At 53.2% G+C, this 139,093-nt stretch overlaps 4 protein-coding genes and 1 long non-coding RNA gene across 18 annotated transcripts in view; 3 read left to right on the forward strand and 2 right to left on the reverse strand.

Annotated features, from left to right (window-relative positions):
- The first annotated feature begins 15,649 nt into the window (after window positions 1-15,649).
- On the forward strand, window positions 15,650-21,374 carry NR2C2AP (nuclear receptor 2C2 associated protein). 2 transcript variants are annotated; one of them, XM_050934108.1, is made up of 6 exons: window positions 15,650-15,700; window positions 17,489-17,701; window positions 18,387-18,477; window positions 18,910-19,015; window positions 19,834-19,901; window positions 20,744-21,374. In XM_050934108.1, exons 2-6 carry the CDS (start codon window positions 17,661-17,663, stop codon window positions 20,858-20,860), a joined length of 423 nt encoding a protein of 140 aa, XP_050790065.1. In that variant the 5' UTR covers window positions 15,650-15,700; window positions 17,489-17,660; the 3' UTR covers window positions 20,861-21,374. The 2 variants fall into 2 exon arrangements, with proteins under 2 accessions (XP_050790065.1, XP_050790064.1); XM_050934107.1 differs by lacking the exon at window positions 15,650-15,700 and adding an exon at window positions 15,772-15,892.
- Window positions 21,375-24,032: 2,658 nt separating this feature from the next.
- Window positions 24,033-34,189, reverse strand: RFXANK (regulatory factor X associated ankyrin containing protein). Of its 5 annotated transcripts, none has more exons than XM_050934088.1 (9): window positions 34,032-34,189; window positions 32,978-33,058; window positions 30,949-31,029; window positions 29,539-29,604; window positions 28,296-28,396; window positions 26,207-26,404; window positions 25,405-25,471; window positions 24,863-24,943; window positions 24,033-24,435 (listed from the first exon to the last, which is right to left on the reverse strand). In XM_050934088.1, the coding sequence occupies exons 1-9, from the start codon at window positions 34,171-34,173 to the stop codon at window positions 24,377-24,379; spliced, it is 876 nt and encodes a 291-aa protein (XP_050790045.1). In that variant the 5' UTR covers window positions 34,174-34,189; the 3' UTR covers window positions 24,033-24,376. The 5 variants fall into 5 exon arrangements, with proteins under 5 accessions (XP_050790045.1, XP_050790046.1, XP_050790044.1 ...); XM_050934089.1 differs by having other exon boundaries at window positions 26,279-26,404; window positions 32,978-33,061; XM_050934087.1 differs by having other exon boundaries at window positions 32,978-33,061.
- A 4,291-nt stretch (window positions 34,190-38,480) lies between these two features.
- On the forward strand, window positions 38,481-121,008 carry LOC127040205 (BLOC-1-related complex subunit 8-like). Of its 9 annotated transcripts, none has more exons than XM_050934071.1 (9): window positions 51,943-52,030; window positions 109,161-109,240; window positions 111,735-111,938; window positions 112,467-112,595; window positions 112,767-112,947; window positions 116,405-116,550; window positions 117,575-117,689; window positions 117,984-118,092; window positions 119,784-121,008. In XM_050934071.1, exons 2-9 carry the CDS (start codon window positions 109,187-109,189, stop codon window positions 120,085-120,087), a joined length of 1,242 nt encoding a protein of 413 aa, XP_050790028.1. In that variant the 5' UTR covers window positions 51,943-52,030; window positions 109,161-109,186; the 3' UTR covers window positions 120,088-121,008. The 9 variants fall into 9 exon arrangements, 8 of the variants coding, with proteins under 8 accessions (XP_050790033.1, XP_050790032.1, XP_050790031.1 ...); XM_050934070.1 differs by lacking the exon at window positions 51,943-52,030 and adding an exon at window positions 86,812-86,927; XM_050934072.1 differs by lacking the exon at window positions 51,943-52,030 and adding an exon at window positions 86,812-86,927 and having other exon boundaries at window positions 117,578-117,689.
- TMEM221 (transmembrane protein 221) lies at window positions 55,195-66,891 on the reverse strand. The gene is made up of 3 exons (XM_050934093.1): window positions 66,605-66,891; window positions 57,857-57,942; window positions 55,195-55,715 (listed from the first exon to the last, which is right to left on the reverse strand). The coding sequence occupies exons 1-3, from the start codon at window positions 66,889-66,891 to the stop codon at window positions 55,195-55,197; spliced, it is 894 nt and encodes a 297-aa protein (XP_050790050.1).
- Window positions 121,009-126,903: 5,895 nt separating the features above from the next.
- Window positions 126,904-139,093, forward strand: part of LOC127040221 (uncharacterized) — a 134,962-nt gene continuing 122,772 nt past the window's right edge. Inside the window, exon 1 of the long non-coding RNA XR_007771406.1 lies at window positions 126,904-127,418. This is a non-coding gene — a long non-coding RNA (uncharacterized LOC127040221). The remainder of the gene's footprint in view (window positions 127,419-139,093) is intronic.

Genomic DNA, 139,093 nt, shown 5'->3' on the forward strand with positions numbered 1-139,093 from the left:
GCTGGGGTTCAGATGTCATCACAACGATGAAGCCGCTGTGGCGGAGCCCAGCCCAGTGTGTGAGGGGCTTCTGGGCTGGGACTGGGCTGCCCAGGCGGCACCACGGAGCCCAGCTTGGGTCGCTCTCTACTCCATTTCCATGGTGATACCAGGGAAATCCCTGCTCCCTCACGCAGCAGTTGTAGGCTGCGGCTGCAAAGGAAGGAGGCAGGGCAGGGATTTAAATGGGGAGCAGCTCCTCGGGAGCTGGAATGGGGATTTTTAATGGTGTCTGGAAATCTGCAGCAGACGGCAAAATACGCCCCGGAATGGAGCCGAGTGGGCAGTTGCCAGCAGGCTGCGGGTCGTGCTAGACCCAGGCAGGGACACGAGCAGTGGTGCTGCATGGTACCAAATGGCTCCCTGGCATGGGGCAGGGGCCTGGATCCCAGGATAACACACACACACACTGCAGCTGAAGCATTGAAGTTTTCCAGCTCAATCTAAGGCAACGTGCATCTTAATGCTCCCAGCCCTGTGCTCTGGCCATTGAAATGAGCTACAGGATTCCCCTGATCCCCACAGGGTGGCTGAGCCGTGTCTGCTTTGGTGGGAGCCAGGAGCCCCCTTATGTTAGGGGGCGTGAACACCAGCAATGGCGGGGGGTTGCTGTCACTGGCCCAGGGCAGCACCCAGCATGTGGCCTCCCCCGCGGTCCCATCCGCTCCATGATGCCGACAGTGACGCTGTGGAATAGAGCTGAAGGGAGCAAGTTCTGGACCTCCAGAGAGGGAGCTCTGGCCCAGGTCTGAGTTTGCTGGGCTGGGGAGACTCCAGTTTAACCCTCCCTGAAATCCCAGCTGTGAAGCCGAAGGCTCGTTTTCTTGGGGCTGGCGACTGGCTTAACTGAGCAAGTCCAGTCCAGCATCTGGCCACCTCTCCCCTGACAGAGCATCACTTCCCGCCTCCCTCCCCCAGGGCACGTGCTGCCTATTCCGTCATGTATCACAGCCATTGGCACGGTTTGACCACGTCCCCTACAACGCACTGCAGCCGCGGTGATAGGTCAGCGATAAATCAAAGTGCAGGGCCCGGTTTGCAGAGGCCCTGTCCGTGTGCGGGAGGAGGTTCTGAATAGCCTCTGTGCTGCGTTCAGTTCTCACCTCCAGCGTTTACATGGAAGTGGAAACCAATTGCTGCAGCTAATTGACTCAAAAGGGCACAGCACCCATTTCTGGTTTGGAAACAACTCACTGCGCCAGCCGGGGGGGGCCAGCAAAACTCACACACTGAGACCCCTGGCACACAAAAGACTCTGGCGCTGGTTTCCTGTGCACTAGGCTTCCCGGTCAGTAGCTCCCTGCCTCTCCAGCTGCTGACCACGCAGATTCCTGGGGCTGTGTGTGGGCTTTTTGTGTCACCGGCACTATTGTTCCTCATATAGGGGCTGGATCCTGCCAGGTGCTGGGCACGCTCCCATTGACTTCATAGGGGGCTGAGAGCTCTTGCGGCCCTGAAGGATTAGGTCCTTCCAAAACGGTTCTGCTTTCCTCACCAGGATGGATTTGTTAAGCCCCGATCTCGCAGGTGCACACGGGCCCCATGGACCTGGCAGCAGGACTGGGGCCTGAGCCCCAGCCAGCTCCTTGTTAAACACCAGGTTTTCTATTAGCTATTTTATAGAATGCAAACTACCCCCCAATGGGCTGCTAAGTGCTGGGCTGGAAGGCAGCCTGGAATCCCAGCCACAGGGGCCTCTCTGTTCACTCGCAACTGCCTTTTGAGCAGCTCTCACTGGAGGAGAAAACTAAACAGCTGCATTTACTGTCTGCATCGTTCCTAGAGAGCGCCGAGCCGGAGCGAGACTTCCTGGAAATGGGGATTATTATCAGAGAGAAAGAACAGCTGTTTGCAAACATGACTGAGCCCTCCCCAGCCACTCTGAATGGGGGGGCTCAGTATCGTCTTTTAGGGTTGCCAATTCTGACTGAAGCTATTCCGGAAGATTTTTCCCCCAAAACTGATGGAGATGGATGTGAATTCTGGGAGACTCCAGGCCAACCCTGGAGGGTTGGCAAGCCTGTCTTCCCGATTTTATAGATGGGGACAGGAAGGTCTGGAGTGGGGAAGTGGCTTGGCCAAAGTCACAAGGGGACTCCAGGGCGGGGCTGGGGCGGGAGCTGCAGAGTTCTTGGCTCCACGCCTGCCCAGAGCACAAAGAGAGCAAAGATCTGATTCACGAGTGCCCTGCACCTTGTAAAATGATGCAGCCCACAGTAACGTGGGTGCCAGTTTTCGCCATTCCAATCTGGTGCAGGGTGATGGTGCCCTGGGCTGTCTGGTGGCAGGGAACTTGCTACATGGAATTCAGTCCTTGGTCTCTCTGGGTGCGTCTACATTTCCCACTAAGACCCAGGCTTGTGGGCTCAGTGTTTCCAAGCCCACAATCGAGCGTCCTGGGTTTACAGTGCTAGACTCGGGTCTCAGAGCCGTGCTAACACATCCGCACTGCATTAGGCAGACCTGGCTTGGGCCTGCGGCTTGACCTGCGTCCACATTGCAAGATGACAGGGCGTGGACTCGAGTCACACCAGGACTTGGGCTCTGACCCATCCCTCTAGCTGGGGTCTAGGACCTGGGTGCTGCCCGCTTGGTGACTCAAGTCAGACTGATTTGTGTGTGGATGGAAGTGGGACTCGGGCTCAAACCAGAGTTACAGTCTGGGCTTAGTGCGCAGGGTAGACGCACCAAATCTGTCAGTCAGTCCCAACTTCAACAGTGGCAACACTGAGACCCAGCAAATTCATCTCACCCGGGCCGCTGATACAGCCGCTAGCACGACTAAGAAGTCTCTCTCTCAGCTGTTTGACTGGCTGCTGCTTGCTTGCTCAGGGGCTAACTGATCATCAGATGCAGGGCCAGGAAGGAATTTGCCCCACGTCAGGTTGGCAGGAACCCTGGGGTGTTTTCACCTTTCTCTTTAGCATGGGGTGGGTATTGGCTGTTAATACATATCTCTCCTAAGCAGTTCCCTGCCATATGCTGTGGCAGGGCCTCGGGCATAGACAGCACCTTGGTCCCTCCAGTTCTTTGCCTGTGTCATGGGTCTCCTGAGGGCTGTAATACTTTGCTGGTTCTGGTTGTTGGCTTGGGGCAGGGATGCTAGGTGGGGCGGTGGCTGATGACACACAGGTGAGATGATCTGCTGGTCCCTTCTGCCCTTAAACTCAGACTCTGACAGTAACAACTTTCATCCACATGATCCACCTCTCCCCACGTGGGGGGAGTTTTCTCCCTGCAAAAGAAGGTGCACCCCCACCCCCAACTACAGGGCCTTGCAGCAGTCATGATGGGGCATCACTTTCCTTGCAATCAGCATCAGAGGGGTAATTTTATCCTGCAGGCAAAAAATAGCAAGAAGGGTTTGATCTGCATGGCAATCCTGGGGCTGACAGCTCTGCATCTGCGTACAGACAGCCCTTAAAACACAGGGGGAATAGCCAGCTGCCTGTAAATGTCCATCATAAAATACTGTGTTGGCCATAAAAAATAGTCCCTGGGAAGCAGGGCTGTTTTCTGGCTGCTCTCTCTGGCTTTTATTGGACGCAGGGCGTTGGGTTCCGTTATCCTTCTGAGTTTATAGTGGGGGAAACGTGACATGGGATGTAGGCTTGGAATTGACTAGGAACTTTGCCCTCCTTTTATAAACGGCCCAACCCAGCACCCACAGAAGGCGAGGAAAAGTCCTGTGTCAGTTTCAAGTGGCTTTGAGGAAGCCTCTAGGATCCAGACCCTGGTTATGGGTTTTCCACAACGTCTTTGCTTTTTGTGCCAGCAAAGCATTGTCAAAAAATAAAAGTAAATGGTGGGTGTCTGGAGCGATGTGGCAGCTGCTCGTCACTGGATTGTTTGTCTCTGGCTTGGCAGCTCCAGATAATAAGCATCGGATGTGATATTTTTTGTCCACAGCTCTGAATTTGCCATTGCAGGGACTGACCATCCCCAGTTCCCAGGTGCCAGGTCGGGAGATGTCTATTTATCATGAGCACTCTCTAAACCATGAAGAATACCAGACAATTTGCTGAGAAGGCTTTGGAGAGGAAATTACTATCAGGTGGGAGGCGCTGGGGAGATGGCAGAGTTTGGTTCTTTTTTTCTTCCTCTTGTGCCTCAGTGTTTAAATGAAGCTCCAGCTGGATTAGAAAAAAGACAGGGAGCCCCCAGAAAACCCAGAGCAGAAGTTAAAATGCCGAGGCTGCAGCAAAGACACAATGGATTGGACGGACCACCTGTGAGGGTCCATTCAGACCTTGGTGGGTCTGTCACGTGAACCCCGGCACACCAGGAACTGGTCTGAGAGTCACAAACCCAGTTCAAATTGGCCATCAAATGGCAGTGAGCGATTTCCAGCCATTACTGACCCTAGCTGAATTGGAACAGATAAAGGCTCAGGTCTAAACTTAAACCCATGAATCTGGAGCTGTTCAGCCACCACTTGACAGGCAGAAAAGATGGTCTGGGGCTTTGGAGCCCTGGGCTGGATTCCTGGTGCTGCCCAGACTCACTGTCCGCTAATTTCTCCGAGCCTCAATAGCTTTTTGTCTATTTTGATTGTGAGCTGTTGGAGGGCAGGCCTGCCACTTGCTGTGTATCCACAGTGCCTGGCACAGTGGGGCTCTGATCTCGGTCAGGGTCTGGGGTGCTACTTTACCACAGTGATAAGAGGGGTCCTTGGACAGTTTGGATTCTTCCTGGCTAACAGCAAGTGAGCTTGCCAGTCGGAAGAACTGACCACTGTTTGATGTCAGTACGTTTACAATAAAAGGCGCTGTTATTGTTAATGACTTTTTTTTGCTTCTGCAAGAATGTTTTTTTTTTAAAGGAACCTGAGCCAAACGAGCCCTTAATTACCAACATATTAAAAGCTGCCTCCTAAAGGAAGAGGAGAAAAAAAGGCAACCTTCCATTCTGCACAGTTATAGAAAAAACGAGGACAAGACGCACATCAGAAGTGGCGCAATTAGCAATCTCTAGGAGCTGGGTGGGTTTTTTTCCCCTCGGCGCTCCAAGCTGCTGACATGATGGATAAATAGTCCTGAAAAGTTGCTAATTGAACAGATTTCAAACATGATTGCCAGATATTTTGCAACTCCCAGGCCTTCATTACCATGCAAATTCTGCTCGCTTGGCTCTGGGGATTGGGGGAGGGGGGTGTGAATCACGAGGGAGAAGGGACAATGTCTCGCAGTGGGGGATGGGAGACAGGAAAGAAGGTGGTAAACTTAGGGGGAAGGTTTATAACAGGTCCTGGGAAGCTAAGGAAATCACTCCAGCACCTGGCTAAAGCCCCTTTACTACACTCTGGCAGCATAAAGCAGAGAATCCCCCCTGTGCAGTGCTCTGCTCCCAGTCTCTGGCCTAGCATGGCCCCAGGGCATGGCCAGAGGGCACTGCTCTGTGGCTATTCTCTGCCTCTCAGCACCCATGGGGAGCAGAGTGTAAGGCAGAGCAGCCCTGAGGTGGCTCTAACTAATACCAGAAGCCAGGCGGGGCCCTGCAGTGCCCCAGAACGTGGGCAGCACAAAGCCCCACTCCAAGCCCAGGGACTAGGGAACAGAGAATCAGCCCCCCCACCCCACCGCAGCAGGAATTTGATCCGTGGCCCCATGAAGCCTCCTCTCCTGCCACTGCATGTGCGTCTCCCCAGCAAGGCCCTGTGGAAGCTGTGACTTGGCCCTGGCCCACCAGGCTGTGTCAGGGACTGGCTGCCCATGGCTCAGGCAGTGGATTCCTCATCTTCCCCCTTGTGGCTCAGGGGGCAGGAATCCCACAGCCAGCGAGTGCCCTCTAATCTGAGCCGACAGACGCTGCCCCGAGCAACCGTCTCTCCCCATTAGCCTCCGCTGAGGAACATGGGCTGGGGCCCGGGAATGGCACTCTGTGGCGGTTTCCCGTAAGCTCCCAGGAAGGAGCCCTGGCTCTGTTGTTTGTGTGTGTGTGGTGGTGGTGGTGGTGGGGTTACTCCCCCAGCTTTAGGCGGGCACGGGGAGAGCTGGGCTGGAAGGGTGGATCCCCCCCTCTGGCAGCAGAGTGTCTGGGAGGCACGTGCGCTCTGGCAGAGGGGTGATGCCTGGGCTGGGGGCCCCATCGAAGGACTGGGAGTTCCGGAGCCTGGCTGTGCCACAGACTCCCGCTGTGGCTCGGAGTATGCATGGGCCGCCTTCCTGCTTGGCCAGGCCTCCTCGGGAAGAGCTCTTTCCCTTGGCCTGGACACCTCCCCAGGCACTGCAGGCTGCTTGCATTTGCCTCCCATGCACACCAGAGAGCCAGTGGGTTTCAAGTTCTCGTAATCGTGGAGAAAAGCTTGAAAATGGGACCCCTAAATGCTCTACACCCCAAAGGCAAACAAAAGACCCGGATTTAGTGTGGTTAAAGTCTTGTGATGTGATTTTGGAGGGACTTCTGATATTTGTAAGCTTGGAGCTGGCTGGCAGCCAGGGGTGGCTCTTTGTTTCACCCCAAGCACGGCAGTCAGGCAGCCTTCGGTGGCGGTTCTATGGGAGGTCTGCCGGTCACGTGGATTTGGCGGCGGTTCTGTGGGTGATCCGCTGATCCCGCGCCTTCTGCTGAAGCCGCGAGACCGGCAGACCTCCTGCAGAAACACCGCCAAAGGCTGCCTGACTGCTGCCTGCACGGCAACCGGCAGGCCACCCCCCGTGACTTGCCGCCCCAGGCACGCACTTGCTGCGCTGGTGCCTGGAGCCATCCTTGCTGGCAGCACAGCAACAGAGCGGTGGTAAAGCTGTGGACCATGGGAGAACAGGCTGCATAGGGTGTCGGATCCCCATCTGCAAAACAGGGAGCAGCTTTCCTCCTGCTTGGCAAGGCGGGGGCCGAGTCAGGGGTTGCTCAGCCAGGCTCAGTATTGCTGTTTGTTCATTAAATTCATCTGAATTTAAAATTGTGCTTCCCAGATTGGAACAAAGTGGCACATTCCAGGGTTAATAATTCACCTAGCACAGAAACCCATCCCGCCACCCCGACACCTGCTTGGTTAACCCCTTGGGCCATGCTCCTGTCCATCCCAATAAGACCCCTAGCCGGCCGGCCGGTGCAGAGCTCCCAGCCCTGCTTGTCTCAGATGTCGGCGGGGCTGCACATTGCTTGACAAGCCCTTGGCCTGGCTGCCGAACTTTGCTAGCTCAGAGATCGTTAAGCCTAATAAACTTGATTGCTGCTTCCCTCTCATCAAACACCTTTTTTTCTTTTTTCTCCTTGATCTGACATGAACCTCACTCCCAGCCCACAGCTCTCCCCTGCTGGGGCCACCTTCAAAATTCCTCCAGATGCTCTGTCCATTCTCCACTGCTGGCCACTCCTCTGCAGCCTGGCTCAGGGAGGGGAAAGGAACTGAGGCCCAAGGACTTGCAGTCTGGGTGTTTAACCTTGGCGTCCTTTCCCTCTCTCCACAGCTCCCTGCTGCAGTGTCAAGCGGAAACAATTCTCCTCTTTTTCAGTCCTAAGCTGCTGTTTTGGTAAGCCCAGGCAGGCAGCAACCTGAGGTGGCTGCACGTCAGTGGTGGGCTATGGGTACCTTGCATACAGGTATATGCAACCGATAACCACTTTGGGATCTTCGGGGATGAAAGCCATATAACCCTGTAACCCAGCAGTGCCTCTCTCCTCATGGACAGGGGCACGTTGGACTCCCCCAGGCATCCCAGCTGGCATCTTGCAGCTACCCTGCGCAGCAGCACACCCACAGCTGCTTGAATCGATGCCACAGGCCTGGTTTGACTGATGCACTTTGCCGTCACCCTGCACTGAGAGCTCTGCTTCCTCCTGAAGACACCCCCAGTCCAGCATCTGGGGCCTCCGCTCTCCAGACCAGCCGTCTACCAGCTGAGAGCTCTGCTCCCACAGGAGAGGGGCCATCAGAGCACCCTGAGTGGGCAGAGATATTCAGTACTGACTTTGGGGGGATGTGAAACTGTTCACCCCAACTCCAGCGCAGGTGACTGGGGACTGGCACCATTATCAGCTGGGGCTGTTGGGTGGCCTTCGTGAACAGGGTTGGGGGAGGGGGGCTGGGCCCACTTCAGTTTCCAACTCCCCTTGCAAATTGGCTGTGACCACCCTCCTCGTTAGCAGCCTCAGCCAGAGACCATGGACTAGAGGCTTGAAGCCCGTTGATTGAGCAGTGGTGTACGTACATGCTATTGGGAGTGTGCACGTGAGGCTCTGTGCATGCATGTGTGGGTACATGTGCATGTTCATACGTGTGTGTGCACCGGTGTACGTTTGTGTGTGAGTCTGTGCGTGCATGCGTGTGCGTGTGTACGAGCCTGCTCTATCCATGCCTGGCTGCACTTGTCTGATGGTCCCCCGGGTGGCTCGTCTGGCTCCTGTAAGCAGTGGGAAGATGCCTAATAAATCAAGCGCGGCTGCAGCCCCAGGGGCTGACAGGGGATCTGGGGTATCGGTTACTGCGGCGTTCAACGCAGTGCTGCACACGAGGCTAATCCGGGAGGTCAGTCACGGGTGAGCGGCTCTAGCAGGGATGTGCCTGGCCCAGCCATGGCAGGCAGGGGACAGTTCCTCAGGGGTTGGGCTGGGGTCTGATTTAGCTCACTGCATGCTGCAGTGACCTGGAAGAAAGGAGCAGGCAGGACAGGGCTGCCGGGGAAGGGTGAGCGGAGTGAGTGCTAAGTGCTGGGGGCAGCCAGGGAGCTCCCGGACACAGACGTGCCCTGTGCGTCTCTTGAACTGGGCAGTAGTATCTGTCACTGACACCGAAGGCTCAGCATTGCTGTGGGCTTGGCCCCCTGAGCGGTGCTGTGTAAGCATAAGACTGTCTGTGTGTCTGTCTGTGCTACTGTCATAAACAGATAGCTAAGGGTTAATGTCTCTTTCACCTGAAGCACCTGACCAGAGGACCAATCAGGAAAGCGGATTTTTTCAACTCTGGGTGGAGGGAAGTTTGTGTCTGAGTCTTTTGTCTGTCTGCCTGCTTTCTCTGAGCTTTGGAGAAGCAGTTTCTACTTTCTAGTCTTCTGTTTCTAAAAGTAAGGACAAAGAGATCAGATAGTAAGTTATATGGTTTCTTTTCTTTGGTATTTGCATGAATATAAGTGCTGGAGTGCTTTGATTTGTATTCTTTTTGAATAAGGCTGTTTATTCAATATTCTTTTAAGCAATTGACCCTGTATTGTATCATCTTAATACAGAGAGACCATTTGTATGTATTTTTCTTTCTTTTTATATAAAGCTTTCTTTTAAGACCTGTTGGAGTTTTTCTTTACTTCAAGGAAATTGAGTCTGTACTCATCAGGGAATTGATGGGAGGAAAAAATCAGGGGAGATCTGTGTGTTGGATTTGCTAGCCTAATTTTGCATTCCCTCTGGGGGAATAGGAAAGTACTTTTTGTTTCCAGGATTGGGAACAGAGAGGGGGAGTCACTCTGTGTAGTTTCACAGAGCTTGTGTCTGTGTATCTCTCCAGGAGCACCTGGAGGGGGGAAGGGAAAAAGGATTATTTCCCTTTGTTGTGAGACTCAAGGGATTTGGTCTCACAACCCAGGGAAGGTTTTTCAGGGGGACCAGAGTGCCCCAAAACACTCTAATTTTTTGGGTGGTGGCAGCCAGTACCAGGTCCAAGCTGGTAACTAAGCTTGGAGGTTTTCATGCTAACCCCCATATTTTGGACGCTAAGGTCCAAATCTGGGACTAAGGTTATAACAGCTACGCTCCGGGGAAGGATGTCTCCATGGTTGCATTCCCCTGGCTCTAGCTGAGAGGCAGCATAGCTCAATGGGCAGGGCGTGGGCTGGGGGCTTCTGAGTTCTAATCCCCTCGCTGCTGCAGGAGGACCTGGGGCAAGTCTGTTGCCCGACTGTGTATTTAAGATGTCAGTTCTGTGTCCGAGCAGTGCCGGGCACAGCAAGGCCTCTGGGTACTACTGTAATACATGTAGCAGTAGCTCTCGCTGGCTGGGGGGGTGGGGGCAGCACCCCAGGATCAAAGCTCAGCAGGCGCTGCCAAGGCAGTTGTGATGTCTTGGGTCAGGCCAGCTGCTTTTACCAGGTCATGGTCAGTGCTGAGCAGAGCAGAGAATCCCAGCGAGGCCTATAAGAGATCCCCTCCCCACCATAGGGCTGTGAGGTTGCTGGGGGGTTTTATCCTCTGCAATTAGCAGCAAGTCTATGGCCAAGGGTCTGTGATCCTCATGGACTGGTGCTGCTCTTGCAGGCTGCGGTTAATTATTCCACTGCTCATTAGCTGTGCGGCTTTCTTGCTTTGTTAATTTGCTTACTGCTAGTGACTAGGTGCATGGCACATTGGCCCCCGGATGGTGCCCCCATGCTGTGTTGTCGTGGTCCCCTCCCTACCCCCATGCAGAGCACTGCCTAGTGTCCGTGCTTCTGGGCTCAGTGAGCTAGAGCAACCTCCCTGCAGTGCCTCAGCGCTGGCTGGGGAGGGCACAGGCCAGCTCTCCGAACGCCAAGGGGGCATGACCACCGGTGTTCCCACCGAGCGCCGCCAACGCTGGAGATGCGCAGCCTCTGACAGTGCTGGAGCCCTGAGACGGGACACGAGGGAAGCGAGCTGCAGGAGTCAGTCACGGGGAGTCAGGGGTGGCTGGGAGCTGGGGGCAGGGAGAAGGCTGAGTCTGCTAGAAGCCCACTTGCCCCCTGGCTCCCCATTACAGCCCCGCAGGCCCTACGCCACGTGTGACATACCACGGACCACACCCGGCTCCCACTCACCCAGCCACTAGGTCCTGTTGCAGCCTGGACTGTGGAATGGGGAGGGTGGAGAGAATCAGGGGATCGAGCGGAGATCAAGCACTTGCGATTTTCAAGAGTGTCCTCTGAGCAGGGAGGCCTCCAATTTCTCAGAGCCCAGCATGAGACGCCTGATTTTTCTTGAGATGGGGTGTGTGTGTGTGTGTGTGCGTGCGTGTGTGTGTTTGTGTGCGTGTGTGCATACACACACGTGTATGTGGGGGGGGACTCCAACTGGGGTCACTGGGGACCCAAGGGTGATTGCAGCAGTCCCCAAGCCCTGGTCTCAACCTTGGCCTGGGTGAATTAGTGCTGATCACGCGAGGAGGAAGGCTTTGGGCTAGGGGCGATTTGCTTTTTGCTTTTCAGCATACCCAGGCAGGCTGTGTGCGCTCGAAGCGTGACTCAGCCAGACACAGTGATGGGGAAAAAATCTGGTGGCTTGGCAGTGCGGTGGATAACGTGTTTGGGTTTGGGTTTGACTTCCTCGCCCAGAGCGTTGGCTGGGGAGAGTGACTAAGGCAGGGGGGTTCTGGGGACTGGCGATCGAGTGCCTGGAGCTGACTCATTGTATTACAAGGGCGCCCTGCAAAGCTGCAGGTAAATTGGAGAAATGAGAATGCACCACATGCTGGGGAAGGTTAATTTTAGACGGCTGCTGCCGATGCCTGTGTGTGGGCGCGTGGGGCGTGTGTGTGATTATTTCTCTTTCGCAGTCGCTCCCTGCTGCCCCACCACCGCTGGCTGCTCTGCCCCGGCAGGTCCCAGTTTAATAATGTGCAGCGAGGAACTGGGGCGAATCCAGGTGTTGCCTCCAGAGGCTGCTGCGCTTTTCTTGGCTGAGATGCAGCCAGACAGAGGAAGAAAAGGCGCCGGGCAATTACCTGGCCTGCTGGCTTTTCTCCACCGTGGGCCACCAGCGCCACCTACTGCCCAGGCCCAGCCTGTGGCCAACCCCTCCCTAGCAGGCCCTGCTGTTCAAAGGCCAAATTCCTGCCCCCACAGGTTCAGATCTGTGCCTGATATGATCCCACTGAAGTCAGGGGGGATAGGAGAGGCATGGTCCCTCTGGCTGGTGAATACTTTGAGCCCCGTGATAGCCTGCAGCGCTTCTGCTTGAGAGTGAGGGGAGGCGGGTGTCGGTCCCGAGGGCTCTCGAGAAGTTACTTGAATAAAGGGGAGGGGTCCCATGCAATGCCCCACGAGTCCTTGGCAGGGATTGAAGCGGTTCTAAAAACAGAGGCCTCCAGCACAATGAGAGACCCTATTAGCTGCTCCCAGCAGTAGGCTGCAATTCTCATAGGAGGACCAGCCATTCAGGCGTGACCTGCAGTGAGCATAGAACCAGTGGGTTACACTGGCTTTGCCTTTCTCTGCATAAGGGCTGGCGTGAGGTGGGGTCTGATTGCTCTTTGGGTGCTGGGGGCTCTTTGCTGGGTTCCTGGGGGACCTGACATTGAGCCTGACCCCTCCCCATGGCAAGGTAGTGGGGACCCCTCCCTACATTCAGCCCTGACATTTGAATCCAATGATTTCCATTCTCGCTGTCCCTGACCTGGCAGTTTTGCAAGCTGGAGCTGGCTGGCTGAGCTCTGTAGGGCCGTACGCTGAGATCTATGCACTGGTGCTGAGGGCAGCTCACACACACGCACACACACACACTTGCACGCCCGTACACACACAGGCACAAGTGCTCTCTAAGGGCTCCACTCAGCGCCCTTTGGAGCCAGTGGGGATCCCGGCTGGTTTCGGTGGGCATTGGATCAGGCCCTAACACATAAGCTCTCCCTTTAGCAAGTGTACGCAGGGGGACCCAGGCATACACACTTATCCTTGGCCCACACTCCTCAGGCCACTGTCAAGTCACTGGCACTGCCACGTGGGTTCAAGGAAGAGAAATGCGGCCACCTCTTTCCAAGGCCTGCGGCACCTACCGCACCAGCCAGGCACAACTGCCGTGGGTCGGTTCTGAGCCAGTCTCACTCTCCGGTGGCTGGGTTGCAGAGAGAGCTTTGCGGGGTCTTGGCCCTGTAATGCCCAGTGTAATAAAAGTTCAATGGGTGCCATTGTCCCCTGGGCTTCCCCGCTCCGCTCACAGAAATCCAGTGCTCCCATTTGCATGGCGGGACGCAGCTCCACATCCTGGATTGTTGCTGCTCAGCTTCCCCGGTGCTAACCCAACCTGTGCCTCCAGCTTGGATTTCCCATTGGTTAAGGGGCAATTTGACCAGCTGGCCCAAGCCCTGGCAGTGCCTCCCCCAGTGGGGATCACTCTGGCCTCTTCTCATTGGCCAGCCCTCGCATGCAAGTGGCAGGTGTTGGTAGAACCCCACACTGTCCCTCACTGGCAGCACCACTTGGAAACTTTCTGCGGAGGAAGAGGAATTCCCCTGTGGCTGGGCTGGGAATCAGGAGAGCTGGGGTCAGTTCCTGGCTCTGCTGCAGACACCTTGGTCAAGTCACTGGGCCTTGCTCTGGGTGTGAAATGGGGTAATAATCCTTCCTTTGTCCCACACACCAGGGGCTGGGTTCCCCAGTCTGCCGAGCGAACCTGCACTGGCTGGCAGTTCCCGCTGGAGCACTCCCCTTGCATTGGGGCAATTCTGGTAGAAGTGTCTCTGCTGGAATCCCCACAGGGAGGAGGGGTGTGTGAGTGGGGAAGGGAACTCTGTATCCGTGGCATAAATTAAATCTGTCCTGAAGGATCAATCTCTGCCTCTCATTTCTGCTTCTATCTTTGGCTCATTCATTCAGTCCCGGGCAACCGAGTCCTTAGTGCCAGAGGGATCCGCTGGGGAATGCTGGCTGCACAGAGCCCTTTTGATCAGCTCTAGGAAGGATATTTCCTCTCCTCTCCTCCTGTTCTCCTCACTCTAACTGTCCTGGTGAGGGGGGTCCTGGTGTGGAGGGCGTGAGTGCGGAGAGACAGTGACGGCGCTTAGAGTGGCAGGATGAGGGATTCTGCAAAATAAGAGATTGTGTCTGCAACATTAAGCAACATCCGACAAACATCTAACCTGGGAACCGAAGGAACTGGGCCATTCCTTGATTGGCTGGGGTCGTTACGTTCAAACAATTTCCAGATCATCATTTCAATTTGTTTAATTCCTTCCCTGATTGTTCTGCTCTGAATAATTCCCCTGCCATCGCGCTGCATGTAATGGGCCCCATCTCTGCGCCATTACAGAGCCTTCCCCAGGAAGTTGGCATGCACTTCCAGAACCATTTGGCAGCTGCGTGGGACAGGATTACAGTCCTGGAACAGGCCCCAGCAGTCAGAGAGCAGCCAGTGGGAGGAGCCATGCGTGTATTCTCACCTGGTGCAGCACTGGGCACCCCTAAAGTGCTGCATACGAACATTCATTCAACAGTAATAATAAATATTACTGCTCTCTGCAGACAGAGGAAGGGGGCAATGCAATGAGCCACCTTTGGAGCCTTTTCTTTGCAGCTGGAAGCACTAGAGACTGTTAGGGGGTTGTAGAGAAAAAATTGACTTCTGTTTAAAGTGATCGGCCAAAGCCCTGGAAAGACAATCTAGCTGCTAATGTACCACCCACCCTCATTCTGTTTGACACCTGCCGTCATTATCACAGATGCGGTGTAGGAAAAACAGCCCCGGTGCCTGTTTAATTCAGAGCAAAAATGTTTCAATTTTTCCCCATTTTGTTCCTCCAAAATATCCCATGTGTCTGTTCAACCACTAGCCAGGGTGGGATTAGCTGCTCAGGGCGAGGATGGGGCACAGGAATAAATGCACTAGCTTCCCCGGGATTTCTCCTTTCCTGTTTGCCTTCTGTAGGGTCGCAATCATCCTCACATTCATGCACGTGTGGAGTCACCCATTCATGCACATGCAGCGGTATGTGCTCAGACACATACTAACATGTGATGTGCATATACATACATTTGTGTACACATGCATGCTCACAGTTAGCTGCACACACATGCACCAATGGCCGTACAGTCATGACACATCCCTCCACTCACACACACAGACGCTTTTGGTATCTGCATTTTAAAAGCTGCTTTCTGCTGGACAGGTGGTTGCGCACATTGAGGTTAATAGTTAAACACTTCCAGGGTGACATCTGCAGCCTTTACACAGAGACCACTGGGACACTTTGTCACTACACTCCCGTCCTCCTATTGTATCCAGTCCGCTCTGGCCCCACTCCAGTTCTGTAAGATTTACAGGCGTGGCCCTATTTGGCAGGGTCTTGTCACCTTCTTCTGCATGTCAGGGTAGCAGCATTATCCCCATTTTAGTCAGGGACACAAGCTGGGTCAAGCCAGGAGTGGGAAGTCAGCACTGCTGAAGCCCAGTCCACACTCCATCCCAAAGGCAGGCACAGAACCCAGGAGTCCTGGCACCAAGCCCCTCCCCTCCCCCACTAGACGACACGCCCTTTAATAGCTTTCTTACAGGGGAGTGCTAGAGGCAATAAAATGATGCTGGAGGAGTCATGTATTATCTTGAGGGTCCCATGCAGGGCGTAATTAGTGCCAGGGCCTGCCAGGGCTGAGCCCCAGCACCTCTGGGCCTGGCAGTTCAGAGCCACGGCCCTTTTGGCAGAGGTAGAAGGACTGAGAACCAGGACGGCTGGGTTCCTTTGCTAGCTTTGCCAGTGGAGTGCTGCCTAGTGGTTAGAGCAGGGGAGTGGGCACACTGGGACCCCCGGCAGGGGCTAGGAGTCGGGACCCCTGTGTTCTCAAGACTAGCTGTGGGACCCTGGGGGAGCCACCGGGAAGGCAGGGCTGGAGCCCCGCAGCCGGGCTCGGGGGCAGAGGGGCCCTGACACGGGGCGGTGTCTCTTTAAGAGGCCCCGGCAGCCGCAGGAAGCAGTTCAGGGCTTCCTGGGCAGCCCAGCTCCGCCCCGGCCGGCCGGCGTGCGCCTCTCTCCGGCAGCCGCCCGTCCCCGCGCTCGGGAGCCGGGGTAGGTCCGCGGGAGGCCGGGGGCGCTGCCGGGGCACCCAGCGCTGGGCCGTGGAGCTGGGAGCGGGCTTTGGTGACACCCTGGGCGGGGGGCGCGCAGAGTCTCCGGCCAGAGGAGCCCTCGGGGGTCAGCCCCTCCTGGGGCCCTAGAACTTCCCCCTGGCAGATCTTTTAGGAAAACATCCGGAGCCATGTAAGCATTGGCCGTGATGGAGCATCCAGCCCCCCACGCGTGGGAAATTCCACTGGTTAATTACCCCCCCGCCCCATCAGTCTGCCCCGATTCGATCTGAGGCTGTGTCTACACTAGCACTTCTGTCGGTCAGGGTGTGACTATCCCCTGCCCGCCCCTGACACAAGTTTCACCGGTGTGGACAGCGCTAGGTCGGCAGGAGACTCTCCTGTGGACGGAGCTCCGGCTGCTCTTTGGGGGTGGTTTAATTTAAAAAGAGCTGGGCTCCGCAGGGAGACCTCACAGCGACAGAGCTGCAGCAGTGCGGCTGTAAGGTCCCTAGTGGAGACGTATCTTGCTTCAACTTCCAGCCCTTGGTTCGCGTGTTAGATCTTTTCCTGCTAGACTGAGGGGTCTGTTACAGGGGCGGCTCCAGGCACCAGCGCTCCAAGCCCATGCCTGGGGCGGCAAGCCGCGGGGGGCGCTCTGCCGGTCGCTGCTAGGGCAGCAGGCAGGGTGCCTTCGGCGGCACGCCTGCAGAGGGTCGGCTGGTCCCGTGGCTTCGGCAGACCTCCCGCAGGTCCGCTGAAGCCGCGGGACCAGCGGACCCTCCGTGCTTGGGGCGGCAAAATGTCTAGAGCTGCTCCTGCGCTCTACACGCACAGTGTCAGAGCGGGAATAATCCAGGTTCAGCTGATTATTCACCATGACCCTCAGATCTTTTTCAGAGTCCTTCCCTGGATAGAATCCCCCTCCTTAGGTTTGCTATTGATTTTATATAGAAGGGCTCTGAGGCTGCGGTGATGGGCAGCAGGATAAAACCCACGTCCTTGATGCTAAACCCCTGGGGACTCTCTCAGAATAACTGTGCTAGGAGCTGGTATTTTCCAGTTTTGGTCTGAGCCTAAAGTGGATGCGGGGGGGGGGAGGGGGCATTATTAGTGTACATTAGATTGGTGCCTACAAGTGCCAACTGAGAGCAGGCATGGGGGTGGGGGGAGTTAAGTGTGGGCAAGATCTTTCCAGCCTTTTTTGAGTTAAATGAACACCGGGATGGAAACGCTCCAGTTCTCTGCTTGGAGGAAGTAGCGGGGCGGTGTTTGTGTGTGGATTGTTAACATTCTTGGGGTGCTTTCTTTGCTCTGGGGGGGACACACTGCAAGAGGGGCCAGGTTTTCAGCCTTTGTTTGTTTTCATTCTGCCTCCTCTTGTTTTCACGCAGTCTGTGATTAACTGGTTTGTTTGGGGGGATGTTTTAATCTTGTTTCTGTTTGGGGGTTGCAGATGGTGGGTTGGATCAAAATAGGATCTAGGTTAGTGCCTCACGTGGGCCCCAATCTCTGCAGGTGGGCCCCTGTGCTGCTTGCAGCCTCACTGTCTTCAGGTTCTGCCCTTTGCAGGACTGGGGCTGTGGTACTGACCCAGGTGTGGCAGCATCTGCAGCCACCCATACGGTACCGCACATCATTCCTGACCCCCCCCCCCAGCCAAGGCATGGCTGGCTGGCTAAGGCTGCTCTATGAATAGTGCTACTTGTCTCCTGGAGTCTGCAACTGATTCTGGGGAGTGTTTCCTTCATTTCGGGACCCGTGTTCTGTGACGTTAATTTTTCTGCAGCAAACAGAGAATAGATCCTCTTTTCCCTCTGAACCCTGCAACTCTGCTGCGGCCCCATTACCAGGCGCCCCTCCATCGCAGGCTGCACCTAGGTGCTTTGGCACTGAATCTCATCAGTGGAGTGTGCTGGAGATTGCCCTGGCTGGAGAGGAGCGATACTTTCAGCAGCGACATGCCCACGGCACCCTTGATCTGCAACAAGACTGTGAGCAGGTGAGTTTTCCTTTCCGTGTCCTGAAGAACATCACTGCCCTGAATTTTTCCATGCTGTAGTGAACTTGTCCTTGGTGAATGAGTCACAGCGGGAAAGAAAATCCCGCCACCCCCTGAGAAAACGAGCTCTCGGGTGGGTTGGTTTCCCTGGTGTACCTGCCCTGAGTCAGAACAGTCATGGATTATGGTTTATTTGCTAATGCCAGCAGCGTGCTAGGCTCTCCACACACAGGGCTGAAGCCCCGAGGAGCTAGGACTGGGTGAGGCTCATGTTGTTCCCACCTGGCGGCTCTCTGCTGCCCTGAGTGCCACAAGTTTGATGGCTCTGAGCCTTGTTCCTGCTCAGTGAACGCTCCTGAAGCCACTTGTTATCGGAGGCGGCAGAGACAGGTGGCTCCTGACCTCCCCTCCCCGCCCTCAGAGGGGCTCTGAAGGGTCAGTGTTGTGGGGGTTGGGGGCAGCTTGTCCTGCTGTCAGAGTTGCACCTGCTCTGTGGGACTTCAGGCTCCGGGGCTGCATAGTTGGCACCTTTCCCAAACACCCGGCTCCATCCCAGCCTGGTCTGGGTGCAGCACCACTGTTAGAGACGGTCTCCTGAGAAGCCTGGCCTTGTGGCTGTGGACACCGCGGGAGTACTAGGCATCAGAGCCCTGTCCCCTCACGACTCTGGTTTCTGTCTCTGCAGAGTGAGCTCTGTGCTCAACCGGGACGCCAAGCAGTTCGGGAAGAAGCACATGTTCGACGAGAGCGAGGAGACCTGCTGGAACTCGGACCAGGTGAGCTGCACAGACGCCCTCTGTGCTTGCTGTGTCGCGGCAACCATGGAAAATGGAACGATGCATGTCCACCCGCTGGAGCAAACATCCCATCTGAGAATCAGGGAATTGGGTTCTACTGGCTGGCCCAGCTTACGTGGGGGCTACTGCTGAGCACAGAATGGCTGCCATGCTTGCCTCCTCGTGCCCAGCCGCTGTGCCATCGCTCCGCAGTACTGCATGTGCCAGGCGCTGTGCCCTAGCTCCAGCCACACAGCGCTGGCCTTGGCTAACCATGGAGGAAGGGGGAGGGGCGCTTTAACCAGTGCTCTCTCCCACCTTTACGGGCCTTGCAGGCTCCCTGCAGACTCTGCTCTCGCTGGGTGTAACTGGCCAAGTGGCCCCTGTGGAAAGCTGACTGTAACCTGCGCTCCCGTTTCATTCCTGGCTTAGGGCTCCTCCCAGTGGGTGATGCTGGAATTTCCACAGCCTGTCAAGGTTTCCCAACTCCAGATTCAGTTCCAGGGTGGATTTGCGAGCCAGCTGTGTACACTGGAAGGTAAAGCGCCTCCCCAGCAGGGGAACAACCTGCGGCATTCTGTGCCGTTCATTCATGTCAATTGCAGGGTCTCTTTCAGGAATGGGAAGGGCTCTAATTACAGGATAGAGGCAGACTGGGGCTCAGACGATGTTCTACTGATGCTGTGGCCACGGCAGATGAACTGAGACAAGAACTAATCCAGAGAAAGATCTGTGGCCGATGCACTGTAATTATTTTCAGTTATGCATAAGAGCACTCTGCAGTTCTCCGGTGCCTTTCATGTGAAAGCACCTTGCCAAGGAGCCTGCGACACACTGGATGGCAAATCCACAGCCCGTTGTGTTCACTTCTGCAGCTCAATGGGTGGCCTTGTGCCATGCCTGGCAGTATGTCCAGATGCAGAGGATTGCACTGAACTAGACGTTACAGTATCAACTGTATTTAATTCAGCATAAATCTCTGTAGTGGAATGTCTTTCCCCGGTGCTGGTGTGTGGGAGAACTTTGGTCCAATTTGAGTTCACAGGGCCTAGACTGATCCCATTTTATAACCAAAAAAACTGAAGCCCAGAGAGATGAAGTGATTTGTCTAGGCTAGAGCAGTGAGGGCTAAACAGGTACCTGGACAGATAATCTCTACAGTGCTAAGTGTCAGAACTAGGACTGAAACCCAGTTCTTGGCCTGACCCCCAGTCCTGTACTAAAGCCATAGAAGTGAGAATTTTCAAAAGTGTCAAAGACAGTTGGATGTCCAGTTCCCAGCGTAGATCCAGTGATGATGCTAATCTAACTCAGCAGCCAGTGCAGACATTTCCATCCTCTCCTCTTGCTTCTTAGGTGGCAGGAAAGGTGAAGAACTTGTCAAGATGTCAGACTTCTACCCTGAGGACATCAATGCCCTGCAGATATCCTTCCCTTGTCACTGGGGGCTCGGTCTGCTGAGTGTATGTGCAACATGCTGCAGGTGACACGTGACCACCACGGCTAGGGCTGGGTGCGGACGGGAAGTGCGGTGTGAATGCTGATCCATGAGTTCCGCGGGCTAGGTTAGAATGGCTCTTCCATGGAGTATACGCCCAGAAGGCACTGCTGTGATCACCTGGTCTGACCTCCTGTGTGGGACAGGCCATAAGACTTCCTTGAATTAATGCCGGTTTGAAGTCAGGCAGATTGCGGGGGGAGGGATTGTTCAGTGGTTTGAGCATTGGCCTGCTAAACCCGGGGTTGTGAGTTCAATCCTTGAGGGGGCTATTTAGGGATCTGGGGCAAAATCAGTACTTGGTCCTGCTAGTGAAGGTAGGGGGCTGGACTCGATGACCTTTCAGGGTCCCTTCCAGTTCTAGGAGATAGGTATAGCTCCATATTATCTTCTAGAAAACCAAGCCATTTTGGTATTAAACCTGCCAGTGATGGAGAATCGACCGCAGCCCTGCATAAGTTGTTTCAATGCTGCACAACATCAACAGGGCAGGGTCTGTCTAACGCAGGCATATCAAAAGGCAGGTGGCCTTAAATCTGTTGGTGCGGGTGCTGGATGGAATCCTTGTACTCTGTGCAGTTTGCAGAGGGTACCAGGGAAGGTGGGGGCATGAGATGAACTTCTTTTGGTGAGAATATAGCACATTCCCTAGCTCACTACCTGCTGTGATTGGGTTGTGCTGGGTGAGTGACTCTCCTGCTGTATTGGAAGTTGTGCGTGTGTCATGGACCCCTCTGCCCTTGTTTCTTCCTTTACTGCTCCGTCCACAGCTTCAGGACAGAAGAAACCATGCTGGATAAACTGAAAATCACCTTTGAGAACAGCACGGATTTCTTTGGGAGAATCATCGTGTATCGCCTCAGTGTCCTCGGGGAAAAGCTCTAACCTGGGACAGAAATGGCAGAACAGCAGCCCATCACCCCCAGTGGGTTTGTTCCCCTGCTGTTTGATCAGCTGGCACTCTGCCTTCCTACCCTGTCCGGTAGGGCCCGGTGGCATGAACTGGCGTGAGGTGGCATATTTGCCTGGGCAGACAGCACCTCTTACGAGAGAGAAGAGATGCCAGACTTGTTCTGCAATTGAAATGTAGCCACTTGGAAGTAAACCAGGAAACGCTCAGACAGAAAACAGCCGTGGGCATTAACAGAACAAGGCTGGGATCCTGGCCCCCTCCCCACCCAGCTATGGCCTCACAGCAGGATCTAAAGCCCCTGGAAGTGCACCGTGGCGTTCATGGGCTGTCTGCACAGTGCATGACAATCCACACGCTGTATTCTAGTGGCTCGTCACGCGGTGAAGCTCATGTTTAATGGCTGAATAAATGCGTCCTGCCTCCCGGACCACACTGGATTTGGGCAAGCGAGTGGTTCTGTAGAGATTAAACAAATCACATACTGAATTTGGAAGCTGCCTCCTTTCCCCCCAGCTCGGGCCCACTCTGCCCATCCAGTGGGGTCACAGAGGTGGCAGCTCCAGGCTTCGCTCAGAAAGTGGTGTTGAAGAGCTGGGAAGTGTCTGTTCCCCCAGGAACACCTGCTTCCTTCGGGCTCCTGCTCTCAGGGCTGCAGCCCATGAAGCCTGGTGAGTTTCAAGCTCCTACAACTCAGCTGTGATGGAGAATGGGGCTAGCTGCCCTCGTCTCTGCAGGGGACGAGATAGGACCAGAGGGCCTGTGACCAGTTGTCCAAAGTATCATTAACGCCTACATAAAAACAATCAGCCGACCAGTCCACTCGCTCCAGACCTTTTACTTATGGGGGAGACAATCCCACTGCGCCCAATGATCAAGGCTGTGTGCCCCAAAGCACCCTGCCATACCCAGGCAGCAGTGGGGCAGTGCCTGGGGGAGATCGGCCCATCTGCATGCAGCGTCTGTGCTGTTCAGGGAAGTGCCCAAGCAACTGTAAGTAAGGAGCAGACGATTTCCCCCGTTGATTTGGGGGGGGTGGGTGTCTGATTCTGGTACCGAGCCCAGCCGCCATCACGTAGCCCAGATTCCATCTGAGCTCATTTCTAATACCAATCACCCTGTGCCAACCCCTTTTCCACTTTGCACATTCCGCGTTTCTCTCTCTCAAATGGGTCGTTTCTGTGATTTCTTTTTTAAATAAGACAATCCCATTTCTCTAGATACGCCCTCCCGAAAGCATCATTGTGTGACTTCAGCATTGAAAGGAAAAGCCATAAACTAGCCACCCCCATCATGTAGAACAGCCGGGTTTCTGGCTGTTTTGGTTTCGCCGTCATTAATTAAACACTGCAGTCCCTCGGTTAAGCAAGGCAGCGTGCTAGTTATGTGCCAGAAGCTCTCCAGTCTGATACAAGTGAGGTTTCTTTGGGTTCAAAGCTAATGGCTTTGCATGTAATTCAGCTGGTTTCTCTTTTAACTGAAGTCCCAGCTTTGACTGCAGCTGGCAGAGGGTAGTGGTGCACACAAGCATGGACCAGGCCATGGCTACCCAGTGACGCGCCTAGAGCACCTTAAACAGTCTCATGCTGCCCATGTGACACGGGCTGGCGCAGATGATGCCCAGGTTCTGGGCCTGGGAGAAGGCAGCTGGGCTAGCGGAGGTTATCATGCAGCAATGGACACTTAAGGAGAAAATGTGTGAGCTCAGCTTGGACCATGTGGACTTTAACGTTGGTGGCTGGATTCTATCGATGAGCGGACGGGGCCGTGCGCAGATGAGCTGACTGGACGGACGGAGATGGCGTGGAGCTGTCTCCAAAGGGCGCCCTAGGGGCCTGCGCAGAGAACTAACGAGGGGCGGTATCTCTGACCCCAGCACTGAAAGGGACAAATGGGAACAGGCGACAGCTGGCAGGGAGAGTCAAGGGCGGTGTTTGATGGGAGAGGCTAAAATAGGCATGTGGAAAGGAGTGGAAGTGGGGGGTGTTGCAGGTGATGAACAGGAAAGGCCCCTCAGTGCTGGGGGGGGGAGAAGCTGCGGGGGGAAGGAAGTCCACCCATGCAGCAGCTTGGAACAATGCTGCAAAGATGCACCATGGTCACTGGAGGGGACCAGGCAGAAACTGCTGCTAACGCTCCCTGCAACGTGCAATTGGTGGCCATGGGATTGACCCCAGTGGGTCCACCAGCATGTGTGTTAGTCCCATCCGTCCGACCCAGCAGCCCGTTATGGACAGAGAGATGGTGGCTCGCTCACTGGGGCTGCTCTGCAGGCCAGGGCAGCACAGCGGCTCAGGGCTTCCCTGGGATCACTGAGGGACACCTTGTTTTAATCACGGTTGAACTACAGTGGGTAAGTGGCCCTTTAAAGAGGTGAGATTTGAAGCACATGCAGTGCTGATGGGAGAGTGATTTAACCATCTACTAACATGTGAAGGACATAAACCTCAATGAGTGTCACAGGGGGACTGGCCCTTTAAGGGGATTTGCAGGCCCACCTGTAACTAATCTGCTGCTGCCCAGCTGATGCTGCAAGGTCTGAAGATACAAGCAGCAGATTTCTCCCCTCCAAAGACACAACAGCTGCCAGGGCGGAACCTGTGTGAATAACGGTGGCTGAGTGTGACTATTTCTCACCAAGCACCATGGTGGAGGGAAGCCCTATGACCACCGAGGCTGGTTGTGGGACAGGACTCCCAGCGCTGCTGCCTGTTCTGTCTGCCCTGGGAGCGAGGGTAAGTGCAGCAGGGTGGCGTTTTCAAGCCCTATGCGGCTAGTCTGAATAGCAAGGTGAGGGGGGCTCTGGTTAGGGTTAGGGAGTTTAGCCCGAGGAGGTAGGGAATTGTCAAGCAGACGGTCTCCCCACTTACCCTGCTTCCCCCAGAGCTCGATTCAGCATGCTGTGCACTGACCTGAACCCTCCCTAAGCCATTGCGACAAACATGGTCAATGGCCGTGGCGTGGGCCGGGGAAGAGGGTTGCCCCAACAGGGCAGACTTTCAATCCCCCGATGGCCTCCCTTTGGAAGCCAGCAGGGTTCATCCTCACCCCATCTGAAGAACAGGCAGCATCCCAAAGAGCATTTCTCTGAGCAAGACCCACTTCCCAACACAGCCCCCACCCCGCGGCTACTGCACTCAGGCAGGGTGCTTTAGGCAATATTTAATACACAGGGGGCAGAGGGAGGCGGCTTGCAGTCTTGTTCGCAGCAGAAATGCAGCTACCTGGACAATTCAGAGTCTCGCTGTGTGTGGGAGGCTTCTCCTTTGCCACCTGCTTGGAGAGTAAACAGCTCCTCCTCCATCAGGGATTTCCTGCCAGCCCAGCTTATAAAGCTCCCTCCACACCTGCTCGCTTGGCCGTGGCAGCGCAGATCTCCTGCAGGAGCATCAGCCCTTGGAAAGAGAGAGCGCGTCTGGCCGCCTTGTTCCCATGCAGCATCCGGAGACAGCAAAGCCCTGGTTCTCTCAGCCAGGGAGCACGAGCCAGCATCACTCCAGTTTCTTGGTCTGAAACAGCTTGAGGATGTGGGTCTCAATAACCTGCTGAACTAACGGGCACAAAGAGAAGAGAGACCAGTAAAGTTTCAAACAGGCACAGCTGGAGTGTGGCCAGTCTCTGTGCACTCCCCACATGGCAGCAACCACTGGGGTTTCTTAGTCGTTCTGCTTCCAGCATCCCCTTGGATGTTGGCAATTTAGACGTGTTTCTGTTTGGCTGACCACGTACCGCAGCCAACCCCTCCCTGGCTTGGCCCCTGTGAGCAGCTGGGTGTGAGCTCTGCTGTGTTAATGCCTCTCTAGAGAATCTGATTTTCTGAGCCAAATTCAGGAAGCAGGAAAGTGGGATGATCCCGTGTCTGTGCAGATTAGGGAATACCACTGGTCGCACTCGGCACTGAGGAACCATACTGGAGTGGGGCAGGGTTTGGGTCCAACCCCCCCCATTCTAGATAGTCTGAAGGGCAGGACACTTGCCTTTCTTGTGTCCCAATGCCACAGCCAGATCCATGGGGGTGTAGCCGGAGTCTGCTTCCGTCGTCAGATCAGCACCGCGAGCTAAAAGCAGACAGGAGCATGTGCTCAGGGGCGGATCCCTCTCTACACAGACAGCTCATCTCCCTCTACGGAGCAGCGGGCTCTAGGGCCAGCCTGGGGGCTTTGATCTTCCCCGGCTCAGGCTGGGCGCCCACTCTAGGAAATAGCAGAAGGACCATTGTAAATGCTTGGAGTTGAGATGCCGGAGCTGAATGACCTGGCGCGTGACACGCAGGCTTTGCCTATCTTGGCCATTCCATGCAGAGACCCAGGACAAAATGCAAGCACTGGAAACTTGCTGCAGCTTTGGGTCTCGGGAGCCCTGGCTCTGGCCCATCTGTTATGTGCTACTATTTGTCCAGGGATGCACGTCACCTTCTGATACCCAAATAACTCCATGCCTCTCCCCACGTCAGCACTTCCAGGCAGCGTTAGCAGTAAACAGTCAACTTACAAGCCAGCATGTGAAAATCTGTTGTTACCTAGTAAAGCCTCGACACACTTCACGTGGTTGCCACGCACAGCATACAGCAATGGGGTGCCTCCGTTCTGCAGGGAGACAGGAGACAGCAGCCCTGAGAGCGCGCCCTGAATTTCACCTGGACACCAAACGCTCAGGTACCATCAGAACTCAAAGAAATTTCACAGGGTGTCATGCGGCAGCTAAACAGAGTCAGCAGCTCTGGAGTGAGCTCAGCTGGCCACCCGGCTCCCACCACCCACCTGCCATAGCAGTGCCCCAAGCAAGTTGCAACGGAAGAACTGTGTAAATTAAGGACTCGATTTCTGCTGCTCTTCAGGCTGAGTTGGGAGCTCTGTCTGAGGGGGTGAGATCTCAGCGGCATACCAGGCCTGCCCTTGTGCCACATCTCGTGGTTGTGTCTCTCTGGGCTGGCTGGAGCTTTGGGTTTGATTTTTCAAGGCTCTGCATTCTCTGGAGCTTTAGGTGAGTTAGAAGTTCACTTTCAAAGTCATTTTATTTCTAACTGTGTTGGCCTGTAGTTTGTAAACCACCGCGGGGAATGAGCAATTGCCTCTCTGAAGGGGCCACTTTAAAGTCTCCTATGTTCCCCAGGATGGGCAGTTCATTAAAGAAACGATTTTGCCTGGTCCTTGAAGGGGGTATTCAAGACACTACTGGTCCAATGTGGAATCTTAACTGAAAACAGACCACTGGGCTTGATGGGGGGGCAATGAATTTCTCCCCAGCTTGGCACTGGTGTTTCTTTTTCAAATTAATTTCTTTAACCCCCACCATAAGCAGGATATTTTTTTAAAGCCAACCTTTAGCAACAGCAAAAGCCCAGGATGGCTGTTCCAGGGAGTGATACTGGCAATAAGCACCAGTGCATTTACCCAGTCATATATATTGATATCTACGTCTCTCTCCAGCAGCATGGTCACTATGTCAGTGTATCCTCCGGTGCTGGCCAGCGACAACGCGCTCTCCCGCTCCTTAGCCAGTACGTGGGGGTCCGCACCCTGGGCACAGGACAATGCAGAAGAAAACAAGTCACACACGAATGCACTGGGATGGTCAAAGCTCTGTTTGCTCATGGTTACCACTGCGTGACGTGCCACTTCGCCAGCACACGCATGCCCAGGCTTATCTGCTTACCTGAGCGGCTCCAATTCACAGAGGAACGGCCATGAAAGGTTCAGAGTACAGGAGAGGGTGCGGGGTGGGGCTGACGGATCCGGGGGGGTGCTCACCTTGGGCGGCTCCCCACAAGCTGTGACCTGTCCCGGCTGCTCGCGGCAGACAGCTCTGCCCACTGCCCCTGCTCCACCCTAAGTGCTGGTTTGGCAGCTCTCATTGCCAGGAACCGCGGCCCATGGGAGATGCGGGGACAGCCCCTGCGGGTGGAGGCAGCGCACAGACCTGCCTGCTGCACCTCCGCCTAGGAGCAGTTGGGACGGGTCACCGCTTGCAGGGAGCCGCTGAAGGTGAGCGCCCCTCGGATCCGGCACCCAAACTCTCTCTCAGAGCCTGTGCCCTGCACTCCCTCCCATGCCCTGAGCCCCCTCCCACACCCAACTCCCTCTCGGAGCCTGTGCCCCGCACTCCCTCCCATGCCCTGAGCCCCCTCCCACACCCAACTCCCTCTCGGAGCCTGTGCCCCGCACTCCCTCCCATGCCCTGCGCCCCCTCCCACACCCAACTCCCTCTCGGAGCCTGTGCCCTGCACTCCCTCCCATGCCCTGAGCCCCCTCCCACACCCAAACTCCCTCTCGGAGCCTGTGCCCCACACTCCCTCCCATGCCCTGAGCCCCCTCCCACACCCAACTCCCTCACTCTTAATTAACCAGCACTTTTCACTTACCAGCACCCCCCATTCCCCCAACGTGCCAGATAAAACAGCTTTTACTGTATTTGTTTCCCGGGTAGATACTTAGATTGTGATCAAGTCACTTCTTAACCTTCTTTTTGTTAAAATAAATACACTGAGCTCCTGGAGTCTATCAGTATCAGGCAGATTTTCTAACCCTTTAATCATTCTTGTGGCTCTTCTCTGAACCCTCTGGGGGTAGCAGCTTCTCCTGGATTAAACACCCCATACAACAAGGAATTTTGCTTTGCCCAAAGCTAACAATAAACCCTCCACTGCTTCAGGACTGTAACTGACACATTTCTAAAGGCCCCAATCAAACGATGCAGCCCGAGGACAATGCAGCACAGAGTTTATTAAACGTAAAAATTCTTGAGCAAAAATACCGGTGGATTATGCAGCCCAGCGATAAGGCGGATCTCAAATTACCGATACGCAGATCTTTAATTACAAACAGCTATTGCGAGTCGCAAGATAAGGCTCTTTAAGCTCCTGACTTAGCCTACAGATGGCTCAATCAGAACTGTCTGATAATAGATGTTGGCAAAACAGTTTTGCAAGGTTAATGCATCTGTTTTGTTCCCCTGGAAAAAAATTCGCTGATAAATCCACCAGTAAAAACCACCCTGCTGTGAAGACCTGAGATGGAGATAGCATGGCTGGGTGGAAATCCAACTTGCCATGGGGTCAGCAGAGACTTTTCAGCGACACTGATCTTGTCAGATTGATACCGTAACTAGCACAATGGGAAGGGGTGCAGGGGAAGAGAGATGGGTGCTCAAAGTGACTGGATTTCCAGGGTTAAGTACAACGGAGGTGGCCCCTTCATCCCAGAGGGGCTGGGGAAGAGCAAGGGAAAGCGCTTTGTTTTGTTCCATCAACACATGGCTGACTAAGCTGAGCGGTTGCCAGGCTGAGCTCCGCTCTGTGCTGTGTGGCCAGGAGAGGTCAGCACAGGGCACTCAATTTTGGGAGAAATCCAGAGGGGCATCTTCGCCCAACCGCCAGCCAATATAAAACCCGGGCTGGCGCTGGGCTCTTACCCAGTCTAGCAGATGACGGACTGTTTCAATCTCCCCGAAGGCAGAGGCCCAGATCAGAGGAGTGAAGCCTCTCTCGTCTGGCTTGTTCACCAAGTTCTCCCCTGAGCAGACAAGAAAAAAAGAGCCTTGTACATACGGACCACCCACTATTTGCTCCCGTGGTTACAAGAACTCAGCCTCCAGAGGGCTTTGCAGTCATAAGAATATTCCTCTCCACCCCCTGGTTCAGTAGCATTAGCTGCATTTTGCACATGGGGAAACTGAGGCACGGACTGGTGGTGTGACTTGCCCAAGGTCACAGAGCAGGAGAAGAGGTCAGAGAGGTTCCTGGCTACCACTCCTATGCTCAGGTCGCATGTCACCTGTCTCCCACTGCTCCCAGGGAAGCATTTGTGTCCTTAAAAAAATTCAGTGCTCCCAAAGAGAGAGGCATTTCCCAGTTCGCTCGTGTACCACTCTGTCTGTTGCTCTCTTGGGCCTGGAACACTGGCTCAGAGCCTGGCCCCAGGAAGGAAGGGAACAGCAAGGCTCCAGGAGGGATATGGGGGAAGGAAAACAAATCAAGAAGAAAATGGAGGGAAAATACAAAATGAATTTTGGAGAAGAATTGGTGCTACGACGTATGGGAGCACTACCTGATCCCTGGGGAAGAAGAGGTTAATCTCAGCCTCCCGTTAGCCTTGCACAGAGGCAGGCTATCTACTGGCTGCTTGTGAGACAGAGATTGGCCCGTTCTCAGCGGGGACGACTACCCTGCTGGTGCTCCAACCAGAGCAGTCTGGGGTTGTGTGAACTGGGCTTGGCTTCCAGGTAGAACTAGCCTCCCTTGAGGAAAAGCTTCTGTGATGGCACCTGGGGTTTGTTCCTGCTGACTCCTCACACCAGGACGCCAGCTATTCAGCGCAATAAATGCAAAGGGAAGGCTGGAGCTGAGGAGAGGCTCTGCCCTTGCAGCCCCCGCTGTGGCCTCCCTTGGCTGTCTGAGCGTTTGCCATGTCTCTAGCCTATCACGCAGAGCCAAACATCACCAGGCAGCTCCCCTGTGATCAAAGTGCTATTGCGAGTCACACGCTTCCTACTCCAGGAGAGGCCTCTTGAAGCAACGGGGGAGACCAGCCAGATACGTGCTTAGGACTCTGTGCAGCCATTAAAGTTCTACATCAAAAACTTAAATTGTCCCTAAAACCCAGGATAAAGTGGGCGAAGGAGAAGGGGAGAGAGACGTGAAGTTCGACGCACACACCTTTTCGGAGATACTCTTTCAGCTGACTGAGCTCACCCTGAGCAGCCAACTGGTGGATGGACAAAGCTGGTGTTGGAAAGGAAACAAAATGTTAGAATTACGTCCTTTAGTATTTGCTGTCTGGAGCTACAGGCAAGTACGTGTACAGCCTAGGCAAGATCAGGCAGCTGCATTATGGCTTCCCATTCTGTGCTCTGGTGGGAGTGTGGGGTACAGTCAACTGAGCAAAATGGGTGAATTTGGAGTTGGGTTTTTTCCTCCTCACTAATCCTGCTCAGAAAACTTGCTCTCACTGAAACGGGATAAAATAAGAAACATTATTGGGATAAAGATCAGATCTGTAAAAAAACAAAAAAACCCTTGCCTACCTATTAGCTCTACTCCCAGCCTCCCACCAAAAATAATTCTGAGATCCCATTGGAGGACCTCATCTGCAGATGCCAATGCATGGAGTCACTGCAACTCTTCATGCATATTAGTTACACACGTGTTTAGATGTCTGCCGGACTGAGGCCTTGCCTTTTACTACCAGCGCTGCTGCTTGGCATCTGTTTGCCAAGTTAGCCACAAACTGGCTGTCTTTGGCTAGTTCTGCATTCAAGTTCCTCTGCACTAGCACTGCCCTGCAAGGTTTGGGGTGCAGGAGCTGCAGGGATGTTCACATCTAAACAAAAACTATCACAGATTTTTGTTTTTTAGTTTCATACAAACATTTCTCCGTTGACATTTCGGTTTGATAAACATTTTGTTTTTTAAAAAATTATCTGTTCAACCTAATCTTTAACTAGCTGAGTGTCCCATTCATACGAGGCAAATACAAACAACACAAATACAATAAAATATCTGACTGATCTTGTTTGAAAGATTTACAACAAAGTTCACAGTGACTGGGGAGCTATAAAAACATGGGGAAATGACACTTTTTTCGTACCATCACTTACCAGGCTAGTTATTTTAAAACTACCCTGCTATTGGTTAACTAGGGCCGGGGAGGAGGGACGTATCATTAAAACAAATGGGATGCAGTAAAAATGCTCCAGGAACAATTTCACTGTAGGAGGGAGATGCAAGGACAATGTCCCGCTGGATGCCCTGATTAGCACCCCACTGTGGAAACAGCGGGAGTGCCCCGTGTGACTTGCAGAAGAAAAGGAGGAAGAGTGGATATCTACTGGTGTCTTAGCTGCAAAAGCTGCTCTCTCCTCTCCTTGGCCCACAGGGCCGAGGACACAGCCTAGTGCAGTGTGTCTCAATGACCAGTCCAGAGATCTCCCAAACACAGTTTAGGAAGGCAGCAAGCTAGTTCCTGGGATCAAAAAGGTTGAGGGACACTGGTCCTAGCACACAAGCATCTTTCCCATCGCAAGTGGCACCTCTGAGCATGTGATCTCACAGCCCTGTGATACTCACTGTCGAGGGTTGCTGGGAGGGCAGAGACCTCGTTGCCTCTCTGTCTGTTTGTCAGGGTGGTCGAATGCTTCAGGGATGTACCTGCCTCGTTTAAACAAAAAGAGTTGAAGTGGTGACCTGTTGCAGAGCAGAACCGGGGTAGTTCCACCTGGGGGAGGTTCCTCCAACAAGGGGCGGATAGCACAGAACTCTGTCCCGCAGGATTCTGGGACAGTCACTGGGAAGCCTAGAACGGCTGAGTCAGCAAGGGGAGCAGCTACAAGCGTCGCTGACGACTCTGTGTTTGGAATATCGCCAGGGTCAGTCATCCGTGGGGCTCATGGTTTATCATCACCCAGGAAGGTCTCAGCCATTCTGACTTTACAGAGGACACCAGGGGACAGCACGGACGTTCAGCCACAGTAAAGCGTGTATCTATGCCAAAGCAGGAGTCCTAGACCATTGTGATACCAGAGGTAGCCATGTTGTGAGGCAGCCCCCCTCAACCCCACAGAGGTGTGACATTGGCCAGGCCACTCCAGGCTGAGTTTCCACCTGGCCTGACCCAGAGAGATGGATGCAGGCGTGGAGGGGCAGGGAGGCATGAGTCCAAGGGGGAAGACTAGACTGGCTAGGCAAGGAGGCTGGAGTGCAGGATAGGGTGAAGAGGGGGCAGGGACAAGATGGACGGGACCGAGGCAGAAGGCTTTGTGTCCACTGCAGCACATTCCCCTCGAGACAGTGGAAGTTCCCTGACTCTCAATGTTCCTTTGCTGTTAGCAAACAGCTGTGAAACCTGGGGCATTTTTCCCACAGGCCCCATCCTTATTCACTGCACAGGCTGAATGTACTCGGGTTGTGCAGAGGAGGCTGTTGTCTGTAAGGCCCCTGTCTCATTTGTTGCAGAAGCTGACAGGTGTGCAGTGAAGGAGGCAGGGGACTGCAGGAAGAGCACGCAGGGTCTCATGGTTAACGTGGTTGAATGCAGCCCTGGAGAACTGGATTCTACCCTTGCCTCTGCCAGAGTTCCTGTGTGATGCTGGACAAGTCACTTACATCAGACTTTACGCGGGTGGCCACTAATTGTGCATGCCTCATTTTCTGGGGGCCCACCCTGACCCCCGGGGTCTGACATACAGAAGAGCTGAAGTCAATGGGAGCTGTTCTTTGAACATCTGAAATGTTCTTTAATGCTAAGGACTCTGAAAAATCAGCCCTCGCCCTTTCAGATTGGGCACCCACAATTACTGGACACTTTTATCCTCTTCTCTCTGTGCTTCAGTTCCCCACCTGTACTATGGTAACAATAATCCTCTCAGCTCACAGGGGTGTTATGAAGCCAAATTCATTCATGTTTGTAAAACACTCCGACGCCACAGTGACGAATAGTGCAGAAAAGCCCATGAGGAAATTCTAATTCTGTATTCAGAGCAGGGGTAGGATAGTGCGCAGAAAATAAGGCCTGGGGACACACCGAGCAGTGAGAAGAAAACGGAATATTGACAAGCTGCTCATTCGCGTAGCACCAGCCATCCTGGGCACTGCATGAGGCAGGGTTTGGTGTTCAAAATAGCATGTGATCACGTAATTAAATACTGTGTCATAATGCACACGCACACAGCGGGCCAAGTTAGGTTGCATAGACAACCTTAATTCTGGCATTTCCTACCTTCTGAAAGCTTGACTTTCTAACCTGAATGTTTATTTACCATATTTTAATGCAATTTCCTAAGGTCTTTAAAAAAGGAAAACTTGGGAAAAATTCAAAAAAAAAAAACCACCCCAAAAATCCATGATCTTTGGATTCACAGCATGGTCCTCTATGTGAACTAATGGAGTAACTGGCAGCAGTAGAAACTATTATCTTCTACGTGGCCCTGCCCCTAGAGGGGGACAAGACACACACTTTGGTAGTGGGATTCACAGTTATTTGCTGAACACCAAAGAAATGCTAAGACTCTGGAGTCTTGGATCACAGCCTTTCCCAGGAGTGTTTCACAGCAGAACTTGTGCCTCTGAGAATGTGATCTTGAAGACCTGTGATACTCACTGTCGAGGGTTGCTGGGAGGGCAGAGATCTCGTTGCCTCTCTGTCTATCTATCAGGGTGGTCGGGTGCTTCAGGGAAGCACCTGCTTTGTTTAAAAAAAAAAAAACAGTTAAACACTGGTTGAGAATGTGAGTTGTTTCTTGCTGAAGAGCAGAATCTGGGCTAGTGATGTTTCCCAAAAAGGGACTGATAATATATAACATAACGCAACGAACAAGTTACACAGCACCCATCTTCCAAGCACTATATGTTTACTAGCTAATCCTTAGGGAACCAATCAATCTTCCTCCCTCTTTTACAGAGAGGAACCAGACTGGAGTTTAAGGCCCAAATCTTCAAAAGTAGCTGTCGACTTTTGGATGCCCAAGTTGAGATACCGGGGCCGGTGACACTCCATTAGAAGTTGATGAAGGCTGCAGTGTGCAGCATCGGTAAATGCCAGGCTTGTGGGGTCTCAAACAGGACACCCACAAACTGACATTCACAAACCCGTGACCACTTTTGCTATCTTTGACCTGAGTGACTTGATCAAGGCTGCACAGAGCTAGGAGCTTCGAGTTCCCAGTCCTATGTTCAGTCCTCTAATAACACAACCCACATGTCCTGCCCCCCACGCTCCTGCTCCAACCACAGGAGACTTTGCTGCTACTTCTCACTCATACCTTTGTGGAACAGCTGTCCCAGAGGCTGAGGGTCCTTCGGGTGCTATCTGTGCACTGCTTGTACGAAGGCACCACTTACTAGCTATCCATGTGTTCCTTGGTTGTTTGAATGATAGAAGTGGGTTTAGTTCATAGCGGCTGGCCAGAGTCCCCCTGGGGTGGGCTTTACAAGCCCAGGAAGTATGTAAAGGGATGGGTTAATAAAGTGGCATGGAGATAATCAGCCATTCCAGACAACTCTTCCTACACTCCCTCTTCATCTCTCCTAAGAGCACAGCGAGGGATTTTCCTTTGCTGCTGGGTTTATCTCCCACTCATGGTGCCCAGAGACTACCAGCTTCTGGATCCATTCCTCCCAGCCACGCCCCACCCCACCAATGCCAAGCAACTAACCGGTTTGTGCAGCAAGGCCTTGGTCAAGATCTGGATTGGCATCGTCCTGCATGCCTGGATACAAATGCAGACACACTGTCGCTGAGCTGTTCTGATCCCCACCAGCAGCTGTGTCCAGATCTCCTGGTGGGATATCTTCCATCGTTCAGTGTTACGCTCAGCGGGTGCTTCTGCTGCTTACCGAGCCCTCCGCAGAGGGGTTGGTGACTGTTTTTTCACCTTCCCTGGATACAGCTGCTGTTACACAAGGAAATATTAAGGCTGGGAAAGTAACAGACAAAATATCTTTTACAGAGATGGACATAGACCTATGTATGCACACTCCTACCAGGGAATGGGCTTCCAAAGAGCTTGACCAGAGTGAAACTCCCAGTGGAACTAATAACTTATTCAATAAGGCAGGAACACAGCTGGGGATTGCAGGGTATATGCTGCAATTATGATTAAAAGTGGATCTGTTCTGCAGAGCCTCTCTGTGGGCATAATCCGGCACCAACTGAAATCCAGAGGAGTTCTGGCACTGGTTTAAATGGGATTAGGGTTGGGATATATCAGAGATTTGTGTCTGCACACCTGCTAGGGCACTTCTCCATGCCAAATCACTTGCTCTCGGCACCGAGTCTTGAGCAAGTCAGTGTCGAACAGAAACTCAAAGAGTTCATTTGTGAAGTCCCATTACGCTGATTACTAGCTATGTGTAGTGGTAGCTAGGTGGCTCCCAGGATATTAGAGAGACAAGGTGGAAGAGGCCATATCCTATATTATAGTTGGTCCAATTAAAGGTATGGCCTCACCCACCCTGGCTCTCTAGTTACTCTCTAAGATACTTATATGGCTCCCATTACTACAGTGAGCACCTCACTATCTTTAAATGCACTTCGCCCCCCCCCCCATGCTGAAAAGATATTCAATTCATCCCATTATACAGATGGGAAAACTGAGGCACGGAGAAGCTAAGTGACTTGCCCAATGCCACGCAGGAAGTCTTTGACAGAACTAGGACTTGAACCTGGGGCTCCCAAGTCCGAGAAGTCAGTACCCAAAAATCAGACTCTCAGGATTTCCTGCTCCAACCATCAGAGACACTTTGGCATCTTGTGCTGAAGAGTTTATGTTCGTTTCCCCAGGCCCCTGCAGAAATGCTTCTAGGTCAACACAAGAAATCACCAAGGGAAGGAAAAACCTTCCAATGGTAACAGTTGTGTTTAAGGGCTTTTTGCTAGCAAAGCACTGAAGTTGTGCAAAGCCTGGATCCCAATCCTACCCCCTCCCCTGGGCCAGCCCCAGCCTGCATCTTAGGCCCACATCAGGCATGCAGAGGACCCCAGTCAGTGGGTCCCAGCCCCTGGGGAGGCGACTCCCAGCCCAGATTGGCTCAGTGCCTCTCTTGCTGGCTGGATTCATGGGGAGCTGTTGGCTCCAGACCCTCCCCCCCATTGCAGTAACTTGCAAAGCCTGGTCACGCAGCCAATCCATCTGCCAGAGGGCAAAGACTCCGCTAATGGGTATGGTCCCCTTGGGCATGTGGGCACCTGGTGGCACATCCCACTGCAAGGGGGCCAGGCAGGGCCTAGCGGGGCTGAAGGCAGCATGGGCAACGTGGGCATTGCTCCCTCCTCCCTCCGAGCCACAGCCTGGCGAGCGGCACCAACTTCTCTCTTTGCATCCGCTACCCTTCCCCACCTGCTGCGCTGTCCACCCGCTCCTCGTGCCCAGACAGAGCCCCGCGGCTGGGGGGCCCCAGCGCAGCTCCCCTGGCCCCCTCCCCTCCCGCACTCCGAACTGAAAGTAACTTTGTTGTCCCACAATGCACCTGAGCCCCGCAGCAGCGGCTGCTAGTGCAGAGCCGGAGCCCGCCTGGCCCTTTAAGAGTTCCGATGGGGCTGCAGTGGGGGGAGCAGCTCTGTGCGGGGCGCGTGCATTGCAAAGCTGGGGATAGGGGGCCCGCAGAGAAGGCTGCTCTGCACCGGCTTGGAGCCCCTATCAGCTGACCCGCTGTGGGAAGGGCTTCGCACACAGTCTGGCTTTAAAGGGACAGTCTCTCTCTTTCGGACCGGGCTATGCAGCCGCGCAGTGAGGGGTGACAGGGGGGTTGCCAAACCATCCGGCTGGAGATGCACAGATGTCAAGGGGGGTGTGGGTGGAGTTTATACGGGCAGTGGCCAGACTCGCCTTCCCCCTTATTGCAGGGTAGGTCTGTGGACTTTCTGGGGGTGCAAATAGGACCAAATCTGGACTGATGATGGGCCCTTATTAATGCTTGAACTGGTGCGGTCTGTGCAAACCACCCGGAGAGCTCAAACCAGATACAAACCCAGAACCTAGAATCTATCACCTGGATTATTGCTGTTTGTAACACACCCTTGCCCAGAGGTGCCAGTTGTTGGCTTCCCTTGCGCCAGGTGCTGGAGGAAGCCAGGCCTTCAGCTAGCATGGGAGGGCGGCATGGGTAGGAGACAGAGCGGGTGTGGTACTAGTTTAGATACCAAGGTGCCTGGATTCCAGATCTCATTTATTGTTATTGCATCCTGCACAGGGTGGAGACTAGTCCAACTCCCAGCCATTCCTCTCTGTCATTTATTGCTGCTTCCAGCTGCTCTGTCGTGTTGGTCTCCAGAGTACATGCCTTACATATGTCCAGCGCTTCCTTCTGATTCTAGTGGAGATGAGCTACTGGTTGGTGATTTCTTGGATCTCTTTGTTGCTGATGAAATATTTCCATCCAGTTCCCAGGATATTTCATAGGCACTTCTTTTCAAAGGTGTCTAACGTTTTGGTAGATCTTCTACTCTTGCAGCTGTATGTTAGCACTGAAACTACATTTGAGTTAAAAATCTCTTTACTAATTGCTAATTAAAATCGCCAGTGAAAATCCCTCCTCTCCCCCACATCATAATCCATGTGTGTTCTTTCTGGGGAATTGGAGTAATGGTGTGTTGCCCTTCTTTCTGTCCTGGGATCCCAGAGCTTTATGTACCTATTGAATGAAGGTGGGTAACGGAAAATTACTTCTCTGTCATTCTGCTTCTTGGATCATCTCACTGGATTCTCACTGCCGGGTCTCATGTCTCCAGTGTGAGACATGCAGGCATCTCACTCCACAAGAATATAAACAACCCCCTTTCTCGCTCTAGCCACGAGCACTGCAGATCAGGAATGGGCCTTGAGTACCTAGTACGTGATTGCCTAGACTGTGAACCCCACACACATCACCCCCTCCTCAAATAAAATCCAAATGGTGCGGGGGGGAGGGGAATGCTGGGTGGGATGAAAATCCTGCCAGACAATATCTCCAGAGAAACAGAATTACTCGTGAGCAATTTCCCCCTCTCTAAAGACACCATCTGGGCCGGATTCTCACCCGTGGAGCATATGTACAGCCAACTGACCAAAAGACACAGACCAAAGAAATCCGTTATGAGGCTCAGAGAGTTTGGCGCACTCTGTACAAGGGGCAGGATCACAATGCAATGCTCCCTAGAGGCCGGGGCCATGCAGAATTGCTTAGTGCATATACAGAGGGTGACCTATGGTGCCCCTGGGCCTATGTCTGCCATTGAGCCACTTTGAGGCAAGACGTGTCAGTTGCTCTCCTTAGACTGAAAGAATCTTGACCTTGTCAGGCCAGCCAGGTCACAGCAGCGTAAAGTGCTGTCAAACAAGCAAGATCGTGTGCAGCGCTGGTGTCTGCTTGCCCCTCTGTACACTGCTGGTGACAGCCACCAGCACTGGCCAGTGATGCCAGCTGCCCTTCTCCTGCCTCAGTGCAAAGGAGAGACTCCCCACACAAGAGGGCAGCGGTAGGTAAGAGGCGGGTGAGGCTCACTGACCAGTGATGGAGCTACCTTGTGGAGAGGGGCAGGCGTGATGGGCAGAGCCTCCCCACCCCCATACTATAATCACCAGGGGTAGCTCCCTTGGGAAGTTCCACTTTGCCCTGATACATGGCAATGGGGGAGGGGTTCACACTCGGAGGGCACCGATGCACCAATCTCATGATTTTTTGGAACCTGACTCATGAGTTCTGACCACTTGCAATGAGCAGCACTGGGATGAACTCAGGGGACCTGAAAACACTGGGGGCTTGCCCCAGCAACTGCGTCCCTTCCAGGCGGAGGCCCCTAAGGGCTAAGCATGGGTAGAGTTTACAGCTGTCCTGATAACCCTTCCCATTTAATTCTAGTGCATTCAGGGGCAGAGACAACGTCCCATTATGTCTTCCGCAGAAAGTCCCTGCCTCTTAGGGCTGGGAGCTGGGTTTGCTGGGGTGGGGAAGCCACATCCTATGGGGCCACACAGCGGGGAGGTGAGGGTCCCCCGGGAAGGGGTCGCTCACTGACCCCAGATGGTAGCGGCCTAGGGCATGTTCAGTAACAGGGGCCGCCGACGGAGCAAGAGAAGAGGCGGAACCTCTGCGGCGTCACGCGGTTTCCAGAGGGGCCGTTTCGAGCGCTGCACCGCGGAGCCGGAAGTTGCCGGCGGGCTGGGATTCCGGTCCAGCTTCGGCATCCGCTACATCCCCCCCCCCCACCCCCGCCCGCGATGGAGGAGACCGAGATGCAGCTCAAGGTGAAAAAAGGTAAATGGCGGCGCCAGGGCTTCCGGTGGGGGCGGGGCGGAGCAGCCCCGGGGGCCGCGATGGGCGGGGCATGGTTGGGGGGGTCAGAGGGGCCCAGGAAATGCCCGGGGGGGCGGGGTGAGAGCGCCTCAGGACAGGGATGGGGGGGGGGCGTTATAAGGCCTTTGTGTGGCCTCCCCGGGGTGGGATGGGGCATTTACAGAGCCGCAGGGCAGCCCCCTGGCTGGGTGCAGGGCCCTAGCCTGCCCTCCTGCTGGTCACAGGGCCTTCTCCGTATTGGGGCTGGGCAGTTATGGAGCCCCAGGCCAGCTCCGTGGGTCGTGCAATTGTAGGTTTCTGTGGGGGCCGGGGGCCTGACAATTGTAGCCTAAGGAGTCCCTTGACCACTGCTAGTTTGTGTCTCTTCTTCAGATAAATCCTGATTTTTTTTTTTACTCTTCCTAAGCTGAGCTTCCTGCAGCAAGGAGTTCCGCAGACTGCTCCTGTGGTTCATTTAAAGAGCATTTTTAAAAAAGATAGATGCATTTTAGAATGTTTGACTTTTTATTTCAGTGGACTGCCTTGCCTTCTTGCGGTGTATTAAATCCATTGCTGTCTGGCTTGCTGCAGGTCTGGGGTTAGCAGGCAGAGCCTTCACATGTGAATTAAAATGAGAGGAAGGATTTGGTCAAAAGAATCTCACCTGGGTTTTATGCTACTGGTTTAGCTTCACCAGTGCAGATATGACTTTATGTTGTTGCAGCCCAGTTTGAAGCAGGTACCTGGAAACTGGGATAAGATGCACTAGTGCAAGTTTTGTTGCACTGGTGTAAACTATGTCTGTGCTAGGTGGTTTACACTGGTGACTACAACCCCAGTGTTGACAAGGCCTAAAAAAATAACACTTCTGGGCTTTGGTGCTTTGTGGGCATTTGGAACTATACAAAGGCAGCTGATATGAAGTGGCAGGATGTGCAAGAAAGGCTCAAGGCCAGAGATTGAAGGTGTCTGTAAAAGTATCTTGCCACAGAGATCCTCAAAGGTGTGAGTCAGGAAATAAAAGGGATTTCCTATGAAATCCCAGACTGGATCAGCCCCAGCATCCATCTCATTCAGTATCCTGTCTGTGACAGTGGCCAATATCTCATGCTTCAGAGAAAGATGTAAGAACTTCCCAGTAGCAGCTGCAGGCCTGCCTTACACCTCATCTTGATCTCTAATCATTAGAGATTGGCTTAAATTTGAGTCATGCGGTTTAATATCTCTGCCAATTTTTTTATTAGCATTAACTATTATAACCCTGGATATCCTTGCTGTCCAGATAACTGTCCAATCCCCTTTTGAATCTCACATTCCAGTGCCCTACCATCCAAGGGTCTGTTCATCTGTGCTTAATAACAGTCACATAGTTGCTACTTCCTCTTTCTCTCCCCTCCTTGCCACAGCACATTGTGTGAGCCCCAACACAAAATGGCCTCACATCTGCAAGTCAGATGAGTAGTGGGTGTCCGTATCTTTTTTGGAACATGTAGTTGGCACGTGGCTACAACTTGTTTTGCAAAGCTCAGCATTTATCTACATCTATATTCAAGCCGTTTGGAAAGTTGGCTAACAGCAAACACTACAATAACTGAACACTCATAAATGAAACAAAAGCTGAGAGCTGGGGAAGCAAAACTATTTGGCTTAAAAGGAACTTGTTTAAAAAAAAATGTATTTAGTTCCAAAAGATCAGCCAGCTCACGCTATGCATGGGCTCAGGACTAGCTGAGCCATAAACCAGTGTATTTAAATATAGCAAAAAATACCCACTACTTTTGCTGTGATTTAAAAAAAAAAAAAATCTACATCCACTATTGAAAGGTTACTTCTGAAAACCCTCTCCGATCTTTGTGTTTCAGATAGCTGTAGGTGTACATGGGGCATTGCAAACCCACAAAGAGGAGGCACCCTCTTCCCCCCAAAAGCTTGCAGTCTAATTCACAGTATATGGAGCTTATGAGCCAGAAGGCAGGGCTCACGTCTTCCCTCTGTGTATGGGGTTAGGCACGCTGTCTGTGCTCAATAAATAAAACATTTTAAATCACAAGAAAGATGTTGTCAATTATTTGTATTGTGGTCATGTTTAGCGGCAAGACCAAGGCCACTTTGTGCCAGATGCTGTACAAACACATAGTGAGAGAGTGCTCCAGAAAGAGAGAGATTCAGGATGAGAAGGGGAGGGGGCGGAGGGCCTGGAGTGGGGGAGTGATTTGCCCAGAGTCCCACAGTGGATCAGTGGCAGAGCTGGGAATAGATTTCAGGTCTCCTGAGCCCTGGTCCAGTGCCTATTCACTAGACCATACTGCCTCTCTAAAGAACATTGTGGGGATATCCATGGGAAAAGGTTTCCTAAAGGAATTGTGCTATTGAGAGGAAGAGAGAGGAGTTGATTTGCTCCAGACACAGTGAGTGGTGAGAATGACAGTGCAATGCTAGGAATGGAAGGAGAGGAAGATTGGGAGATGGATGGGGGAGATCACAGAGGTGGTGGGACAGTGTGATGCACAGCCTTCAGAACTGAGAGCTTGAAGGTGATACAGCATGTTCAAGAAACAGCATATAGTGGCTTTAAAAGCTGGTCATGGAGACATCAGCAGGGCTGGAAGGGAATTCATTTACCTCCTGCCTCAAAGCAGTTTATTGGGTTTTAAAACCATTGTGCTATAGTTCTCTAGGGTTTTTTTCTGGCAAGGCACTCTGTGGCCCAGAGCCATGTCCATGTGGTGGGTTTGTCACACCGACTGCATGCTACTGTGTGTTCCTGGCATACTCTGTTAGGATCCCCATGGGGGCTGTTGAGATGTAAGGAGCATGATGCATGGAACTGGGTGAGCAGCTGGAAAGGGAACCTCAAATCCGAGGTCAGTCTAGATTTCTGTGTTGTCAGTACTCCCTTTCTGCCATTAGCTCCCAGGCTGCTCAGGCACTCCGCACTGGAACAAGAGCTAACTTTCCCCTTCAAGATTAATTTTAGACTCTGCTAATCTGCTGGCTTGGCTAAGATGCCCAGAATCTGTTCAAAGATGTTACTGATCCCAGAAAAGCCAGTGGTCTTACAGGACTGCAGGTGACCTCCCTGAATGATCTGTGGCTAGCAAACCCAAAAGGGCCAGCAGATTCCAGCGCCTCAGAGGGTACAGTAAACCCTGCTGCTGTGCTGTGAGTCTGGGGGGAAAGATTCTAAACAGAAATCAGTGCTTAGCTTGATTTTGCTTTAACGTACCTGCTGATAGGCTAAACATGTCAAAGGGGTTTGGAGCTTTGCCTTCTCCCCGTTTAGTCCCATTTTATATAATGCTGCTGTTTTGCTTATGTTAGTTACAGACAAATTCACGGAGAGCATGTACATCCTGGCCAACGAGCCGTCCGTGGCACTGTACCGACTGCAGGAGCATGTCAGGCGCTCCCTTCCGGAGCTAGCCCAGCACAAGGTGAGAGCCAGTCTGGGTCAGGAGTCCAGCACTGGCAGGAATAGGATGCAAGCTGCCTTGCTCCCCATGACACCAGCACCCCTGGCCATTTTTTCCTGACTCTGTGAGACGGGAGAGAACAGGATAATCAAGTCCAGGTGGGAGAACAGTTTAATGGTTAGAGGAAAGGGGTTGGGACCCAGAGCTCCTGGGTTCTATCGGGTCCGCTACTGAATTGTTCTGTGGCTTGGGAGAGTTGCTTTGCTGCTCTGTGCCTCAGTTTCTCCATCTGTAAAATTGAGATGGTACAACTGGCCTTCCAGGGCTGCTATGAAACTTATCTAATTAATGTTTGTAAAACACTTTGAGAACTTCAGATGAAAGGATCCTCAGAAGGGCAAAGTAGTGTAACATAATGAGCTGCTTCAGATAGTTGCTGGCAGGAGTAGACCCAAAGTGACCAGAACCTTTGGAAGATCTCTCAATTTTGGTTGACCTTAAAGCTCCAAGTTGCTGCTGGGTTCACTTTGGACTAAAACAGAATGAAAAGGACTTTGCAGCTGGCCAGGGCCCTCTAGTGGCTGCACTTTGCACTGCCGGGGGGAGCCTAGAGGACTGTGTTGGGTTTCGATTCCCTGCTCCCTGGACCAGTGAAGGCTGGGGGTTGTCTATGAGTGACGTGTTTCCCCTCATGTCAGCTTGAATCTAGGAGAAGTGAAATGCCTTTCCAAGTTCATGCCCTGAGACAGTAGCAGAGCCAAGAGAAGAACCCAGGAATCTGACTGCCATCCCTTGGCTCTAACCACTGGGTGACAGCCCATACGTGGAGACAAAGGAAGATGAGCTACCTGCCTTGTCTGGGGAGAGGGGAGATGTTAAATCTCATTTCCCCTGGCTGTGCTGCAAGGTGTTTTTATTTCCTGCATAAAATATGGGGAGAGAAACAAGTAAAAAGAGCCCACCAGAGGCAAAGGACACTAATGAATCGCAGCCCACAGCTGTGCTTCCCCTTTCCTCGGAAACCTGGAGTGCTGACACTTTAATGCTAGCCCTGGTGTCCTTCTCCCTTTCCTGCCAGTCATGATTCATTAGGAGTGATGCCTCATGAATAGATTACTGCTCCGTGTCTATGCTAATACACTGTCAGTCCTCATTTCTCACCTTTGCTTTACAGCCTTAGTTTCCAAATTAACCCAGATTGTGGCACTTTATTATTCACTTATTTATTAACTATTTATGTACGTTTCTGTGTGTGAGCGGAGGTATATAGAGCTGTATATGTATGTGCAGTGCAACATTAATCTGGTCACATCACCAGGACATGGGGGACAGGTTTGTAATACAATTCCCAAGTGGTCACTCACCTTGATTTAATCAGAATAGGCCCAATTTCAGGGAGTGTGTCCTGAGCAAAAGAAAACTGAGCAGATTGTATGCCAAGCCATGCGAAGGGAAGAGCTGGGTGCCAGCATTGAACGGTTTGTGCCAAGGAAGGTAGGGGGACACTGAAACCCTACTGGAAAAGACAGCGGGGTGAATGTATGAGACACACAGCATGTTGTTAGGCAGTGTGTGTGTGTGGGGGGGTTGTTGAGGGGGAGCCTTCTAAATCTTTTATTTACTGACTTTCTCAGCTCGGCAGGGTCGTCTTCATGAGTATTCTCAAAACTCACTAACCTCTCTGGAGGCTGCTTGAGTTCACATTGGTAGCTACTTGCCATCCCTTCTATTTTTAGCCAAGATAGCTGTCATTTTTCACTTTCCTCCCACAAAAAGAAGACTGTCATCTAGTCAGATTTCAGTGACCCAGAGGGCCTTGTCCCTATTTCTGCCCATGCTCGTGTCACAGCTAAACGCATTCACATGCAGGCTTTGAGGGCTTGATGCCCTGCTTGATCCCTCTCCTGCGTTGGCCAACAGTCCTGACTCAGGAGTGACTTTTGCCTGAAAAGGGAGGAAAATAATTTACCTAGTACCTCTGCGAAGGAAGCAGATGAATGTCAGATTGCGCTGCTTTGTCCTCTGCTGGCCAGTGTAGAATCAGCATGGTCAAAGGGGGCCTTCATGGACTAGATGTGGAGTGTGATGATGGTTAGGGGTATGGAACACCTTCCACATGAGAAGAATTTAAAAAGGCTGGGCCTGTTCTGCTTAGAAAAGAGATGACTGAGGGGGGAGATGATAGAGGTCTATAAAATCATGAGTAGTGGGGAGAAAGTGAATAGGGAAATGTTATTTACCTCTTCTTGTAACATGAGAACTAAGAGTCACCTGATGAAATTAATTGGTTGTAGGTGTAAAACAGAAGGAAGCACTTCTTCACACAAACACACAGTCAGCCAGTGGAATTCATTGCTAGGGGATGTTGTGAAAGCCAAAAGTATGACTGGGTTCAGAAAAGAACTGGAGAAGTTCATGGAGGATAGGTCCCATCAATGGCTATTAGCCAAGATGGTCACTGACACAACCCCATGCTCCCAGTGTCCCTAAACCTCCAGTTGCCAGGAGCTGGGACTGGATGGTGGGATGGATCACTCGATAATTGCCCTGTTCTGTTCATTCCCTCTTAAGCATCTGAGACCGGCCACTGTCAGAGGACTGGATACTGGACTAGATGGACCATTGGTCTGACCCAGTCTGGCCATCCTTACATATCTCATAGGGTATGTCTACACTGCAGTCGGAGGTGTGCTTGCAGCGAGCTCCAGTCTAGCTAGCTTGGGTACCAATAACAGTGAAGCAACAGCATCACGGGTTAGCCAGGGAGGATGTCTCCAGGCCCCTGGTGGGCTTGTACTCAGGACGCTAGCCCATGCTGCTACAGCTTCATTGCTGTTGGTACCCAGACTGGCTAGATTAAAGCTCGGCTTGGTATGCCTTGGTGTGTTGCAGTCACACCTCCCTTTGCAGTGTAGACATACCCACAAAGGATAATAGTGAGGATCCTTAGAGTATCTGGGGTGACCTGTGGGGCTTGAGAGAATCCACTTCAGTTCCACCCTCCCCCAGATACCTCCTAAATCTTCTGTAGTCTTCATTCTGTATTGAAGATTAGTGTCAGTAGCTCCAGAATCCTGTACATGAGATTCCTTCCCAGATGAGGCATGAATCTCTAGTAATCATGTGATGTCTGCACACTCTGTTATTTCCACTTCTCTGCATTGTTTGCATCTTGATGTCACTTGAATAATATAGTTCCCCCACTAAATGGGCCTGATTCTGATTTTCCTCGCACCAGGATCATACCACTGACTTCAGGGGGCAGGATGGGGCCTATTGTCTTGGTTTTGTGCTTCTTCAGGTGTTTAAAATAGTTCCTGGGTTTCTGCCTGGTTGTTAATGGCGGCGTGAGGAGGAGAAAGATGGAAAGAGAATTATTCATTGCAGCTGGGACTATGCTGGCTACAGAGGACAATGAGTGTTCTCTCTCTGCATCTTCAGCATTGCTTGCCTCCTCCCTGTCCCTCGAGAACTAAGAAGGAATGGTTTATGATAAACAACACAACATTGTGTTCGCTAACGCACAGTCCTACTTGCTGGGCTCCATTCCCGTGTAGTTCTGTGTAACCCCGCCTCTTACCGAGCTCACTAAAGGACGCTGTGTCCTGAGCATTCTTAATGCTACTCAGAACTACAAATCCGTGGTCAGGTTGTTTCTTCTGTTCTTGAGCTTGTACTTGTTTTATTATTCAGCTTCCTGTGGCGCAGTTTCAAACGGGAAAGGGGCTTGGCTGTCATCGTTGGGAAAACTTTCAGTTGGGGTAGGGTGGATTCTTTCAGTGTCTTTGCTAGGGCCTGTTGACTTTGTGGCAGGACAGAATAATTTGCACTTGCTGAGGGCGTCAGGCAGGCCGTGCTCCAGGGAAGAGCTGTCCGGTTTTATCTCGCTCCAAACCACGATGGCTTATTGACTTGGTTTTAATTCTTCCAAATTGTTTTTTAAAATCCATTGTTGAAAGGGTCCATTTCAAGTTAATTTAGGCCCCCAAAATTAGGTTCTATGAAAGGATAAAGGGGTTGGGGAGAGTATGTACGAATATTATTGTTTGCACAGTAGCACCTGGAGGCCCTGACTGAGGTCGGAACCTGTTCTGTTAAATACTGTCCATACTGTATTATGAGTATGAGACAGCCCCCATCCTGCAGATCTTAAATAATGCCTAGCTATTATGTAGCACTTTTTATTGGTAGATCACAATGCCCTTTACAAAGGAGTTATCTTCTGTTATGGAGAGATGAGGCAAAAAATGAGGGGAAACTGAGGCACAGAGCAGGGAGTTGACTTGACCAAGGTCACACAGCAGGTCATTGGCAGAGCTGGGAATAGAACCCAGGTGTTCTGAGTCCCTGTCCAGTGGTCTAACTGCTGCACCATGCTCTCTCTCAAGAAATATATTGATTGATTGATTGCTTTAATTACTTCTGTGAAAAGTTTTTTCTTTTGGCATTGCCCTGTGATGTTAGAAATCTACACACAAAAACCAGACAGTGAAATGCGCTAGAGACAAAAGTGAAACTGACCAGGCTGATTTTACTTTCCAAATTGACATGAAAAAAGTAAATGCAACAGAAATGGTAGAAAGGAAATTAAACCTTTAAAAACTATTTGTCTTCATCTAGCGAAGCATGTTCTCAGCGACCAGCATATAGAAATTTGGTAAAGCATGGTTTGTGTCTTCTGGGTGACTTTGAGTGAGATCTCTGCTACTGCAGTGGTTTGTGTTTGTGAAGAATCCTCTCTGGTACAGAGAACTGACTGAATAGCAGACTGAAAAGTCCTGCTTCCTTCTCAGTTCCGTGCCATGTAGCAAAATATCCTGTTACAGAGCAGGCTTTGAGCAGCATAAGTGACGTTGACTGTAGTCCAGATCCTTACCCCCCACTTCTGAAGCTCTCAACTCTCTCTAGGTTGTCTTTGCGTCTCCCATGAAGTAGACTGAGGAATTAGCTCCCAAAGGAAGCAGTGGAAGCCCTATCACTTGAATCCTTTAGAACTGATGGACAAAATGCTAGAAAATCAACTGTAAGGGAAAATTTTGCACAGGTTCGGAGGTGGATTAGATGAGACTTAATAGGCCTCGTCTGTTCCAGGTCATATGGTTCTCTGGAGATACGGCCTTAGAGATTCCCAGTGGGTTTAAATAGGAATAAACTGTTGGAGGTGATTTGGGAGGAAAGGTTGGTGCAGGAAGAAGGTCACCGCTGTGACTTTCATTGATTTGATTAAAAATAATCTTAAACCTTCATCCATCTCAAGCTCTCCAGGCAGACTTAACACTTCAGTGATAAGATACAGCGAGATGCAGGGCCCAGGGTGCCTTGCTGTGTCTGAGCTGCATTGCTAAGCTCTGCTCTTGCTCTGCACAAAGCCGCCTTTTGGGATTTCCCCTGATCTTTCAGGGGTGTAGAACTCCTTGTTAATTTACTGCTGAGCGACCACAATTCATCATTAGTGTTATTGCATATCATTAGCTGGCTTTAGCTATTAAACCCCATGTGAGGGGTGCCCTGGGAATTCTGAGAGAGGATGTCATGAAAAGATTAAAAAGACAGGCGCACAGCGGAAAGGCTTTTTCCTAATTAAGAACATGAAAGCCCCAGGAAGTGGCGAGAATGCTGGGAATGGACATCGTGGCCTGGCCTCAGATATAAGGCAAGGTTGGAAATCTACTCGTGCTAGGGAACACTGGGGCCAAAGTCTCTGGAACTTTGTAATTTCCTCCATCGGTCTCCCAGCCTCTACCTCAGCCACTGTTTCAGCCCAGCCCAGCTCTGTCACCTTTTACTCTTACTCTGTTGGCTCTCACAAGTAACTAGAACAGAGCTGAGAGCAGTGTGGAGCCGGGTTAGTACTTGAACTGACCATCTTCAAGGAGCAACTACCTGCTGCAGAAACAGTGTTGGGGATTTTTTTACTGGGGTACTCTTCCCTTCGAGTCACTAGTGAGCCTGTATCCCAGAGTGGTCCTAAGCAGCACGGTGCTGCCAGTTTGGAGTGAGAGCCATTGTGATTACTAGTGATCATTCACGATCCCCTGGCACTTTTTGCAGAGACAAGAGTTTGTTGGGTAACATTTTCAATGGTGTCTAAATGACTTAGGCACGTCTGTAAATTTTACAAATTAAGCCTACAAATTCTGGCCAAATTTAAGTATGGATCATTTCCATCTTCCCCGTTTCACTAAATTCATCTGCCTTTTCATTGTGATCTGCTTTTTTCACTTTCGGTTCTTATCTGTTCCATAATGTTGCTGTGTGCTGTTATGTTCCACACCAGAGTTGCAGCTTATCAGATTTGCATGAAGTGATCCTATGCATGGTTTGTGTAGCACTTACTTAGCCCTTGAGATGAAAGGCACTATAGGAATGTGCATTATTATTATTAATAGTATTAGTCATTATTTATGCTCTGGCTCTGAGTGCACTGGGATTTCTTAGCAGACTGGAGGATGGAAAAGTCTGTTTGCAAGCAGGTTGTAAAAATGTTCACCAGAACAATTCCTATGAGATTCCTGAATTGTGAAAGAAGCTGATTGTCTGTTTTTCTCTTGGGGCTCTGGATTGGAGTTGATGGGAACCGAGTCAGCTCTAATGGTAGCTGCAGCAGCTGGAATGGACGTACCACCTGTGTGGAATGCTTTGGAACTTCTAGACGACCAGTAGCATTCGCTTTAGCAGCTCATTGGTATGACCCTGCCTCACCTTGGCTCTCAGTTGTGTCATGGATGCATTCACGGCCAAGAGAAATTTTGCCAGATTGTGCAAAGTATTTAGCTCCAGGCAGAAGCGGCTTTTTAAAACAAAACCAGTGCACTCTTAATCTGAGAATGGCTCTCAGAAAAAGCCCCCGAGGTGACGCTAGCCTTTAAAATGGGAGAGGGACTCATAATGCAATGCCCAGCAAAAAGCAGCAGAACCCAAAGGTTGAAGTGATGTGGGATTCATGTTCTTAATGTGTACAACATTTACTGTAACCTCAGCTTTGAATTCGGCCTACCTGCTGTCAGTTCCCAGCTAGAAACAATGAGAACTTGAGGCTGTGAGAGACGAGGACAGGGAAGCCTACAAGGAAGGCGACATCTGGTTGTTGGATGTTGCAGGGGATGGCAGCGAATTAAATGCTACACAGAATTAAAGACCTATGTGTGGTATGTATCATTGGCTGAGCAGTGCGTTTCCAGTCGAGCCTCACTAACGATATGCTCTTACCTGCTCTGTAGCACTTTACAAGGAAGGAAAAGAGCATTTTACGTATAGGGAAACTGACGCCTAGAGAGGAAACATGACTTGCCCAAGATCACTCAGCATGTCAGTAACACAGCTGGGAGCAGAACTGCCAAACTGCTACTCTAACCACTGAACTGCACTGTCTCCTTGCTAGACCACAGGTGGCCATTTCTTCAGGTGTTCCATATGCTTATGTAGCATGTCAGTGAATGGGCTGCATTTGGTGCTAGTTGTGTGTGTGATGTGGGTGGTATGTCTGTCTAGTACATAGGGGTGCCTTCACTTTTCATGCCAAGAAGTTTCATTCTGTGTTCCCCGTGGTCTGCTTTCAGGCTGATATGCAGAGCTGGGAGGAGCAGAGTCAAGGAGCCATCTATACCGTGGAGTACGCCTGCAGGTACGGCAGGGTGCTGGGAGAGCGCTGAAGTTTGCACTTCTCTGGGACAACCACCTTCCCTTTTTAAAACCGTGGTAAATCAAAGGAGCTAGCAAGGAGGCTCAGTTTGTTCTCTCTCCCCCTCCCCCGGTGATTTCACAGTAGAGGTGTGTTTTCACCCCCGTTTCAGCTCACTGTGGTGCCCAAGGTATTCCATGCTCCTGCTGGTCAGTGACGAGAAGCTGGGTTCGTTATTTTGGGGGTCAGTTGCTTGGCTCAATGATTGAGCCTTTGAGGGGAGGGGAAGTATTTTAAGAACTAAATGTAGCTCCTGTTTTCAAACCTGGCAGGTCAAAGCCAGGCACCTGCACACATGGTTCCTTCGATAAAGGGGGCCTGCCTTCCAGAGAGGGTGAGCACCCTCAACTCTTCCTGGCATTAATGGGAGCTGTGGGTGCTCAGCACCTCTCCAAATCCAGCCACTAGTATTTAGGAGCCTAATTATGGATTCACTTTAGGCACCTCGACTTGGACATTTTGGCCTCTGATTTAAAATCCAGTCAACGCCAAACGCTTCCATTTATGGGCGTTGCTTGGATGCTCTCACACACAAGATTCTGTAAGAGCTTCCTGCCCCCCACCCCACCAGCACAAGGCCCAGTTCATCCTTCCCATCCCAGGTGCCCAGGGGAGCCATTCGCACCACTGCAAAGTAAGTGTCCTGGAGCAGAAATCAGAGTGGAGGCAGTTTGCGCTCGCTTGGCACTGGTGTGGGTTCAGGGCAGTGATGAACTGAGCCACAACTGGCACTGACTGGCCCCATCTCAGCAGAGAGTCAGACCTGAGGCACGCTGACAGCTGGCACGGCTCTCTGAAATGTTACTGTCTAGTTCTTTTCATTGAGTCTGATGCAGCCGTTCTTCCTCGGCCGTTGAGGGCAATACAGACCTGCCAGTCTCTCCCAAGAAATCCACCCTTTAGCTAGTGTTTGAAGATGCAAAATGCCAAATGTAGCTGTAAATCCTCCTTAGCCATCCCCTCGCTGGCGTGCATATATATTCTAAACCAGTGAAGCCCTCAAAGGTATTAACTGCATTCCCTGTTCCACCTGGTCTGTTTCAGCGCCATAAAGAACATGCTGGACAGCAGTGTGTATTTTGAGAGCATCGACAGGCTGCTCAAGCATGCCATCGCTGTGAAGGACCGGCTGAATTCCGCTCAGGGCCGCAGGTAGCTCGGGAGTCTGACCCCCTGAATTCTGATAACTGCCCTACCGCTTTATAGGAATGATTGTTCTGTGACTGCTGAAGGCTTCACTGGCTGTTATTCTGCAAACCACAGACAAGCCAAGCAGTTACACTCGTAACGTGACTCTGGGCTATTATTTAAAAGAATAAGCTCCTTGCCTTGCGGTGAAACTCTGGTTCACTTTACTTTGGGAAGAAAAGCCTCTTGTTTACAATGTTTCCTGCGAAATAACTTATTTCCCTATGTTTAAAGAAGGGAGGGGGGTACTTTTTGGCTAATATGTAGCATTTTTGTGCAGTGTTAAATATATTTGTAGCATGGCGAGGGCCACAATAATAAAAGAATGTTTTAGTGCTGAGGACGGGAGTGTCTGACTAAGCAGGGTCCCCGCCTGGATGGGAGACTGTTCACTAGGTCATTTGCGGGGCTCTGTCTGTGGATGGGATTTTACAGTGGTCAGTGTAGCTGGAGGATGCATTTTGCTGTGTAGCACAAGGAAAGCAACTCCAGCATCTGCCAATAGATGAGCTGAGTCTAATATATTCAATCCATCGCCCCAAGAGCCTTAATGGCATGAATGTCAGGGGTGTTGTGGGAGTGAAACTCACAAATGCTGCACCATAAACCCAACAGCCTTGAATTTCCTGTTGTGAGCACATGGCACAGAACCGGGCATTCTGCCTCGTTTAGCCAAGTGACTTTCTGTACTCGATGTTTGTGGCTATGAGCTCTCCTATTTTGCCATGTTGCTGACTTGCCTGGGGCTATGTCTAATTTGCACACAATGGAACAAATTCCAACAGCTCTTGGAAGTGAGGCCACAGAGACTGTGGGTCTTGACATCCCAGGAGGCAGGTATAGGGGCCATGTAGCCTCCATTGGCTACCCCTTTCATATTAAAGATGGACGTGTCCAATGGCCACACTTGCCCCTATGCTGCACATGGAGGGCTCCAGGCTTAGAGGCTGTAGGTGAGGAAGCCCTGGTGCTTCACACTCCCATGGATACTGTTGTCCTTATCTCCTGGTGGATGTGATTGTTTTCTTACAGCACCGCTGCCCTGCAAGCCCCGAATCCACCAGCCAGTTCCTGATTTCAGACCAGACTGGCCTTCCTCTGCCTTTTTCATCCTGCCCAGGTCAGTGATCTCTTTGGCCAGATGGAAGGGCGAGAAATCTTCCACCCTTAAACTTTCTGGTCAGTCTGTGTGAGGTAGCTTAGAAGACTATTGCCCTTTAAATGGAAAGACACTGCAGCAAAGCGCAGTGATGTTGACTATGTCGGTGGGAAGTGGTGGTTAATTTTGGAATGCACATGTCCCAGATCCTCAAAGGTAGTTGGGCGCCCCAAAGACCTTCTTTAGACACCATAAAGAAGTGGGATGGGAAAAGGCCTGCACGCAGCTTGGCAGTTGGAAAGGGGTGTCGCTTACGTTTTATTTTTTCATTGGAGCGACAACTTCATGTTTCTTTCCACTAGAAAGGAATTTAACAAGCAGGTGGTTTTCCCAGGGCTAGGAAGAAAGGGGCATAAGGGGGTTTGAGATCAGAAAACAGGTTGTTAGCCTGGCATTTCCCTAGAGTGGTGAATAACCCCGCACAATCACACCCCACTTTAAAGAGAGAAACTCTGTATTTTAGCCATTGCTGTGTGCTCAGGAACACAGCTGTGTTTTAATAGCGTGATGCTCAAGGTTTGTTAATCTAGCAATGTGGTCTCCATCTCCACTCGCTCCCTGCAATGCCGCACCCATTGCTGTCCTAAAGCTAGCACACGAGTAACACAGCCAAGAGTCAGAATACATCAATCAGACTGCTGCTTTGGGGAGCCTGGAAGAAACCTTGCAGATGGCAGGGCAGGAAACATGGTTTTAAAAAACCCTGATTTTACTTATTGCCAGTTCATTGTGCTTGGACTCCTGGTATAAAACACATGGAAATCAATGCCTTGCTTGGAGACAGGTTTCAGAGCGGCAACTGTTAGTCTGTAGCAGCAAAAACAACGAGGAGTCCTGAATAAAGACTGGGAGTGGTTGGGTCATTACAAAACCTAAAACTAATTTCTCCAATACTAATTTCCCTCTACTGTTACTCACATCTTCTTGTCAACTGTCTGAAATGGGCCACTCTCATTACCACTTCAAAAGTTATTTTTCCTCCCTTGGTCTCCTGCTGTCAATTGAATTGTCTCGTTAGAGTGACCTCACACTTGGGAAGGCAACTCACATCTTTTCATGTATTTATACCTGCTCCTGTATGTCCCACTCCATGCATCTGATGAAGTGAGTTCTAGCCCACGAAAGCTTATGCCCAAATAAATTTGTTAGTCTCGAAGGTGCCACAGGGACTCCTCGTTGGTTTTGGAAATCAGTGGAGTTCTAACAGGGAAAGTCACACAATGGTGAATCAGACTTCGTTTAAAGAACTGGGTGTGTCTTACGGTAACCAGCACCATCTGTTGTATTTTTATTTCTTATTGTGCATTTCTCGATGTGATGCAGTAGGGACTGTCTGTGTGGGGAGTGGGAGAGCAGGGGAGGACTTTAGGGGATGGACGATGCCAGGGCTGTAACCTGAGCTAGGTAAGGGAGGGGAAAGGTCAAACACCTTTGCCCGGGAAGGGGAACAAAGGAAGGGAGTGGCAGGAGGGAAGCAGTTTGAGTTTGGGCTTGGGGCTGTGTGGGCGGAATTCAGGGTATCCTAGCTAGGATCCAAGCACCCTGAAAGCCCAGAAGGACTCGGTGGAGGGGTCCTGACTGTGCCTGCAAGCTCTGCTGTAACCTGTGTTCCTGTTGTCCAATAAACCTTCTGTTTTATTGGCTGGCTAAGAGTCACTGTGGGTCCCAGGAAGAGGGGTGCAGGGCCGGACTCCCCCACACTCCGTGACACTCTCTCTTGTACTAACTGCGCAGTTGCACCAAACAGGGCTCTTGTTTCACCTGCTCCAGCCCCGTCAATCCTAGCCCTAGCTGTATAACCACTAATCTCCTGGCAGCCCCCACTGCACTGTCACCAGGATTATCCTTTTCAGTGGGGAAACCAGCAGTAGGGCCAGGTGAACAAAGATCTTGTTTCCTTGCAAATGCCCTTTCTAGGCAATTAAAGACCAAGGAAAAGTGAATACAAAGGCTGGTGTTTACATGCAGGGCCGTGTTTCTGGCAGGCAGCAGCTGCCAGCGTTCAGGCACAGCGGTTCATGCTGGAGCAAAGGTTTTGCCACAGGAAGTGATCTTGTTGACTGAGTTGTGTCTGTGCCCAGTCCTGGAGATAAGGAACGCTGGGCAAGGTCAGGTCAGTGAGCAGCAGCCGCCCCCCCTCCCTCTCTCCCACCTTCCAACCTCCTCTCTCTCAATCTAACTCTCCAGCTGCATCTTCTTTTACCCCTCCCAGCAGTGGCTAGTTTTTCCTCTCCGAGTGGAAGCAATCTCTGCTTCACCATAACATACAGCAGCTGTGTTGAGGAGCGAGTCTTCCATGTGAACTGTCTAAACCGCCATAGCGCTAGCTAAGGAATAACGGGAGCAGGCTGGAGAGGGACCAGCAAGGACAAACCCTTGGAGTGCAGAGGGGAACTGGGCTGCGGGAGAAGGCAGCACACAGGACGGCCGCTCTCCTATGGCTGATACTGGCTGTTGTTTTTTTGCCCTCTTCTGACACGCAACTAATGGCATTTTGCCGTTTGGAGCCAGTTCCCGTCTGCCCCTCCCAGCTCAGGCCGACCCAGCAGGGAAGGGGTGATAGGGACTTTGAAGTGCAGCTCTAATCAGACAAGTGACTCTACCACTCACCCCCACCCTCTTTCCTGCAGTTTGATGACTCTCCGTCCTGCACAGCTGTCATGGCCCCAGTTCTGTCTCCTGCATCACCTGAGTTTCCAGGGTAGGATCTTTACTCACAGGAGGGCGATGCAAGAGGCAGAATGCAGCAGGCTGTAGTTTTTCCAGAGCCACCTTTCCAGCTCTAATTGCCTGCTACGATCATTAAACTGGTTAACGGCAGCCCCAGCCCAGCTAGGAAGGAGCTCTGATATAATCCTCCAGGCTTCAGGAGGAGTAAGATACAATTATAAAACTCTGCACCCTTCTCAAGCCCCTCCATCTCAGTGCAGTCCAGGCAGGAGGGACACCAAGTCCCTTTTATTTGGGTGGGACAGTAGATTTCCCCTCGCCCAATATCTGGTCGAGCTCCTGGGCAGGTATCTCAGCTGTTCAGTTGGGGACGGAGCAGAGAGTGGCCCATGTTAAGAGCTAAAGGGAAATGCAGATCTTGGCAGTGTTGGGATGAAACGTCCCCACTCCAGCCTTCACACCAAAGTTGAATCCTTCCCAGAGGCTGCTGGCTTCCGTGACAAAATATTCCTCATCTCCTGGGTGACGCTGTTCCAGGGCTTGCCCTCTACCTGCAGCAGGCCTGGCTCTGCCGACAGCGTCCTGTGTGTCCGGGGCAGGTTGCAGCTGTCCTTCTCAGCCAGTGGCCTATGGCTTCCTGGCAAGGTGAAGCTGCCTCTGGCTGGTGAGGCAAGGTGGGGCTTCTGCTCTATGTATGGTGGGTAGGAGAACTCTCGGTGGATCTCTGGCCGCGGGCGGGCTGCAGCCACGTTCTTGCTGTTGTTGAGATCGCTAGCCGGGGTGTCGCTGCGCCGGGCGGAGTCGTTCTCGTAGAGGGTACGGCAGAGCTCGGACTGGCTGCGCCGGGAGGCTTGGGAGGCCCTGATGAAGGCGTGCATCACCATGATCAGCAGGACGATGATCCCGGAGGACAGGATGCAGGCGCTGGTTATTCCAGTCTCGATTTCAAACAGCAGCAGCATGTAGATGGAGAGAGCTGGAGGAGAAGGAGAGCAAGGCAGAGATAAGGCCAGTCGCCTGACACACAACGAAAATGGGTCCTGGGCCAAGCCCACCTCTTGCAGCTGAGCAAGGGCCGAGCTGTTAGGGAGGGACGTCCAGTTTGGATTGAACATCCCATCTCAATTTGAGCAAAAGCCGTTTCCTTGGCTCTGCAACACTGCAACTGCCTCACAACCCTGATTCCAGACTTCACTTACCCACAAGGCCCATTTCTGGGTGGGGAGAGAGTGTTTTCAAAAGCGCCTAAGTTTCCAGTCCTCAAAGGTATTTAGGTGCCTATCTCCCTTTTGGATCTGGGCCTAAGTGAGTTAGGAACATAAGTCCTGTTTACCAGGGTGCTTTGGAAAACCCCACTCACTGAGGCATGCACAGTACCCGTTCCTGAGGCTTAACCGGTGACTAATCCCTGTGTGCTCCGCTCTCCTGGTCTCGGTGTTTGCTTTTCCTCTGTGCTGCTCCGCTCATTCTTTACCAGCAGCTGGTGTCTGGCTGTGGCCACGCTGCCTTTTAAATAGTTGGATTTAATTTTTTATTTTGAAATCTTAAAGGTGTCTGAATGCCCCACTCCTGAAAGGGCTCCATTAACAGAGCCACAGCCTGGCCCCTGGAACCTGGCATCCAGCTCATCAGAGATCCAGGAGGGGACTTTCCCTGGGTCTGGGTTATCCCACCCCCACAGCACTCTTACACCTTCCCTTGAAGCAGCTGGCAGCGGCCACAGTTGGAGACGGGAACCTAGGTTAGCTGGACCTTGCCTGATCCAGCCTGGCAATTCCTTTGCCCTTAGAGGCAGCGCGAGGGGGATTCTCCACAGTGCTGGCGCCTGGGGGGAGTCTTGGCTGTGCCACATTGAGCCTCCAAGGTGCTCATCAGTGATGACACTTGCTAGTGAGCTCTCTGCTATTTTCTTGCAGCATTGGATGGCCTGGGTGTCAAGAGAGGACGCTGCCCACACACCTTGTCTCGGGGAACATGCAGGGATGAGAGCTGCTGACTTCTTTTAAAAGCTTCTGAAGCCAAAACCACAAGTGACTAGCCACGCATGGTGTATAAAGGCCCAGTGAAGGGCTGTGATCTCCGTGGGCAGATGTCATGGCCCTAGCTAGGGCCCTAGATCCCCCTAGCTCATTGACTAGTCGCCCTGTTTGTGTCAAGCCAAGGGCTGGGTTTTGGGACTTGCCCGTTACAACTGATCTTCCCTGCCACCCCTACGAGAGACTCCAGGGAGAACGGAGGTGTGCTGTCCCCACCAATCTCTGGGAGAAAGCCAGCGCAGCGGAGAGGCATGTGGGGGTGGGGGGGGGCTGTTTCTTGTGCCTTTGAATCCCTCCCTATCAGGGCTTGTGCTGCAGCTTCTCCTGCATAAAACAAGTGGCAGAACATTAAAGTATCTCAAAAACCAGGTCACAATAAAGTCTTTTAAAACTACTTGCTATTGTCCCTCTCCCCCCACCCCTGAATCCCAAAACATCACAGCCACCTTCTGCACCTTTCTCAGTGTTATGGCCTCATCAAAGGGAGAAACTGAGGCAGAGAGAAGCTAAGTGTCTTGGCCAAGATTGCACAGCAGGTCCGACTGTGGCCTCTGTTAGTGCAGGATCTGAGCGCCTCACAACCTCCCATGAGCCAGAACAGGACTCTTATCCCTTCTCTACAGATAGGAAGTGGGGCCCAGAGAGATGAAAACCCAGCTCCTCAAAGGTAGTTAGGCACCTAATCCCCCTTGATCTGGCCTAAGTGACTAGCCCAGGGTCATGCAGGGAGCCTCCGGCACAGCAGGGAATTGAAGCCAGCTGGCCCTAGTCCCGGCACAGCCCTGGCTGGTGTCCTGCTCAGGGGTGGTTGGCTGAAGGGCTCGCTAGAAGATACACTGCAGCCAGGCTGCAAACAGGATTCCAGTCCCACCACTGCAGGAATAAACCTGGACTCAGGAACCTGGTGACATCGGCTTGGAAACAAGCGATCATTGCAGCCTGACCTATAAATAGATGTTAGGCAACCTACAAAGCACCAGGGGAGGCAGGGGCCTGAGCACCCTAGATGAAGTGCATGGGGTCTAGCCCGCCCCCTGGCGGAATGGGATCCCGGTGCTTGCAGAGAAATGAAAATCCTTGCCTGCTAAATAGATGGAAACACCGCAGCAGAACAAGCCAATGGCAACATGCCGAATCATGCGGCTGTCCAACAGGAACCAGTCAGCTCTGCAAAACAAGAGAGAGAAACACGTCAGTGGGAGGTTTTCAGTGGTAAAATAGAGCAATATCTAGTGATGCCCACTGCCTTGATCCCAGTGCAGTATCATTTTAATCTGATCAGAGAGATCCATGGCAGAGGCCTTTCCTGGACCTGCAAGGGGATTGACTGTCACCTAGTGACCCTAAGATCTTATATTCGCTGAGTCTCCGTAAAGCAGCGCAGAGCTGCTATGCAAGGCTCCAGTATTCAAATCGATCTAAGAGACTGGGGTTTGGGTCTAGTTTGATGGCCCAGGCTCGGGGTTTCTACACACAGTAAAGCTTCTCAGTCCAAAATCGGGACTTGGGGTGAAAAGTGCATTCGCTGCAAGTTCTAGAGTGTCTCAGAGATGCCGAGGTGCGTTTTAAGCCCTAACCTTGCCTCCTAGGGAGCTGAATTCTCCCCTCAGCAATGTGCCTGGGGCTGTCTACTCCGGTCTCTGCAGGCACAGAATGCGGATGTTGCTGGAAGCGTCACGCGTGCAGGGGGAGCCAATTCCCTAATCCCAGATCTGCTGTGCAGCTCTAAGAGGAGAAGATTGCCTGGGCCGTTGTTCTACTGTGGTGGGGCAAGGTTGTCTCCATTTCAGTATCTTTCCTTCCTGTTCCCCCACTCACTGTTTTGTTGGCTGAGAAATGAAAACCAAAGAGAGACAATCCCCAGTTGACAAACGAGCCTATGCTCCGTTCGCTCTTTTTGAGGTTCAGCCAGCCGGCAGGGGGAGCCAAAATTCACCACCACTTTTCCGAACACTGATGATGCAGCTACATAAAAGAAGCGAACAAAGCAGGAGCTTGTTTTTCTCAGTTCTGTTGTTCGGCAAGGCGGGAGATAAACCTAAGGAGGCTGCAAGCTGGAAAAGAGGGCAAAGGCTGGTGGGAGAGAGAAATATTTCAACGATTTTAAAGACTATTGCAAGAAACAAAGAGCAAAGATGATGCGTGTTAGTCCATAAGTCCATCGCCCTTTAAAAGCATGAAAGGGTGAAGTGCTGATGCAGTGAACTAAGCAAAGCCAGGTTGCATTTTCATCCTCAGTGCTGAATTGCTTTGCTTAGCTCAGCCCTAGCCGTGTTCATTTAGATGCACATTTTGGAAGGGGTTGGCCTTCTTTTTGAACAGCACATAAAACATCAAAGGTCAGCTCCTATCTAGGCATGTATTCCATGCTCCTCCCAGTAGTGTCTGAGCCCTTCCGCTTGACAGATTCAGCTTGTTCCAGTTGTGACACTGGATGGTTTCTGCGAGTGCAAGACTCTCTTGAGACTGGCCGGCAGCCCTGCCACTAGATGCGAGTGAGCAGGAATTCAGTAGCTCTTCTTGTCCACCCTGCGAAAGCTGCTTGAGATTCTTTGTTCCCTTCATTACAGCTGAGGTGACCTACAGAACCTCAGCGCTCCGCTTATGGGACTTCATGGGCCATTATCACCAAAGGAAGCTGGCACGCCAGCCTCTTGTTAATTGTGAGAGCAGAACGTAGTCATGAAAGGAGGTGACACAGTGGGAAAAGGACACAAAGTGCTGTAGGAGTAAGTGTGGTTAAAGGTTGTGGTTGAAAGATGCTGCAGCACAACCGTCTCTGTAGGAGACAAGGAAAGGATTGTGTAGTTCATCCAGGAGAGAGAGGCGGCAGATTGTGCTCTTGGAATGATTGACACAGGGAGGGGTTGGCAACCCCTGGGGAGCAGCACTCTGTTCTGAGCAGTACACGCACACACATCCTTCTTGGCAATGCGTGTGGTGGCCTGGACACTGAGGAACTGCCCCAGGAGTTGAAGGGCAGTTCAGTCTCCTGCCTCAAAAACTGGTGGCAAAGGGGCCAGTTAGTGCTGATGGTGGCAGTTCTTTTTGTAATGTGGACCTCTGTCCATTGGGAATTGACTTGAGACCTAACAACTCACGACATGGAAGAGCTGCTCAGCCTATGGTGTGTACCCCTCCTCCCTGTACCCCTCCCCCTCTCCCCCAGTCTGAGAAAGCGGAAGAGTAACAGCTCTGCTTTTGCATCTGGAGTAACTGCATAAGGAACAAGCGAGAGGGAAGGGACTTTAACTCTGCTCTCTAGCCAGCAGCTGATGAAAGCAGTGATAAGTCCACCTGAGGACCAGCCACCTGATAGGCAACATCACCAGTGCTCTGGCCAGCATGACCAAAATTGCACTATACTTTTCTGCGGAATCTGGCTACCTAGGGTTTGCGGGCATGAAAAAGGCAATGGGGGAAAGCCTCCAAACGCTGTCCCTAGAACGGCCCCTGTAGGGAACAGCCCTTCCCCTGGCTGGGAGGTTACAAGGTGAATGAGATGGAGGCCACAGGATCTTTTTCTATGCCAAATTCCCGGGATGTCTGGGCCTGCCTAGTGCTGGGAGTTTGCAGTCAGGAGCTGTTAATAGAACTTGGAAAGGCTCCTGCTCCTCATTCATTGTCGAGCAAGAGAAGCCACTTTGTTTTATTAATTACATGATTTGGGGGATTAGCAGTGGGGGAGAGGGAAACAGCCTTTGTTTAGAGCAGGCTGGGGCTATTGAGTGTGGAGCAGTAATGCAGCGTGACAGGCCCAATGTGGGAAAGCCTCCTGCTACGTGAGCAGATCCCCTAATGAAACCAGAGCCCCGGCTCCTCTTGGGGGGATAGGGCTGTCCCCCAGAGATGGGGATGGGCAGGATGAAAACACAAGCTTCAACATGCGGAGACAACAGCAAATCACACGTCAATAGGGGTGGAGGGGCTGAGACAATTAACCCTTCACGGGCTGGCATTTTTAGACCATAACAGCACTTTCCACTTTAGGATCTCAAAGCAATTTGTAAACAAACGTTATTTGAGTGTCACAACCCTGCCCCCCCATAGGGGTATAACCCCCACATTACAGATGGGGAGACTGAAGCACAGAGAAGTGACGTGACTGGCTCAGGATCACCCAGCAAGAGTGGCAGAGAGAACAGGACCCAGGAGTCCTGATTCTAAGACCCCTGCTCTAACCACACTGCCTCCCATCAGTCCTCCAGTCCACTCAGCTCTCAAGGGACGCCCATGCCCTCAGCAGCAGAAGGGTGAAGCAATGACAGCCTCTCACCTTGCTTAAGAAGTGCGGGGTTGGGGGGGAAAGCTAATTTAGGACAAACTATTTAAGTCAAATTGGTTGTGAGGGGCTTTCCTGGAGCCTGGCCCAGCGTCAGCACGGTGCATGGCCCAAGCACTGGGATTGGATTGGAGGATGGATCTAAATCCCAGGTCACCACCTCTGGTGCATTGGCTTCAGCTGTCTCATAGGTGGGAAGCCCTTTGCTGAATGGCATCATCATAGCCCAGCCCCCTCCCCCCGCCCCCGTTCTTTTGCCCTCATGGGCTCAGAATAAATTACTGACAATGAAAAGAACCTGGGACATTCTCAACTTTTACAGAGGGAAATCCAGAACCTTTCTGTAATCTGGTGTTAGAAGCAGGCTGGGTCCAGCTAGACGGGTCACAGAAACATCCTCTGAATTTCCTCAGCCCTTTGAATTTCAGAGCTCTTTAGTAATATCAGTTAATTAAGTCTCTCATCCCACTTGTGAGACAGAGAGTTACTGTCCCTGTTCCACAAACGGGGAAACTGAGGCACAAAGAGGTAAAGAATCTTGCTCCAGGGCCACAGGGTGATTCAGTGGCAGGGCTAAAAATAGAACCCAGGAGTCCTGATTCCCAGTTTGCTGAGCTCGGATGGGTCTGTGCAGCTTGGGTCTGTTTCATTTCCCCTCACAGCAAGACCACAGTCTGCAGCTGAAGAGAATTATTCTGCCCCGTGGGGACATGGGATCAGGTGAGTGCCCTGATGCCATTGTCTGAGGTCTTGCCTTTAGATGCTTAACCCTGTGCAAGATGCACCTGCGGTTAGCTAGGGCTGCCCTCCCCTCACAGCCCTTCTTGAGCGGTTGCACTCGGTCCCCCCTATGCAGAAACAAGGCAGAGAGCTATGGCTGGCAAGCTCAGAGCTTAACAAGGAACAGCAGCTGGAGCAATTGGGACTGGAGCTGGTGAGGGGTAGGAGAACTCCCCCCTCCCCCCGTTGCTCCAGCATGGTTCAAACGGCAACAGAGGGGCAACAGGCAGTCTGTGTCACCAGAATGGCCTGTGACTGCAGCAAACCAACCAAATGGGGTGGTGAGGTACCAGCTCTGCTCAGACCCAAAAGCTCTTGCCTACTGTGCCCAAGACATGAGTAGCCGTGTGTAGCCCTGCTTCCTTCTCCCACCAGCACACTAGATACAGACTCATCCTGGTAGCCAGTGCTGGGTTCTGATGACCCTGCAACCATCTCTCTCTCACTTTAATGGGAGCTGTTTGCACTAGGCTGTACACTTTATTGGTAGCCCTACAATAAAGACGTGATTCTTCTGGAGCATCCAAGGATCTTCACAAACAGGAATTAACTGAACCTTGCCACGTGTGTGGGAGGAAGCTGATAGGGTTCTTTAGCTCTCTGAGATGAGGCCCAGAAAGGGGATGTAACTTGCCCAGGGTCGCGCAGTCAGTCAGTGGCAGAGCTGGGAGTAGAACCCAGGAGTCCTGAGTCTCCATCTCCTCTACCCACTAGTGACATTCCATCCCTATAAGCAAGGATCAAATTGCTTCAGGAACATTTTGGTGTGATTAATAGATTTTAAAGCCAGAAGGGACTGCTAAGATCATTGAGTCTGACCTCCTGACAGCACAGGCCAGAGAATTTCACTCATCACACTTTTTTTTGCATCAGGCCCATAACTGCTGGTTGAGCTAGAGCATCTGTTTTAGAAAGGCAGCCAGTCCCCAAGTCATGGAGACTCCACCACATCTGGAGGTGTAGGGAAGCTGTTTCAATGGTTCAGTGAAGGTAGGATAAGAAATAATGGGCTTCATCTGCAGCAAGGGAGATTTGGGTTAGATAATAGGACAAAGTTTCTAGCTATGAGGGTAGTTAAGCTCTGAAACAGGCTTCGAAGGGAGACTGTGGAATCTCTGTCATTGGAGATTTTTTAGAACAGGTTGGACAAACACTTGTCACTGGATGGTCTCGGGTTACTTGGTTCTGCCTCAGTGCAGGGTGCTGGACGTGATGATCTCTCGAGGCCCCTTCCAGGTCGACATTTGTGTGTTTCTAAGATTACCCACACTGTACAAATTGGGCACCTTATTCCTAGTCTGAAGTTATCTAGCTTCAGCTTCCAGCCATTGGATCTTGTTCTGCCTTTGCTAGTCAAGACCCTTCTGCTATCAGAAATCTTCCCATTATAGATTCTGATCAAGTCACCTCAACCTCCTCTTTGGTAAACTGGACTTCTTTTGTCTCTCTCTGTGAGGCAGGTTTTCCAGACCTCGTATTGTTCTTGTAGCTCTTTTCTGAACCCTTTCCAACTTTCTCCCTAAAGAGTGGACATCAGAACCGCTCTCATCAATGCCGTCCCCAAGGGTAAGAACATCTGCCTACATCCACTCAACATTCTCATGCGTTTCCATTCTAGGACTGTACTTGCTCTCCTAGCCACCACATTGCATTGCAAGCTCATGTTCAGCTGGTTATTTGCCCCGACCTCTGAATCCATTAACGAATCACTGCTTTTCAAAATACAGCCCCCAATCCTGGAAGTGTGACCTGTATTCTCCACACCTAGATGCATGCCCTTGCATTTAGCTATCAAATTAGCTGATTGACCTGTTCCAGTTTTAATGGGGGATTTCAAAGGTGAATTGCAGAGCTTTGAAAATAAATAAAACTTTTAAGATCTGAACTCAGTATTAGGTGCTGGGTCAAATTTACAGTTGGTCGGGAATTTTGCCATCAGTGATTTTTCCAGTGGAAAATGTGGTTGCTGTAAAATCAGACTTTTCAACAGGAAAATTTTAGTTTTGCAGAAGTTATTCAGTTTTCTGTTGGGAAAGTCAAATTAAGTTTTGGTTTGGGTTGGTTGGACCCAAACTGAAATATGTTTGGATTGTTGAACTCACCCAAAACGTTTAGTTTTTCATCAGTTCAACATTAAACTCTACTTCCCTGTTGTGCATGTTGCCCTACACAAGTTGTAATTTGGGTCCCATTGTTTGCTATGGGCTGGACTCCCTGGTCCAACTACACATTCCACAATGCGATGCAGGTTTCCCTCCAACTCATCAGTATGGTCCAGCACAAGTCATGTGGCTGCAGGCACAGGCTGGGAGATGTAATCTCGCAAGGGAGCCTGGCCCACAGGGCAGAGTGGAGCCATGTGGCTTCTGAACTACAACTCCCAAGAGGCAATGTGCCCCCACAAGGAAATGAAGTTTAACATTCAACAGAGTCCAGGTGTAACAATCCACAACAAAACATTTTGATTCGAGAAATGTCAGTGTTTCATTTTGATCGGAAAGGCCAAAACAAAATATTTTGTCATTTTCAAATTGACCTTTTTTGAAATTCTTCATTCCATGAAAAATGTAGATATTTAACATTTTGTGTCGCTGTAGGATGAAAACAAAATGTTGAAATATTGGAATTTCCCGCAGGATGGAAATTCTTAATTTCACTCAGCTCTAGTCCAATTGATCCCTAGTGTGAATCCAGTGAAGTCCATGGTGTTAGTTACACCGAGGGGCATGTACGTGTGGACGTCATCTGACCTTGATAAATTTTCAAACCAAATATTTGCAAATCGCTTTCCCTTTTCACTTCCCACCCAAGGTGAGGTGCGTGTGTTTGGCCCTAACCAGCCCTGCATCAGCCATGCAGGGGACGCAGTGAACCCAGGCAGGCAGTGTTCAGACATGGTTTTGCAGGTGTAAATGTGCTGGCAGTTATTAAGTCAACATGTGTCTCTGGGTTAATGATTTGGGGTCTTGCGTCGTATTCCTGTGCAGGTCACCTTTAAAAACACCCAGACACCAATCAAGAGAATCCAGCTTGCCAATTCCTAAAAGTAGGAGGGACAGGGGGACGACTTGTAAGCACTGCAAAGAAGAACAGAATTTTGGGCCAGATCTCTAGCTGGGGTAAACAGATGCAGGATCTGGCCAGCTGGCCTTCTTTTCTGACTTTGCACTTCCTATTATAGAATCTGCTAAGTATCTGGGATGCTAATGAATTGCAGCGTTAGTTGTGGGTGTGAGGTGTGGGGAGGAGGAGGGATATTCACCCTAAAATATCTTCTGTGTCAGTGGTTTTGAAGCTGTGGTGCCCGGAGAGCTGGCTGGGCTCCCCTATTGTCCAGCTGCTTCTACAGGTGCCCAGGCTCTTCACTGCGAGTGAGCCAGCCACAGCAGCTAGAAACACAGAAGAGGAGCTAAAGTGAGCCACTGCTAGCAGTCAGTGGGCCTGGGACTATCAGCCACCCCTGACAATCAGGACTCCTGGGTTCTCTGCCACTGGCTCACTCTGTGACCTCAGGCCATGCCATTTAATCTTGGTGCCTCCGTTTCCCTGCAAAACAAATCTAATAGCATTTAAGGTCTTGGATGCCTCGGTTCACTGATGTGCTAAAAGTGCTGTGAGCTCCTCCGGTGAAAAGCACTACAGAAGGTTAAAATAGCCAGTGCTCAACTAATGTATTGCCCCCCTCCTGCAGTCTACCAGGGATGGACTGTGTGTGCTAATGTCTCCTCTAGCCGCCTGCTGATGCTCCAGTGCTGTATCTCTCAGGCAAGCATTGCTGGCTAAAGACTGGATTACATATTTCGAGCTAGATCCTCAGCTGGTTTCAGTTGGCATCCCTCCACTGAAGTCAACGGAGTGACACTAATGTGCACCAGCTGAGCATCTGGCCCTGGGTATTTATGCAAGTGTTGGGGGAGTTAAATACTGTGTTAATGTAACCAGATGTAAAGGCAGCTGTACATTTGCTCTGGTAGTCAATAAAAGTGGCTAAGCACAAATACACACACATGAAATTAAATCAGTTAGAGTCCACAGCCAGACACTCAGAAGATGAATGTTGGCATAGTCAGGTAGCTAATAATGATGCTAAGCAATGTAGCTCATCCAGGAGCTTTTCTGGCCCCCATCTCTATGCACGCCTATAAGGCAGAGCAGAGCTGGGATCCCCATTATAAAATGGGGAACGCGAGGCAGAGCTCTAGTGACTTGCCCAGGGTGTCAGTGTCAGAGCAGGGATTTGGAACCCCGGTCTCCTGAGTCCTGGGCCAGGGAATGGGAACTGCATGGGTGGATTGTGGGCGAGTGGGAGACAGCAGGGTGCCAGGCCTGGCAGTGCTCAGCTGAAAGGGCTCTTGGTGGGACTTTGCACCATACAGGAGTTGCATGAACTGCAGAGGAGGCTGGTGCAATGGCTGGAGGGGGCAGATCTCCCATTTACCCCTTGCCAAGGGAGGTCTGGAACTTATTTGAGTCCTCCTGCCCCTCCTCTCTGCACACTTATCCCGGGCAATCTGGGAGCCTTTAAACAGTCCTCAGCAGGTCAGCTCCTCCAGGGGTTCCACATGCAGAGTTCCCCGGGGGCAGGGGGCTGGCACGGGGAGGGTGACCATGCAGACCCCAGACCCTTGAGCGCCAGGGGTTCAATTCCTCCGGGAGCCACAGGGTTCCCCCGGCAGGGGACAGAGCCCTGGGGCCTGGACTCAAGATGCTCCCCGCCCCCCTGGACCCTGCGATGCGCCCCAGCCAGGGCCATCCTCCCCTGCTCACCTGTCCGGCTCCGCGGCTCCCCGGCACGCCTCGGCGCTGAAGTAGCTGTGCAGCAGGCAGAGCAGGAGGCAGCTGATGTTGAGCACCAGGCACAGGGCGGCCAGCACGGCCGAGACTGGCAGCAGCACACCCGCCACCCGCTCCGAGACGGCGCTGGGGGGGCCGGCCTGGGCCCGGCCTGCCTGGAGCTGGAAGATGAGGATGGAGGCGAGCACCGCCATGAGGGCCGCCAGCGTGCCGAAGAGCAGCAGCATGGCCAGGGAGCGCTGGGTGTACGCGGAGGGCATCGCGGGGAGCAGAGCTGGGGGCTCGGGGGGAGGGGGATAAAAGAGGCTCCCAAAAAGTTGTGCTAAACTTTCTGCTCCCCGCGCGCTCCCTGCCTCTCCCCGAGCCGAGCCGCGGGGACCGGGGCGCGCCGGCTGCAGAGCCCGGAGCCGTCCCGGGAGGAGCTGAGCTGAGCTGGGTCTCACCCGCCAGAGGAGCCCGATGGTGCTAATCGCACACTGGAGCTTGTCTCTCGCCGGCGCACACCTCTGCCCACGTGATGTTTCTGTTAATTAGGGATTTCAAACTTTCCTGGCGATGGAGCAAAGCTCCCTGCGCAAAGGAGGCGTTTTCTCCAGCCCGGGAGCGAGGGCTGCCTGCCCCTCCTTGTGGGCAGTTTGCGTCTGCTAAATTTCATTCCAAGTCTGCCCAGCACAGCTAGCTGCCTGGAAAGAAAAGCTGGTGTTTTCAAGGGGGACCTGGACAGAATCTGTGTTGAAAGATCCAGCTAGCTCTGCACTTCCCCTCTCTGCCTTTTAATCTTGTTTCAATCCAGCCAGGATACAGCTGTTGGTGAAAATCTGTTTTGCAGAAAGGTTTGTTTCCTTAAAAAAAGGAATAAGGCTGGAATGTTCTTGATGGGCCCTTTCATTTTGGGACCCAGTATCTGCTCTCAGTTACCCCACTTTTACAGTGCTGTAGTCCTGTCCAGTTTAGCCGAGTCACTTCTGTTTGACAGCAGTGTGACAAACTGGGAAAGTTCTTAATGTTTTCTCTGAGTACTGTGTTGGTGCCTCAGTGTCCCCATGGCAGTTCTTAAGTATCTGGCAGAGCAAAGGGCCAGTGCACCTAAATGCCTGGCACTCTGTCTCCTAGCAACTGATGGCCTGGGCCCCTCCTCTGCAAAGGTGCCAGCTGAAGGTGTTGGAGACAAAGGGATCAGGTGACCTCCTGGCCCAGGAAAGGGGCTGAGGAGAGAGGAGGGGCTGGGAGGGGTGGTTAGTCTGGAGCTGGCTGGGGTCAAGGGTGGAGGGCAGACCTGGGGGTCTGGCTCACTGCCCCCCAGAATGGACCCAGCCGAGGGGTCCGGTTCGCTGTATCTACAAGCTCTGTTTTAGACCCTGTTCCTGTCATCGAATAAACCTCTGTTTTACTGGCTGGCTGAGAGTCACGTCTGACTGCAAAGTGGGGGTGCAGAACCCGGTGGCTTCCCCAGGACCCCGCTGGGGTGGACTCGCTGTGGGAAGCGCACGGAGGGGCAGAGGATGCTGAATGCTCCAAGGAGAGACCCAGGAGGTGAAGCCGTGTGAGCTTCTTGCCCTGAACAAGTCTGCTCCAAGGGAGAGGAGGCTCCCCAAAGTCCTGCCTGGTTTGGTGGGGAGCAGTTCCAGAGCATCGCCCGGGGACTCCGTGACAACTGGTGGCAGCGGCGGGACGTACTGCACCCTGTGAATGGCGCTGCTTGCAGTAAGTGACTGGGGAGCAGTAAAACAAAGGAGGGATAATGAGGACCAGGCATGCTGAAGGCTCAGAGTGGGACGGTTTCAGGGGGCGGTTAACCTCTGGGAGTGTGTGACCAGCGAGAAGGACTGTTGGAGTAACGGGGTCCCCCTGAGGTCTGCAGCCAGCAGTCTCAGGGGCGGAGGAGCTTGCCGCTCGACCCTGGGAGAGAGAAGGATTTTTGCAGTAGCAGGGTTCCCCGGGGGATTGCAGGAGCAGTCCCAGGGGCGGAGGAGTCTGCAGCTCGACCCTGGCAAAGAGGTGGTGATCACGAGAAGGGCTGGCACATCAGGAGTTCTTCCTGGAAACCATGCGGGAGCCAAGAGCACACAGGCCTGTGAGTCCAGAGCCACTTGGGAACGGTGAAGTGATGGTCTATCACCATCTCCTTAAGGAGGACATTGTGATCCTGTGCACAAAGAGAGGGTTACGCGTGGGGAAATTCACCAAGGCACAGTTAATCATGCAGTTGGAGGAGGAGGACCGCTCTGAGGAGCAGATTCCTGGCCCAGATGGGGCTACAAGAGGATCTGAGAGCAGCTGGAGCATCAGCCAGGCATCCCCGGGAGTCTGGTCCCCAACCAGACGAGGGTCTTCACGATTGGGTTCCCCATCAGGAGATTGGAGACGGATGGGATGGGAGCAGAGCCCGAGAGAGCGAGAGGACCGTGAGAGAGAGCAAGAGCCCGAGGAAGAGCTGCAGGAGAAGCAGCAGCAGCATGGACTGGTGATGGTGGATCAGAGAGACATAGGGGGCTGCCCAGGGGTTAGTGGGGAAACACGCCTGCGGGGGCGAGGCCCTGGGACAGAGAGAACTGTGGTGGTGCAGCCCCAGATGCTGAGGGAGTGTGGGACCTGGGTGAAGTTCCCTGGGGTGAAGCCCCTCGCCCTGCCTATGGCCCAGATCCCTGTGCAGACACAGGAGGGGTTGGGCTGGCTGGTCGTTGGGGTTCTCCAGGATATCGGCTGGGAGGCCCTGTTGGGGGGTGACTGTCTCCCCTTGGGACAGGATCCAGGCCCCGCTCCTGTAACGGCCGAGGGTTTGAATTCAAATCCAGGGAACCAATTGGCTAGGATGGAAATGGTCAGTGAAAATGCAAATGACCTGGCTGGCAGTGGGGAGGGGCTGCAGGGCTCAGGATACCTGCCTACCTGTAACCAGCCCCCTGGGGCTGAGTGGGAGGGAGAGATGCTCCCCGCCCCCCTGCACACCGGAGAGGGGGCTCACGCTGGCTCTGATGCTGTGACCAGAGCAAAGAGCTCGCTGCCTGGCCCCACTGGGACAGCAAGGGCAGCGCTGAGCATGGGGGGAGCTGAGACCCCAGCTGAGTGCAGGGACACCCAGGCAGGGCAGGTCAGCTGCCAAACAGGTTTGCCTGGTCCAGACGTGCTGCTGGGAAGTGATTACACAGCAGGGAGGGAGCTACCAGGGACAGGGCTCAGGGGGGCTGTGACTCCAGGCCCAGCCAGCAAGAGGGAGCAGGTCCCACTCCCTGCCCCAGCTGCTGAATCCCAGACCGAGCTGCAGAGGGATCCCTCCTTGGAGAAGCTGAGGGAACTTGCTGGCCACAGCGCTGCAAACCCCCTTGGGGAAGGCTGCAGGGACAGAGTCCTGCAGGAGAAGGGATTCCTGTACCGGGAATGGGCTCCCCAAGGGGAAGTAGAACTGGGGGGAATCGGGAGGCAGCTGGTGGTGCCCCAGGAATCCACAGGGTTCTTCCCGTTCGAGCTGCTGGATGGGAGGAGAGTGAGGGGACCCCTGAACCTGAAGAGGGAGGATTGGATGAAGAAGGGGGAAGACCCCCTGGGGGATCTCTTCCCTGAGGTGGGAGACAATCTCCCCATCAAGTGTTCCCCATTCAGAGTCACTGGGAAAGCAGCCCAGAACCTGGAGAGAGAGCTCAGGAACATGCTGGCTTTAGATGGGATCCAGCCGTTTTACAGCCCATGGGCCTCACCCGTGGGGCTGATCCCCAAGCGAGACAGGATGATCTGGTTTTATGGGGGCTATCAGAAGCTTAAAGCCATCACAGTGTCCAATGCCGACCCCATGCCTAGGCCTGGGGAGATTCTAGACAAGCAGAGGGAGATGGAGAACTTGGCCCTGGCAGACACTGATAACATGTGCATCTTTAGCCAGATCTGGGAGGAACAGGTGTCCCAGGTGAAGAGGGGGCTGGGCTGCCTCAAGGAGGTGGGACTGATGGTAAAAGCTGGAAAGTGTAAGGTGGGGATGGCAGAGGCGTTGTGTCTGGGCCACAAGGTGGGAAGCGGCTGCTCAAGCCCAGAGCTGGCAAAGGCCAAGCTGAGGGCTCTTAACCAAGACAGCCCGAATTGCAGCCCAGAGTGCTGGGAGAAGACCCCGTCCCAGTTTGAACCCCATGGGTATTGGGGATAGCAAAAGGGGTCAAGCCGCATAAACCTTCCCACATGCGGCCTGCAAGTGCCATCAAGCACACCCGACCTAAGGGAGGGCGTGAGACTGGACTGTCCTGGTGTAACTCACACCAAGGAATGGGAGAGATGCTGGGGCATCCATAGGAATGTTGGTGGGTTCGAACTTCCCCAGGTCACTGGCTGGAGTGACCTCGCTCAGTTCGGTCTCGAAGGGGGGAGAGATGTGACAAACTGGGAAAGTTCTTAATGTTTTCTCTGAGTACTGTGTTGGTGCCTCAGTGTCCCCATGGCAGTTCTTAAGTATCTGGCAGAGCAAAGGGCCAGTGCACCTAAATGCCTGGCACTCTGTCTCCTAGCAACTGATGGCCTGGGCCCCTCCTCTGCAAAGGTGCCAGCTGAAGGTGTTGGAGACAAAGGGATCAGGTGACCTCCTGGCCCAGGAAAGGGGCTGAGGAGAGAGGAGGGGCTGGGAGGGGTGGTTAGTCTGGAGCTGGCTGGGGTCAAGGGTGGAGGGCAGACCTGGGGGTCTGGCTCACTGCCCCCCAGAATGGACCCAGCCGAGGGGTCCGGTTCGCTGTATCTACAAGCTCTGTTTTAGACCCTGTTCCTGTCATCGAATAAACCTCTGTTTTACTGGCTGGCTGAGAGTCACGTCTGACTGCAAAGTGGGGGTGCAGAACCCGGTGGCTTCCCCAGGACCCCGCTGGGGTGGACTCGCTGTGGGAAGCGCACGGAGGGGCAGAGGATGCTGAATGCTCCAAGGAGAGACCCAGGAGGTGAAGCCGTGTGAGCTTCTTGCCCTGAACAAGTCTGCTCCAAGGGAGAGGAGGCTCCCCAAAGTCCTGCCTGGTTTGGTGGGGAGCAGTTCCAGAGCATCGCCCGGGGACTCCGTGACAAGCAGCATCACAGACAGCAGAACAGAGCCCTTCGTTTGTAAAAAGCAAGGGCCAGATTCAGAGCTGGTGTAAATCAGCATAACTCTGGAAAGAGGTATGTTGATTTACACCAACTATGAATCTTGCGCCAAACTCCTACAGGCTCTTGATCCAAAACTCATTGAAGTCCAGGAAAAGTTTCCCATTGATTTCAACAGGCTTTGGATCAGGTCTCGTAGATTAGGATTTGGCACCCATTTAGCCAGTGCACTGGGCTCTTCCACAAATCCGGCTCTTGGTGGCTCAGTGGGAGCTGCTGAGTGCGGAGCTCTTGAAAACCTGGCCTTGGAGGAGCAGAGTCTTCAACGGAGCCCTATGGTTTGTCCCTGGCTAGTGAAGAAGAATTCGGACCTGGTTCACCAGGAGTAACTCCATTAAAGTCAGTGGAGTCCCATTGGTCTAAGGTCAGACTCAGGCCCAGGGCCTTTCATGTAATTTAGCCAGAAGGCAGCATCAAGAATCTTTGGCCTGTAGGAATTGAGGTCAGTGTTACCTTTGGTTGGTTTGTTTGATCTATAATGGGCCGGATCCTTAGGGGGATAAATCGGGGAAGATCTGTTGGCTTCACCAGAGCAATGTGGATTTGCATCAGCTGAGGACCCATGTCCCTTTCTGTGTTGAAGTGGGAGGAGAGAGATGATATTCGGCTGTCCAGGCTGCCACTTGGACCTGTGCTGCCTGCACTGTGGCATCTCCAGCTCCTCTCTTCCTCTCATGTTCTTCTCGTGTGGCTCTTTGCGCAGCCCTTAAGCTTCTCTCCGAAGTTGCATCTTGTCCACACTTTTCCCCTACTGTTCCCGTGGCGACTCAGCTAACCCTGACTTCCTGTATGGTGAGAAAATGCTCTCAAGTTCATCAAGGACTTGGATCAACACCATTAACATAACTCGCAGGTCTAGGCTCAGCACTTCTGTATAGCTAAGTGCCTGTGAGTAAACAGCCCCAGCGGGCACGGGGTGATATCTAGTCCTGGGGAAGAGGAATGGGAAATCTGTCTTGCCTACATTATGAGAACAACACAATAGCCTAATCCGCCTTCCATTGGTAGTCAGTCACCCTGGGCTCCTGAATTTATCAGGAAGATCCCAAAGCACTTTGCAAGCTATGGGCTCCATTCTGCAGTCCACAATCAGGCAAAGCTTCTATGATCTTGAACATGTTTTGGTTGGTTAAGGGCTAAAATGCAGCCATCTCTGGGGAGGAACATGGCAGCTGCCTAATAGCTCGCAGTGACACTTCAGTGTCATTCAGAAACGGAAAGGATTAATACAACATATATGTTAAGCTCCAGAGGGAAATTAGAAACAGATCTGGGTTATTCAAATGGGAACTTGGTCAGGGATGTTCCATGCCTGCGTGGGTGGTTCTGTAGGTAATACTTGGGGCAAAGGATATCCAGTTCCTGCAGATACTAACAGCTACTTCAGGAGGAACTGAGGGTTAAGCCACTATTTCCATGTCTGCTTCCCTGCAGGTGTATGTATTGTTCTTCCATGTGTCCAAATGAAGCATTAAGAAAGCCACAGCCCGTTATGTTCAGTAGGGGGCAACTGGAAGGAACTGAGGCTATCGAGGTAGCAGGGACTTCTCCAGAGTCAGTGGCTCTATAAATACCATTTTCCTTTGCTCGTTGTATTTTTAGCAGTGGCCCTTGCCTGTACTGTGTATGTTCCTGCATGGCCTTCCTGCCCCACAGCAGTAGCAGCACGGGTGTAGAAGCAGCACCAGACATGGGGAAGGGTGCAGAAGGGAGCAGGCAGAGTGGGTCAGTCGATAAAGACTGGGGGGATTGGGTGTTTGGATTCAGGAATTCCCCTGTTTTACTGACCCCTTCAAGCCGCCTGGCACTGCAAAAGCCAGGCTAGACATGTGACAAGGAGAGAGGCTGTGGGGAGATTCCCAGGGCTTTTGGCTGGGCCGGTCTCATGAGGTTCCACTGTTTGTGGGCCTGCTCAGAACCTGGAAACACAGAGACAGGAGCAATAGCAGCAATCAAATGTCTCATGCTTCCTGTGAGTTTCAACGGCAGCTTTGGGGTGCTGGTTATTTGATCTAAACGAATTTGCCTGCCCTGTCGTTCACCAAATCCCCCAGCACTTCAAGCTGCTCTGTTAGAACGCAGAATGAAAGCAGAGAGGGATTCTGGAAATGGGTTCCCTCCTCTCTCTTTTCCCATGGTTTGCATGATCTTGTGCTTAATACATTACGATGCTCTATTTGCCTTGCTCAGCAGCGCCGAGACCATTCCGCCTGCCCTCTGTCCCCACTACATGTGAGGATTTCACTCCAAGGGGGGCATTTTTTGCAGGTCCCCATAGCAACTGAGTAAATACTCTTGTCAGTCCCCCATCCCTTCCTACTCCATGCAGATGAGATGCCTGCAGATTAGACTGCGCCCTAATGCAAGGGAAGGGGACTCCAGACTGCTTTGGTTTGTGTCTGTTTTTCTCATGCTTTTTCTCCCTTCCCACCTAGTCCCCTTTGTACAAGGTGTTAATTGCAAATGAACATGAAGAACACGAGGTAAGCCATGTTCAGCGCTCTGGTGCCGCATTCCTGTTACAGATTAACTGGAAGCTGTTGGTGCAGGTGTAGAAACAGAGGTGGGTTCAGCCATTAGCTGCCCAGTCAGGAGTGCACATGTGAAGAGCAGGGTCACCTCTGATACGCCAGGGGCCATAGCCCCAAAGGGTCTCACGTGCTCCCAGCCGGGCAGGTGAAATGGCTGAAAGCTGTGCAGCACCGCACAGAGGCATCTGTGCACACAGCTCTTTGGGAGGACATACAAATCAGGGATGCTGACTGCCCCTATCCCTCCCCTTTAATAGAAATGCCAGTAACCCTTTGCTTGTTTCAGAGTGGTAGCCATGTTAGTCTGTATCAGCAAAAACAACGAAGAGTCCTTGTAGCACCTTAGAGACTAACAAATTTATTTGGACATAAGCTTCCGTGGGCTAAAACCCACTTCATCAGATGCCTGGAGTGGAAAATACAGGAGCGGGTATAAATACACAGCACCTGAAAAGATGGAGTTGCCCTTTGGATGCTGCAGCAATGGACACACGCGTTCTCCTAAGCATGAACTGACTTAGATATTTATATACCAGAATCACCATAGTATCCAAGCTCTATCGTTTACCTGGCAGTCTGGATCGCCATAAAGAACAGCAATCCTTTGCACAGGGGAAATCACTGAGGCAGCAATTGTGACTCCTGTCCCATGAGATGTGGCTGTGACCAGCTGTTGTGACACAGGGTGTGACAGAGCCTGACTCTTGCTGTGTGGATGCCTGTTGTGTTAGCCCTTGGATGTGTATAATGAACACTGACTCTCTGTACATTTGTGACTTCTGATTTTCCCCATGCTCTCCTCCTAGTTGCTTTCTCTGCTGTGCCCACAGCAATTTCCACCTCGTTCAGCGCTGGAATAAATTGCCTAGGGAGGTTGTAGAATCTCCATGGTTGGAGATTTTTAAGAGCAGGTTAGACAAACAGCTGTCAGGGATGGTCTAGATCAGCGTTTCCCAAACTTTTTTGGCGATGGAACACTTTTTAGCCTATTACAGAACACTTATAATATTACTTTGTAGTCATTTGGTTTTCAAGTAAAAAATTGTGTTATTTATGCTCAAATATATTTGATTTTATAAAACAAAGCAACAATACAAATTTAAAATAACTTGAACTAACAATTTCTAACTGGAAAGCGTGTATAAAGTAGTACAAAAGTCAAGTGCAAGAGTCTTTCACGGGACACCTATTCACATCGTGTGGAACACCAGTGTTCCGTGGAACACAGTTTGGAAAACGCTGGTCTAGATAATACTTAGTCCTGCCTTGAGTGCAGGGGACTGGACTAGATGGCCTGTCGAGGTCCATTCCAGTCCTACAATTCTATGACTCTCCAAGAGTCTGGTGCATTTAATTTGGACTTCTTTGCAGTACCACATACAGTGCTTTGCTGCCTACTCTCGCACCTGTTTGTGGCCACTTTGCACTCGAGAGCAGGGGGATTTTCCAATGTGCCCAGGAGGTTTAGGAGCATGGTGACTCTCAGTGGGACTCATGCTTAGGTTCTTTTGAAAATCAGATCCTAGACAGGCATCTCTCCTTGCTGCTGCATGCAGCCTGGGGTATTATTCCTAGTCTATTAAAAATATCAGGAACAAGCAAGGGAAGAGAGCCCTCAAGATACATCACTGAGCAGCAAGGCTAAGAAACGACAAGTCTGGACGTTGGTGTTCACTCAACAAAAGGCCCACTAGAGCTGACAGGGGTTTGCCATCTCTTATAAATATCTCTGAGAAGCAGCAGTGCCTTTCCCCTTGGGATAGCCTTCCTGGCTGACGCTCCCAGGGAATCACATTCTTCAGTATGAAAGCATCGCTCCTCCTAGCAAGGCTGACCCTTCAGTGGAGAGGGGGATGTTTTTATTGACCATAGCTCACCAGGAGTTTTGGCTGGTCCCAGAAACAGATCCATGGTCCTGGTTCTGCGGGGTTGTGTCTCATTGGGGGGGTGAAGCTCGTCTTCCTGTTGGGTGATCCCTAAAAACACATGCAAACATATTCCAGTGACTCAGACTGAGCAGAATGCACGTGCTCTGAGTCATGAACCACTGGAATGCTGAATAAGCAGGAAGGATGGTAGAATGCTTAGCCTGGGTGTTCAGATTCCCTGCTCTGCCACAGACTTCTTGTGTGATCTTGGGCAAGTCTCATGGTGTCCCAGGTCCCATCTGTACAACGGGGATATCAAGAGCTGTTGGGAGGATCAATACCTTAAAGATTGCAAGGGGCTCACCTACTCTGGTGATGGGGGCCAGAGAAGTACCTGGACATAGAGCGGGGATGCCCAAAGTGCTGGTTGCAGGGAGACATCTGTCCTGGCCAAAGTTCTTTCATTCATAAAAGGATCCTCTGTAAATCCTAGCTCAGGAAATAACTAGCACAAATACTTCCCACTTGACTTCTTCAGCGTGTGTAACAAATATTAGCATTGCTGGGGGATGGGCCGTTTTATAAAATAGGGAAACTGAGGCAGAGACGTTATGAGATGAGTCCAAGGCCACTGACGGAGTCAGTGTGGGGAGCGGGGGTGCTGGAGTGCGGTATGCACCCACTCCTTTCTTTGCACCACTAGGCTGTGTTGGTCTCCGAATCAATCTGCAGAGGACGTGTTGTTCTAAGGCTGGGGGTTCAGTCATTGTTATTGTCCTGGCATCATGTTATGCCCACCGGTTGAAGACATGCCAAGGAAGACACTTGCTGCTTAGATACTTGTCACAAACGCTCCACCTTTTAGGCGGCCTGACTCTGGGTCTGTAGGTCTGTAGGCAGCCTAGTTTCCTAGCATCATCCATCATCTGACTTGCACAGGGCCTGTCCAAGCTGCCTCCATTTGAAACCTCTCCCCCCGAAGCTGCAGTGATCTGGCTCGTATGCCAGGATGGAACTATGCTGCAGTAACATCTGATGTGTCAGTACCCTGTTCACCTGCTGAAAGAATAGGATTGTATATGAGAGTGTGTGCGGGGGAGGCCTGTTTCTGGTGTAGTCACTTACACAAGAGCAAAACGCTAATGAATCAGGGTGGCCGCATGTTACACTGGTGCAAGTGACTACTCGTGGTATAGGGCAGAATCAGGCCTAGTGCCTTTCAGATTCTATGTACTGCCTGTGCAAGGAGCAGGCGAGTGGCTGCGGCCAAAGGCAGCAACCATTGTGGGCCCAGCGACATCTTACACACAACATTGGATCATGCTTTACTGAGAGGGGGAACATTGGCTGGGACTCCGGGCTTGTCCCTGACTCTTTTCTAAATGTACCACAGAATCACTCTGTCCATGCAGGTAACCCACCAGACACAGGGAGGGAACTCAGTGTAATGCAGTATAGTGATAAATTCAGGGAGCTAGATCTATTTAGTTTCATAAAGAGAAGGCCAAGGGGTGACTTGATCAAAGTCTGTAAGTACCTGCAGGAGGAACACAATTTGACAATGGGCTCTTCGGTTCAGCAGACAAAGGTCTAACGAGCTCCAGTAGCTGGAAGTTGAAGCTAGTAATTTCCAACAGTGAGGGTAATGAATCATTGGAACAACTTACCAAGAGCTGTGGTGGATTCTCCATCACTGATACTTTTTAAATCCGGTTGGGATGTTTTTCTAAACAATCTGCTCTGGTTCAAACAGGGATTAATCCAGGGAAGGCCCAGGTTCTGCAGGCAGTCAGACAAGCTAGTCACACTGTTCATTTCAGGCAATATAGCCATTGACGGCCTCTCAAGACCACTTCCAGCCCTGCGTGTCTGTGCCTGCACAAAGCCACGGCTTGCATTGTGCCATCAGTTTTTGGGTCTGAGCCTCAGTCTTTGTGGGAGATTTGAACCCGTGACCTCCTAGTAGAGAGGCAACAATGCTACTAATGGTATCACTGTGGAATTGGTCTCACTTGGGTGGGTAGTATGGTACCAGCCTGCCTCTTTCCACCTCTACCCAGCAAAAATAAGGTACATAGGCTGTGTTGGAAGCCAGCCTGCTGGCTTTGGCAGGAAGTCTGTTTTAGCTCCTGTTAATTTCCAGACCACCCAACATTTTTGCCCTGGGGGATTTCAGCTCCTTGGCCTGTGTTATTGTAACATGGCCCAGGGTCATGGACCCATAAGCCTGTGCCATTTATATCCCATCCCCTTCACTGCCATCTGCCTCTTGCACCAGGCAGCGGACAGTCAGTGGCAAGATGTGAGCAGAGCCTCTGAGTCTGTCTGGAGAAGCCTGGCAGATTTGGGAATATTTTTTGGAACACAGAGACTCTGGTGCCCCTGGGCTGCGCTGAGATTTACTCATCACTGTCCCAGTTAACAGCCCATCGTCCAGCAGCCCATGGGAGGGAGGGTTTAACAAAGTGACCAGTACTTAATCAGATTCACTCCTTTCTGACTTTAGCTGTGCTGCTTCTCTTGCACAGTTCAGACACAGGTCACAGACCCCTCTGGCAAAGAAAGGCGACGACCGAGAGGCTCCGGGTCATTTCGGCACAGAGAGCGCCCCCCAAAGGGAGAGTCTAAATGAGATGTTGTCTGAGTTCTTCTGGGTTTGGCCAAGGCTGAGAACACCGTATGTAGAACAATCCAGGGGGACGGACCAGCTAGTGTGTAGCTGGGCTACTCCATAGCCGGTCCTGATAGGCGCCTGAAGTAAACAAGTGCAACTCCATCGGAGTCAGTGGAGCTGCACCTGATTGAACGGCAGAGATGAGTTTGTCTTACTAACTATAAGCACCACAGTCTGCTATTGACTCTCCCCTCCTTTCTGGATCAGCCCCTTTTCTACCCCCCTGCCCTCTATGGTGCATGAAAACCTGCTTCCCTATTCTGAGTCCGGGCCTCTTTCGAGGTGGGTTAAGGCCAAACATTTGCTTAGCTCACTTCTCGGGGGACAACGCCCAGCAGTGAGGGGCCCCTACCAGGCATCTTGGCTGTCTTCATCTTGTTGATTTATCTCCGTGATCTGCTGGCTCTCGATCTAGAGACAGGAAAGACCTCAAGAGGGAGCCAAAAGCTTTTGAGCGCAAGCTCCAAGCACCAAAGGCAGGAAGAGCCGAGACTGGGACTTGCAGTGAAATGACCAGCCAGAGCTTTCTGAAAAAGCAGCATGCCCAGGCCACTAGATCCACAAAGCAGAAAGAACTTTCACCAGCCCACCCACAGCCTCAGGGTGAGGGCACAAATGTTGCAGTTGGCAACCAGCCCTGACCCTCAGGACACACCTCTGGGCCACCCCACGTGTCCACATTGCTGGGCCCCCTTTGCTGGCAGGCTAAGGAGAGATCAGACTGCCTATTATAGGCCATAGGGATTGAACTCCTGCATCTCAGGCCTACAAGGGCAGGGGTGTCTCAGTGCAGGTCGGAGGCAGTGGGGCTCTCTCCAGGCCAGAGGCTTATTCTGTGCTCCAGGGAGCTCTTAGGAGACCCTAGGATACAAGGTGGCATTCCACACATGCTGACATGTCCTCTGCACTCCCTCCCCTTCCAGGATCAATTAAGATTATGAGCGAGGCTAATTAACACCCTGCTAATTGCACTCTGCAGTCCTCTATAAATCACAAGATTTATAAGCAGACAGCAGCCACAGGCCTAAGAAAGATACTGCTCTTGTGTACCTGGAACCTCTCCCAGTGTCAGGATGGAGAGACCTTCCACCTCGCTCTGCTTCCCCTCTCACGCCTTGTTTCTCCCAAGACTGATCCTTCATCCTGGGGCAGCTCAAGGAGCCCACAGCGTTCACCCAGTGCCTGTATTCAGGACGTGGCCATTAGTGGCTAGGACCAAAGCCTACCAGGAAAGCTGTCTGTCGCTAGACATCCTGAACACGCCAGCATGGCAGGAGGAATGGACCCAGCAATCTAGTATGCTCTCCCCATTGATAGCATCTGAGGGCAGCAGGCAGAGAAGGGCCCACATCCCGGCAGATCCCTGCCAGAGCTCTGAGTGGCAGCCAGACTTCCCTCCGCTCAACACGGTGATACTTGTGCAGCCCCCAGGCTTGTTCAGTCTTTGGCCTCTCTGCCTTGACATCCTGATGTCACACAGGCCACCCAAGACCTTTCAGTTGATTGGCTTTTGGTCACTACCAGCACACCAGCTGGATTTGGACTGGTGACTTAGAGGTGTCCCATCCCCCTAAATCCTGGGCTAGCCAGTCTCCCCAGCACTAACCATTCTAAGGAAGCAACAGACCCTATTTTGGCCTTTGGAAGGGTTGGTTTGGGATGTCCCATAGGAATTTTGCCCTGTTGTTTATCCACCCAAGTTTATTTGCTACCTGTGGAAATTGGATGAGTCTCAAAGCCATTGTGGTAATGTGCCCGTGTCCTTCAGAGTTTTACTTTCAGGGCTGGGAACTTCGGGTTCATGGGTGGGGGCGTTCATTATGCACAGTTTCTCTGGAGGCAGGAGCCATGTCAGTCCAGTGTGACCCTGCATGGGGCCGGGGAGAGAGTTTATTTCCTGACAAGCCCTTTCTAATCCAGCATCCCACCTGGTAGCTAGGCAGCTCCTATCACGTAACTAGAGCCTAGAAGTTGCATCAGTTCCATTTAGCTGCTGTAAACAGTGGTGTTCTCCAGGGTCCCAAGTGTTCCCCCAAGGCTTCTGAATCCAGCTGCCAGGACAGTTCCTTACCGCTGTCTGGAGCAGAGCTGGAGCCATGCTGAACACCCCGAGCAGGGGAATGGGAAGTACCTTTCTGGTCAAACCGTTCAGTGTCCAGTAGCACTCAGTGTAGCTGGTGAGGCCAGTGCAGACACACATTCCCTTCCCGGGGGGGGGGGGGGGTAAGCAGGGTCTGCCAGATGATGGCCAGCAAACCCAGTTGGCCTGGGACAAACCTATTCTCGCTTCTGCCTCATGGGATTGCACCTCCCCCAGACTGCAGGTCTGAAAACGCCCGAGGACTCAAAGTGAAACTCCGCCAAAAGCCCCAGTTCCTTCCCCCCAGCCAGCCCCACCCTGAACTTCACCATCCTCAGCCCAAATTTCAGAGTTGTAACCACATGTGAACCAAGAGTGAGCGCTTTTATTACAGTCACACCCAGAGGCGCAACAGCCATCAGAACGCCACTGGGTAGGTGCTGCACAGACACAAAAGACAACCCAGTCCTGTCCCAAAGAGCTCACAGTCTACGTAGACAAGGGGTAAGAAGGGAAACTGAGGCAGAGAGAAGGGAAGTGACTTACCCAAGGTCACCCAGCAGGTCAGTGGCAGATCTGGGATTAGAACCCAAGTCTCCTACATCCTTGTCCAGGAATGAAGGTCCATTTCAGTTGCTCTCGGGCATCACCTGGGTGATTTCTCGGGTCTTGTAAGAAGCCTTGTCTGGAGCAGAAGCCAAGAATTGGGTCTAGCTTTGCTTCCACACAGATGAGGTATTATTCCATTCACCAGCAACATATTGCCCTGGGAAGTCCAAACTTCTCTTGACTCTCAAATCCACTGTGAAGTTCCCCCTTGCCCAGCCCTGGCTGCCTTTGGGGCCTGTCGGCAGTGAGGATCTTTGCACTGCTGTCACTGTACTGTTGCAAACCCCCAGCACTTGATTGCTTTCAGCCTGGGAGCAAGTCTTGGGTCATCCTGGTGCAGCACATCTGCCCTGGGGGTGTAGCTATATCCACAGTACTGATAGACCCTTGGACTTGCTGTTTGGTGCAGACTTTTTGTTCCACATGTGCTTAACAGTCACATGCCGATTGCCATCCAGCTAGTGGCCAGAAGCCAGAGAGATGGAAACCCCTTGGCCCCAGTCTGGACCTTCAGGGCTGAAATGAACAAGGGCTTATCGGGGAAGTGATTGCACCAGAAAAGCCAAAGGGGAAATGATTCCAGGGCCCAAGCCTGTCTGGTCAGGAGCTGTGCTGTGAGGTCACTCTGTGTGCATTGAAAATGGTGCCTTGGGGGTCTCACATCCCCATGTGTCACAGAGACTCGCAGAGTAAATTTTGCTGGTGATAAAGTTTCTTGCTGTGACTCTTCTCCCATGAATCTAGACTGGTGCCAGGGTGGAATTTTGCCATTCCTTTGCATTTGTGGTGGAGGGATGTTTTGCTTTCCAGAACTGACAATTTTTTTGCCTTGCTCCAGTCTAAGCACCGGTCCTCGGGCGGAGGGTGAGAGATTCGCCGCTTATGGTGGGCATGATCGTGGTGAGGTTTCACACAGATTTTATCTGCTTTTAACCTGATTAAAAGCAGCATCAGAAAGATGCTGCCTGGGAAAAGCAATCATGGACTGTAGCATCCATCCCATTTGGGGCAGGATTCGTCTGCCCTACTTTGTTCCCTCCAAAAACCTTGCCCCATGGTGACCCCTCCAAACCTACCCTAGGGCAAGATCACCAGCAGAACTCAGAGAGGAGTTTGAGTCATAGACCTTTCATGGAGATTGCTTTTGTTTGATGTCCCATCACGAGAGATGCTCAGGGCTCATTCTTGATCAGCTCCAGATTAGGTCCTAGCAGGAGTCCAACAGGCCTGCAACAGCTTCCCCTCTCGTAACATGAAGATAATGAGACTGACCTTCCTTCATGATGCGTTGTGGGGATCCAGGGATGAAAAACACTGGCTAAGAGCTAAAAATAAATGGGGCGCACCTTGTGCTCAGCTTCTGTTTATAAAGGGTTAATAAAGGATTAGTAGATGTTTCGATAAATGGCTGAACAATTACCACAGGTCACTAGGTTACTTACAACCACAGTTATAACCATCTATAGCACCTTCTACTCATGTCTAACATGCTTTGAGCCCCTAGACGTGTGACCTATTAGGATTCGTTGTCATTAGAAAGGCTCAGTCAGTCCGCTAGTAATGCTGTGTAAAGTGTAAGGGTCAGAGACGAATGGTGCAATAATACAAATAATTAATAATCATGAAACAGTTGTGCTAGGCCCTAGTAAATCTGGCCAGTCCAGGCTTGTTTCTTACACTGGGCCTGATTTTCCCATAGCCCAGCACCATTTCCAGTCGTTTACCCCAGTGCAGTCTGAGTGTAAAACACAGCTATTCTGATCTAACAACACTTTGCAGTATTGTAAGTGTCTGCACAAGCTGGAGGGCAAAAAAGAATCTGGCCCTTTAGATGTGGTGCTTTACCTAGCTGAGTTTGAAATGTCTCGGGCCCCAGAGACAGATGCACTGATAATACCTTGTAACATTCCAGCCCCTAATACCCTGGGATGTGTTTAGAAGAAGGAAGATTTCAGCAGTTTCAGCCTCAGCTATTCCACTGTGACTTTGCCCTGGATTATTTAGATCTCACTATTGTGAGGCCTTGATTGCAGTTTAGAGCAATAAGCCACTAAAAATTGTTTGTGGCAATAATTAGCTCAGGCTTTGCCTTCACTCTGGGCATATCCCTGGGAAGCCAGCTGGATCTTCCCTCACTGGAGAGCAGCAGCTTCCCGTTTGTTCGCTCAGCCCATCTCTGGCACCCTCGCACAATGTAGTTTTTAAAAAACCCTGTCCGTGTTGCATTACTTTCTGGGCCAGGGTGTGTCTGGGCCTGGGCCTGAAACCAAAGCGGAAGGGTCTGGGTGGGAAATGGCTGTGGCTGAAGGGAATAAGGAAGTGTCGGTGTTTGTGTCTGCGTGTGTATTATTTACATGTATTATGGTAGCACCTAGGACCCACAGTTATGCCCCAGGACTCCAGTGTGCTAGGCATTGTGCAAACATAGACCTGAAAGAGAGTCTGTGCCCCAAAGAGCTTCCAGTTTCAGTAGGCCCGTGTGCTTGTGTCTGTCTGGGATTTAGTTCAAAGAATCATATGGCCCTTAGTGCTGTGAAAGGGGTCGGACCGACAGCTCTGGAGCACAGAGCCCCGTCTGCGCCACCATGGCACAGCACAGACGGTGTCAGGGCAAACTGCCCTCCTCTTCCACAACTCCCATCCCCGCACTGCCTCAGCTTGTGAGTCCACCTTTAGGAAGGAACGGGGACTTCAGGCCCGAGGGCAGCTCAGGCCTGGATATCAGCTCAGACTGCTGCCAAGGAGACAATTATACTAGAGTTCCTGTTGTGAGGTTGGTCCTTGTCCTGAGCTGAGACCCCACCAACTCATTGCAGAGTGTCTAGCAGAATTTGAATGCATGGCCGAGAGGTGAAAGGCTCCACTTCCCATTCCTGAATTGGAGGCTCTGTCGTGGCACACACAAAGACCACATTGTTTGGGGGAAGGGGAGGGCCCTGTCATCCCTTTGCTTGGTGGCTCACCCCATGTCACACAGCGAAGAGTGCCAGGGTAGAAGGGAGGAGACTGGCTGCCAGGTGTTTTGGAGTGGACCCTGCTGGGAGGGGAAGGGAAGTCAGAAATGAGGGGAAATCCCAGGTGCTGATAAGCTTTTCTGATTGTTTCAAGCATTTTCTGGGACTTGACTGGGAGAAGGGAGGTCATTTAAAATGTAACAAAGTCAAAGAACAATAAGGCCCCAGGGGGTTGTGTCACACTCCCCAGGGTGTTTGCAAACCTGGATTACACCTCAGAGCCCTCCCTTGCTGTGTAGGGAAGCTGCATTACACCCACTGAAGAGATGGGGAAACTAAGGCAGAGAGAGAGACTTGCTAGGTCTTGACTTCTATTTGATTCCAGAGCTGACAATAGAACCCAGGTGTCCTGAGATCCAACCTCTCTGCTCTAACTACCAGACTACACTCTCTCCCACTCAGAGGAAAGCACCCAGAGTCCTGAGTCCCAGTCCTCTGCTCTAACCAATAAAACCAGTGTCCCACCCTTTTCCAGTGCCACGAGCTGCCCAGTAAACCTAATCAAGTGAAGCGCAAGGGCCAGATTCTGCATGGACTTGCAACTTGTGATGCCAAAGACATTTCACAGGGGGTCAGTCAGCCTTAGGTTTGGCCCCCCATGTGTAAAGCTGTGGACTCTGGCAGAGTTCAGATTCCTGGCCAGCTGCTTGACAGTGGCTCTGTGGCATTTGTGATGTATGTAAGAGGGGCTTCCAGCTGCAAGGATGATGCATTGATTCACTGAGACGTGGGGTAAAAGTGCTGAGATAATCGCAGCAAGGGTCCATTGTCCCTGGCCCAGGTTTTCAGTGTTCTGTCTGTTTTGGGGCCTGAGATGCATGGATCCAAGGCTCGTTTTAATAACGCCTTCCTGGAAACAGACACACTTCAGCAGCCTAGGCACTTTGTAGCAGACAGGCCAAACCTGCGAAAAAACTGCAGAAATTGGGCTTGTTTTTGGCTCAATGACTTGTGAGTTGCTTGTTGACTAGTTTTTGACTTGGAGCTTGTTTGGCTTATATAGCTTGTTGCTTGGTGCTTCTTTTTTTTTTGATCCGCTCCCGGTAAGCAGAGTCAAGGGGTGGGCAAACAGGGGTAAGCGGGGGAGAGAGTCAGGGGTGCAGCGGGCCCACCACAGTCCCAGACTGCAGGCCACGGGAATCTAGTCACATAGAGTGTTGGGGTTCTTAGGGACTGGCTTCTTTTGGCCATTTTGAAATGGGATTAGCTCAATTTTTGGCTTACTGTGAAAGTCGGGGTGCTTATTCACCACATAAAAATTGGCAGCTGTGCTTTGTAGCCAGTAGTTCCCCTGCTCATCCTTCAAACTTCCTCTTATGCTCCCTCACATGATGTCAGCACGGCACGTCTGCCCCCACTCAGGTTTCCTCCTACCCCTGATCAGTGTTGTTATCAGTCATGTTTATTATGGTGGTGCTGAAGAATGAAGCCCCATTGTGCTAGGTGCTGTACAACCATGGCATCGCAGCTGATCCCTGCCCCAGAGAGCTTGCTGTCTAAATAACCAAGACAGCCACAGGGCAGGAGTGGAAACAGAGGGACAGAGAGAGGGATTCACCCAAGGTCAGAGGGGGAATAGAGCCCCATTCTCCTGGCTCCCAGGCTGGGGGAAGGAATATACACACAAGCAGAGGGAACAACTGGCATGTTTGTTCAACACTATTTTTTGGCCAGGGAGAGGGGAGGTTGTTACTTGGGGGGTGGGGGGTGTAAGTTAAATGGAAGGGAAGGGGAAGGAGTGGGATGGGGCAGGTGTGGAGTGAAGCTCAAGTGACTAGGCTTGCGTGGGAGGGGAAGGGTTGGAGCAAACAGCCAGTGAGCTGCAAGGGAAAGTCCAGTGTGACTTGCTGTGGGAAGTTCTCTGAAATGACCAGAGCAGAGATCCCTGCTTTGGCTGGAGCCCAGATCCAGGACCCCCCAGAGCCAGAAACACCCCTCGGGATCCAGGCCCCAAAGTCCAGAGCCTCCAGCCCTCCCCCTGCACACAACCCGCCCCAGCGCAAGAGTAATTCATGTACGGCTCCAGCTGCCTTGCCACAGCCCCGCCGCGCTGAGGGGCGGAGCTATGAGAGACCCGTTTCCAGACAGCCGCCAATTGAAACACGATCCGGCAATTCTATGCAAATAGATGCCGGATCATCTCCAATCAGCGCGGCGGGAGGGGCGTGGCTATGCAAAGGACCGTCCCTGCAGCCCGGGAGCCAGAGCCAGCCGCGAGCCGGGCAGCTGGAGCCGCCGTGACTTTTCAAGCCACTTTTGCAGTTCGGCTCCCCCCGAGCCAGTGACAGCGCCGGGCCGAGCCGAGCCGGGCCGGGCCGGGGGCAGCGCTTCGCCTCCTCGCCACCCAGCCGGGGCCGCTGCCCTGCCGGAGCGGAGCAGCCGGGAAGTTTCTGGGCAAAGCCACTGACCAGGTGTGTGGGTGAATGGGGGCATCTTGGGCAGGGTGCCCGGGGAGGGGCGCCTGGAGGCGGGGAGCTGATAGCCAGAGACACGGGGCAGCGGCGCGTCCCCGCCTACCACGTCCAGTCCCGCGGAAGTTAGGTCGGGTGTACCTGCCTCCGCCGGGGTCAGCTGCAGACCACCTGCCCCCCCGGGAGCCTTTCACCTCCTCCCCCTGGACGCAGCATCTTCCCGGGTCTCTTCTGCCCCTCCCCGGGGTGCGCGGCACCCTCTGGGGCCGGGCTGGGGAGGGTCCGATCCTGGCATCCCAGGAGCCGCACGCACAGGTTCGGATACCTAGCCAGGCGCTGCGGCAGGGGGGCATTCACACCCTGTGTGCTTTTGCCACGCAGATGGGGGGAGGGTGGGGTTGATGCTGATTCTCCTTTGCAGAGCTCGCTTCCCTGTGCCCAGGAGGTCTGTGATGTGATTTGTGCCTCAAGGTTCAGCGTGATGGGAGGGCAGAGGGACTGGTCGGGGCTGGGGGGTTGCTAAGAGCCAATCTATGTTCCCTTTGAGGAAACTGCCAAAATGCGATGGCACAGAGTCTGAGAGCTTGGTGGCCAGGCACTGTCGCTGAAACTATCCTAGGGACAGTGATGGCACAGGGCAGCCTGCCCGCTCCAGCATCACCGAGATACCCTAAAGGGCCGGGGGGAGCCTTTGAAAATACCATGTCTCATCTCATCTCCTGCGGCTGCCCTGCGCGTTAATCACACATTTCCCAGCTATGGCTGGGCTTTGGAGTCCTACACCAACATTCCCAAGAGTGACCCGGATTTTCCGTGCCTCTCTTTTGAGGGGGCCCTGTAATGAGACACCTAAGCCAAGATTTTCACTAAGTGGGGCCCGTGGTTAGCCTTCTACGTTGTAAGCAGGCACCAAAGGGAGCAGCCGGATCCTCAGAAGTGCTGAACACCGAGTCTTGCCAGTGGGACTGACTGGGAGATGCTGGGTGTCGCTGGAAATCAGGCTGTCTAGGTAGGCGGCTCTCCTCGACTTTGGCTGGAGTTTGGATGCTCCGTGGTTCTGGAAATCCAGGACAAGGGTCTCTAGTTGCGCATCCAAAGCTAGTGCTACGAAAGAGGCTGCAGTATTTAAGCTATGTGAAGGCTAGACTGAGCAGGAAGTGGTCCAATAGAAAAGGGCCTGGCTGGGTACTCCTGAGACCCTGGTTCTGCCACTGACCTGCTGTGTGACCTTAGTCAAGTCACTTCCCCTCTCTATTCCTCCTCCTGGCCTCTGCCCATCATGTCTATTTAGACTGTAAACTCTTTGGGGCAGGGGCTTTCTCTGACTTAGGTTGAAATCCTGGCTATTAAAATCAGTGGGAGTTTTGTCATTGGTTGTAATAGGGCTGGGGGGGTTCACCTGTTTACACAGTGTCTAGTGCAATGGGGCTCCAGTCTCAATCGGGACCTCTCGGTGGTACTGTTTGAGAAAGCTGGAGGCATTTCTGAGGCTACCAGTTTTCCTGCTAAGTGCTGAGAGTCAAGGGGACAGACAGAGCGTCTGTAGCCATGCCAAGGCCTTGTAGCTGTGTGTTTGGGCACTGCTTAAAGTTTTGCCTAAGTGGCCTGTTGTTTTAGGGATCGTGTTCTAAAAAAAGCCTGTGGTTAGCTTTGCGCTTGACAGTTATTTTTACTTTTGTGTCTGCTCAGAGAGGAACGTCTGAGTTTAACCCAAAATTGCAGATTGTCGTAAAAACACAGTGCCCCTCTGTTAGTGCCATTTGCAGTGGGTCTTCAAGCTCCTTACAGACCATAACTAATCAGCTAGGTCTCTCGACCCCCCTCGTCAGCTCTGCCATGCCCATTGTACAGCAGGGTAAACTGAAATACAAAAGGTTGACGGTGTTAGCTCAAAATCACAGATATGCTAAGGCAGTAATGGCTCTGGCTCCCAGACTCCTGCTCTGACCACTAAACAAGACTGTCTGTCTCCTACTATACACTACGCATCACTGCTACAGTGGAGCTCAGATTCACAGAGCACTCGCTCTTCAAAAAATAACCTTCATGTCCCTTGACTTTCTCGGTGTTATCTAAACGCACAGCGTGTAGCAAGTTGTATGAGTAAGGGCTGAGTTGCATCTGCTTCCTCCAGGTATATGTTTGGCCCCAGATGACTTACAGGTATCACTGGAACACATTGAGGGCAAAGGTTCTTTATACTGATTGACTGATTTCTTTTTGTTTTTGTTTTACTTGATTTCAAATGCCATCTGCTGCACTGGGCACTGCCAGCGGTAATTAAAATGCACAGCAGAAAACCATGGTCCGCACCTCACCTCTATAGCAATACTGACTCCAGGCGTCCTGCCACGCAGCTCTGTCCTGAACTCCAAGGAAGAAGGGTGGCTTTGCAGGCAGTCTGGCCTCTGGCAGGCCAAAGGGAGGGAAGTGTGGATAAGTCGGATACCTAAGGCCCTGCTCCTGTCTCACGATCACCTAGAACTACCCCGGGAGCCTGTGCCAAGTCCCATCGACTGCAGGGGGCTGCAGGATCAAGGTTTCATTCTGCTTTAATTTAACATCATGGGTCGTGCTGCCCAAAGAATATTGCACATGCCCAAGAATCTTCTTACAGGATCTGTTAAGTTACTGGTGGGACCAGCTTTGCAAACTAGCTCCCCAGAGCAAATGTTTACCGAGGGTCTGTATTAGGTGGGCCTTGAATCTGATCCACGCTTCTCTGTTTATAATAAACATATGCAGTTTACAGTAGAAGCCCCGCCTGTCTGGTACAAGTGCTTCTTATTACCTTAAACTTCCTCTCTGGGGACAGGTCCAGCGAATCTTCTGCTGTATTCTGCTGCCCACCTGCAATTGATTTCCGGCAAGACCCTGTCCCTGAGAGCTTTACTCTTACAGTGATGGAAAGTTTCCTAGGGCTGCTAACTTTAGAGAGGGGTTTTCACGGGTAAGCAATTAATTTTGCAGCTTGCTGATGAGATCTGTGCAGCTTCTGGAAGGCAAGAACCTCCTGCTTCAGAGCTTAAACCAAGCCCTAGCTATTAGACACCAGGATGACACCTCGTAGGTCCCATTATCCCTCATCTGCTATTGCAGGGTTCTTATACCTACCCCTAAAGCATCTGATGCTGGCTGCTGTCAGAAACAGGACAGACAACTAGATGGGGCACTGGGCTGACCCAGGCCAGCGATCCCTGTGTTCCTACCAGCTAATCCAGCCGGTTACAAATCACATGCAGTTCAGCTGCACTCTGTGTACCAGGGAGACTTACATTTTACTCTTGTGCTTTCAGGATCAGAGCAGCTGACTTGGGGACTGAAATGGGGTGGGAGAGAGTGGATGACTCTGGGACTGTCCTGGGAAATTCTAGGCGCCCTGGGGCAAAGGGAGGCAGTCAAGGCTGGCAGGCCCCAAATTTGACATATATTTAAAATAGTGTTTGAGGAAAATGATCTTTCCTCCCCCTCCCCACTTTGAAAAGTCTGTTGGTTCCTCAGCTGAGTGCCCCCTTTCCACCTCTCCCAGGATGCTGGCCCAGCCAGTGTCTGCGGCAGCTCATCCTGTGACACACAGCTCCTTGCCCAGCATGACAACCTGGAGTGAGCAGGGAGCAGCTTCTGCTGGAGACCAAGCTGGAACAAGGAGCTGTCCTTATAGCCCCATAGGGACCATGAGACTCAGGTTCTGTGTCTTGAACAGGCCCCCAAGGTGAAGTGGAGAAACATGCAGCCGTCAACAGGGGCCTGCATGTAAAGACATGGGGTGAAATCCTGGCGCCGTTAAAAGTCCAGGGCCAAACTGCCATTGGTGTCAAAGTGGCCAAAGATTTCACCCTTGGAGCTGTGCAGAGGAGCCCCAGGCTCAAGGCGAGTTTGCAGTGATCAGGAGAACCCAGGAGGATTCCCTCTGGGGCGCTGCTGAGGGAGGCTGGAAGCCTGATCAGCCGGTGCTGGTGTGTGTGGGGGCAGGGACAGAGAATGAGGCTGGGCACCAAGGTGCCGAGCGCATTAGAAACAGGCAGCCAGGGGGTGCTGGGAGCAGGAGTAGGCAGAGATCTCAGTTGTAAGCTGGCTGGCAGGTGGGTTGTATGGCTGAAGCCACAGGAGAGAGGGAAGTGAAGGTGATGTCAGGGCTGTGCGGAGGAAGGGGGGGTGCAGGGGAAATGGGAAAGGTGGAAGGAGAGGTCCAGAGTTTGGGGGTTGGAAAAGCTTCATCACCAAACTTGTAAGGGTCTCTTTCCACACACACACACACACACACCCCGTAACTGGTGACCAGCGTGCTTATTCGCACCCTAGCTCTCCTTCCTGTAGAACGCCCAGGCTGAGGATGGGTCCTGGCCCTGGGACAGTCAGAGCAGTGAGGGGTGCAGAGGGGTCAGGGATTATAATTTGTAACCCTGGTGGTGAAATGGGGGCAGGGCGGGTGGAGTTTGCATGGGATCAAGGGCTAGGGAATCATTGGCACAGTGGGGTTGAACATGATTTAAATCCAGCTCACGAAGAAACAGCATGAAGGTAAACCTGAGCTTTTCCTTGTGAGCCTTGTCGAGTGGGGGCAGGTGGAATTGTCAGCACTTGTCTGAACAAAAATAGTTAATGGCTCCCAAGTAACGCGTGGCCCAGAACGCGTGGCCCGGCACCCGTGACCCTACGATAACAAACCGGCATGTGCAGCCCAGTGCCCATGACCCTACAATAACAAACCAGCGCACAGCTCAGCACCTGTGACCCTACAATAACAAACCACTGTGCATGGCCAAGCGCCTGTAACCCTACAATAACAACCTAGCGCCCCACGGCCCAGTGCCCGTAATCCTGCAATAACAACCTAGCGCCCCACGGCCCAGTGCCCGTAATCCTGCAATAACAACCTAGCGCCCCACGGCCCAGTGCCCGTAATCCTGCAATAACAACCTAGCGCCCCACGGCCCAGTGCCCGTAATCCTGCAATAACAACCTAGCGCCCCACGGCCCAGTGCCTGTAATCCTACAATAACAACCTAGCGGCCCAGTGCCCGTAATCCTACAATAACAACCTAGCGCCCCACGGCCCAGTGCGCGTAATCCTACAATAACAACCTAGTTCCCCATGGCCCAGTGCCCGTAATCCTACAATAACAACCTAGCGCCCCACGGCCCAGTGCCCGTAATCCTGCAATAACAAACTACCATGCGTGGCTTCACCCCAGTAAACCTACAATAGCAAACCGGCGTGCAGGACTCAGTACCCATAACCCTACAATAACAAACCCACACCTGTGGCCCCGCACCCGTAACCCTACAATAACAAACCCACACGCGTGGCCCTGCACCCATAACCCTACCATAACAAAGCCACATGCGTGGCCCAATACCCGTAACCCTACAATAACTAATCCACATGCGTGGCCCAGTACCCGTAACCCTACAATAGTAAACCCACATGCGTGGCCCTGCAGCCGTAACCCTACCATAACAAACCGGCCCTCACAGCCCAGCGCCCGTAATCCTACCACAACAAACCCGTGTGATGATCCATACACCTATAACACATTGATGTGCTCAGGCCCTGGCCAGAACTCTACAGCAACAAACCCATGGACTTTCCAATGTAACAAACAAAACAAAACTCCCAGCTGAACCACAGAAGGTCTCAGGCCAGAGGGAAAGGGAGGGTGTTTGGGTTTGTCTGTGAGTGTTTATTTATCACTGCTATTGCGGTACAGTCTGGGAGCCCCATCAGGACCAAGGACCCCATTGTGTTAGGTCCTGTACAAACACAGAACAAAAGACAGTCGCGTCCCAAAGCTCTAATACTCTACGGTTGTGTCTACACTACGCGCTAGGGGAGTGTTTCGTCTGCTCGTGCACATATGGTTGCACTAGCACTCCTCGCACTGTGTGAGTGTAAATAGGGGTAGCCGTGCTCGCAGGGGAGCAGCAGTTGAGGCGTGGCTGCGCTGTGCCGAGTACACACCCGCCTAAAACCAGGGGGTACATACTTGACCTGGCTCAGCCTTGCCTCTGCTGCCGCTACTCCTGCGATCATGGCTGCCTGGCTGTTCTTACTCACACTAGCTCAAGTATGTGTTCTCAGGCTGGGGAATCGCACCCCTAGCTCGTCATGTGAAGGCAGCCGAAGTGTGTGTGTGTGCGTTTGTGTTTCATCTATTTCTAAAAAGACCAAGCCTTCTCCTTGTGGTACAATAGAATCCTCTTCCTCCTGCTTTGAGCAGGGAGTTGGACTAGATGACCTGCTCAGGTCTCTTCCAACCCTGATCTGCTCTGATTCCATCCCAGTTATTTTTGTAACAGAAAATACTCCACCCTCTGCAGAAGTTTCACTGTAAGTGGATTTCCAACGAGGCAACTGTGATGCATCGAAACAATGTGGGACTTTCATTCTGCATCACGTCAGCATAGCTGGGTTCCTTCTGTGCAGGCAGCCGGTGTGGCCAGTGCAACACTTCACTGCACTTCTGAATGTGTGCAGTACAGTCAGCCAGCAGCCCCTGCAGAGGAGGTGGTGGTGGTGGTAGGAGATGGGATTCCATTTTGCTGGCTGTTGATCCATAAGATGGATCAGGATTTTGAGAGAGACTGGAGTGGAGAAAGAACCAAGACTGCTCAGTCTATAGAGGTCTCCTGTGTGGGGGATGATGGATTTTCAAAAGGCTTTTTGGACCTGATTTGAAGGATGCTGCAAAAGAAGGAAAGGAATTGTGAATGCAAATCGCATGTGCCCTGTTAGCCAGTCTGGCTCACAAACTGGGCTGTGGGTAGAAGCAGGTGTCTCATGCAATACCCTGACCTTCTCTGATATTTGGCTCTTTTATTATTAAATGTTCCCACTTTGTTTCCTCAGGCTGAAATATTTGGGGGTTCTGTCAAGTGCAAAATAGGCTCCAGTTTCTTTAAAAGAAATGGAATAAAAGGATTGATGTGCATCTAGGGCCTATCACCCAAAGAGCCTACAAACTAGAAGAGGTGATTGCTTTGCCCACTGCTGAAATGCAGCCACTTCAGGGGTGTTACCCAGCTTCTCTGTAACAGCGCACAGCAGTGCTACACAGCAGCCTCAAGGAGGCAGTGAAGGGTGTGCCTGTATCCAGACTGAAGTGGGTGGGATTCTTAAGGAGGCAGAATGTTGGAATTTGCCCAGGACCCCACAATTAATGCCCTGGCTCTTGTGAAAATTTCTGGTGCTGCTTTGAACCTGTGTGTTGAGAGTGAGAGAGAGTCCTTGCTGGAAGACCGAATATGTGCCGTCATTGCTTTTAACACTAGTCAAACTCCCAGGATCTGATCTATGCAGTCTAAGCCCCATCTGTGTAGTAAATCTATTAGATTCAAATGTTTTCTTCTCTGCAGAAGTCTCTTTAATTTTTTTTTCTTAGGCTGGAATCTCAGTGGCACTGGTTTCTCCCTCTCTCTATCTGCACAGTTCTGTGCTGCATTTCAGACTCTCTGGTTGATCCTGGTTTGTTGTTTAAACAAGCTATAAAAAGCAGGAAGCCCTGTCAAACTCTAGCAAAAATGCTGGTAAACTTTGACTTTTCCTGAGCTGGACTTGGGATGCTGTTTGCATTATGAGGCCCCAGAAACCGAGAGCAACGGTCCCTTTGGGACTGTCAAGAGAAAGGAGCTCTGCTGGGTTATAGCATCTCTGGGGTATGAAGGGACAGTTCAGCAGAGTGACTGTGCTGGGGATAGGAGCTAGGCAGGGGTAAAATGCTGCTTTAAGCAGAATTCAGTGTGAAACTTGCATGAGGAGATGAAGCCCCAAGCACAGAGAAGCAGATCAGGAGCAGAACTTTCCCAGGGGGTTCAGATCTGGGTTTGATTCAGGCCCAATTCAACTAGTCAGCCCCTAAATGAAGCAGAAGATCTGTTTGGCATGATCACCAGGGATTTATCGGTTTTGGCTGGGAGTCATCTGTCCAGGCTGGTGCAGGAGACTAGAGCTGCTTGGGAAATCACTGGTTTTTCCCAGCAAAATATTTTGATGAAAATGATTTTTTTCTCATTTTTGTCAATATTTTTCTTTGCCATTTTGAGGGGGGGCTTGTAAAAAAAAACAAAACAGAAACAACCAAAACTCCAGGCCCCCTTCCATCCAGAATTAGTTTAAAACCAAAAAAATCTTCAGGTTTGGGGGTTTTGACAAAAACCTGAACATTTGTGGCAAAAAATTACATTTTTACTGAAAATTTCTTTTTTTTTCCAAAATGCTGTTTTTCATAGAAACAATATTTTGCTGGAAGAATGTTGTCCTAGCTCTAAAAGAGACACTGGTCTGACTTTGCCAAAAAGTTGTTTTTTTGCAGATGGCACAGAAATGCCCATTTTTGGTATTTCAGCCTCAGGTGTGTTAGAGAATATCCTGTGTGTGTGTCTCTTCTTGTTGTACCTTTCTCCCTACTCAGCTCTCGATGTCAGAGTTGTAATCCTGGGATCTAAAAACAGGGAGAAACATGCAATTTCATCTCTTTCCACCCATAAGGGAGAGAAATGAGCTAAGAGAAAACTCCCCTGGCGGAATCCCACTTGGTGCTCTCCCTGGCTTTGCTGGAGAAATGCAGGCACAATGCAGGGTTTACTAGGCAAGTGGTTTGAAAGCCAGAACTGCTGATTGTGACAGTTGGTCACCAGGTGACACACTTGCAAAAGTAAAGCCACCCTTGGCTAGACACCAGACTCATGTCTGTCACGTCCTGGTCTCCTCAGTAGGTGGGGAGCATTTCAGTGGACAACCAAATAGCTGAGAGTTTTCTGCCGAGGATGGTGCCGTGTTATTTTGATAGGAGCTGTGGGATTCCGCAGGCCTTGAATTACCCTCCTGGCTGTTTTCGCTGCAGTTAGTTGGTTACCGCAGTGGATGGAGAGGGGCTTGGTGTCTCGCATCCATTCCTAGAGACGGGACTCCTTTCCTTTCTATTCTTGTGGTCTGCACAGTTTTTCTCTAGTGGTTTCCTGCAGAGGAACTGCTGGTTTTCTCTTTTTTGTTTTGTTTGTTTTCACACCAGAGGTGGCTTTGTTTCAATTTCCTACTTTTCCTGGGTGATTCTGCTAAAGCTCCATGATCAGCAGAGGAAAAAACCTGCCACCCACTAAGGGATTGGGATTAAAGATAAATAAAAACCTCCCCAGGTCCAGACAGTGACCCCAGCTCCTGTGGGGATGTACAGTCCAATTCATTGTTGCCTTCACCTTGCACAATCATTCACTCCAGTGCAAAATTCTTCCAGTCTAATCTGAAAACCGGTTTCCCCCACTTTGCACTGGTGTAAATCGTGGGTAAATCAAGGATGAATTGGGGCCCCCAAATCCCCTGAAAATATAGGCTCTGACTTTTGTTTTTAAAGGTGAGTGGGGATTTTGTCTGCCTATGTTTTTGGACACCCCAGATGGGACAGCTGAAAGGGACCAGGTGTTCAATGCTGAGCACCTGCTCCTCAAAACTCAGGTGGGACAAGCTTGGCATTAAAACATCAAGGTGCCCCCAAATTGATGAGTCCTCTGTACACATTTTGGCCACCTTTTGTGTCACCAAACTATGCAGCAGTGTGCAGGGGCTGCCCAGGACCTGATCTCTTTGCTAAACTCTTCACAGGATCCTATCTGGGTTGAGGAGGCTGAGATCTGGGGGAGATTGGATCGGAGTTCTGGATCTGAGTGAAAGCTGTTGAACTGGACAGCTTGGGCTGCCTTGCTGGGTTCACTCAAACTTGACGCAGAGGGTGGGAATGCCCCAAGAACCAGAGCCGGCACCACAGTGCCCATAAATTCCTGTGGATCAAACCTGTGGAGCTTTGCCCATTGTGGCCACCGAAACCTGAGCAGGGTTTACATCCACAGAGAGTCCCTGGCTTTGCTCCTTCCTATGTGTGACATTAGGACTTTGCTGCAACGCATGGAAAAACATTGCTCTCCTCAGGGGGCTCAGGTGCATCTTATAGCACTAATTAGGGCTTCAGATAGGAAGTTTATACACTCTGCTGCGATGCAAATGACCCATAAATGTGCAGTACAACTTCAGAGTTAATATTAATCCTCGTGGCAGCAGCAAGGCCATGGAGCGAGGGGTTGCGAGTTTCGGGACTCCTACGATGTTTCCCCTGCCCTGTAGAGCAACGTGCAGAATGAGGGGCAGAAGGCCTTGGAGATGGGGCACGACTGTTTGTGAGGAGCCAAGGGGTGTGTGAGAGAGCACGCAAAAAATACAGAGCACATGAGAGTTAGCTCTGGTCAATGGACCTGTCAGCACGTGGGGGGTTGTGGGGGCACGTCGATCAGAATCACATCTGCATTTAACATCAGCTGGTTTGAACCCAGGCTGGAGATGGGTTCCAGCAGGGGCTCAGGTAGACTAGAAGCCGGGGGACCGTGGGGGCTGGGGTGGTATTCAGTCCTGGATCTCCGTGACCCATGAGGCTGTAGAGAGCCATGCCCAGCCTTTTCAAGCTTCATGGATTTGCACCGAGCTCTATGGGGCAGCGAGGTGGAGCGAATGGTCCCTGGGGCTCCTGTTGGATGGGACACTGAGGAAAAAGTGAATCAGCTCTTTGCAGTTTGCTGAGTCAGCATCTTGCCTTCAGGTTGTGTTCAGCCACTCGGAGGAAGTTCTCAGGAGGTAATGCTTCCATTTTCCGCTCTGCTGGCTGAGTGCGATGTCATTCAATGAGAGCTGGGCGGGAGGAGCTCCTCTGGAGCCAATCTGGAAAGGGATTAGGTCGAGCTCACAGCAGGCACTGGTTTGTGTGGTTGAATGGAGCTGTTAGGAACCGCCTCCCCATTTCAACTTTTTACACCAACTTGCTCAGAACTCCTGCTCCTCCAAATGCACCACGGATGGGCCTTTCTGGAGGGAATTAAATGATGGTGAGGCCACAGGATAGCATGAAAGCCGCCCTCACCCATGCCCCCTGTGAGACACCCGCAGCCCTCCGCACAAGCCCATCTCCTGGCGCTGAATTGCATGGAGATGTGCATTGTCTGCCAAACCCAGCCCACCCCTCTGCTCACACCACGCTTTGTCCTTTTATCCGGCCGTGTTTCAAGGCCACGGTCACCGTCATCGCTAGGCCTGGCTTTACGCACAGAGCCGGGGAGGCTGCGGTGAGCGAGCACGTGTGACTGCAGAGCACTATTGTTATTCTTGGATGAGGCCGGTCCCTGGCTCCTCAGAGCAGTAGCCCTGCAGCCAACGCCCTGGAGTACTGTATGTGGCTGTGAAAGGCGCGGCCGCAGAGCCCAGACAATGCCTTTTGAAAATAGGCTTCCGAAGGGCTGCTTAAACCAGAGCCCGCGTGACGGCTCCATCCGGGGAAGGGGGAAGTGGACAGAGCAGCTAAAAGAAGACGCTCTGGCATATTCTGGGTCTCCAGAGCAGAAGCGATTCAGCTCATGTCCAGGCTCCATTTTGGCCAAACCCACCGAGGGATTTACGGCCTCTGAGCTCGACCGGAACCGCAGCTGGGCAAAATCAAGTCAGCAGCAGGCCCTGCAGCCATTCGTCTGGTAAAGTGAAAAGCCTCGTCTGCTCCAGGCACAGGGGCTGGGGTTAGCTGCAAGCCCCTAGCATCAATGTGATTTACATGGGTGAAACTCAATAAGCTGCACAGGGGCAAGTGGCACTGCCTTGGTGGGAATCGTGTCTGCACGAGGGGCAAGTGACACTGCCTTGGTGGGAATCGTGTCTGCACGAGGGGCTTGCATTAGAGTTTTGTATCAGCAGCTCAAGCCCCAGGGCCCAATGCTCAAGTGGTGTAAATCAGTTTACACCAGTTGGTGCCTGCTGCCCTCATGCGGACCAGGCCTATGTCTGCTGCACAGGGCTGGGCTGGGAGCTCTAGAGTGTGACTGGCTCGAGAGGTTGGCCTGAGCCGCGGTGGATGGCAGCTCTTGTCCCAACTCCAGCACCGACTCATCGGTGCACTAGGCAAGGTGCTTCCCCCTCTGTGGGCCTCGGTGAACCAAGTGCACAAGGGTGAAGGTTTTGTGTCATGCACAAGGGCACCATGAAGGTCCTATGACCTTGTAAAGTGCTGCTAACAAGGAGAGCTGAGGCCAGCCTTGGCGTGACCCCATCACACCCCGGGAGTCGCGGGAGGGAGGGCAGGATTAGGGCTCAGGAATAATATTGGCCCCAGAACAGCTACATCCCAGGGAGCAGGAAACAGGATTCCCCTCTCCACATACCTCCAAGCCACAGCCGCCACCTCCTGGTGCGGAAAGAGAGCTGGTCCCCAGAACCCTGTGCCATTTACCATTCGCCCGGAGGGTGGCTGCTGTAATGGCGATGGGCTGAGACCCGCCCTGAGCTCGTTCCAGGCAGGGGCCTCCCATCAGCAGGGAATGATGCTGGATCTCTAAGACCCTGAGTCTGAAGGTGATAAAAGTGACTTAGGAGCCTAATTCTCATTGAAAGTCAGCGGGTCTTAGGGCCTGCCAGCACTGCAGCAGGAGGTGGGACGGCAGCTCGGGCCGGCCAGCTTTAAGCTAGCTAGTGTGGCTACCAGTAGCCGGAAAGACATGGCCGGTGCAGGCTAGGCACTGAGGATGTACACGTGGTTCCAGCATGCACGCTGCTGATCTTAGCCCTGCTCGCGCAGGTGTGCTAACCCGAGCTGCAACCACACCTCCGATCGCAGGCTTCTCTGGCGCTCTGGGCATTAGCCACCTCCTTCACGTAGGCCTTGCAGTGCTGAGCAGAGCAGTACCTCAGTGCCTTTAGCCATCTGGCTGGATTAGAACCAGCCCCGTCCCTTCTGTCCTTGCTCCTTGGTACAGTACATTTCACGGGGAGTCCACCCCCCACCCCATTCGCACTCAGCCTGTCCCTTTTGCACTATCTCTCTGCTCCCCACTGCCTGCCCAGGCCCTGTTCAAATGGCAGTGGCCCAGGGGGCGTAACTTTCAAAGCTGGGGTGCATTGGGGCGAGCAGGGAGCTCTCCTCTGACGTGAGTCGCTCTTTGATTGGCAGCTGGGTAGCCCCCTCCTCACAAGTCCCCAGTGTCAGCCTCTCTAATGAGGAAGCTGTTTGCTTCGCAGCAGGGGAGAAGAATGCAATTAGAAGCTGCAGGGTTTCCCCCGAGGCCTATCCCCTACCCGCTCCCCTCACTCCATCTTGCTGCCGAGGGGGTTTATGTAGCTGGGGTCCCCGAGGCTGGGGGACATTCCAGGCACACCTGGGCCCTGGGGCAGAACATCGCACTCTCCTGCTTTTTTCGCACCCACCTTCTTACGTCTTCAATCCCCTCCCTACCCCATCCCAGCCACAGCACTCCTTCTTTGCCCATGGCTCCCAAACAATCATGCCCCCTGCCACTGGGCATCAGTGAGCAAGAGTTGGAGGTGGGGGGCTGCTGAGAGGCTCCCAGTGTGCACTGGGATAAGCAGAAGTCTAGGGGGAGAGGCAGTGGGGCTCCCAGGATGCACTGGGGGAACTCGATCAGGGAGGTTCTTAGCATTCACTTGGGAGGACTCATGGTCCGTTCAGTCCATGGCCTCTCTACTGAGACTGCTCGATTCGACCAATGGCAGTCGGGGTGATGAAGGGGCTCCTAGACCACAGCGAGGGGCCTAGCTAGCCCCTGTCCAATGGGATCCACCAGCCCACAGAACAGCATCTGAACGGCGCGAGTTGTCCCTGAGCTGGGGCTGGACTGGAAGTGGCAGCCTGGAGGTGAAAAGCTCTAAGCCCAGCCACTCACTGGACGCCTGGTGCAAGTATCTGCCAGCCCTCAGAGCTGCGGGCTGCCCAGCAGGAGCAAGTCTGGAGTCCTTGGCACGTCTACAAATTGGTTGACCCTGCAGCCTGAAAGCCACGGAGCTGCAAGGCGAGGCTCCTGTGGGTGGCGATTGAGCTCAGAGGGCAGCTGCTCCTAATAATCTGTCACACCCCACTGCCTGGAGATGAGAAATGCAGCCCGGGCCTCTGCCCTTCGCGCGCAGGATGGGATAATTGCCTGCAGCACTAATGCTGCTTATCTGCTTATCAGCCAGGCAAGCGGGTGAAGCAATTAAAATCTGGAGTGAAAACATCTCCCTCCTTAATACCTAATGGAGCGAAGCCAACAGGAATCCAGCCTCCTCCCCAGGGCCCATTGGGAAAGTGAACCAGAAACATCACCACAGTGACCTGAGCTCGCCACAATATTAAAACAGCAAAACCTCAGGCCTGCTCCAGACCACAAGAGGAAGAGGACAATGGAACAAGGAATGATCTTCAGGGGATACCCACTCCCTCCAACACTCAAGAAAGGCCACTCTGGTCTGGTACCCTTCGCCCAGTGCCAGGGAACCAGCCCAGCCCCACCAGCCGCCTGGTATGGCAGGAAGGTAGGATGGGTGGAAAGGCCAGAGGTTTGATCCCAGGGCGGTGGGACCTGAGGGATGAGCAGCAGATTGCGTGCAGAGTCCTGGCTCTCCTGTCACTGATTTGCCCAGCTGTGCCAGTGAATGCGGGTCCCAGTTACAAGCAGTTACAAGGCTGCTGCGCAGGAGCTACGGTGAATGGAAACAGGAGGGGGTGCACTCACCACACGAGGCAGACTGAAGATGGAAGGGAGAGCAGAGGGGGATGCTGTTCCCCAGCAGAGGACGAGACGCTCACCTCTGATTTTAGCACAGCGTGGGAGCTGCAGTCTGCCAGGGGACGGGGTGTAAAGGGCAGGGCAGGCTGCAGGGTATTGTCGTGGCACAAGAAGGTGCATGCACCTCTGCTGACTGGTGCTTCCCGAGCGTCCAGCGCGGCCCCCGCCTCTCTCACCAGCTCATGCAGGGGTTTGCAGCAAATGCTCTGCAATATGCCGCTGGGGCTGGTCGTGCTCATGCATGGATTTTTCTCTTCCCCAGGGAATGGCGACCAGGGCACTGGCTTGGGAGCTGAGAGCCATGTTCAGCCCCCAGCTCTGCCCCAGGCTCCTTGTGGGACTGCTCCCAGTCCCTGGGCCCCGCCTGTGTGGTGGGAGTGAGAGCAGGCCGCGGGCCTGGCGGGGGCACTATTTATGCATTGGGAGGTTCTCGGGGCCTCTGCCAGGAGGGGCCAGGTCTGCACAGCAGTTTGGAGCGAGCCTCCCAGCCTGAGCTGACAGGCATGGGGACCCACTAGGGCTCTGGAAGCTGCGGCTGGTGCTGGACTGTGGGCTCTGAAGCGGAGGGATGTTGTGGGCCTGGGGCCCACCCCCTTCCAAGCACTGTCTCCACGGCTGGGTTCAGAGCACTAGCGCGAGCCCTGCTAGCCCGAGTCTGTCAGCTCGGTGGCTGCTCCCGCTTCCGCTCACTCCCGAATGCCATGTGGACAAATCCTGGAGCGCAAACACCTGCTCTGAGACCCAGGGTGCGCACGGTCACACAGAACATCTCTGTGAGAGGCAGGCATTGAAACCGGCTCTCCAGACCCCCAGTGCAGTGCCCTCTCCATCAGGCAACCCTTCCCTACCCCACTCCCCTGCCTCCAGACCGACTAGCGGCCCCCCCCGCCCCACTTCACTCCCCCTCCGGGAGCCAAGTGGGGACTTTGCTTCTGGTGGGAAATCGCCCTTTTCCCAGGCTGCCGTGTGTTTTCCTGGTGCACATGCAGGACCCAACTGATTTCACAAACCTCGGCCCCATCTGGCCTGTTGGTCTAGATCAGAGACACCCCCCAGGCGGCCGGGCCCCACCCCCGCTGCCCATTGCTGCCCGAGCACCAGCGAAGCTGCAGCAAAGCGGCTCCCTCCGCCCTGTAATGAGCTGCTCGGGGAGGCAGCTGATGAAACCAGCCTGCTTGTTGCATGAGTCCTCCCCACCTGCGTTATTCAGTGAATACCCTGTAGGCGATGGGAGCTGGGGGGTGGGGAGAGAGATGCAGCGCCCAGGGATCAGGGACACGACTGGGATTAAGATCCACCCTCTCCGCTCTTCTTCCTTGTGCCCCTTTAGCTGCCCTGAGTTGGAGCTCAGCTGCTCTTGGCTTTAATTTGCCTCGTTGCTAAATACCCTAGGCCAGGCCCCGTGTGACTCTGCTGAAGTCCAGGGCACCTTGCACTGGCGATCCCGGCGTGGCTGGCGTGGCCCCAGGCCTGTACCGCTCCTGCTCTCCAGAGACATCCCATCCCTGCGTGGCGACTGCTGTAACTTCCCCTTTTCTCACTTTAGACTCCACGTCTCCTCCCCCCCTTCTATTCTCAGCCTCGTGCTAGTGACCGCAGCGCTCTTGTTGTGACGCCAGCAGGCTCTGCAGTTGCTGGTGGGTGGGGGGCCAGGGGACATGACCTGTCACTCACAGGGCATGGGGTTATTCGAATCCCTTCCTTCACTGGGTTCTCTTGCTCGGGGTGGGTGGAGGAGGAGAGGAAAGCCCTGCCCTGCCCCAGAACAGGGTGGGCGCAGGAAAACCTCTGGGATTTCCATAGCTTCATGACCTTTAACTTGCTCTGCTGGCCCTCGAGATGGAGGGATTGGTCCTTCCTGAATCCACTGAAAACCAGACACTATTTGTGTGATTGAATAGAAATATTTATCCAGGGCCTTTATCTCAAAGGATGCCAAGGCGCTTTGCAAGAGTAGCAGGGAGATGCAACCACCTCTGGGGAACAGCAGAGAGGCGAAGGGAAATGTTTGGCCAAGGACCGAGAGGCAAAGGCCCAGCCCCCCGAGGGGTTGGGATGTCTGTGCAGGGCAGCGCTGTGCCGGGTAGGTCAGTTAGCTGCACTGGAGTCCATGGGCCTTCCTCTGAGCTGGCCCTACTCGGAATAGATCGCTGGGTCCAGGGAGCCTGGGCTGCTCAAGCCTGGGGCCTGATGTCTGGTTGTCTTCTGGTCCCTTTATACTGGCTAGGCTTGGGGCTTGAAGCAAGCAGCCCAGGGTGCAGCGGGCATGCTGGGGTGGAGAGTGAGCATGTAGAGGAGAAGCTGGAGGAGGCAGGAGTGAGGTGGACCTCCATGCTGGGGCTGGTGCAGTCCTGCAAAGCCCCACAGGAGCCAGTGCATTGGGGGGCAACTTAGGGCAGCCTCAGCTCTGCTTTAGTCTGTGCTGCCAGCCGCTGAGTCTGGCATCACAAACTACATCCCCTCTACCCTGTACTGGCTCAGCAATGGCTCTGCCCCTTGATGCTTCAATATCCCACTCCTCCCAAGCCATCCCCTTTGTCTTTATAGCTTATGGCCTGCCTGAGCCTGTGGTAAGTGACCTACTGGCTCTAAGGGTGGAGGGGGAGATGCAGTTTGATAGGGGAGAAAGGAGGGACCAGCATGCACAGGGTTAAGTGAGGGGAGAGAGGAAGCCCTTGGGGATGTGGGGGGGAAGAGAATTAATTAGCTGCTGTTACTTTAGATCTCCAGGCCAGGTGCTCCCTGATGTCAGAGGGGCCCTTTGCCATCGCTCTGCAGATGCCACCAGAGGGTGTGTAGGTGCTGGCAGGAACAGGGCCTTGGACTCACCGTGGAGGGGTTTTTACCCTATGCCTTTGACCCATAAGCGTATTTAGACCCTGACAGTGATAGGAATGGGGAGCCAGGAGCATGCCGAGAATCCGGAGCTGACCAACTCTGCAGGAGAGGAGGGTTGTTTGGCTGGGGATGGGGCTTAAGGAGTTTACAAGCACCCGGCTTGTGGAGCTTATAACCTGGTGGCTTTGTCTCTTGTGTTCTCCCCCTGCTGGTTCCCCGCTGGTGAGTGGGCTCTTCTGTGATGTTTTAACTCTGCAGGTTCCCTTTGAAAATGAATGTGAAGAGGTGACCCCCAGCAATGGCACGAGAATAAACAGGCACAAAGCTACTGGGTCTGGCAGGACCCGAGTCCCTCGTTTATGGCGGAGCTGAGTGTCTTGGTGTGGCTATGCCAATGCCATTATCCTGGTGCAAACGCACTGCAGTAGTGTAAGCGAGGACACCGTGAGTCATGCTGGTGCAAGCCCCACTGGGAACAAATATAACGTGTTTATGGAATGGCCACCAGTTTGGCCAATCAGCCTTAAGCTTAGCCACAGGAGGCTGCAACAGACCTCCACCTCTATGACTTGGCTCAGAAGAGGACATGTAGCATTGGAGTGAGCTGCACCTGCATTAAGTGTTTGCACCGCGGCTGCAAATGTCACTAGCCTAGACCCGCTCTGAGGGCCGGACTCCCCACAGCCTTGCATCCTGTGCAGCCTGGGTGTAAAATGCCACCATTCCTGGCCCGGCACCCTTGCTTTGCACAAGTGCACACGATTGCACCTAGGCAGGGCGACTGAGAGCCGGGCCCCTTCGCGAGCAGGAGAAGTAAGTTGGGAAACCTGAAGTTTTCACCAGGGAATATCTGACTCTTTCCAGTAAGTCCCTTCCCACCGGAGCCGGAGGTCCCTAGCCCTGGGGTATTCTCGTCACGCTGGGCATACCTTCGTGTCATGCGTGGGCTGAGGACATAGAGTGGCAGGCGGGTCGTGGGAACTCCAGCATAATTTCCTTCCATAAATTAAAATTAGTTTTGATCAGCTAAATATAGCAGCTGAGGAAGAGGGTAAATGGCCAGGGCTTGTGAGAAGGAAGCGGGATGAGAAATGGCATTTGAGTGAATGAAGGGCCTTGTGGGATGAGCCAGCCCCAGCATTTCAACCCCACCCAGAGCTTTGGAAAAAGTCCCAGTCACTGTGCATTCAGGGGAAGGGGGCATGGGTGAATTTTCTGCACAGTGCCTCTGAGGGGCTGGGAGCAGAGCTGGGGATGCTTCAGCAAAGGACCATTCCCCTGGGAGTTCTGGCCTGGGAGGATCATGAGAGATCCCCAGTCTGCAGAGGTTCCCAGATCGAGGGTCAGGCTGAGAAGGTTTGGGGAGCTTCTGTACACGGCTCTCAAGCCCAAATTGACCCAGGTCTAAATCCGAAATAGGAAGGAAGGTTTGGAGATGCCTGGAAAAACTGGATACAATAATCCCTGCCTCCAAGTATCTTCCTGCCAGCTGCACCCTGGTCCTTTTTCTGTCAGTTTCTTTCTTGCATCCCTCCACCCCATGCCCTGGGGTTAGCAGCAGGTCAGCATGCACAGACTCCTTCCCCCACTTGGGGACAGCTGGTCCACTTTGGCTGGTTTGCTTGCCCCATGGTATAGCAGGTCCCAATGCTGGGGGATTTGCTGGGTCTGTCCCCCAATGCTGGGGGATTTGCTGGGACTGTTGTATAGCTGTATAGTATTCTGGGACTCCTGCAGCTCCTCTCCCGGAGTGCCCAGGGGGTCTGGGGTAATTGCCTCGTGGGAAGGAAGAAACAGCTGAACTAGAGGAGTTGGAAAGCTCGTGGCTTCCTGGCCAGGCTGAAAACCCCCACAAGTGGCACCGATTCAGCCGGATCTAGAATCCTAGAAAAGTCGGGCTGGAGGGGACCTCGAGAAGTCACCGAGCCCAGCCCCTTGCGCTGAGGCAGGACCAAGTAACCCGAGACCAGCCCTGATAGGGGTTTGTCCAACCTGTTCTAGAACATCTCCAGTGATGGGGATTCCACCACCTTCTGGGGAGCCTGGTCCAGAGGTTGGTGACCCATAGAGTTAGAACATTTTCCTAATATCTAACCTAAATCTCCTCTGCTGCAGATTAGCCTATTGCTTCTTGTCCCTCCTGCAGTGGACATGGTGAACAATTGATCACTGTCTGTATAACAGCCCTTAACAGATTTGATGACTATTCTCTGGTCCCCTCATCAGGTTTCTTTTCTTGAGACTAAACATGCCCAGGGTTTTAGCCTTTCCTCAGAGGGCAGGTTTCTAACCCTGTTACCAGTTTTGTTGCTTTCCTCTGGACTCTCTCCAGTTTATCCCCATCTTCCCTAAAGCGCGATGCCCAGAGCTAGACACAGGTCTCCAGCAGTGCCGAGCAGAGTGGGACAATGACCTCCCGTGGCTTACATCTGACACTTCTGTGAATACACCCCAGAACATCAGCCGTTATCCTAGTGCATCGCATTGGCAACTCACATTCAGTCTGTGATCCACTGTAACCCCCAGCTCCTTTTCAGCAGCGTGACAACCCAGCCACTCTGGAGTTGTGCCTTTGATTTTCCCTTCCTGAGTGAAGTGAATTTATCTTGTTGATTTCAGACAGTTCTCGAATTTGTCAAGATCATTTTGAATTCTAATCCTGTTCTCCGAACTACTTGCACCCCTCCCGGTTTGGTGTCAGCTGCAGATTTTATAAATATAATCTCCACTTCATTACGCAAGTCATTAACGAAAGTTCGAGTAGTACCAACGCCAGGCCCAACCCCTGCAGCACCCCACGAGATACACCTCCCCGACTGACAGTGAACTGTGAATAACTACGCTTTGAGTGCCTTTCAACCACTTCTGCTCGCACCTTATAGTAATTTCATCCAGACCAGTGGTTCTCAGCCAGGGGTACCTGTACCCTGGGGGTACACAGAGGTACATCAACACATCTAGATACTTGGCTAGTTTTACAACAGGCTACAAAAAAGCACTAGAGAAGTCAGTACAAACTAAACTGTCAGACAGACACTGACTTGTTTATACTGCTCTGTATACGATACACTGAAATATAAGTACAACGTTTATATTCCAATTGATTTCTTTTATAATTATATGATTAAAATGAGAAAGGAAGCAATTTGTCAGTACTAGTGTGGCTGTGACACTTTTGTATTTTTATGTCCGATTTTATAAGCAAGTAGTTTTTAAGTGAGGTGAAACTTGGGGGCACGCGAGACAAATCAGACTCCTGCAAGGGGGACAGTCTGGAAAGGTTGGGAGCTGCTGATGTACACCTCATTTCCCTAGTTTGCAGTGAGACTGTCATGACCTGCGCTATCACCTTCCCCCTGGCCTCATGACCAGCTGCTACAACCAGCGCTCCTGGCAGCTGCTGCATGTGGAGGCCAGGGGCTTGTTGGGGTACCTGCAATGCCTCTTCTGCTCCAGCTCTAGCCAACTGTCTGCCACTGGGCCCATGGAGCCAGAGCTGAACCCAGTTTGGTCCTGTGTGTGTAGCGCTTTGGCCACTTTCAGCACAATTTCATGGGATTCATCATTGCAACAAGTCGATTTCTTAGTGTGGGCCAGGAGCTTCACTGGAATCAGTTCACACCAGGCTCACTACCAGGGACCTACTTAATGGAGCTAACAAGATATCAGGACCCAGGAGTCCTGCAGGAGTTAGTCATATCCTAGGGGGGATATGAAAGAAGAAAAGTTCCCTGTTCTTTGGGGCAGCAAGGAGATTTGGGGTCTCTCTCTTCTGCCCTTCCTGTCCCCCCGCCCCATCTCTCACAAACAGACACTATGAAAGAAGTGGGCGGTTTGCATTTTACAACTTCTCATGCAACCACTTCCTGACCCAAACATGTCTGAGGTCAAATTTAGTCTGTATGTGAAAAAAAAAAAAGTTGCTTAAAAAAAAATTGTAACCCCCCACTCCCACAACCTAAAAACATCCCCATTGTCCTATAGAGAAACACCCCCCCAGCGAGGTCAGTGTTCCTGTGTAACTGCTCTCCAAGTAACCTAGACCTGGGAGTCAGGAATAAAAATCTGCAAGAGATCATTTAGTGTCACTCTTGAAGAAGCACACGGCTATTTTATACTGGGGCTGGAGTTTTGAAATGCAAAAATTCCCTCTTCAGTCTGAATGGGGGACTCTGGATTAATAGGGCAGAGGCATTTTCAACTGCCTAGGGGATTTAGGTGCCCAAGCCCCATTGAATGTAACAGACATTGGGTGGAGTTCAGCAAGACCCCCTTGGAGACCCTCGCCTTGAGGGGTAGCGGGATCGACACAGCTGGTTGTACATTGCCAATTATTTTTATGGGAATTTTGAAAAATGAAATAGTTTTTTGTCAAAATTCCCCAAGAAACGTTTTCCATTTTTTGATTAACTGAAAATCGTTTTTGGTTAAAATTTTTGGTTTCTATTTTTTCATTGAAAAATGTAATCAAAAGTGACACTCCCTTCCCCTCCCCACCGAAATGTCCTCTTTTGTGAAGTCCGTTGCCAGCAGTGGGCAGAGCGTTCTGGGCCTCCAACCCAGAGGTGGATGCATCCAAAGCGTCTTGGCCTAGGAGCTGGTGCTCTTGGAGAGCTGCGTTAACCCCGGAATCACCTTCTCCCCTCAGGTCAGGTTTGGATTCAGATCCGAGCCCCCACCTTGTGGCCCAAGGATAGTAGGCTCAGAAACCTGGATCCTGTGGTTCTTAGCCCTGTTTGCAAAGCCCGGCTGACGCTCAATGGGCTGCTGTCAATGCAGACGCTTCAGTAACCGTTTCTTTCTCTATTCCAGCATCCCCTTGAAACAAGCTGTGAAAAATGGGTCGGAAAAAAATACAGATCAGTCGAATTTTGGACCAGCGCAACCGTCAGGTAAGGCCCAGCCCCAGGCCCATCCAGACACTGGTCTGGGGAAACACTGGAGAGTCAACATCGAGGCTGAGCAAAGGGGTTTGGATTCAACGGTGGGGAAAGGGGCAGGATTGTTGGCTCTGGAAATGTCCCACGCACAGAGTCAGAGCAAACTGCTCCTGCACCCCGTCCCTCAGGCACCAGGCCTCCAGCCCTGCCCGGCAGGACCTCCAGTGAGATGCTCAGTCTCTGTCACTCCAAGGCCTGAGCTGCCCGGAGCGCACCAGCATGGGCTCTGCATGCTCCTTTGGCAGCTAGACCCAAGACCATCAGGCGGGGCAATGTCCAATCCCTACAAGCCGAGAGCAGGATTGGAGTCAGGGAGCAGAGGGAGATGCGCTGTGCAGCCAACCACAGTGCCCTGAGCCATCCAGTTTCTCAACGTGGGCCTGGGCTTGGCCCAGCAACCTAGCAGTAGCAGCCTCCATAGGCTATTCCCAACGCACTGCAGCCTCTTGCCTGGCGCGTGTTACGCAGGGTTGGCCCAGGATGAGACCCGAGTTGTTATAACAGCCAGTGTCACGATGCCCCTCCTTGAGCGCTGTGAGGAGCATGTAGCGTGCACAGCTGCAGCTGATGCTGCATCACCCCTGCGGCATGACCTGAGGTCCATAGAAGCTGCAGGCAGCACGACAGCCAGTGACACCGGGGGGCAGAGGTTTGCCTGGCAGTTCAAAGGCAGTGGGCATCGTGCCACCAATGCTATTCCAGGGCGGCGTCTGGAGAATGCCTCCCAGAGAGCTCAGTTATGTGCCTAATGAGAGATGATATTTATAGTGAAGCTGAGAAGCCACCAGCAGCAGCTAGCTAGCAGGAGAGGCAACAATTTAGCCCGTTCGTTGGGCATGGCTGCTCCAGGTTCTGCCAGGCTGCATTCTCTCAGAGGACATTGTCCGTTCTGGGCAAGGGCTGGTGCTGACAGGCACCCAGAAGTTCATCTGCTTACCTGAAATAGCTGCACCTCCGGGTCGGCCTGCCTCAGCGGCCGCAGTCCTCCACGGTCATGTACCCCAGCGCCAGGTGGGTGTGAAAGGCTCCCCCTGTGGCTGGTAGAAGTGGCTGCACGAGGAGCAGGGCAGTGGAGAACCGCACCCGAGGTTCGAGCTGGTTGGGAATTTTTCAGTGAAATGAGTTTTTGTTGGACAATGCAGATTTGCAGACTCCGAGCGGCTAGTGTTGCCCCACCTGCTCTGCCCAGGGTCTCCGTCTGGGAGATGCTCTGCGAGCTTGAAGAAAAGTCACAACACCCTCCTGTAACCCGCCCCTCTGCCCATGTCCAGCATGGAGTCTGCACAGTGACCGAAACTGAGACCCTGCTGGCGGAGGGTGGTGGAGGAATTCCAGGTGCAGGAAGGCCTCTGAGCTGCTGCCCGCGCTGGCATTGGCCAAGGATCGGGGAAGGGGATGTTAGGAGAGAAGGGGAGTCAGGAGGAGACGGGTCTGCAGGATCCTGGTGGGCTGCTGGGGGAGGGCAGTAGGCAGCCGAGGTTCAGATCTGATAGGTCCAGGCTCCCAGCTGGTGCGAGCTGTGCCCACTGGCACGGAGCACCAAACGCCCATGTGCCCTAGAGCTCTGATCTGTTGAGAGCATCGCTCCACTGGACGCAGTGCATGTCAGCTCTTAGAATGGGCTGCAGAAAAGCTGTCCCTTCAGTGCATCCATGCACAGAGGGATGTGTTGCAGCCAGGCCGGGATCATACGGGGACTGTGGGGCCTTGGCTGCGCTAGGAGAAAGGGTGTGTTCTAGCTGTGTGATAGGTGACCGGTGGTCACTAACCCCCAGGGAGACCCTCATGTGGAGAAGTCTGCAGGTCCCGCACCCATTGCTGCATGGGGTAAAGCCACCTTCCCCCTAGGGCTTGCCTCACCTTGCTAGCGCTGCAAACTGCCTCATCTACACTAGGATCTTACCACCGGTTTGCTAAAAATAACCCATGTGTGGCAGTGCCGCGTGTGCACGTGTGGTCACAGCTGTTGTGCAAACTGGACACGCCGCGAGGATGTGTGACGCATTCACCAAGGGAGGGCTCAGGCTAAGTGCCGAGCGCCGAATTTAGTTCAGTGCTCTGAGGTCGGTGCTAATTATACTCCCAGCTGACGGCAGGCCCTGTGTTGTCGCCCACACACGCACAGGGCCAGATTTTCAGACGTGCTTCTCACGCTGGGCGTCAGGCCGCTGAGTGCCTGCGTCCCAACGGGAGCAGCCGGGTGCCGAGATGCCTACTGGCAGTTGAGGTCTGTGGAAGGTGTGCCAGGGCTGTGGGTGCCCAGCACCTGCAGCTCTGGCCTGGATATGTCCTGGCACTGCATCCCGGCAGGGTGGCATTGGTGTGACCCCTCTCCGGTCAGGGGAGTTACGCTGGCGTCGATCTGGAGGCGAGTCTGGCCCAGCAGTCTGCAGGTCCGGCGCTCCGGCGCCTTGCGCTTGCCCTGAGCTCTGTGCCCTCCCCTCAGGTGACCTTCACCAAGCGCAAGTTTGGGCTGATGAAGAAGGCCTATGAGCTGAGCGTGCTGTGCGACTGCGAGATCGCCCTCATCATCTTCAACAGCACGAACCGCCTCTTCCAGTACGCCAGCACCGACATGGACAAGGTGCTGCTCAAGTACACGGAGTACAGCGAGCCGCACGAGAGCCGCACCAACTCCGACATCCTGGAGGTAACGCCACCCGGGCGCGCGGGGGGCTGCAGGGCAGAGCTGATGCTGCTTCCATGGCAATGAGAAAGGCGAAGCAGCACAGCTGGCCCGGCAGGCAGCTGCTGAGCAGCCTCTGCACGAAACAAGTTTTGCAGTGTCTCAGCCCAGATCCTAGCAGACAGGTGACCACTGGCAGTAACTGACCCACCCCTTGCTGGCAGTCCCAGCAGAGGGGCCGAGGGGGGAGAGGGCCTTGGAGACCGAACTGCAAGGGGGCAGGCAGGGAAGGACACAGTTGCGCCCCACATGCCCCTCTTGTCCCAAGGCAAAGTCTGAGCGTGCAGGGAGCCCGGGGGGGAGCAGCTGCTGTATCTGTGCCAGGGTCTGCGGGGAAGGAAGCTGTGAGGAGCGTGGGATGTGAGGGGTGGGACGGGGCGAGGAGGCAGTAGCTGGAGGGGCAGGGCGAGGAGACCCTGGGCCCTTCCCCCCTCAATGCCTGCCAAGGGAATCCCAGCTGGGCCTCCTCACTCCGGGCTCCCTCCCTGCCAGACGCTGAAGCGGAAGGGCCTGGGGCTGGAGAGCCAGGAGCTGGAGCTGGACGAAGGGCTGGACCCCATGGAGAAGATCCGGAAGCTGAACGAGGGGGTGGACCTGACGGTGGCGCGGCCTAGGCTCTATGTGAGTGGCTGGATCCCTGTTTCCCACCCAGGGGTTGAGACCATGGCAATGCCTTGGCATGGCCAAGATCCACCCCGTGCCCTTCCCCCACCCACAGGGGCGGCCTGGCAAGGCGATCCCCTCCCCCATGGGCCCCACTGTGACCCCCACATCCCTGCTCTCCCTGTGCAGTCCTCAGCCCCTCTGCCCAGCCACGAAGCGGCCTACGTGGGCACACCACCCTCTGGGAGCGACGGAGGGCTCAGCAGTGCCAGCGGGTCCCCGCAGCACCAGAACCGACTGCCTGCGTTCAAGTCAGCGATCCCCAAGCACGGCCAGCCTTCGGGGCGCTCCCCGGGGCCAATGCCACCAGGTGAGGTCTCCTCAGGTGGCCAGGCATGGGCAGAGGAAGTGGCGCTAAGCCATGGAATCCAGGGTGTGTGTATGGGGGGGGGGCTTGGCCCTGGAATCTGGGGGTGCTGGGGGGGCTCGGCCACGGAATCTGGGGGCTGTGGGGGGCTTGGTTTGGCTTCTAGAGGCAGCACTTGTGCGTTGTGTTGCTCAGCAGCGCCCCCGTCAGGTTGACAAAGGAGCCAACACCCAATGAGTGTTACCCAAGCTTTGGCCTTCTGCAGTGGCCCGTGGTAACAGGCGAGTGCCCAGGGCCTGGATCTGCCCTGGTTAAAGAAGCTGTGGTCTAGTGGTTAGAGGAGCTGGGGCCCTGTAGTCAGGACTCTTGGGTTCTATTCCCAGTTCTGCCACTGACTCGCTATGCAATCGTAGGCGAATCTCGTCTCTCTCTGCACCTCGGTTTCCCCACCTGTACCTTGGCGGATCACGACCCTGCCTCGGCTGGAGAGCAGTCATTCTGCCGCGTGGAGGATTTCAATATCTTGGAGTCTGGTTTCATTCCATTTTGGAACAAAAGCCAAAAATGTTGGAATTCTCTGTGAAAGGGAGTGGAGCCCTGGCTGCGGGGCAGTCTGCCTGGCTGGCTACCCCGGAGTCACGGACCCTGGGAGGCCTGGGAGCCCAGGCTGCTGAGAAGCCGTGAGCATGAGAATCAGGCGTCCAGGCCTACCAGTGTCTGCTCGCTGTCAGCCTGCCAGGAGCACTGCCGAGAAGCCAGGCAGGTGAGCTGGCAGGAGCCCGGCCGGTTTCCATTAGAACGGTGCTGAAATTCAACCAGATCCATTAACCGTTTTGATTGTGACAAACCGGCAGGTTCCAAGGACAAAGTGTCTTGTCGGAACTTTTCCGACCGGCTGTAATCCTGACCCGTGCAGCGCGCTGGGGGATCCCGAGCTGGCCGGCGCTAGGGACGTGCAGAGTGTGTATTACTGTAATTTCTCCTGGGTCATTAACAAACTCAAAGAGTGGACAGCGGGGATGGGCTAAGGTGCAGTCAGAGTCTGCAAAATGACTGTGAAAATGGCTCCATCTCACTCCATGCAGCTGCTTCCTGTGTTTTGCTGAGTCATGAGTGCTGATTTTATGCACACTCACAGGCATGCACCTGCACACTCACACTCACACGCATGCACAGGCACCCACCTGCACACTCACAAACATGCACTTGCATGTGCACACGTGCACACACATGTGCAAGTGCGCACACCCATGTGCACATGCCCAGGCACACACATTTCTGCTAGTGATGGGCATTTCCCAGCTCCCCTCCATTTTGGGTAGGGTTTGAAATCTGCGCTGCGATCAGGATCTTCGGTTCCCACTGGCCCCTGTCTCCAGCTCAGAGGGGTAAGCAGGGCTGGGTGGGGGATGTGGAAAACTCAGCTGCTCTCGATGCAGTCGGGCTCAGAAGTGACTGTCAGCTGGAAAAAGTGACTGAGGCTGACCAGTGGAAACTCCCCAGGCATGGGGGTGAGGGGAAAGGGGGGGTGGGTGACGAAGGTGTTGGTGGGTAACATGTGGCTTTGCTGCGGCCGCGTAAAGCTGGAGCCCGAACTCCGTGGGCGGGGCCTGTGTGATCTGTGTAGGGTCCTCGCTGTGCGCGGCCCTTCCTCACGGGGGAGGCCTGATGGAATGTGCGCCGATGAGGAGGTTTCAAACCACCCAGCCTGTGGTGGGGGAGCCGATCAGGCCGGATTGCCCTGTGCTTTCCCCATGCCGCCCTGCCAGCCCTCGGCCCTGGTCTGGAGGGTCCCAGCCAGCCACCCCTCTGTGCTGGGGCTGCCAGCCAAGAGGACAGTCATGATGTGGATTCTTGTCCCTGGGTGCTGGACTGAGACTCCCCCAGAGCCTGTCAACTAGCCATGAGAGCAGGGCCCTGCTGCACCCCAGATCCTCTCCTCTGCCTGGGTCATGGGGGCAGCTGATGGGGGGTTCACCCCGGGTCCTGCTGCCCTGTGTTCCCAAGAGCGGCTTTCTCCATCTTCCCGTGTGTTCGTCTGCCCTGGGGCCAGCGGGCAGTCTGGGTGCTTGTGGGAGATGCGTAGGGAGTGACGCCCTCTGTCACTGCAGGGCCTCATCGCCCCATGGCGGGTGAAGAGGGGGTAGCAGCTCCCAAAGCAGGCCTGGATGCAGGGCTCAGGAGGGATAAGGAGGAATGGGCGACGGAGAGCGGGCACTGTTGCCCATGGGCAGGGGGGTTGCCACCCATGGGAAGCCAGAGATCCTGGGAATTGCTGCCCTCAGGATGTAGCGCCAGCCTGCTGTGAGTGCTGCCACTGAGCAGGGCTGCGAGTCCCAGGCTCAGAGCCCACATTAGCAAATCGTTTCCGTTCCTTTCTGGTGGCGTCATGTCCCCCACACCTGACCCTGGCGTCCCGGCCACAGCCCAGGTGCAGCGCTGCTCGGAGGAGCCCCAGGGCCTGGCCTCTCGCAGGAAGTGGGTTTGCAGTCACAGAAGCAGAGGAGGTTTCCGCCAAGCTCCCCACTCCCTCCCCTCACACACACTTCTTAGATGAGTGGCCCTGCTTTCAGGCGCCGCTCCGGGAACCTAGGGCTTTCCGACCTGGCTTGGCCAAGAGATGGCCTCCCCTTCCTCCCAAAGGGCCACTTCTGCTATCTGGACTGGGACTCCCAGAATCCTTTGCTTCCCAAGGATGGCATTCACCTCTGTGCAGAGGCCTGGCACAGGGCCTGGGCACTATTGAAGTCCTGCCTGTGCGCCTTGTGCCAGCCCCAGTATCACTAACCTCAAGCAGTCAACAATGATGAATCATGAGATTGGCTTAAAAATCATGAGACTTTTCAACCTGTGATTTGTGGGGGTAAGAGGAGTTCTCTCTCTGAGCCCTTGGGCTGCATTTGGCTCACAATTCCCAGCTTCTCTCCACAGGCAGCAGTACTAGACGTTTGTATTTTTTGAGGAAAGCTGAGAGCCTCACCTAATCCCCTGACTCCAGGAGCTGGGGCTTTAAGAAAACCACCTTGTCTTGTGGGACTCCACAGTTGGCAGCTCCTCCGCCTACCTCGGTTGTTTTGTAACCAATCCTCCTGCTCAGGTGGCATCTCTTCTCTGATGGAGGCTGGGTGTGATGACAGCTGGGGACATAGAAACGTAGCTATGAATTAAACATGACCCTGCTCCGAAGGAGATCTCTCCGGCCACGCCCCACGTACAAGGTCGTTGCCTCCAGTGCACTCGAGCCCACTTCTGACAGGGTGAATTTGCCTCAAGGCTTGTTATCGTTATGACTGGACATAGGAAGTGCGCTGTGCCAGGTGCTGTACATACCCAGAAGGGGGACGCAGCTATGCTGTGCCTTATCTCAGACTCTTGTGCAATCACCCGCCATTCCCTGAGCTGGGCTTTCACCCCGGTGCTTCCCAGATGCACTAACCTTTGCCTGCTTCTCCCTGCCCAGGCCTTGGCTACCCTCTCTTCTCCCATGGCAACCTGAACCGAGCCCTGGCTACCAAGACCCCTCCCCCGCTCTACCTAGGGGCAGAAGGCCGCAGGGTGGATGTCCACAGCAGTTTGTCCAGCGCCAGGAGCAATCTGACATCAGCAGTAAGTGCCACTCTCAGTGCGTCTGCTGACAAGGGTCTAGGAAGGGTCCCTGTGAAATGCAGACCCCTGTGAGAGCCTGTGTTTAATTAATGAAAACTCTTGAGAACTGCCTGCTGGGCTGCAGCTGCCTCCACCATCCATTCCACAGGGCCCCCGGTGGACACTGCAGGAGGCTCTGGGGTTTGTCTTAGGAGGAGCAGCACCAGGTTGTCATGGGGGTGGCAGAGAGGGAAGGGTTAACAGAAGGAGGACACTGTTCTGAGATCTCAGGAGGCTCCAGCCAGGCTGCGGCTCTGTGAGGGGGCAGATCAGGAGTCACTCCATGGGCGTAGGTGAATTGCACCAGCACTGGGCGGGTGAGTGAGAGGAGAACCTGCCCCACTGCGTGCAGAGGAGTCAGAGCCATGGGGCATAGGGGGGCTGAGCACTCCCTTTGCAGGTACTTTAGGGATCCCCAGTTTCTTGGTTTGTACTGGGGGAGGGAGGATGGAGCAAGGCTCCTTGGGGAAAAAAACCAGATCTTTGCCCGGCAGCCCCTTCTCTGGGGAGCTTGGAGTCTGGGATGAAGAGGGTCAGGGATGAAACCGTGGCTTTGAAAGAGCCCAGAGTTTGGGGACGTAGTTCACACTCACTCATTTGCATGCACAACGTGCAGGCACACACACAGTCTGGCACACGCATGCCAGTTGCACACTCACCCAGCCGCATGCATGCAGACAGTCCTGTGTGCACAGCCAGATACATGTTCCCAGACATGCTCACACAAACTCACATGCACATGGTCACACACACACCCTGTCGCGCAGGCACTCTCATACCGGGCAGGCACACCCACGGCCTTGCACACCTATGCACACTGGACATTTCCGGGGGGTGAGATGGGAGGAGGAGGGGGAAAACACGCGGCCATTCAGGAGCGGAGCGATTGTGGGCCAGGGGTCAGAGTGGCGTGGAGGGGAGCGTGGAAAGGACCCGAGCAGGATATTTATTGGAAGCCTGAACGAAGGATGCTTGTTTGTCTCAGCAGCGATCGCTGTACCCTGGCCTGCAGACCATGAGCCCCGTGCTGCCCGCTGGCAGTGGCAGCATGCCAGCCCATGGCCTAGGGGGCTTCCCCTTCCTCTCCTCAAGCCAAGCAGGTAAGCCCTGGTGGGTAGCTCCTAGCCCAACACTCCCACTCACCCAGTGCCTAGAGCCCACACCTGGCCAGGGGCTCAGCTCGAATCCCCGTCCCAGAGCAGTGCTCCTCACTCACTGCATGGCCATGGAGAAGGGAGCCAGGCACCCCAAATGGCCAGATGGGAGCCCCGTGCCCCTGGAATCCCTCCTTTGGGCTCAGCCCTGGTGTAAACTGGCAGTAGACAAGGAGCTCCCTTCACTTTCACCTGTTAGCCCTTCTCCTCCTGATGTCCCGTCTGCTTTGTCATTGGCAGAGTACGGGCCCGGTGAGGCCTCCTCACACCCTGGCTACCTCCAGCCCAACGCCATCGCCTCCTGGCAGCACCACCGAGACATGGCAGCCTCCGCGCACCTGCCGCTAGGGTAAGAACCACGCCCAACTCCCAGCCTTGGAAGCTGAGCGAGACTTCTCTTTTGGGGGCAGGAGCCCAAGCTCCCATCCCTTCCCCAGCCTCTCTCCCCACAAGCCAGCAGGACTGGGTGCAGGGGTGAGATCTTCACATCTGCATCCTCCCTCTCCCTTTCCCCATTGCTCTCCCTCCATCTCCCTTCCCTGCCCATCACTGGGCCCTTAGCCCCGCTGGCGCTGAGGGTAAAACCCAGACAGGCCGGGCAGGTGCCATCTCCTCAGGTTCTGGTGCCACCTGGTGGCAGGAGCTCAGCACGGGCTGGCGAAGAGATTGGGGCCTTCTGCCTGCTCCCCACCGGGAGTTTGTTACCATCCACGTTCCAGATGCTGGCAGCCAGACCGGGGGAGCTGGCAGCGTGGCAGGGGGCAGCTCCGCCAGTGGCTGGCTGCAGCTTCCAGTGGCCCTGGCTGCTGTGCGAACGCTTGGACTGGCAGATGCAGGAGCCCTCTCCCTGAACGCAGAGGACAGTGCAGCACCCCAGCCTGGGCAGCTCCCAGCTCCTCGGCCAGAACGTCCCGGGGGGTAATTGGACCCGCGTCTGCCCCAGGCCCCGGGAGCAGCAACTCTGGCAGGGCCCAACACACAGTTGTGATCGCAGCTGGGCACGGATGGCCCTGTTCAGGGGTGGGTTTGTTTCCCGATCCCCCAGCTTCCAGGCGAGCCCTGCTCCTGGGAACATCCCCCACCCCCTTCCCAGCAGGTCCAGGATGTTTGCAAAGCCTATTTAAAACTGGCTCTGCCCAGGGGACAGTGCCCCCCACCCTCCCGAGCCAGGCTCCCAGCTGCTCTCCCAGGAGCGTGGGTGGGGAAGCGCTTGAGAACCTGGTGCCCCAGTGGGTTGCACCTTGTGGGCTGCCAGTTCTAATCTAGCTCCGGCCAGGAGCGAGGAAGTTGTTAGGGTCTGGTGGCTGCTGGGTGAGACGTGTTTGGTGGAGCTCAGTGTCTCCCTGGCACCAACGCCGCCCAGACAACTGGCACAAACCGGCCACCCCTATTGGCAAGGGCTGCCGTGGGCAGCAACTTCCTGCTAGTGGCCTGGGAACACTGGCGGGGGGCAGCGTGTGGTAACCTCAGCCCAGGGGGAATAGCAGGCACTGCCAGCATGCTGGCCATGGGAGACATTTCAAAGTGGGTGGGAACGAAAGCGGATCTCCCACTAATCTGGCTTGGGGGGGTCACCCTGCTGGTGGCTCTGGTAGGGAGGGAACTGGACCCCCCCATACACACACACACGTAGCTGGTTAGAAGGGGAGCCGCTCCCCAGTGCAAAGCCCGAGTGGGAGCATGTCAGCAGCCCCCATTCCTGAGCCAGGAGGTTAAAGGGGGGAAATGCCCCCTGTCCCCACGAGCTGGGGGGCTGGATACTTACAGTCCAACTTCCTGCCTGGGATGCGGGGGTGGGAAATGCAGCCAGGAATAAGGGGCCATTTTTTTAAAGGTCAGCAAACGTTTCACCTGCTCTCCAACCCCAGCCAATCAGGGAGTTTGCTGAGGGTCAGTTCTGATTGCCTTGAGATGGAGGCAGGACTCCGAGAGCATCCACAGCCCAGCTGCTTGGGGCCAAGAGATCCCCTGGTGGCTTCCTCCTTCGGAGCCTCCCTCTGGCTCCCAGCCTGGCTCAGGCCCTCTTCTTTCCTTCCCCAGGGCAGGCGGCAGAGTGCTCCCCACCGACGAGGCAGCCCGGTCCCCCAGCAGCTCGCCCCAGCACCAGGCTGTCAGCATCAAATCTGAGCGGGTCTCCCCGGTGGTCAGCTGCAGCTCGGCCACCCCCCAGCACTCCCTGTCCTCCCTCAACGATGTCCCCAGAGGCCCCGAGGACCCGCCCCAGCGAGACGAGTATGCCAAGGCCTATCACTACCCGCTGGTCCTGTCCCGGCCGCTGACAGAGGAGCAGCAGGGGGGTGTCCCCATGCGGCGCCTGCAAGTGACGGACGTTTGGCAGAGATAGTGGGGCCGGCTGTCCGGGGTGGGGGGACGCCCACGCTGTTTGCGTGTACGTACTGGCAGTGGCAGGCCCAATGTGTCACAGCCTCCTCTTCTGCTCAGAAGCACTTTTACCTTTCTCCTTGGCTCCCCTGCAGCCACGGCTACCCACAGGGCATGGCTGAGTGCTTGGGTGGGAAGGAAGTCCCAGAACCCCTTGGGTTGAGAGTTTCTGGGAGGAGCCCCCCTCGGTGCCCTGCCCCAGAACCCCATGAGTTGTAAGTCCCTGGGGGGAGCCCCCCTCGGTGCCTTGCCCCAGAACCCCATGGGCTGAGAGTGTCTGTGGGGAGCCCCCCTCAGGGCCCTGCCCCCGAGCCCCATAGGCCATGATGCCTGTGGGGAGCCCCCCTCGGTGCCCTGCCCCAGAGCCCCATGAGCTCAGCATGCCCACGGGGAGCCCCCTCTCGGTTTGAAATACATCCCTATCCTCTTTCCCTCCAGCTCTCTGATTTCATGTTAAATGCATGTTTGGGTGGAAGGTCTGTTCCTCTGAGCTGGGCTGGGGCCCTCGTGGGCAAGGCCCCCCTCTAAGCCCTCACTTGCCCCCCACCCCACTCCTAATGCCCCAGACCAGCTGCAGGTGCCTCGGAAGCTCCAGGCTGTGGCTGAGCTGCAGGTCTGCTCCTGATGCCCACATCAACGCCTCCCACCCTTCCACTAGAACCAGTGCAGCACCACTGGGGCACAGCCGTGGGGCACGCCAGCACGGACAGGGCAGGCTGGGAAGGGCTGAGCTGCCCCGTGTGGGGGGGATTCGGCACAGAGCCAGCCTCAGCCAGGCCAGCCTGTGGGATTCGCAGTGTTCAGGTGCCGCTCGGGATTATTTTCTATTTATTATGTTATGTCCAGCCACGGGTTTGACCAATAAAGATTTGGGTTTTCCGGCCCCATGGTGTGATCTTATCGCCCAAGTGGTCGGTGCCCCTGAGTGGCTGGGATCACGCCGGCTGGAAGAACGGCATGTGAGGTGTGTGTGTGGGGGGGGCAGCATCTGAATGTGGGGGTTGAGGGGGGGCACGGGGCACTGACAGCTCTGGGGGGTGTTTGACTGTCACACAGAGCCCTGGACAGCCCCAGGGATGTAACCTGGCATCTCTGCATCTCCCAGGTACTGAACCCCACTTCCTACACATACTCCAGCGGGGACACAGTGTGGAGCGTTCAGCTATTGGCTGAGGGCACTGGGAGGGAGGGGGCAGGATGGGAGCAAGACCCTCGTGGTCTGGGCTTGCCATGGCCCAGCACCCCCGTTTGCTTCTCTTTCTCATGCTGGACAGACGGGGCCACTCTGGGAGCCAGGAGTCCCCAAGGATGGGCGTGCTCTGTGTTACAGCGCACCCTGCTGGTGAAACTCGTGTCACGGCCAGTGTGCGTCACGCCATCCCCAGAGGCGTGAGAGCCCAGTGCAAGCCATGGGCATCCGTGTCACTGAAACCTACTCTGAGGGGTTGGGGCCCCAGCCAGCAGGTCGCCACGCCACTCAAAGAGCCAGCGCACTCAGGCCCGGCACAGACCCCGCTTCCCGGGCAGAGGCCAAGGCCTGGCGCTGCGGAGCTTCAGCGTCAGCCTAGAGAGCTGAGCTTGGAGCCCTGGGGTGCAGAGGGGCCTGGCACCCGAGCAGTTCAGTGATGGCCAGCACGGGCGGGGAGCAGGCCCATCACTCGCCATGTGATGCACCCCGGCCCGGGTCTGGCTGCCATTATCCAGCTGGGCGTCTGGAGCTGAATGGGGCGTCTGGAGTGGTGACCTCAAGGACTCAATGGGGGGTGTTCTGGGCTGGGCTGCAGTTCTTCACTTTGCTCACAAGATGTCGCTGTCTGCTGAGTTTTGGTGCCCTGACACCCCAATTTCTTCCTAGGCCCCAGGTGGCTTTAGGGGGCAGGGAAGCGTCAGGGGGCTGGAGCTCCTCAGGGTGTGGTTTCTCCAGGCTACGTTCAGTGTCTGGCCTCGGGTGTGACCCCAGTGAGGCCTGGTCCCAGCCATGCAGCCGCCCCTGGGAAAGGATGGAGCCGGGCGCCCATTGCACAGGCTCTGCAGGGTCTCGCTCTGTCGCCCTGGGGTGAGCCCAGCACAAGCCTCTTGCCCTCCATCCCTGACCTGGGGCGAGGCTGCTATTGCAGTGCTGAGCTGCACACACCATCCTGCTGCTGCTCTTCACTGCTGACACACAATGCCCTGCTATTCCAGCCCCGGGCTCCTCTCGCCCCCCAGTACCCCTCTGTCTGTCCCCACGGCCCCCCCACTATTCCAGCCCTGGGCTCCTCTCGCCCCCCAGTACCCCTCCGTCTGGCCCCACGGCCCCCCTGCTAGTCCAGCCCTGGGCTCCCCTCGCCCCCCAGCACCTCTCCGTCTGGCCCCGCGGTCCCCCCGCTATCCCAGCCCTGGGCTCCCCTCGCCCCCCAGTGCCCTCCGTCTGGCCCCACGGCCCCCCCCCCGCTATTCCAGCCCTGGGCTCCCCTCACCCCCCAGTGCCCTCCGTCTGGCCCCTCGCCCCCCCACTATTCCAGCCCTGGACTCCCCTCACCCCCCAGTCCCCCTCCATCTGGCCCCACGGCCCCCCTGCTATTCCAGCCTTGGGCTCCCCTTGCCCCCCAGTGCTCCTCTGTCAGGCCCTGCGGCCCCCCTGCTAGTCCAGCCCTGGGCTCCCCTCGCCCCCCACTGCACCCCCCAGTGCCCCTCTGTCCGGCCCTGCGGCCCCCCTGCTAGTCCAGCCCGGGCTCCCCTCGCCCCCCAGTGCCCCTCCGCCTGGCCCCGTGGCCCCCCTGCTATTCCAGCCCCGGGCCTCGCCCTCCAGTGTCCCTCCATCCGGCCCTGCTGCCCCCCTGCTATTCCAGCCCCGGGCTCCCCTGACCCCCCCGGGCCCCTCTGTCCATCCCTGTGGCCCCCCGCTAGTCCAGACCCAGGCTCCCCTCACCCTCCAGTGTCCCTCTGTCCGGCCCTGCAGCTCCCTACTATCCCAGCCCTGGGGTCCCTCCTGTGTTCCCCCAGCTCTATCAATGCCCTTCACCTGCAGTCATGCTGCTATTCCAGTTCTGGGTTCTGCCCAAGCTCTGCTGGTGCCCCTCAAGCCTACCCCACCCAGCTCTGTGATGCCCCACGATGCTGACCAGCTATGCAGCTCCCTCCCCCCACCTCTGTCAATGCACTTCAGTCCTGACCTGCAGCACCCCCTGCTAGGCCTGGCATGAGCCCCCTCCTCCACTCAGATCTGGCAATGCCCTGCAGGCCTGAACTCCAGCCCCCTGACAGGCCAGACCTGGATCCTTCTCCGTTTGGCCTTCTTTTCTTTTCTTTAACATGAAATCAACTTCATAAAACAGGCATTTGATCTTTGGCCACTAAAAATATGGCAATTTCTCTGTGAAAATGGTGCATTTCTACCTTGGTCAAACTCAACCCTGCCGTGTTCACTAGTATGCAGCACCCTGGGCCTCTGTGGCTTGTTTCTGATCAGCATTTAGAAGTTTGGCCGCTTCTCCAAACTTCACAGCTCTGTACAACGGAGCTGGAAATACCACCCTGCCTCCATGGGACATCGACCGGCCCCCTCAGCTTCCTGTCATGGCCTGGAGCACAATTAAACAATGGAAGAAAGTTTGAACCAAACTTTGCCAAACTGCAGTAAACATTTGGCTCGAGTTTGGTAACATGTTGAGTGAAGGCTTAGGACAGAGCTTATCCTCATAGCCTGGTGCCCTATCTCCTGTGTCCATAAATTAAGGAGGATCGGCAGATTGTCGGGTTAATTCACAGGCTTTAAGGTCTGCCCACAAGTCAAAGATCTGGAAGGTGGTGGTTGATTTGGCAGAATTCCTTGTTAGTGCTCTGCTGGAGGGAGCTGCGCAGGCCATCCAGAACATCCGCAGCCTCCTGCAAAACTAGATTTTAACCACCACCCCCCCCCCCCCCCCCGTGTCCTTTGAAGCGATGCCTAGTGTGCAGCCAGCCCAGATTGGGGTGGTTATTGGCAGGACAGCTGGAGCCTTGCTGCTGGAGGGGGGTGTTCAATTGATCCCACAGCTGCTCTTCCACCTCCCATCCTAGCCAGAAGGTTCTGGGTTGAGTTTGGGAGTTAAAGATCCTGGCTTCCCTCCAAGGATCATTGGTGTACAGAGCAGGTGAAAAAAGCCACGGAGGAAGGATTGCTTAATATGAATATCTCCACAGCTCTAGCGCCTGCAGGATGCTTGTGTGGTCAGAGCACAGGCCAAGGAATCATACCTGGGTTTTCTTCCTGGGCCTGCTGAGATGGGCAAGTCCCTGACTTTGGGCAAGTCACCTCACTGCTCTGTGCTTCAGTTTCCCCATCCGTGGCTGAGGGCTGATAATACTGACCCTGGCAGACGGCCATGATGTTAGTGCTTGGAAAGTGCTATAGGCTTCTCAGATGGAAAATGCTACATGAACAGAAAGAGTTAATATTATTTAGTGGATCATTGAAATTATAATTGGAACAGGCTTCTGAGCTAATTTCATCTATTCCCTTGCACCTGCTGAATCTGGTCTAGTCGGGCAGAAGACATGTCCCCTGACACATTGATTTGACACTAAATTGCAACCAACTCTGGGGAGTGCAGCAACCGCATACAGCAACACTGCACAACAGTTTGGGCATCAGTGATTTTTGATGGCACCCGTGCTTCAAATGCAGTGCTGGGATTCCAGCTGCCCTGCTAGACAAAGACAGCAAAGTTTGAGAGGCCCAGGTTTTATTTGTATGATGGTAGAGAGCTTAGGTTCTAAACAGACATGAGGCTGGGAGGGCAAAGTGATCTGTCCAAGGCCTCTCAGCAGGTCAGAGGCAGAGCTGAGATTAGAATGAAAATCTCCTGATTCCCAGTCCAATGCCTTATCTACTAGACCACGCTGGCACCTGTTCGTTGGCAGCCTTTATATGCTGAGCCCCTGGAGGGGTGGATAGCACGTCTCTCTTTATAAACATACACTGGGCCCCTCCCTGCACTGATTCAATTTTAATTATGACAACCCATCGCATGTGGCAGTAGCTCACATCAGGGGTGAGTGGGCTGTCAGCTCAGGGCTGGCTACTTTAAAATGTGAATTCGGCCATTTCTCTCCTGCAGTCTGCCAGGTGACGCATGAATAGATTATTGGTAACGGTACCTTGAGATTAAAACACAGAAGGAGGATTAATCCTGGGAAGAATTTGTGGTGTTTAATACAAACCCAGAGATTGACATAAATCCTTAGACCCGATTTGGCAGAAGCTGCAGAGCTCTGCTGACATCTCCGATGGTTGGGAGCCCAGGGCAATTGAAACGCAGCAAGCGAGGGCCAGATCCTCAGCTGATGTCAATCAGCATCGCACCGAGCTATCCTCGTTGACATCAGGTGACCCACAGAATTTGCATCCCGTGGCTAGAGAGAACCCAAAACTGAGCCCAGTGCATCACCTCACTGATTACCCAGGGCATCCGGAGCCAGCAGAATGACAATATTCCAATGATTTCCAGAGCAGCTAGTCTGACCCATTGCACACCGCAGGCCAGAGAACTCCAGGCAGTGACTCTTGAGCCTAATCTTGATATTGTGGTAGCACCTGGATGCCACAGCCCTGCAGCGCTATAGAGCAGAAACAGGCCCTACTCCAAAATCTCCATAAATCTGCAGACAACAGGAGGATGCTGCAGACAGGCAGGGGAGCGCACAGTAGCCAAGAGCTTATCCTGAGCAGCGGGGAGTGTTAAAACTGCAGAATTGCCAAACAAATCCCCGGGAGACTCAGATTTTATCAGTTATCTTAATTTTGGTCTTTGGGAGAAAGACCCCCAAGATGTCCAGCAGATTCCGATCGGGATGACTTGGTTTGTGGTGATCGTTGACTGGAAACCTATTTTGGTTTTTTTGGGTTTTTTTTTTGGGGGGGGGAATTAATTAAAATTGAAAAGGCAAAAAATTATTACACCTCTACCCTGATATAACGTGACCCAATATAACACGAATTTGGATATAACTTGGTAAAGCAGCACTGTGGGGGAGGCTGGGCTGCGCACTCTGGTGGATCAAAGCAAGTTCGATATAACGCGGTTTCACCTATAACGCGGTATGATTTTTTGGCTCCCAAGGACAGCGTTATATCGGGGTAGAGGTGTACTTAGTTTTTGCAAAATGTGGATTTTCATTGAAAAACACCCTCCCCCTGCAGACTTAGTTTGTGACAACTGCATAGTCATGGGGGCGGGGGTGGTATTGGATTGGGGAGGTTGGAAGAACAAACCCATTTTGTTCCAAAGTTGTCATCTTTCATTACAACAAGTCAATGCCACGTTTTGATGGGCTCTAATCAGTGGCTCTGGTGTAACTAGCTGGCACAAGATGTAGCAAACAGCTGGCGCATCAGGACCGGATGCTGCTGGTCCATGGGTGATGGGTATCAAACCCCAGACATGGTGCATTGTCCCTGCCCCCGCTCAGGTTTGTTTGGGTAGCTCTTCACTGCAGAGTTTACCTGGCTTCAGGCACTGGCTGGATGCCCAGGTTAACTGGGCTGGCTATGAGCAGCCACAGGCAGAGCTGCATGCCGCTCACACCCATGTAACCATGCCCACGCTGGCCCGGCAGGAACCTTCATAGATTCCAAGGCCATTGTGATGGGCTAGTCTGACCTCCCTGGTCATGCGCCAGGATTTCTGGGGGCATATCCCAAGGCACCCCCCACGGGAGCTCTGATTGGAGGATCACCCGGCTCTGCTGATTGGTCCAGTTACGCTATTTAAGCCAGGAGGCGGAACAGGAAGCTGGTCCAAGCAGCAAGGTGGGTTCTCTTGGGACTGCAGTGCGCCCTGCTTACATCTGCCTCCAGCCCAGTTCCCACCTTGTTCCTGATCCGTTCTCAATCCTCGTCTCACCTCCAAAGCCTGTGACCAGTCCTGGCTCTGACCCTGATGCTGGCTCGACCCCTGGCTCTGGCATTTGGTATCTGACCTCAGCGCTGACCCTCAGCTTTGATTCCTGATTCTGACTCTGGCTTGAACCCTGGCTCTGGTAACTGGCTGTTGACTCTGGTGCCGACCCTTGGCCTTTGTTCACCAACCTGGACAACTGCTCTGCCCACTAGGCCAGACTGCCCATGTCCCACTCCATAACACTTAGGCCCTCGCTAAGTCAAGCCATTCTAGGAGCTGTTTTGCAGCGTATTGTGGGAGGACTTGTCTGTTCAAACCGAGCTCTAGTGCTGAAGGGCTCTTAGCCTGCCATCACAGCAAACTCTAGTACCTCTGATGCTGCGTGCACCTCACTCTGTTCCTTCCGGACGGCGCCAAGGCAGGGCTCCAGGTGAGGACAATGACGGGTTCCTGCTTTTGGCTGCACCACTGATGCAGCCGGACAGACAGAGGGTGCAGACAGGGTGGAAGGCACAGCGGGACTTTGAATGCAGTGTGTCTGGGACACTGCTTTAATGCTAGCACCAGGATAACAGTGTTAGAAACAGTGCAGTGCATGTAGAGAGAGCGAGAGATGCTGGCTAAACTTGTAATGCCGCTTTGAATCAATTAGTTAGCGGTAACCAGTGGCAGCCTAGTTAGAATGAATCACTAGCTGCATGTTTCAGTGTTGGTCCTTGCTTGGAATACAACTTGGCTCGCAAGTTTGGATGGGGGAAGCGGGGGTCCCAGGAAGATGGCCTGGCTTCTGTTACACTCAGGCAAGGCTGTGCATGCGTGTCACAGGGCTAACCTCTCTCTGAATGAATTTGCCTAGAGAGAAAGTGTGTGTCCCATCAGCCAACTCCCCTGTCCCCTTCGCCAGCTAAGGGAGACCAGTGCAGCGTCTACTCCTCCTTATGTGTCATTGGCTAAGTTCTTAATGCAAAATCTTTATTCCCAGTGAGGCTGGAAGGGGCCCAGCAAAACTGGCTGGATTTTCACAGCCAGCTGCTGGCAGGGGAGATGGGCTCTGTTGATTTGCAAACTGCACTCATAATATTAATTGTGTATTAATGATCAGTGCTGTACCAGGCCCAGAGATGCAGCCCCTGCCCCAAGGGTACATTGGGAGGATAGAATGCAGAGACACCGGCCAGGGCAGGCAGGCAAGATAGAGCCACAAACTCTAGTTCAGTTCAAGTCCCTTCACTCAGGGCCAACTCTATCAACACAAAGCCATGCCAAACCCTTGGTACCAAGCGGCAGAGGCCTTTCCAGGAAGCTGGGTGGGGAAAAGGCACCCCTGTCTCACTGAGGCAGCATCTTCCCCTTTGCTTTTCAACCCTGCATTGGTCAGCCGGGGGCTCAGCTTGTGGGGAGGGAAGTAGCTCCGTTTATGCCCTGTCCCAGATAACTTGGAGCATGTGCCTGGGAGCGCTGAGCGGCTGGGGAGCTGTAAATGAAGGAGACGCAGCTGCCTGGTGCACTGGGCTGGAGAGATCATGGGGTGACCTGCAGGAGACGATGGAGGGCTGGGGCTTAGGCCCACGAGCAGAGCTGGAGGTGGAATAGGGGAGCTGGGAAGGCTCTCACACCTGATGCCAGGGGATGTGGCTTGGGGGGCACATGGGCAAGGCATGCTCGTTTTGGAGGGACTGGGGGGAGTGAGATGAGGAAACGGGGAGCCAGAGCAGTAGCCATGGCAGGCCCCAGCTTTTGGAGAGAATAAACACAGCTAAAGTGCAGCTGGCAACCAAGCCACCATCTCCATGGCAACTTGCTCGGATGTCTCCAGACGGGAGTCCCAGCCAGCCCGAGTGGGAGTGAGGGCACTGAGGTTGGGGAGAGGGCACATGTGACAGGAGCCCCAGCCCCCCAGGAGAAAAGGCAGCATCTTGATTCATTACAATCCTACCCCCTTGGAGGAGACAGACCTTTCTTCCCACCTGGAACGGGGATAACAGTGCGGCCCTGCCCCCCAGGAGAAAAGCAAGAAAGCTGGTGAGGGGCTCAGATGTTATGGTGATTGGGGGCCAGACAAGGACCTGAGAGGTTGGCCACCAGAGGCTTCCTGTGCATTCCTTCACCATGTGTCAACCAGGCCCTGGCAGCCTTGCTCTGTAACGTGCCGAACACGAGATTAGCACGATCCAGTGCTGCAATATGTCCCTGTGTGAAGGGGCCTTCATGGCTTGAGATGAGACAGATTCTGCTTTTTATATCCTGTAATCAAAGGCAGTCGTCTGAGGGGAGGGGAAGGGCTGGGGCCGAGGGTCCTGGCCCATTGCTAATGTAGTTCTAATCACAGAGTTTTTTTTAAAATAAGGTGCAGCGACGGCCCCAGCAAAGTGTCAGGGCTGCCCTTGGGAAAGCTCCTCCCTAGGCAGCAAGGGATGTACAAATGGTAGCAGCAAGCTGAGAAACCCAGGGAATGGGGGAAGAATAAGGCAGGAGACGGGGTGAATTGTGAGACACTGATTGAATAGCAATGACGGCATGATTTATGGTTTGTATTATTGCATGGTTCATTTGAATATATGCTAATCGGGCTTTTCTCATTTTGTTTGTAAGATTTAAATTTGCTATGGCAACCTACTGGCATGGAATGAATGCCAGGAAATGTCAGAATGAGGTTAAGGCAGAGATGGCGCTGGAGCGGGAGCGGCGTGTGTGTGATGGGGGATATCCTTCCAGCCCAGACGAGGGGGCAGGAAAATAAAACGCAACAGCACACAAAGCGTTGGGTGTTCCTGCCAGCAGCAGCAGCTACCCAGAAAGCAATGCAAGGGGCATGGATCCTCCTGGCTTTCTTTAGGTAAATTAACATTCAGCTGTGTGAAACAGACCCTAACTCTACAATGATGTGTAATCACTGGGGGCTGCTGTGCTGCTAAACCCAGGAAAGCTTCCCATTCCGGGTCCACGTGATGATGATCGGAGACTGTTGGCAGCGTCTGGATCCTGCAACTTGCACGGTTCCCCAGGAAGTTCATTGGCAGCTGGCTCCCACCATGTTTGAGCTGAATTTCAGGCCACCTCCCTTCCAGGCTGGGTTTGCCCAAACGCTGGGAAACCAAAGACAGTTGCTTTCTCGGTGGCAGGGGCTTGTCTCCACGCAGGCTCAGGAAGGGCCCCGATCCGCTTCCTGCTTGACATCGACCCCAACGCTGCCATTCAGAGGCACTGGAACAAGGTGTACAGTGGGGGTGCTGGGAACCTGTAAACCTTGCATATGATGGAACCCACTTCTAGGCAGCACCCCCAGCACCCCTACTTCCAGCTCCTGTGCTACTATTGCCTCTTATGGGCTCAGGCTGTGGGGCCCATCGGGCCCCTAGTGAAGTGGCTAGGAAATCTGTGGGCCTGTGGAAGTCAATGGAGTGATGGGGGTTTAAAGAGGCATGTGAGGGGAATCGGACCCAGTGGCCGGATTGACTAAGAAAGAGGTTGTGGGTTGAGCACCCTCCTCACATTGTCCCGTCACTTCCAGCTAAAAGGTGCTGCCTCCTGGGACAGGTGCCAGCAGGCCCATGCTCCTGGGCCTTGGTGTTGGCCTGGGAAGCTGGTTTGCAGGAGGCAGCCTCTGATTATGGAGGTGACCAAGTCTCTGGCTGCTGTGCAACAGGGAAGCTGCTACAGGGAGATGGGGGCAGCAAAAGGGGGTAAGGCAATAGAGTGAGGATCTGTGTTCCCTGAGCAAAGCCCTGTCCGTCTGCTGTGCCTAAGGAGGGGCAAAAGGGTCTTGCATCCCATGGTGGAAACTGTGCTGTCGGTGTAACCAACTCATGCACAAATCCCTCTCCAGGACCCCCACCTTCCCTGCCTCCCATGACTGCTTCTCCCATTAACCACCCCATATAGATGGCCAGATAGTGAGGCTGCAGCAGGGCTGTCCATCTGCACCAAGCTATTTCTCATCGGGGTTTTGTGCTAGGACGCGGGATGGATGGACACACACCTGGAACCGACACACAGAACAGACGCACACCCTCACACTTCCTGCTGCCAAAGTCACACAATAGTGTGTCTGTGTGTCCAATATAAATCCTGCCTCAGTAGCATCTCCCCGCACAGTTGGTTGGGGAGTGTGTGGGGGTGGGAACCATCAGTTCTCAAAATAGGTAGCAGCTTTGTGGGGGTGAATGATACATTCAAGGCATCACTGGTGGACTTTTCTCAGAGGAAAGCCATAGGAAATGTTAGCACATGGGGGCGGGGTGTTACAGCTACACTTTCTTCTGCCCCCAAAACAATCCAGCCGTGGCTGCAGAGGAAGGGTAAGAGGTGGAGACAAATCAGCCAGCCATTCAGCAATCAGAAATGCATCAGCTAATATCAGGAGAAACCCCCTTTCTCTGACATGCCAGAGCCGGGATTTTCTAGAGAAGAAAAAAATAAAATACAGAAAATCAACCACAGAAAAATATTCTCAAGGAAGCAAAATGTTAAAATTCTGGGGCAAGGCTTTCTGAGTCTGAAAAAGGGCCCAGCCACAGACACAACTGCCCCCTCTTTAAAAAATAACCAGGAGCTGATGGGATTGTGCAAAATTATTAACAATCCCTTCTTCTTCCCCTCCCCCTGCAGACCCACTGTCATGTTAGTGGGGTTTGCCCTTGCCAAGCCTTGAGGGGATAGATTTGGACCTGGCTGGCACCTGTTCCAAAGAGTTGTACACCTGTGGGAGGCGGGAGGGGACAGATTCAGCTGGTGTGAATTGTCCTGGCTCCCTTGCAAACCCTGATTCTATTGAATGGGGGGCACCTGGATCGGCCAGGGAATGAACTTCTGGTTGTCTTTATGCAACTAAATTTGGTGTTTGTTTGGGATGACATAGAAAGGTCAAGTGATTCCTGCAGAGCCTTCCACGTCAATATCTATCTCTGGGAAAATGCTAAGTGCAGGTGGGGATAGTGGGTCAGGGAGATGTGGGGATTTAAAGGAATTGTTTCGTTTTCTGTGTCTCTTGTTAATTTCAGGATTAAGTTGGACAGCAGACTCATCTGATTGTCAGCACTGGCTCCCTTGAGCTGTCTAGGCCCTGGTCTTTCTAAATGCAGCTTTAGAAATGACTTAGAATTGATATTTCCCATGGAAATATTTTAAAAGAATAAGTAAAGATCCCCCCCTTTAAAAAGTTTCATTCCAAAACGACATGTTTTAGCTGCCCAGTAAAACCATTTCCAAAATCTTTCCCCCTTTTTTTTTTTGTTTTATTTTCTGAAGCAAATACCGTAAACGAGTCAATTTTCCCTGGATACAGAGGGATTTAATCTTTCCTAAGTTCCATGACTGAGACGTTTCTATCATGTTTATATTCAGAACGTGCTTTTCCTCTGCTCGCCTCCTTTAGACACTTTGTCCTGTTCTGGTAACGCGCAGCACTTTGGTCTCTGGGCCAGGAAGCCGCGGGTTGAAGTCCCACACGGGGGCTTTGACTTATACCCAGGGCTGACGCGGAAACGGAGCGCAGAGCGGGTGTGCGGCCGCACTGGTTGGTATCATGGAGCCCCTTTGCCTGTTTCTGATGGTTGCTGTCGAGATGGATATGAAAGATGCTATTGGCATTTTGATTTAAAAAAATCTTGGTCTCTGTGCCAACAATCTTTTCCTTAATAAAACAAACGTGAATCATCTAAAATAAATAAAGAATGTTCCAACTTAGCCATTTCCCAGGAACTTTGCCTGTATCTGAACAGACACCGCTCCCCTCCGCCTGGTGTTTCAGCGACAACTGGGATGCAGCAGTTTCGTTTAAGAAACAAGCTGGGTTTGCTGCAGACACCTGCATTCGGAGATAACGGGAAATATTCCGCAGAACAATGTTCAGGTGGGGGTTTCTCCAGCGTCCTAGGAGATGAAATGTACAAACGGGTTGGTTTTTTTTTCTCTCCCAATAAACAAATACAAACCGCACAAACCAGGCGGTGGGTGCAGAGAAATAGACGTGATCGTGTTTAAACTGAGGCTGTTTTAACGGGGAGCTGCATCCTGCGGCCCTCTGGGCTTGGGCCGCTGACCCCGAGCCTCAGGAAGGGGAGGCAGGGTGTGAATTTTGTACCTTTCAGTTTGTAGCGGAAATAAAGGATCCTGCCTCGGACCCAGCGTGTGGGAGGGTTTGAAAATCCAGCCAAGCCAAGGTGGGAGCCCGGGGGGAAATGAGGCCGGTCCTTAAACGTGCGACTGGCCAAGTTCACTGCTCTGGTGGGTCGAGCTCCCCGTCCTACGAGTGCTGGGAGCTGGGCTGCGATCGGGGCCTTTTACTGTACATCCCTGGGAGGGGCCCCCCCTCATCAACATCAACTTCACTGTGGCTGTAGCGGACACAGAGCGAGGGCCCTTGTGAAGCCAGACACAATCTGCGGGCGGGGCCCTGCCAGCAGCGCCGGGTAAGGACAGTTCTGCGGCGGCTGCGTCTGGGGGGTTACGGAAATAATAATTAATAACCAGGAAGAAAACTCGCTTGTGATTTAAAGAAGGGACGTGCACGGCCAAGGTTTACTCCAGAACAAATAAACCTCGTCTTCTCCCTGGTGCTCAGAAGAGCTGGGGAAGGTCCAGGCTCGGGGAACACGTCGCTTCACCGCCCGGGGTTTGTGAGTATTTTCTTTTAAAAAAGGATCTTGTGACTTGCTGCTTCAGAGTGGGATGGAGCAACAAAGTCAAACTTGCTAACGCAATGAGCGGTGCATCGCCTGTAAAGCCATTTTCTTCGGGCTATTTGCTACCCACAAAACTTGGCGTTACTTTGCTTACTGCGTGTTCATTTATACTAGCTAGCTATCCCCCAGCCTTTTATCTACTCTGTCTGTCTGTCCGTCCCTGCATACCCCAACCAGCCATCTCGCTATCCCCATGCAGCCTCCATCTATCTATCCCTCTGTCCCCATGCAGCCCCTCTGTCTGTCTGTCCTACACACCCCACCCAGCCACCCCTCTCTCTATCCCCACGCAGCCCCTCTGTCTATCCCCATACACCCTCCATCTATCTATCCCTCTGTCCCCATGCAGCCCCTCTGTCTGTCTGTCCTACACACCCCACCCAGCCACCCCTCTCTCTAGCCCCACGCAGCCCCTCTGTCTATCCCCATACACCTCCATCTATCTATCCCTCTGTCCCCATGCAGCCCCTCTGTCTGTCTGTCCTACACACCCCACCCAGCCACCCCTCTCTCTAGCCCCATGCAGCCCCTCTGTCTGTCTGTCCTACACACCCCACCCAGCCACCCCTCTCTCTAGCCCCATACAGCCCCTCCGTCTGTCTATCTAATCAAGGTGGTAACATTTGTAAAAACGACCTTCATATTAACTTGAAACTAACCCCAGCACATGATGCGCGATGGGGGGGGGGGTTTGAAAATGTTTCCCACTATTCCTCCTGTTAGTCCAAACTCAGGGCATGCATGGAGCCGGGTTTTGCGTTGCCTGGGCACTGCAGTTTCGCTCGCTGGTTTTTCTCCTGTATCGTGCTGCTTTAGCTGGTTGTCGAGTGTAACATCCATGCCCGCCTAGCAGGGGCAGGTGTAAAGCGCACGGCTTGCATCGGGCCTGCGGATCGCTTGGAGACAGCAATATCTTTTAGCAAATTGCCAGCCAACTAGGACCCACTGTTTGGGCTCCTCCCAGGAAAGACATCGGCCTGCGAGATTAAACGTAACTCTAAAATATGATCTTTGCCGAGTGCCATCTGTTTCTTTCTCTCTCTGGCTCCTTTCTTCTCTTTCGGTTCTGGGTGCAATTCCAGAGGAGCCTCCTGCATTGGAAGACGTGTTTGAACTGTATCGTTTCAATCTTTGCATGGTGGTAAGGCGGCCCTGGACTAGATCTAACAGCTGGTACTTTTTCTTGCGCTCGGAACGGTTTCATAGCTGCAAGGCGTGTGGATTTGTGTGACAATGACCAGCTCCCTGGAATATGACAGATCCTGAAGCCAGGTGGACCCATTGTTGTGAGGATTTGGGGGACACAATACCTTTGCCCTCTTTGATCTGTGCAGACCAGGTGTCTAATGTTCCCCAGCGTGTCCGGGATCCGCAGGTTGTAATGTCCCGCAGCTTAACGCGAATTGCTCAGTAGATCTACGCTTCCAAGTAATCCCTCTCTCAGCCTTATTCGAGATCGCTGGTGAGGAAAGTCAGGGAACGCTGATCTGGATGGCTGCGTGTAGAGACCAGGCTAAACTGAGGGAGCCGAGTAGGTCATTTGATTGGGAAAAAATATACTCTGAAGCAATTCAGAAACTGCTCTGATTTGCCCAGCTCTGACCTTCTTCCAGACTAGAGCTTTAAATCGATTTTAAGAGCTCTAAATCGATTTAAAGCTGTAACCGTCCACACTACAGAGTGCATAAAATCGATTTTAAGGGTCCCTAAAATCGATTTTGGAACTCCATCAAAACGAGAGGAGTAACCCCAAAATCGATTTTTTAAAATCGATTTTATGATAGTGTGGACGGCCATCGAAGTTAATGGCCTCCGGGACGTATCCCACAGTGCTCTAGTGGCCGCTCTACACAGGTAAAGGTACTCTTCTGCTGGCCAGGTAAACAGGAAAAGCCCCGGGAAGTTTGAAATTCCATTTCCTGCTTGCACAGCGTGGAGCTCTCAGCAGCAGAGAGAAGAATGCAGTCTCCTGAAAATAGGAAAAGAGCTCCAGCATGGAGCACACAGGAGTTACTCGATCTGATAGCTGTATGGGGAGAAGAGTCAGTGCTTTCAGAACTGCGCTCGAGCAGACGAAATGAGAAAACCTTTGAAAAAATTTCTAATGCCATGCGGGAGAGGGGACATACCAGGGACTCGTTACAGTGCCGAGTGAAAGTGAAGAGCTCAGACAGGCGTATCAGAAGACCAAAGCAGCAAAGGGCAGGTCAGGGCTCTGCCCCCAAAACATGCCGGTTCTACGACGAGCTTAACGCAATATTGGGGAACAGCGCAACGACGAACCCCCCCCTTGTCTGTTGATTCAGAGGTGGGTGTCGTGATTCCTGCAACTACGGAAGATTTATTTGATGGCGATGATCAGTATGATGAGGACCAAGAGGAGGAGGCTCCAGCAGAGAGCACAGAGCATTTTATCCCCCAAACAGCCAGGATCTTTTCCTCACCCTTACTGAGGTTCCCTGCCAGCCATCTCAAGGCAGTACTCCAGAAAATGAAGCTGAGGGACCGTCCTCTGGTGAGAGTAATTTTTTTTACTAAAGCTTCGGTTTAATGTAAGCCTTTTTTACTGGGTGCTTCAAATCACTACCTGTACTTAGAGTCACTGACCAAGTAGATTAAAAACCTTTCCTAAAACAGTGACCCATGAGGTGGTTTTTAGAAAAGTCTCCATTGTAACAGGGCGGATTCATCCTGCTTGTTGGGGGAACGCGAGAGCAAACCGGGGAAGGAGAGTAGCTTCGCCGCGGTTTGCTCTCCCGTTCCCCGAACCACCCAGCACAGACCGCAGGCAAGGAGACCTGCTTGTTCAGGGAACGCGAGAGCAAAGCAGGGAAGGAGACCAGCTTCGCCGCGGTTTGCTCTCGCGTTCCCCGAACCACCGAGCAAACCGCAGCAAGGAGACCTGGCTTGTTCAGGGAACGCGAGAGCAAAGCAGGGAAGGAGACCAGCTTCGCCGCGGTTTTGCTCTCGCGTTCCCCGAACCACCGAGCAAAACCGCAGGCAAGGAGACCTGCTTGTTCAGGGAACGCGAGAGCAAAACCGGGGAAGGAGAGTAGCTTCGCCGCGGTTTGCTCTCCCGTTCCCCGAACCACCGAGCAAACCGCAGGCAAGGAGACCTGCTTGTTCAGGGAACGCGAGAGCAAAGCAGGGAAGGAGAGTAGCTTGATTACCAGTACAATCTACTACAGGGATTACTAGCCATTATTAACTTACCATTTTCTCCGGGCACGGTCTGTGTGCTCCCCTGACCTGCGTCTGAGCAGAACTCTCTGTCCTCAGCCACAAGCAATAAGTATTAAAGGAATCCTAAGGTGACCTTGTGGTAAAGTAAAATGTTCAAGGTTCGGTAACAGGCACAGGTCAGTGAGGAGAAAGACTGTATGCTTTGTTGTGTGAAATGTGTCTCTTATGATTCTTTTATCACTCTTTCCAAACCCCACCCCCCCACACACAGCTGCACATTTCTCCAGCCTCCCTCTCGCTTCTCATCTACGTGGGGTGGGGTATCATAAGAAGACTGAGGAAAAGGAGGACACGTGAGGACATGTTCAGTGAAATTATGGCAGTAACCCGTACAGATAGAGCTCTGCAGGGAGACTGGAAGCAACTGGTCGCAAAGTACAGGGAGGCTGCCAGTCAACGCGAAGACAGGAGGGACCAACGCGAAGACAGGAGGGACGCCAAAAATGATGTCAGGTGGCAGGAAGATCAGCGCTGGCGAGCAGCAACTCTGGATCTTCTTCGTGATCAGACTGACATCCTCCGCGATATGCTGCAAGAGCTCCGTGGTTTCAGAATGCCCCTACAGCCCGTGTATAACCTCCCTCAGTACTCACCCTGTCCCACACCTTCCAGAACCAGGCGTGTAAGAACGCGTGGGGGAAGGCTCTCTGCACCAGCCCCCTCCACTGCTGCGGACACTCCAACCAGAAAGGCTTTCATTAGATTGAAAAGCCCTTTGTGTCCTGTTTTTTTCCCTCCTCTAATGATCCAAACTTCTCCCATGGCACCTTTGCCTATTCTTACTCTCAGGTCATGCTATTAGGCAGTGTGACTGTAGTTTGGTATGAACTAAAGCAAGCAGCTTTTGGAAAGCTGCACGGAAGCTAGTTATCAGCATCAGGATTTGAAATTGGGGATATGGTAATAAAGGGAAACAAAGAAAGCAGCCATACCGTAACTGGTCCATGAGAATTCTTGTTCTGTCTTCTCTGATGCACTTTCTTCTTTCAAACCTCCCTCCCCCTTCCTCCAAACCTCCCTCGCTCCGTCCCCCATAGACCTGAGATTATGAAATTCATGCACAGTATTGTAAACAACAAGCATGATGCTTGATTGATGAAGGGTCTGATTTTAAATAAAGAACACAATTCTTGTAACAAATATAGTAACTTTATTTTCAATAAAAAAGCAGTTAGGAAGGTTGCAGGTACTGTGCTAGCAGCAGAACGGAAGCAGCTAATGGTGGAGGTAGGTATAATTGGGAAATACAGAATTATATGTTTTCCAATGGACAGCTCTCGCAAGTAACCTAAGCAGCAATTGAGGAATGCTGCAGGCAAAGTATCTTGCAGCGGCAGCACACTGCATAGACGGGGAGGGCAGCAATCAATTGAAAGGAAAATCAGCATTCAAACTGTACCCTGGCCCCCATGAGGAAGCTACTTTTCAGTGCTTCTCTGATGCGCACAAGCATCCTGGTGAGATCTTCTAATTGCCCTGGTGTCCGGCTGCGCATAATCAGCGGCCAGGTGGTTTACCTCAGTCTCCCACCCCGCTATAAAGGCCTCCCCCTTGCTCTCACAGAGATTGTGGAGCACACAGCAAGCAGCAATGACAAAGGGGATATTGGTTTGGCTAAGATCTGAGCGAGTAAGAAGCGTTTTGCCATCTCGCCTTAAGCCTGCCAAATGCACATTCTACCACCATTCTGCACTTGCTCAGCCTGTAATTAAACAACTCCTGAGCACTGTCAAGGCTGCCTGTGTATGGCTTCATTAGCCAGGGCATCAAGGGTAGGCTTGGTCCCCAAGGATAACTATAGGCATTTGGACATCTCCAACTGTTTATTCTCTGATCAGGGAAGTAGTCCCTTGCTGCAGCCGTTTTAACAGTGTAGTGCTCCTGAAGACACGTGCGTCGTGAACCCTTCCTGCCACCCACGTGGATGTTTGGTGAAACGTCCCTTGTGATCCACCAGGGCTTGCAGAACCATCGAAAAGTACCCCTTGCGGTTAATGTACTGGGCACCCCTGGTGTTCCGGTGCCAAAATAGGTATGTGGGTTCCATCTATGGCCCCCCCACAGTTAGGGAATCCCATTGCAGCAAAGCCATCCACAATGGCCTGCACGTTTCCCAGAGTCACAACCTTTCGAAGCAGCAGCTTAATGATTGCTTTGGATACTTCCAGCACAGCAAGCC

This window comes from Gopherus flavomarginatus, chromosome 24 (assembly GCF_025201925.1).
Source record: "Gopherus flavomarginatus isolate rGopFla2 chromosome 24, rGopFla2.mat.asm, whole genome shotgun sequence".
Lineage (NCBI taxonomy): Eukaryota > Metazoa > Chordata > Testudines > Testudinidae > Gopherus > Gopherus flavomarginatus.

Coding starts and splice junctions, on each gene's coding strand:
- RFXANK (XM_050934087.1), bottom strand. CDS start 34,173: ATGGAAGATATCCCACCAGGAGATCTGGACACAGCTGCTGGTGGGGAT. Junction 25,472..26,206: donor GGCTTTTGCTGTTGCTAAAG/GTTGGCTTTAAA, acceptor GTCTCCCTGCAG/AACGGAGGCACCCCATTGCT. Junction 24,944..25,404: donor GTGTGTCGAGGCTTTACTAG/GTAACAACAGAT, acceptor GTCTGCTTTTAG/CTCGCGGTGCTGATCTGACG.
- NR2C2AP (XM_050934108.1), top strand. CDS start 17,661: ATGCCCACGGCACCCTTGATCTGCAACAAGACTGTGAGCAG. Junction 17,702..18,386: donor TGCAACAAGACTGTGAGCAG/GTGAGTTTTCCT, acceptor CTGTCTCTGCAG/AGTGAGCTCTGTGCTCAACC. Junction 19,902..20,743: donor AGGACATCAATGCCCTGCAG/ATATCCTTCCCT, acceptor TGCTCCGTCCAC/AGCTTCAGGACAGAAGAAAC.
- TMEM221 (XM_050934093.1), bottom strand. CDS start 66,891: ATGCCCTCCGCGTACACCCAGCGCTCCCTGGCCATGCTGCTGCTCTTC. Junction 57,943..66,604: donor GGAGCCGCGGAGCCGGACAG/GTGAGCAGGGGA, acceptor CTTGTTTTGCAG/AGCTGACTGGTTCCTGTTGG. Junction 55,716..57,856: donor TGTTTCCATCTATTTAGCAG/GCAAGGATTTTC, acceptor CTTCTCCTCCAG/CTCTCTCCATCTACATGCTG.
- LOC127040205 (XM_050934071.1), top strand. CDS start 109,187: ATGGGTCGGAAAAAAATACAGATCAGTCGAATTTTGGACCAGCGCAAC. Junction 112,596..112,766: donor TGGCGCGGCCTAGGCTCTAT/GTGAGTGGCTGG, acceptor CTCCCTGTGCAG/TCCTCAGCCCCTCTGCCCAG. Junction 117,690..117,983: donor CCTCTCCTCAAGCCAAGCAG/GTAAGCCCTGGT, acceptor TGTCATTGGCAG/AGTACGGGCCCGGTGAGGCC.